A 144,179-nucleotide genomic window follows, 5' to 3' on the forward strand; every position below is an offset into this window, starting at 1 on the left:
TCCAACAACGACTAGCGCCAATTGGCCTACTACTCCTCCCACCTGCAGCATCGCTGATATTCAGACTCCTCCACTCATCTCCAAAGCATCAGCTCCCAATAGCCCCACTATACACACAACTATAATTAAAGAAGATAACCTAGCCTTAAAAGGAGCTCTCCTCAACGCTAGGTCTGTGGTGGCCCATGCCATCGACATAGCTGACCTAATTACCGAAGACAGCCATAACCAAAACATGGTTACACAAGGCCGTAGGACCTGCACTCACGCTAGCCATCCCAGAAGGTTACAATCTTCTCAGACAAGACAGAGATGGTGGAATAGCCATCATATCTAGAGAGAGCTTATCGCTGAGACTAGTAGCCCCACATGATCAGCAATCATGTGAATCCCTCTCTGTCAAGCTACCACTAAAGAACTCCCAATCCCTCACCATGCATTTAGTTTACAGACCCCTGGGTCCCATTGGTACCTTTGAAGAGGATCTGCATAATCTAACTGCTAGTAATCTCAAACCCACCTCCCAAGTACTACTGCTTGGAGACTTTAACCTCGGCCTGAATGATCCTTCTGACAACCATGCCATGCAAATAGTAACCTCCCTCAATGCATTAGGACTAACCCAAAAGGTGAACGCTCCCACCATTATCAAGGGTAGAACGCTGTACTGGGAAGCCGATCACAATTGCACAGCTACCGTCACCTCCATCTCTTCCTTGTCTTGGACGGACCATTCCCCACCACCAGACAAAAACTCATGGTTCCACAAGTAGCACCACCCTGTCTAACTAGGCTAACAAAGAACATAACAGTGGATAGTGTGATCCCTAATATTCTACCCACCTTAAATTCCCTGGCAGACAACCTGGACCCAAGTACGTTGGTGCATGAATATAAGAAGAGTATGCTCTCTACCTTGGACAAAGTCACCCCTCTCAAACTAAGAGCCAGTAAACCCAAACTACATCTCAACAAGTGTTAAAAGACCTGCGACTATTAAAAAGAAAATGTGAAATTGATTGGCGCCTATGCTCTTCCCACGAAAATAAAATGAAACTAGCATCCATTGCATCACATTATAAAAAAGAAATTTGCCAGGCTAAAAGAAACTCCTACAATGAACGGATAGCTAATTCCAATTCCAGTATGAAATAATTATTCTCAATCCTAAAAGAGCTAGAGTCCCCTATCTCTCCCCCGGACATCTGCCTTAAAGACAAGAATTGGTGCTCAGAGATACAATTAGCACTAACTTATAAAATTAACACCCTCCAAACCAAAATAAAAAAGACTCCCTGAACTTATGTCAACCAACTAACCACCACCCCCTACCTAATGCAAACACCATTGATCCTAACATCACCTTCTGCTTCTCCAAAACTACTATCCTTGAGGTGGAAAAAAACTATCCTCTCTCTCAAACCTTCCAACTGTAAAGGTGACATCTGCCCAGCGCATATCATAAAAGAGGCTGCGAGCAAACCTCTCCCCTTTCATCTCCAAACTGATCAATGCCTCCTTTGCTTCCGGCACCGTCCCAGCCAATTTGAAACAGTCTTGGGTACTTCTGCTGCTCAAGAAGCAAACCTTAGATCCACTTATTGCCACCAATTACCGGCCCAACAAAACAGTACCCTTACTTCTTAAAATCTTGGATAAAATTGCTTATCTACAGATCCAAAAACACCTCGAAGATCACAAACTCCTAGCAAACTCCTAGGAGTCCGTCATTCAGGATTCTGACCATTACACGGAACAGAAACTGCACTGATAGACTTGAAGATACAAATCGATGATTTGAGAGACCAAGGGAAAACAGCATTAGTACTGCTACTCGATCTCTCAGCGGCATTCAACCTGGTTGATCATAAGGTCCTTTGTAGGCATCTTAATACAGCAGCCCACTTTTCTAGTGGCGCTGTTAAATGGATAGAATCCTTCTTGAGCAACAGAACTAGTAGATTAATCTCTCCCTCTGCAGCTGAGGACCCTACCCCCATCATATGCAGAGTCCCTCAGGGCTCCTTTGTGTCCCCAAGTCTCTACAACATATTCACCAAGCCATTGTTCGATGATCTGGACCTTCTGGGTGTCACCTACACTAACTACGCAGATGACAAACAGATCCTCCTCCCGCTTTCTGGGGATCATGGTAAGGACTTGGCGCTGGTGAATAGAATCTATCTCATCATTCAGGCATGTATGGCCACTCACGGCCTGTGCCTGAATGATGACAAGACAAAGCTGATAATCCTTGGCTCTCCATCCAACATCTCCAAACTAGGACATGAATATGTAACGCTCACCTGGTTCCCACGGGGGCGCTGGTCTAGTCTGGATTGCTGTGGCCTCTTCTAGCGTGATGCGCAGGACCCAGAACACCGATTGGACAGGACCTCCAAATCGTGCTTGCCTGGCCCGTAGGAATATCCTTCTGCAGATGAGAAAGGGGATTAACAGTCTGCAGAATAGTGTGCTAGCTCCCTCTTTCCCCCTTCCCCCTTCGTTCCTCTCTAACTTCCTCCAAACCCCGGTTTAAGCTCACCTTATGGTTTGGAAGGATGAACTCTCCATCCTGCTTCTGGTGCAGGGGCGCGTGTGCGTCCAGTTACTTCACTGGTTTTCAGAATGGCGCTGGCAAAATCCACTTGACTTTCCTGAGCAATGCGCCGTAAGTATGAAAGTTCAAAGTTCAAGTGAGGCCCCCTTTATGTTGTCTTTCTAACCTGTGATCTGTCCTTTGTTTCAGATGCAGAATGAAGGCGATGCGTCGAGGGGTTAAACTGCCGAGGTGAGTAGTGATGAGGGCGATCCCTCTAAATGTCCTTATCATTCCCCAGAAATGTCTCTTGTCCTTTCCCCATAGGGGCCGGGGTACGGTACCTGCCAACGGGGCGGCGCCGACCCGAAATGTGGAAGAAAAGCCGGTAAGTATTATGGCTGTTAATTAGGCTTTCCTTCTGTGTTCCTTCTGCTCACCTTTTGTTTCTTCCTCTCTCCCCTAGGTGCAGAGATGTGGCGTCCGATGCTGACAGCCGCGATGGAGCCGGGAGATGTCTCGAGGACAGGTGAGTGAAGCGTGGCGCTGCAGCAAGCAACGCGATGCTTTTAAATGGAAGTCTTTCTTCAGGGATGCTGGTGAGAAGATTCCGGATGCAGGTAAGAAGTTTGAAATAGTCCTTGGTTTTCACCTTTCTCTTCTCTTCCTTCCTTGCACGTTTTCCAGGTTCGAGGCGGGCGTGGCTGGAGTCCAGGAGCAGGAGCAGACACGGTGAGCGTTAAGCTGCAGGAAGCAGAACAACGCGAAGCATGAGCTGCTGTCTGGGCGTGGCTTAAATAGCCTCCAAAGAAGTCCCAGGTATGTATCCTTCCCCAACTAGGTATGTATCCTTCCCTGGCCACGCCCGAGTGAAAAAATAGTCCCTATGAAAAAATAGTCCCTTTCAGGTCTCAGGGAGGCCTGAAGCGTGCAGCATGGTCTGCATCAGGTAAGTGCACAAAACACCTCCCTTTATGAGCCTGGCACCTATGGCGCAAGGACTGATGTCCAATATGAGCCTGGCGCCAAAGGCGCCAGGACTGAGTCCAAAGAGCCCCTATAAGGGGCCGCTGGGCTTTTACCCGAGGGCATGATGCCTGCTTCCGGGGGTGTTGGGCCTGGCCTGGTGCTCCGGGGGTAGGCATCATGACAGAATATGCCTCCTTCATCATTGACGGTAATAATACCATCGTCTCCAAGGAGGTAAAAACGTTTGGTTTCTATCTGGATGCTACGATGTCCTTCACCAAACAACTAAACCCTCTGGCCTCTACCACAGCATATACCTGTAAGCTGATCAGAGCAGGTAGGCCCTTCCTTTCCAACGACAGTTGCCTCATATTGGCCAGAACATTAATTCTATTAAGATTAGATTACTGCAAAGCCCTCTACAGTAGTGCTAATAAAACCATCATACAAAACTCAAAATATTACAAAACAATGCATTAGAGCTGCACTAGGCTTCAATAAAAGAGTGCATATCTCTGGCATCAGACGTCATCATAAATGGTTATCTACACATAATAAAATACAACTAAAAATCGCCTCTTTGACACATTAAGCGCTTCACAATGTGGCACTGTGCTACCTCATTGACAGAATATCCAGAAGAACTTCCAGTAGACCGACCAGAATCTTTAATACAAATTATCTGCTAGTACCCAGATTCAAATTGTCTAAGATTGGCGGCACTAGTTTCCCCATGAAGGCCGCCAAACTGTGGAACTCCTTGCCACACCAGCTGAGAGCCGACCTCCCTTACTCTTTCTTCAGAAAGAACCGTATTATCCACCTTAACCTGACTGAGAACTAACTCGCCCTGAAATTAGGGCATGTTAGTATGACCTAATGCAAGTTTGTAAATTGTGTATAGTTCCAACTTCCTAGCTGTAAACTACTCTACCTCTAAGTGTAATTTAAGTCCTTTATGTTGTATTTTGTATTATATTGTATTATTGCAGATGTAATGACAACAGTTCATACTTTGTTTTGCCTATATATCTGTAACATATGTTAGCTTCGCATAACCTTCTGCGCCCTGCTACTCCTGGGTCTGGTGCGCTTTATAAATGTAATAAACAAACAAAACAAACAAACAAACAAACCAAGAAATTCCCAAAGTCCAGTCCACAGTCAGACATGAAATATACAACTGCTGATGCCAAAACGTCACCTTTTTCTCATGGATGCTACCAATGTGAACAAGGTGTACCTCCAGTTGGAAAATAGTTTTCAACACATCTAATAACTGTGGGGGGAGGGGCTCATGTTGGTAAGGTGCATCAAGAGCAGACTCAGCCATTACCGCTAACTGGCAACAACTCTACTTCCCAGAACATGTGAAGAGTAGGTTTACTCATAATGTATATGTTACAGATGACAACTTCAATCTAAAAACTTTATAATCTAACCAACTCTTTAACTATAGAACCCAAGAACCAGTGTCCTCTTTACTCTTTGCATCTCATTGCCTGTCTCTGTCTCATTTGGAGTCTTCGTTGAACATGTGTTTGTTTCTTTTAGTCACTATAGACATGCATGTTTTGAACTGTGACTTTATGACTGCAAATGCTGGAACAAACTTACAACTCTGGATCTTCTTTGCCGGTTCCTACACATATTCAGCTTATACTGCTCTTGAATGCAATTCTTTATCCAGTTTTTATTGGAACAATGGAGCCCATGTAGTGTATTTGCTATATTCCAGCTAATGATATTTAGGAAAACAAGTTCTGCGAAAAGTATTACTTTCTGTAATAAATGTATGGACAGTTTGGGCACTGTTGTCTATGTGCCTGAAATAGCTAATTAACAATGACATATTAAATCCTACGTTCCAGCAAAAGCTTGTTAGACTAATGCACAACAGTCTTCACAACCTAATTGGTCTTGCACTACAGAGGAATTTAACGTGTCCCCTGTTTGCTCACTCCAAACAGGTCATCAGGCTGTCCAGTTATCTCAATAGAACTGATGAGGAAGGAAGGCATAAAAAATTATCGGGAAGAACTTGATTCCGTCTATTTGAATCATAGACTGTGTAACATTCACGTGTGTTTTCATCAGCTGACATTTCTAGTTTTCTGCACAATCAGATATAATACCCAGATAAAGTTGAAACTTCTTGGAGGTTTCCAATACTGGGTTCAAGTTTGATTATGTTGCTGGTGAGATCTTCAAAGCTTGAGATTCCATTAAAAAAATAATTTTTCTCTGTTCTACTGGCATCTATCTTAAGTGCTGACTAATAAAGAAATTCCACTTATAAAGGTAGCCACAACAAAAGGTCAGGCCACATGTATGGTAGTTCTTTATGCAGATTTGCCTGTCCGCCTTTAAATGACATTTGCTGTTTCAGTTAACAAATTGGTGAAATATATTTAACTGACAAATTTCATTGATAATTCCTAGACACCAAAATACATATAATACAAGTAAATTAATTTGTAATAATTCTTGATTTGAAATTATGATGAATCAAATAAAGTGAACGAATAATTTATAACCAAGCATGTTTCAAAACAACACTGTTTTACATGCTTAATGCATTTGTGCACACATTGATTTTTCTGACTGATTCACAGACAGTGGACACCTACTCAAAAAAGTCAAAAGGACTATTCTTACGTTTCCAACAGTGGCTAATGCGGCCAACATTGGCCAGTCAAAGATAAAATTATGGTCAGGATCAAAATACAAATCATGTTATAAAATATTCTCTAATTTGATTAAACACATTTTCATTATGTTGTAGTCAGGTATTTGCAGTAGACACTCTTGTGAAAAATTTGCTATCTGTCATTGCTCCATACATTCCAGCAGATTGCCTTTGTTTTGTACTACTGCTGGGATATTGTCCAGATACCAATAGAATCATGTTGATGTAATGTTCCCTGCAGGTCATGAGAAGCTGCTGTACTGTCCTGGAAGGCTACTTCACCAGTGATGTAAGTTGGACGTAGAAGGCAAGCAAGGGAAATCAGTATTATTTTTGCCCTGTACAACCCCCTCATTCCGAATGAGACTATTAGTGGCAGAAAACCGTCAATTGAGAAAACTGATTGCCTATATCCCCCAAATGACCCCAGGGTAGACAACACACATGTTTTAACTGAGTTAAAACTAAAAGGGCACTTTAATTCCATAGGTTTAAAACAAAATTCAAGAAAAAAGAAATGTTCTTTCACTGTGATCGTCCTACATTGTCAATGGCACACTGACTGAAATTATTTGTTGACAATACATACGGTGTGCCCACTGTTTTTGATTAGCACTTCTGTTTATGAGCAATAGAGCAAGCAATTCTCACAAGTGGATAACCACATAACACATGCAGGGCATCAGTGGAATTTGAGCAATAAAGACAACCTCTAGATGTGATGCACCAGGCACCATCTCATGTACATGGTAATTTGTTTACCCAAGACATTAGCCAATCATGAATGCTTTTTGATGGATACCAAAGTTTGCAAATCTGCAGTTTGAGTAGTCCTAGTCGATGTTGGTATCATGGGTCTCTCGTACCACTATAGAAAGGAACACAACACCATATCCATTCAGTGCTGAATGTTGTCTGACAGAGAGAAGTGAGTGAGCCTCATAAAACAAGAACATGTTATTCGGAGAGAAAGCGTAATGTCAATGATAAGAACAAATTAGTCAACTTGGCATTTGAATCCCTGGCCCCATTGTACATGGTACTAGCTTTCAGATCAGAGTGTATTGATCCTACAATGTTTACTATAGAGGGAATTTTTTCATTATTGTTTGCCTCTTTATGCCTGAGCCTTCACTGTCTCACACAGTAGAATTCTAATTGTGCTGCAGTACCTTTAGTCTTCTCACAATTAATCAAGTAAGTTGACTCCTTCAGTTTGAGTCTGTTGACTGAGGAAGGAAGGCAAAGACATCAAAGGTCTCTTGAGGAAATACTTATGTCATAAATGTAATCTGCATTCCTTATTTTAATTCCTTGCATTTCCACACTATATCCTTTTTACGAATCTGACAATTCAAATATATAGATCAAAGGATAACGCAATAGAGGGGAAAGTAATTTCTAGAGTGACCGCAGGAATCAAAAACCATATAGGAAATAGATTCTCAATGGTAAAGGCAAACACAGCCCTGATCAACGTAAACATATTGTAGTCAAGTATTTGCAGTAGAAACTCTCTTTTTAATTAACCTCCTTTTGCCCCTATAACATCATCCATTTAGGATAGGATTTTATCTTATCCAGTTCTAAAAATGATCATACCTATTTGTTTAGTAAAAACAAAATACTATTGTGGATATTGTTAATTCAATTTACCTTCACACATCAGTTATACCAATTTAAAATATAAAACAAGAGCAATTCATAAGTTCACTGTCTATACACATAAGGATAAACCGATACATAATCTGATACAACTATCCTATACAAATCATCACTATACACAGACAAAATACATACACTTCTTATTTGGATAATGGTGTAAAAATATAGGACATCATTAAGATTCTATTAACAATAAGTAATGTTTCCAGACGTTAAGAACAGAATTTAAGAGAACCCTAGAGTTAGCAGTAAATATCTTGGCCAACAATTTTTCACCCACAATATTGATCATTACATCTACATAAATATGATAATTAAAAGCGCTATATAAACATAATAAACATAAACATAAACATAATGTGTCAAGTGCAATACATTGAGTTAGGAGATGCCTGTGTGGGATATATTGACCCACTAAACAGCATTGCACCACATCACCAAGCTGCATTTGCGCAAGAAACAGCAAACTGGTGGCGCTGGCTCTGGTGCGCACCAGGACCTCAAAACTGCTGTTTTGGCAGTAACAAGTACACTTCAGGCAAGATAGAACAAGGGGACACACTGAAAAAGTATGCCAGTGTGTCCTAAAACATATATATGGAATCAAGTGAACAGGCAGCACTGCATTGCTGCAAAAGCCAAAAATTCCCCTTCAAATTAAACCTTTTCTTCAACCCTTTCAAACTGCTGTGTTATGCTATTTCCATCTGTGCATTCTGAAACCACTGTGATGGAAACGGCCCTGCCAGGCCCAGGATAAGTCATTGTGCCTCCGGAAAACCGGGCATAATTCCTGAATGACAGGTCCTGTCAAAGTAGATTTGAAAGAAATCAACAAGCAACTTTCTTTTCACTTGCACGGGAACACACGTTTATTTCTTGCCAAAATGTATCCAGGTGCAGCAGTTCAAAGAAAATTTTTACTCTCTGAGGCAGGTCAAGGATAAATGTATCTATACTTTAGATAATAGTCCTGCTGCAAGGAAAATGCTGCAGCTGCAAAGACAGTGGCAATCTGAGGAGCTGCAAACCGAATTAAAGAAAGAAATGCTAGCAGTTTTTAACACATGTGAAAAAATGGGCTCTGCTGACTGAAGACAAACAAAAATGACCTGTTTAAAAATTAATTGTTAATGAAAGCCTGTTTACTTAGCAATGCAAAGGAATTATGTAAGTGGTGATAATCCACGCATAGGGTATCTTTTCTCAAAGGTTTGTTTAATTCAAGACCCAAAGTAAGAAATTAAACAGTTTAAATCACATAGGCTGGAGTTGTACGTTCTCAGAAAAACCTGTTATTCCAGTTGTTAGCCAGGAAAGTTCTCCAAGGAAAGGAGATACACCCCAAATCCAGAAAACCTAGGTGTGAAGTGCCAGTTTGAAAAACTTTGAATGGGATAGGACAATGAAAGTTCACATGATCATCAGACATTCGTCTGTGCTCCAGGCTGGGACAATAGCAGGACCTTGGACACTCACCTGTCAAGTGTGAAGGGGCAATTAAACCTTCAATTAAGACTGGAAACCCCCTTGCCTGGAAAGAAATGACAGCTGCTTGCAGTTGGAGGAAGAAAAAAAGCCAGGAACAAGTAAGAAATGGACTGCCTTTTGGCCTTTATAAAGAAACTTTAAATACTTTTATTTATGTAGCAAGAATTAGCAAACATTTTAGAAGTTTGCAGTGTTGAATCTAATTTTGTGGGCTATCTTTTAAAACTTGGTAGAACTTATTGCTGCATGGGGAACAGAAGTTACAAAATATGACAGATTCCAAGGAAAGTATTAATGTGGCAAACATAAGATTTTGTACATACATCCCCGGGTACAATTCACATTTGTGCATAGAATTGTGGCGTTTTAGGCCAAATCTTTAATGTGTAAAATTACCAAAATGTGTCAGAAAGGTGAAACAAGGTCGCACAGACCTGAGGATTGGACTGAAATGTGATGAACGTAATATGTAACCTGTGTGTATAAGTTGCCAAGAGATTGCCAGTGAAGAAATGTATGTTTTTGTCAAAATCGGATTTTAAGTAAAGTAAATGTGGAAGTGTTTGGACATTGTAAACCTCACCTCATAAACCTGACATCATCCCCTTAGAACCAACAGAGAAATGCGGAGACTAGTTCCCCTGCCCAATCCAAGAAGTTTACGGACGGGCATAGTTAACCCGACCCAGCCTCTACCTTGATGATATTTTGCATTATAAATAAGGGTCCCTGACAAGACCCTGTACACACACTGATTCCTGATTTCCTACGCCACGTCCTGTTCCTGTCTGTTCCTGTTTTCATCTTGCATTTATCCATCTAAACTCCAGATCCAAACCACAAGGCCAAGCATTGCTGATCCTACTTCTGCCTGGCCTATATTTTAACATAATCACAATAACCAAGGGAAATGCTGTGGTTTCTTGGGAAGCATCCTGAATTACCCTGGCTTGCCACTCACTCATGCTGCTGCCAACTTCTTTAATAATTTTGTCTTGTGAAATCCTAATCCCTTAGTCCTCTCTCGAGTGATTGGACTGGTTCTGCCAGGGCGGGTGCGGAGGTTCTAGGGTTCAACTCACGAGTCAACCCCAGAGTTTACTGTGTCTCAATCTGGTAGCCTAGCCTGAATGCTCTAGTGTAGAGTAAAACTGCCTTGTCAAAACTGATTTCTCTTTCTTTTTCGCGCCTTCATTTTCTCAAAACGCAACTCACTCTATTTAGCATAACTCACTCAATTTTCCACTAGTACCTATGATCTGTAGCTACACCCCAACAAAAAAACTGCATTGTGATTTACCATATTTCACCAGTTTTTATTAAAAAAACATTTTGGTAATTTCAGGCGGAAATTGCAAAAGTTTCCTAATTTTACAACTTGTCATTTTGATTATAAACTGTTTTAAATCTTACATTCAATTTTGAATGGTATGCTTTTGCTCAATCCATTGCTTGTGATTACTAGTATCTTTCCAGTGTTGCTCCAGTAAAGAATTGTTTTTTTTTCAAGAGTTTTATACACATTCATTAATTTATTCATCCATTTCCGAGGGTCTCTTCCAGAAATGGGAGGGTAATAATGGCTCTCACCACCCAGATTAGGTCTATCTCTGTTTCTCCCTCCGTTTCAGAGACCCCAAAAAATCTGAGATTGTTCCTCCTTTCCATGTTTTCAAAATCGTCCATCTGCCTGGCCCTTTCCTCATCCCTCTTCTCCAGGGGCGCTAGCCTCATGCCTATTTGTACCTCCTGGATCGCTGATGTCGACTAGTTGGTTTTCAACTGTAAGAGCCTGTCCTCGACCTTGTCCAGGCTTTGGTCCATTTTTTCAAATTTCTGAGCAATGTCTGATCGCATTTCCCTGATTTCTTGTAGGATAGAGGCGAAGCCCCTTTCCATTGCTGTTGTGGACTGCATCGAGGCCTCCGGCTGGGCCATGCTGCCAATGCGGGTCGAGCCGCTGGTATTGCTCCCTGTCTCCTTGTAGGGGTATTCCTGCAGGGCCTCCTGCCAGTTCATCCGGTCACCCAGTGTGCCTGCTGTGGGGCTGACCGTGGTCTAGGGGTGTCGGTGGGTCCTCTCCAGGCCCCACCTGGCGGGCCACAAACTGGGGTATCACGGGAGAGGCCGAGGGGGGAACCCCCTCTGCAGGGAGGTAGCTTACAGGTGGGCACACGCCCCACCAGCACCGAGCAGGGGCCTCACACCTGGGCCTCTCCCCGAGGCTGTGGCTATTTTCTTTGTGCCCCTAGGGGAGGGTGGAGTATTCAACAGAGCTCATATGTGCAAGCCCCTGGGGTCACTCGGTCTGGGCGGTGGGGACCGACGGTGCTGGCCCACTGCTCTTGCCCGATGCATGCTGGGTGATGTCAGACGGGGACACGCCCTGGGAGTGGGTTGAGGGGCCACCACCTGCTTGTATCCTGTGCAACAGGTCTTTGCCCCTCCGCCTGTCCTCCTGTGAATGTGGATCCTGTGCTCTTCAGGGACCCCCGGGGGAGGGTGGGCCGCACTTCTTCCCTAGGAATTGCTGTGTCGTTAACTCGGCTGCGCTGGGGGGGCTTCCCAATAGCTTGTGTGACCTTTGTTGGGTGTGCTTGAAGAGCGGGGCCGGTGCGTCAGAGGCGGAGGACGCGGCCCTCCCAGGCCTGCGCCGGGATGAATCACGGGAGGCCTATGCGCCCAGGCTCGCCCTGTCACAGCCTCACCGCTCCAGCAGGTTCCAGGGGGTTTTGGGCCCCAGCGCCTCTGCTCCAAACTCCCGAATGGCAGGTCCAGGACTGTGCATCCTCTCTGTCTGCTGGCCCGAGCCGCTGGCGCGATCCACTCCATCCCGTGGGGGTGTCGGGAGCCTGCGACTCTCTCCGGGGCTGCTACCCTGCTCTATTGGGGTCGCTGGGGACTGGCCTCTCCGGCGTGAACCCCCAACCCCGGCGGGACATGTTGCCTCGCAGCAGCCGTTGAGGCCTCTAACCACACTCTCTCCAAAGGCCGCATGGCCCATTCTCAGTCCCTCTGGGGTCCCCAAGCGTCACACTTTCGAGCGGGGGAAGTCCAGGGGGGACACCACTCCAATCTGGCAATTTGGTTCTGCCAGGAGGTCCGGGGGGGCTCAATCCCCTGTGTTTGCCTGGCTTCGGTGGGAGCACGGCATTCAGGCAGCCATTGCCTACGCGCCCCCTGGTGGCCTCCTGTATATGCAATCTTAAGGAATGCATCAGCAAATAAAGTACAAAATAACTTTTCTTTAGACATGAAGAAGCACATAAAATGATTCTTGATGGGCCTATTTATCTATTTTTGAACAAACTTTGTTGATCAAAAAGCAGGTCTGCCAACTTGTTTGTGTACATGCTAATAATTTGTGAACAGTTCAAAATCTTAAAAGGATATCTTGAACACGTTTCTATGGATAAGGAATTAAGATGATCGAATTGAAACGTGCCTGTATATAAGGCATCGGAGCCATTGACACAGTCAGACTGAACTAGGGGGCAACTCCACGTTCGGAGGGAGGAGGAAGTCACTGCCTCATGTAAGTAGGTTAAGATCATTGGCACCTAGACAGCGATGTGGCAATATTGTCCCTACAGTGGACAAACAAATTATGAGAGATGAGAATGAGTTTGGGGCGTCACAGTTTCCTTTGTTAGAAAAAGGAGGGGCCAGATCACAGTATATACCGTGGCCCCAGATGGATAAGGATAATTTTAGGTGTAAACTCCCAATTTTAACTTTTGGCATTGGGAAATGGATACATGAATTAGAGAAAATGACGGGAGGAAACACGTTGGCTATAGGGGACATAAAAGGTCTTTCAATCGCCATACCTGGTGAGAGAGCTGATAAAGTGTGGATGAGGGTAGGGTACCCTGGTGTGACTACAGTCAACACCGTTCATGATGGAGCACCATTCAATTACTGCAGAGCAGATGTCTGGAAAGCGCCTTGAGTATTATATCCGGACATGTCTGATATGGATGCTATAATGACAAAAAAGATGAAAGAAGGAGATGATCCGTTGGTTTACATTCAAAATTTTCAGGAATCTTGGGCGTTGGAAACACGTTAATCTTGGGGGAAATCTATATCAGTGTTCTACCATATATTATGTCAAGGGCTGCCAGAGCCAGTACAGAAGCAGCTCTAAATGTTAGTGGGGATAGAGGATAAACCATGGTTGGAAATGCAGCTGACCATTGTGCATTACTGCAGACTCCTGCAGGAAAATCATCGCAAAAAAGACAATTCTCGCAAAGACGAACAGGCAAAATTAGTGTAGAAAAAACTATCCAAGTACACCATTTAAGGGGCAATGTTGACCATTGTAGATGGGTCAAACTCAAAGCAGGCAGTAAACATGCCGCAGGTGAATAATCAAAGACAGTTAGATCAAAACAATAGTGTTTATACTCCACGAGGAACGGGATTCCGAGGACGAGGGTTGCAAGGTTATCAAGGGAATTGGCAGAGTAATCAGGGAAGCTTTCAGAATAACCAAGGTGGGTTCCAAAATATGCAGAATGGTAATCTGAATATGCAAAATGAGCAGATTGGGAGGCCACCATCTATATGTTGGACTTGTGGAATGTCAGGGCACTTGTTTTGCACATGTAGAAGTCAAGGGTTCGTGCAAAATGGCCCCTTTTCAAGAGGGGAAATGTCAAATCCACCTGAATATTCACAGCAGAATGGAGATGGATTTGTGCAGAATCAAACAGCACAGCAGCAAGCAGAGATAATGCAGCAAAGTTTGCAACCACAGCAGGTAGCAGTTAATCTGCCACAAGGACAGTCAGAGAAATCGCCTATGCAGCTACAGCAAAACTTGAACACAGGTCAGGTAATGATTCCTAGAATAGGGGATGTCACTGCAAATGGAGGGAATCCTTTCACAAGAGATGGGCCAAGGCTGTACCTGCAATATGACAGCTCACTGGGAGACCTGATGTGTTCTATACTATCTGTGACGCCAAACCCCCATGAGGAACCAAGGATGGACGTCAGTGTAGGAGGCAAAATAAATAGTTTTTAGTAGACACAGGTTCAACGCGCTCTTGTATATGAGTGGGAACATTTTCAATGTCTTGCAATACCATCAATACTCAGGGATTCAAAGGAGCTACAAGTGGAGTTCCTTTTACAGAAGTATTACCAGTTTCTATAGGAGAATGTGACATGAAGGTGCCACTGCTATATTTGAGGCAAACATCTGTTAATATATTGGGACGGGATATAATGATGAAATTGAATATGGCAATCTCGTTTACTGATGAAGGTATAGTGTGTTGAACGCCAGGAATGCATTATGTAAACGTGTGTGAAATTATTATGGCATTTGCAAGACAAATAGCGATGAGAGCGATTCCATTAGAACCAGAGGTTTTTCAGTATGGGGTTTGCATTCTAATGTCGTGGTTGCCAGGACTGGCAGGTAGAACGATGAGACTCCCGATTAAATTTTGTTTCGGCCAAGGTTACCTATGCTCGAGGAAAAGGGACAGGCCTTTCCCTTAGAGATATAAGCAGCCATAGTGTGAGGAGAAATGGCTTTGCTTGGTGTCTATAATGATGCGGGCAGACAATGGCGTGCCTAGTAATCGCCATTGGAGAAGGTTACAGATTGACTGACGTCACTGGTGAAGACCTGTTTGGGTATCATCCATCTGACGATGAGGTGATATTTGAGATGAGCATTACTTATTGGGTAAGAGTGATTAAAAGAGAAGTTCCTCAAAAAATGATGTTAGCACAAAAGCGTCCTGAATATTTTGACAAAGATTTGGCAAGTGAGCCAGTTCCATTATGGACCACAGGCCCCGGTGACGTAGGGTTGCTAAAGAGTGTTGGAGAAGTAAAGATTCAATTGAAACCAGGAGCGATTTTACCTCGAGCACAACAATATCCCATGTCTCGAGAGGTCGGACGAAGGTATTTTTAAGACGATTTCCGCCATGATGGAACAGGGCATCCTGGTGACGTCAGAGTCACCCTGTAATACTGCTGTGTACCCTATCAAAAAATCGATAGGGGGGTTGTGGTGTTTAATACAGGACCTTAGGGCAATAAACCAAATTGTAGAGGCTGAGTTCCCTCTAGTCCCAAACACATCTACAATTATATGTAATATACCTGTTGATGCACGATATTTCACGGTGATTGACTTGAGAAAACGTATCCCATTGCATAAAGATGCGCAGGATCTGATGTCATTTACGTTAAGACAAAGTCAGCTAAAAAGCACTCGTTTAACCCAGGGGTACTGTGAGTCTCCATCGATTTTCAATCGATTCCTTCAGATGGACTTAAGCAATATCGCTTTCGAAAGTGTTGTTCTGCAATACGTAGATAACATACTAGTTTGCAGCACTACAGAGGAAGAGTCCAGACGCGATTCTGTCCAGATGAGAATACTTGCTGACAAAGGATATAAGGCCAACAAAGAGAAGTTACAGTATTGTCAACAAGAAGTGTTGTACATTGGCCAATTGATTTCGCATGAAGGGAAAAGGTTACTCCTGAAAGAGCAGATGCTATTTTGAAAACGGCCAAACCACACACGATAAAACATATGCAGAGGTTTTTGGGATTATGCAAATACATCAGAGCAAAATTGTGTGGCCTCAGGAGATGGAAGAATGGTTTGACGAATTGAAAAAAGCTATTTGCATGGCTCAAGTTTTAGGGATTCCCAATTATGCTGAGGAAGTCTTCTTGTTTTCACATACAGACGGCACTGTTATGACAGCAGTCCTTACACAGAGAACCACATTGGGGTACAAGCCCCTTGCATATTACAGTGTAATCTTAGACCCAGTGATGAGGGGTCATTTTCTGTGTGAACAAAGTTTAGCAGCCACTGCGTTCACCATAGAGAAAGCTGCAAACATAGTAATGGGATGTTCCATGACATTATTTTTTGAGCACACACTATTTTCCATTTTAGAAAAACCAAAAGGCATGTTGACTTCTCAAAGGGCATCTGCCTGTGAGGTAGTTATATCCAACCCAGTGATCAAAATAGTTAGATGTAAAATAGTGACTCCAGCCATGTTTATAGCTGAGCCAATGACAGAGGGAGAGCCTGTACACGATTCCGTGAACTATGAAGTGTTCTGCGATGAGCGCCCCAGAATAAAAGAGAATGCACTGGCAGGAGGACAGGTTGTTTTGTTGATGGTTCTTCAAGGATCGATCAAAGTGACGGACCGAGATATACAGGTGCCACTGTGGTAAAGCACACAGCTAATGGGGAATTTCGGGTGCTTATTTATACTTGATTGCCATCTAATTATTCTGCACAAGCTGCAGCATTATTGGTGTTGATACTCGTGATCAAGAGTCACGCAGACCAGGAAGTAACAGTGTACAGCAACTCCACCTATGTGACATCAACGGTGTAGGCAGAGCAAGCACATTCGAAGAGGAGGGGCTACCGCAGAGCAGACGGCACGCCAGTGCAACACACCGTCTTATTCAGCCCACACTGAAGGGGCAGATTTTATGTCACGTGGAAATCAAGCAGCGGACGCTGAGGTTAAGCGCATAGCAACTACAGATATAGGGATGATGAATGTTGAAACTTGTGATGTAAATGAAAGAATGACTGTAACGATGAGTGTATATGAAGGGTATAACCATTTGTCTAAAATGCAGTTAGTGGAAATCCAGGGGGAAGCACCCCAAGAGGAAAATAATTTGTGGACGCAAAGAGGGTGTTCTTTAAACCCCTCTTAAGCATTGTGGTGACAGGACAGTATTGGTAAACTGGTGATGCCTGTAGCCTTATTAAGGGTGGTGTTAGAACAGCTACACTACCCTGCAACTATTGCTGAGGATTGGTTTGTACCGATTTTGATAGAGCATATTGTATTTTATATAGTGAACTGTATGGTGTGTCAATAATTTACGGATGAGCGTACACTGTGCACAGTTAGGGGTGTCATTCCGAGACCTAATGGCCCTTTCCAGCACTTGCATATTGACTATGTCGATATGATACAAGTATGTAATGGATATAGATACCTGATCGTAGTGGTGTGTCCGTTCTCAAGATGGATAGAAGCAAGCCCCTGAACACACCCAGACTCCACCTGTGCAGCAACATTTTTCATGCGGGAAGTATTTCCTAGATGGGTAGTATGTGATATTATGAGGTCAGACAATGGTCCTCATTTTGTTAATACAGATTAGCTTGTTGCTTGATATAAAGCACACATTTCTTTCGGCTTATCATCCACAAAGAAATTGTATTTGTGAGAGGCTCAACGGCTTGCTTAAAGAAAAAATAGCCAAGTGGAAGCTTACCTTGAAAAAGGGGTGGCTGAATTGTCAACCACTGGCATTATATGCATTGAGGAACCAAACAGGTTCTGACCACCATCTCACACCCCATGAAATTGTGACTGGGGGGTGAATGAGAACACCCGTAATGCATCCATCCAGAGTTAGAAGTGATGTTAGCATTGGAATTACGTGAGTATTTGAATTGTATGACTTCCAGTATCTCTGTCATTTCAGGACAGCTGCATAAACAAGGGTGTAAAGCAGTGCAGAACACATAAGAAGATGCTTCAACAGACCAATCTAAAGAACTTTATATTCCCAAACTATTCCCAGGAGATGTGGTTTTAATCCGCAATCACGTGAGAAAAAAGTGGGACGAGCCCCGCTTTTGTGGCCCTGTCATTGTGGAGGTCATCACGCCATCTGCAGTCAAAGTGTAGGGTTTGAGTGCCTGGAATTTCCTGGGAGACGTGAACATCTTTGCTGGAAAGACTCCTCTGCCTGCACCCCTACATGAGTAGGCAAGTACAAGCATTGGGGAAGAACAACAGCACGTGCAGACAAGATCAATGATGAGAAAGAAGGACGCAGAAGCTGACAAGTAGAAAAGACGAACATCCTAGTGGACTGCAGATTGATTTTGGATACTCCTTTTAAGTCATTTATAAAAGGGTCAAGGAAAACTAGTTTGAACACTCTGTGCTGTTATTTCAGAGGGAACAAAGATATTTTTGTTTTAAAAGCCACAGTAGCTTATTAACGTTGTACTGAGGCATGTTTAAGCCTTGATAAGAAGCGGCTTATGCCAGATATCAATCGTGGACACAGCAATTGAAAAAAGGTACAGTGCCCAGATTTGTATAACACAGAGTTCCTGTTTGGATTTACTTATTGTGCTACCCACTGATGACCTTACTAGAAACATTTTCACCTATTTCGAGTTAGTACTGTGCAATTATCCCTCGCTGGTGGGGAGAACCACCTGCATTCCAGCCTTTTTACAAAATCCTAAGAATGAAAACATTATAAAAAGATTGTTTATAGTCATCACTGAACAGTTCTTGAAATTACCTGAAAGTACAAATGCCCCCATCCAACAAAGCAGTGCACAGACTAGTCAGTGTAGTGTTCTTTTCGTCTGATTGAAGAATATCCGCACCTGGTTGGAAGGCACACTGATGTGCAGACCTCTCGCAAGGATCCAAGAAACACTGCCCATCTGAATGTGATTCTGGAAGATATCATCATCCAAGTGAGCCTTTATTCTGAAAGAAATCACAGATCAGTGTAGAAACGTTCCTTCGAGGGACAGATCGAGAGATTGCTGATAAAGAAAGACTTTTGATTCCTGCTGAAAGAAATTTGACATGTCTTCTGGGATGAGACAGATTTGAGGCATAAATTGGGAGATAAGATATGTCGTACTGATTGTGTAGACTTACTGAGGTTATTTTTCTTCATAACAAAGAGGCATTTACAGTTTGACTAATGAAAGTCTGATTCTAGAGACACAGAGACAATGTTTTCATCTTTCAGTAAGCAGACAATTGAACAAGGACGACTTGCTGAGTCAAGACAGCAGTTTCCAGAAGCAGTTCACCATGCCAAAACATTAAAAATTAAGTTTTTCTTCCTTAGGTGGTCAAGATAATCTAAATAGCAACATCATTCTACCGCATGAAGAAAAGCTCTCACATTGTCCAAGAAGTAGATGTTGCAGGCTAACTACCACTGTGTAATCTACACCTGCATTGTGTTCATAATTGTACTGCTTTCCTTGACTGTGAGACCGGCATTTTACCTTGGTGCTACATGGGTACACTTCATGATATGATTATGGAAGCTCATATGAAAAGAATGAGATCTAAAAGAAGCACACAGGAAGACAATTAAATGATTACCTGGACAGCACAGCACACTTGTGAAATACTATATTGTACCAACACATGAAGGAAGTCGGGAAAAGAACTTCAAAAGAGGAATGCTTTGTATGTGCACTCCTGCCATACAGCATGGGGAAGTCAACAATCTTCATAGCTGTTGAAATAGATGCCCAAACAGCACATTGGCCCTCATTAGGACCCTGGCGGAGAGGGGTTTACGCCAGCGTAATGCATGGCGTACCTCTCCGCCAGACTACGACATTCCGTAGCGCCATGGAGATTTCTACGCCTGCTTTTTGCAGGCGGAAAAATCCATGGCGCTACGGGACTTGTTGTTAATTACGCCACCGTAATTTACGGTGGCGTGATTAACGCCTTCCCCACTCCCATTATACCCTATGGGGCAAAAATGGGAATGGGGAAGGGTAAATGGGGATTGGGGACTTACCGCCCCGCCAACCTCGTAATGGGGCGGTAAGTCCGCCAACCCCCATGGCGGTATTGGCTGCTCTGCGCCATGGTCCATGGTGCAAATTGCACCATGGACCTCCGCCAGGGTCCTAATGAGGGCCATTGTCTTTCACACGTAGCACTTTGCAAAACAAGAGGCCAGTTCAGGGGTCAAGATGCCTCTCTCAAATGGGCAACTGAAAAGACAGATCCAGATGAAGATTACTACATCCAAGATATAAAAACAAGAAACAATGCAAAAACAAGAAGGCTTGTGATCAGATAGGAGAAACCTGGAGTAAAAGGAGCAGAAATCAGAAGAGATAACAAGAAATTCGAGATCATAGGAAAAACTGCAGATGAGATTTGAATTTGGAAGAGTAGAGGTCAGATGCAAATCTGGGGATCTGTGTTATCACCAAATGGCTGGGAAAAAGGAGTGGTGATCTGCAGAGCCTGGGTAGTCATTGGTTGTTACAGACCTGCTATTGACATAGTGCAGAATGGCTGCAAGCCATTATGACCAAGACTTGCTAAACTACTGACTTGGGTCGAAGACAGAGGAGGACCCTTGCAGATAGTGCCATTGGAAAGTTCAACGCTATGTTTCAGGAATAATGGCACAAGAAAAATGGGAGAGAATCAAAATTGTGGTCGAATATTTGATGTTCCAGGAATGGTGCATATAACAGCAGTAATCATGGATCATTATTGGGCTTGTGGATCCAAGGCCTAAGTAAGGCAACCTAAAGACTGGGGAGACATATGCACATTGGTAAATGTCCATGTTCCAGCATTAGTGATTCCAAAGAGTGATCTGAATTTTGACAGTTTCCCAAAAGCAGATGCTCACCTGAGGAAGAAGGGACCTGTGGAGTTGATAAAAAAGAATAAAGAGAGCAAACTACTTTTCAGCCAAATCAATAGAAGCTTTTGCTTCTATCCCATATGAACACAAACAATTCAGCCAATCTTCTTCAGTGTTAAAGTTGGAGCAAATACCAAGTGGCTACAGATAACCAGATGGGAATTGCTGCAGAAAATGAACACTACCATAAAGGGATTAAATGCAATCAGAGAAGAGATGAGAGCCATTAGATTAGACTAATGACACTCCAGAATAGATAGTTCTTGGATATGATCACAGTTATGGATGGAGGTGTTTGTGCAAAGATTGGAGAATCCTGTTGCAAGTTCATACCTTCTCATGATGATGAGAATGGAACCTTCACAGAGGCCATAGTCATGCTGACCAAACTCCATTGCCAGATGATAGACGGAGTAGAAGACATTGCTGATGACAGCTGGTTTGGATCAATCTTCTCTTGGAGCCCTCATTGTGTTGGTATTACTTGGATTCTGTGTGATCAAGATAATAAGCTTGCAGTGCAGGAAGACAGCAAAGAAAGCCATAGGGATGAAGATTATGATTGATGTTGAACCAGGATGGAAGTCAAAGGATCTAACAGATGAAGAGATCAGAGACTTTGTGAAAGCCAGTATCCATGCACCTGAGGGAACAAAGTTCCTGTACACAAAGACCCACAATAAATATGTGGGGAGATGGATCTATTGCAATCCAGTGCATGCACATGACATGGAACAAGGATGAACATGTGAAATCAGCAGGATGTCTGAAAGGAGTTATACAAATATGGATCCCTAAGAAGCCGTTCTTCAGGCAAGGAAGTCTAGATATGAAGGATGATGAGAGAGTGGTTGATAAATCGCCTAGAGGGAGGAGTTTAGAGGAGGTGCCAAGTACTCCCCCTCCAACTGCCCCGCTCATATTACCTATCAAATGGGAACCAAAGTATGTGACGTATGCAGAAGAATTGAATCAGAAAAGAGCAGAGCATGGACTCTGTGCAATACCCATAAGAATCCCAGTACCTAAGAGGATCTGGGAACAAGGTACCCATTGAGAAAACCGTACCTACATGCAAGACAATATGATAGTCATTTGAATGAAATTCCTGAAGAAGCAGAGCAGATAAAAAGCAAGAATGAATGGTGACGTCAAACAGAAGAGATGCAGAGTTCAGAGAATGCAGATATTCCATAAGGCATCAAGAAAGCAACAAGGATAAGTGACATCTTGGGCTCAGGTTGAAGAAGCTTATGCCGCAGAAACAGATGAAGATATCAAGGTAGTTTACACATGTACAGATGCAATTGAAATGTAAGCAGCAAAATGATCATGAAGCTAGCTCTAAGCTTATAATAGATAGACCGTGGCAAGCGCCAATATATATATACTTCTATAAATGCAACTGGATGAATAAAAGATGGATGTTTCCATTGTACATTATAACGCAATACTGAACATGAAAAAGACGGCCTCACTCCAGTGTGTTACAGTTAAAAGCAAGTTTTAATTGCAAACATGAATCTCAGCAGACAGAGATAGGATGAGCCAGGAAGTCAAAGGTCTTATCAACCAGGACTTGGATGACAATGGATACAAATTGTGTGACGGAACAAGGGGCTCCTGATCAGTAAGCATGAGCAAAACTAAATACGTCAGAGGATTATTAAAAAGAATATTAAATACATGAAAGCTCGATTTAATGGTGTCCAGTCATGTGAAAAGAAGAAATTAGAAGCACAAGGTGGTCACACCTACGTACGAGGGCCAGCTGTGCCTACACGCCTTAAAATTCTCAAGAGAACAGTACAAACTCGAGGCCAAACTGCAAAGCACTAACTGACACTGCACCACTGAGGTGATGATGGATTGATACAATAATTAGTGGGAAGTTAGTTTTTAGATGAGCCCACCAACACCTGGATGTTCAGTCTGCGTGCTGCTAAACCTAGGTGGAAAAGTACGGATGGGGATTAGAAGCCAACCAATTATAGAGGACCATGTAATCAAGTGTCCTATAGTGTGTGTAGCCAAAGGAACATTGTGTATTTAGTGACGTTCATAGTGGCCATGTTTTGGGCGGGCTTAGTTGCCCCACCTTATGTTCAACACCCTATCACTTTTCTTCACAGTTGTAAACTGATATGGAACGTATGCTTAGACCTTCTCTTAGAACCAATCACTCTATATTTTTTTTTAGTTTGCCACGTATGTAGTGATGCAGGTCAATGTCAATGATGACGATTGCATGCAATATAATCTCAGTTTCTACTAAAATGCATTGAGCAAGAGGATCGAACGACTGCTGATGTTTGTTGTACTCCCTGTTGTATATACTTGTTATTAAAATGGACTCCGCTTTAGCCAAACTACCCGAGTCATTTTTGATTATTAATATATGAATACAAATCTGCATCCCCATCCATCTCCAGGGTATTTCTACTCATCTTAAAGAGCTAGGAAAACCCATTTCACTAAGATTGATAGAGGAATCAAACATGAGAAAGTATGTGGTGGGGAAGAATCAGAGACCACAAGGAAAAAGGCAAACACCCCTTATAAGCAGGTCAACTATGATTGTGCTGAATAAAATATAATGTGGCGATATAGCAAAGAAAAAGAAAACCCATCAATCATCATTTTACGTATTCCATGGGCAAACACGAATTAAGTTATAAAAGCAAATATTACCGTCTACCAGATTATTACACATACATGAAGCAGGTACTTAAGCAAAGTGAGTACTCTGCACCAATTAATAGGGCTATATGACTTGGTATCAGAGATATTTTGTGTAGTACAACTTTATTTTGCGAAGAAGGGGGCAAATTCTATTTCTATCTGTTTCAAACTGTGATTGTCGTCCTTCCAAAAATGATGCTAGTTGAAAGTGGATGTCTTGTTATTCATAGTTATTTGCAGAGAGTAATAATGTGGCCTCATTTTTCTTAGGTAGAGACTCGTGTCCTGGAAAGATTCCCTGCAGTCTGTTTCTGTTTCGGCTACAACATGAAGATAAAGAAGTACATGTCATGTCCAGCCCTACACGGCTTTATCTATGGATGAGTTTAGAATTGCGATTAGCTGGCTAGTGCCCCAAGAAATAATTTCATACACATTGGATTTGTATTTCCATTGTGTGTGGTCCATACTGGAACATGGTAATGCGTCCTCTGTACATGCTGATGCATGTCTGGGTACTCAGATGATAAGAGATGAAGACGACTAGTGGTTTGGCATGGAGTGCCTCCATCAACCAGACCACACACCCTCAATTCGTATACCACCCATTGTTGACAAGGTCATTATAATGGATCTTTAAATCAACAATTCTACCTGTAGACTGTTAATCCTGCCATACTCGTCATTCATAATAATTAGTCATGGCAGACATTGCACTGATTGTGTGTGTGGTATGATATTGTTTCAGGGAGTGTTTATAATCTAGTTTCCTGCCTCGGACATGGTTAGGACCTGGTTTAGCTGTGAAGGAGGACAATTGCTTGAGATTGTTAATGTTGTCTTCCATGCAACAACTAGACTTGTTGATGTGTTGTCTTGGTTGTATTGTCGGGGGATGTGTCCCATTTAATTCATGAAGCACACATGAGAACCAGACATGTAGACACCAAAGTTCACCGGAACTGAAATTGCTTTACTAGTAATTCAAACGCAAAAAAAAAAGGTTAAGTGAGTTTAAAACTCCAGCTTCCTACATAGGAATGAATGACTAAGGATTCAAAACAAATTTGCTCATGTACTAGATAATGTAACCCTTTCTAATTGAAGCGATTTGTGCAAATGCCTCCTGCTATGCAACATTGCGTCTTACACAATATGTGCAGGTACTCAGTAAATCATGGACGTTATACTGTCAAGTCAGGTAACCATCAGAATGAAAAACAGATCGTAAAACCTGTGTTGGGGGGGCTCTTCCCGATCATGTTGTCCTCTACGTTAACACTACTGCCGTTTTTAGAGACTCTGAAAGCCCTAAAATGCAACTTCTAAAAGAAACATAGGTATCTGTGGTCTTTTTATTGATAAGAGTTGTTTGCTGGACAAACATCACATTCTTAAGTGCCCATCTATAGTCCAACTATTAGTGCTCACAATGTCACTGCTGGTAAATCTGTATTCAATGATTGTGCAAACCCCCACGATATTGAATTTGCCAGTTCTTGCTTTATTATTAAAACAGCAGTAGCATAAAAAGTGGTTATGCCATCATTTCAAAAGCCAGAGTCACTTCCTATATTCATATCCCACTGCAAGCACTAACATGCCAGCAATGCTCCATTCAGAATCCATTCAATTGATTAGACGTTGTTATCTCACGGGGCTTAAGGAAGGTTCCAAGGCCCCCGCTCTGCGTGCCCTGGGGCTGGCTTGCAGCCTCTTTTCCCCTGCCACGCCGGGGCCGAGGCCATCTGGTCGGCCCGGCTGACTGGAAAAGGTGGGAGGAGAGCGCTCCCCGCCCAGCTCGCACACCCCCGTGGGTGTGCTGCTAGGGTGGGTGAGAGGTTCCCGTGCGCTCCGCTGCGCGGCGGGACGGAGACCCTCGGGGAGAGAGCCCCTTGCGACAAGTCCCCCGGCCTTGGGTCCTACAAAGGTCCCCACGCCCGGCGGGGTCCCCGTCCCTCCCTGCAGGGAAAAGCTGTAATGTGGCAGGAGAAAAGCTCGGAGACGGAGTCCCCGTTGCTCCCCAAAGGGAAAAGCTCTAAAGGGGCCCCGCTGAAGCCCCAGGGCAGCTGGAGGGGCTGGCCCCTGGCCTTGCGTGCCTGCCTCGCGAGTGGATTAACCGCCCCCCCAAGCCCGGGCCAGAGCTCCAGGGAGGTGGCCGGGGGGGGCTGCTGCAACCCGGCCTTGGGTCCTACAAAGGTCCCCATGCCCGGCGGGGTCCAGTCCCTCCCCACGGGGAAAAGCTCTAATGTGGCGGGAGAAAAGCTCTGAGGCGGCCTGGCCGGAGCTCGAGAAGGCCCTACCGCCGCCAGGCCCGGGGGACGGGATCGGCGCGACGCCCAAGGCCGGGGTTGTTGCAGCAGCCTGGAGCTCCAGCCCGGGCCGCCTTAGAGCCTCCCCACTCCGCATTAGAGCTTCTCCCTCCAGGGAGGGACGGGGACACCGCCGGCGGGCCCGGGGGACGGGATCGACGCGGCGCCCAAGGCCGGGGTTGTTGCAGCAGCCTGGAGCCCCTGGCCCGGGCCGCCTTAGAGCCTCCCCCACTCCGCATTATGCGGATCCCATTGCAAGCACTGACATGCCAGCAATGCTCCATTCAGAATCCATTCAATTGATTAGACGTTGTTATCTCACATTGCTATAAAGAACACCACAATAAGAATCCCAGGCCACAGTGATCTCATGCAACAGCTCACACAACGCCTTAGCTGTATATCACGTTCTTAAACAACGTTGGTGATGTTTCCAGCAATATATCTTGAGCCAACACAGGAAGAACACTAAGCTTGTAGGTGTCCAAGCCAACATGGATATCATGCATCTTCATCAGAAAGAAAAACAGCAGGTCAAGTGTGAAAAGAATGTGTTACTTTGAGTATTAAAGTACTGCATACATGTGCTGTTCATCCCATCAATAGAGCCAGCATCAATCAACAAGCCTCAGAGCCGCCCCCGTATTCCTTTTTTCTCAAACAACACATAAGTTAGGTGAGTTGTTAATTTGATATTCAAACACGAAGTCTAATTCTATTTAGGTAAAGACTCAAGCAATGCTTGAATTTGCCACTAAGGTACCCAAACAGAACTAAATTATACTAAGAATATGTCCCTAAACATCATTTACAATTTAGTTTTCTTTTTCTTTTTTTTTTTTGCTTAAACTATAATGAAAACACTACCTGTGTGTATATTTCCTTTCTGCAGCATTTGCAACTATTCTCTTTTATAAGTAAGGACTCTCCCACGAATTTCAAATTTACATTCCGTATGGATGTGGGTGCTTTCTACAAAGAAGGCAAGGTGTACGTGCAAAGGTTTCTAACCCACTTATTCAGTGTTGTAGGTAAAATGCATGGGGCAACGCACTGAGCCGTACTGCAGACCGCTCTCTCGAGTGCAAGCTTGAGAGAACAATGCATTGCACATCGTTTGATACACTCCTAACGTCATGTTATTGCAGCCTCGCTGACACTGAAGTAAGAAAGGCAGTCACCTGAGTTGTGTGCTGCCATGTACAGGAGTCAATGCACAGTTCAAGAAGCGCGACATTGAGATCCCCGGGTTCTTATTCTGTCTGAAAAGCTAAACTCAGAGAAAAGGAAGGAATGAAAAATAGACTCTAAAAAGTAGAACACGATATATATTTTGCCGGGCCGCAAAACTGACCCTGTAATTATGGTTCTGTTGATCTCCTATAAGAAAAGGTAATTTTGGGCAGTTTATAACTTAGGCGCTGAATCCACCAGAACTTTCCAAAAGAAGTCTAGCCCTGAATGAATATTTTTGGAAAGCTGCGTGTGGTTTCAAAAAGGGGAGCGATGTTATAGGGAAGGTCCTACACGTTTTTTGAAAATCCCATTGAATTCCATTATAAGAAACACAAAACTTGCTGTAGCAGCTTCACCGATGGACAGTGGCAAGTTTATATTAGAAAACAGCTGTCTGGTTTCACAAGTGTGCTAAAATCGGTGCTAATCTGCCCAGTGTTTGTTTAAAAATAGCCAAAAAAGGAGTTAAAAAAAAGAATGATGTCTGTATTTATAGTTAAACTACTTGTTCAGTGAAACTGATTGGATAGTTTAGGCCCAATTAATAGAAATTAGTACCCGGAACGCGCGGCTGAACAGGAATACTGTGTGGTGATTGCCTCATTTGCGAGCCATACCACACGGTATTCCCGTCCATGCTGTGCATGCCGGCTACTCTGTTCCCGGCGAGGGGCGTGGCAGCCCCTCAGCCAATGAGGAGGCTCGAAACGGGTCAATCCCCGCTCTGAGCCTACCCATGGCTGGAGGCTTCATTAATATATTTTTTTCTTCCCCAGCCTTTCCTCCCTTCTCCCTCCCCACCTCACTTACCTTCTATCCCGCGGTCTCTGGCGGGGGACGATGGAAACCTCCAGCCGTGTGGCGACTCGGAGTGGGGCCATCCCCGCCTCAAGCCTCCACACGGCTGTAGGCTTCCATCGTCCCCTGCTGGAGACCGCTGTACGTTTTTTTTTTCTTCCTCCCCATCCCTTCCCTTCCGCCCTCCCAACCCCACTTACCTTCTTTTTTCTTCTGGTCTTGGAAGCAAAGCAAACGCGCTGGGATCACTTCTGTTCCCAGCGTGTCCGATCCCGATGGCCGCCATGGAAAGGGAAAACGGACTACGTTTTCCCTTTCCATAGCGGCAGCCGTTTATTTGTTTTTTTTTTCTGTTCCGAAACGTGTTCTGCCAAAGCCCTCTTGCAGACCCTGTTAGTACACCCCTCTCGCCTCATCCTTCTGACCTCCACCAAAACCCCCAGGAAGCCCCCTGCAAGTACACACCCTGACCTCCCTGACTTCTGCCACACCCCCAGGCAGACCCTGCTAGCACCCCCTAGCCTCATCCCCTGACCTCTGCCACAACCCCCCAGTAGTGCCCTGCTAGTACACCCCACTTCCCTCACCCACCTCATCTCCCCCACAAGCCAAAGGCAACCCCCTGCAAGTGCATCTCCTCCCCTCATCCCCCTGACCTCTGCCACAAACCCCAGCCAGCTCCATGATAATGCATCCCCTCTCCCCTCACCTTTCTAACCTCTGCCACAACCCCCAGGCAGCACCTTGCTATTATAACCACTCCACTCAACCCCATGATTTCCACCAGAACCCACAGGCAGCCACCTGCTAGCACATCCCCTCTCTCATCCCCCTGACCTCGGCCACAACCCCCAAGCATCCCCTTGCTAGTCACCCCCTCCCATAATCCCCTGACCTCGCTCGCAAACCCCATGCAGCCCCCTGCTAGTGCACCCCACTCCCCACAACCCTGTGACATCCACCACAACCCCCAGGCAGCCCCCTGCTAGTACACCCTCCTCACCTTACCCGACTGTCCACGCAACAATGCCTATGAAGCTGATCTGCTAGTACAACCCATCTCCTCACCCCCTGACCTCCACCACAACCCCAAAGCATCCCCCTACTAGTACAGCCTCCTCCCCTTATCCCCTGACCTCCGCTAAAACTCCAAGGCATCGCCCTGCATGTACATCCCCTCCCCTAACCCCCTGACCTCTGCCACAACTCCCAGGGAGCCTACTATAATAACACACTGCTCTCCTCACCCCTCTGACCTCCACCACAAACACCCAGGCAGCCCACATGAGTCCTGACACGACCCACCACCCCCATTCACCCCTGCCCACTACCCTAGGCCGGCCCTGCTAAATTCCACCCCTACCAGCCCAATGTTGAACAAAAACTTACCTCAACTCCTCTGGCCTGCCTCCAACCTGAAGTACACTTGCCATATATCGTCTTCTAACCTGAACAATTGGGAGCACTGCTGCTGAATCCATGTCTGTAGCTCCTTACAGGACTCCCTGGTACATCAGACTCAGTTTCACATCAACAGGACAGCATAATGTAGCACCAGCTACACTTTGACCGTGCCATGTACTTGTGACATGCTAATGCAATGGAATGCAATGTAACATATTGTGCCCATGTGCTATTGCAATGGCCACAAACTGATGTAGGGGAATGTGTGTGTGCATTGCAGCCTGTAGAAAGGAAGGAAAAAAGGCAGGCGTGTAGGTAGGCAGGGGTGGCAAAGTCCTTGCAAGTGATACAAGTAGAACAGGCTTGTATTTGGGTGAAGTGAAGTCTGTCAGAGAGTGTATGAGCCCAGGAAACATTTATCCATACAGTGAGATTAATCAATCATGTGAATATGCATCATTTGCATGGCAGCTGTGTAGCATGATATGAAAGCAGGTAATTGGTGATTGCAGATGTGTGAGGGCGGGCATGCTTCGGGAGGGATATAGCTACTGAATATCCAGTGCAAAAGTGATGAGCGTAGCCCACACATACACAGTGAGGCCCATGAACATGTAACAGTCATAGAAGAAATGTCTTTGTACAACATGGAAAAAGTGATTTTGTACATGGACAAAGAGACTGCAAGAAGTGTGCTATCAAGATGTATGAACTTGTTTTGAAAATATGTACAGTACAATAATGAAATATGGGGAAGGGTAAACATGTTCAGAGACGAAAAACAAAATGAAAGTCCAAAATTAAACCTTAGACTATACAACTAAATACACTGGCAGCAGGCTCAAATGTTCAAATGTCTTGCAATGCTTTCACCAGGGCAGAGTCACTCTTCTCATCCACTGCCTGGAGGCGGGCCTCTGTTATTGCTTGGAGTGCTTGCAGGCCCTCAACTATCCGCCTCTGCCCCACCTCCACATCGCTTCAAGCATCCTCCTGGATGATGGCCCGACTCATTGTCTACCTCTCTGAGACCTTCGCCCAGGTCCTGGCAATGGTTGCCTCCCTAGCCTGTTGCCTCTCCACCATGAGCAGCCTCTCATTATATGCTCAGACGCGCACCATCACCCTCAGTCGCTTTCCTTCATCCTGCCAGATATTTTCCCTTTTCCCGCCTAATTTTCCTTCTCAGGGAGGAATGGCCCTACATTAACTGCCTCTGACTGAATGACTGAATGACACTTGTTGGGGCGGGGCACAGCACCTGTACTGGCCTAAATTGCCAGTTGTCCCTCCATGCCTGTTCATGTGTCAGTGCCTGGGCAGGCACAGTGTCCAACTCATGTGGTGTTCTTGGGACTTCCCCCTCAGGCAGGGACATAGGCACAACCAGACTGGGTGATGTAGGTGGGACTGTTGCATAGGGGGCCGTGGTGGTATGTGGCACAGAAGGCTCCCTGGCGGATGACTGGGGCACAGAGGAGGAAGTGGAGAAAGGGGCAATAGCATGTGCCAGCACACAGAGACCACCCGAGAGCAGTGCAGTTGCCAGCTGGGCCAGGACATGGATTATCCTGGATGCCCCCACCTGACCCCTGGGCTGGCCTGCAATTGCCTCCTCCTCCATCATCCTTGATGACTCCCTAGAGTCGTCTGCCCTTGATGGACACTGTGTCCCGGCACCCTGTCTCCCACCACAATCACCTCCTTTGACTTACCGTCAGCAGCCTCACCTGATGATACTGGCACTCCCCCAGCCAATTCACTCTTAGGAGAGGTGTTGGCAATGGGGACTGGTTGGAGTGTGCACCTGGGTGTGCCCAGTCTCTACTCTACCACTACACAGCAACACTTCAGCCCCCTTCACAAGCTTCAACAACTGTGGAAAATAGGACAAAGAACCTTGGCATCAGTCATCAGTGCATTTTTGGCATACACAACATTACCAGTACCATATGGTCAGCATGGGTCAACCAGCAACTGACACACACACACACACACACACACACACACACACGCACACGAACACACACGCACACGCACACGCACACACACACACACACACACACCATGAATTCTGAAACACAAGTGTAGGGAAAATGATTCCTCACAGTCTAGGTCTTCCACCTTCTTAGCCCTGCTTCTTCCTTCCTGCTCTTAACTCTTAGATCAAGGGCATCACTCGCCCGGGCGTCCGAAGTGAAGAATTGACGAAGAAAAGGGCAATTCATATTTGGACCTGTTTGGATCAGAAGGACCCACGTCCTGACCCCCTGCTCAGACAGCAGGTAATCATGAACCAACATGTGGTTACTCTCTCTGTCCCCACAGGCCATCCCCACAACCTTTGGTCCCTTGTGCCTCCCTCCCTTCTTGCACACAGGTGTTGGCTGTTTTGCTTGATTCTTCTACCCTGCTCCCACTCCCTTCTGCCCCCCTCCAACCTACTTCTGCAGGAGTCTGTCCTGATGCATTTGGTTTCTCCATCACTGTCTTTTGGCCAATGCTGGATTTGACTTTTATGGACTTCATTGATTCACGGTGCGTAACCCTTTCCCAACTCTCATGCTGGACTTGCTTTGCATCTTGTACTCATGGTGGCCCTCAATCATGCTGTTCCCATCTTCATCTTGTATCCTGGGTTGCATCATTATATGTTTCTACTGATTTCTGCAATTGTATATGTTCTCCCCTCTTGCATCTCCACTCTCGTTGACTGTTTACTCTCTGTTCTCTCCTCCTCTCCCTTTCTCCCTCTTCCTATCTTCTCCCCTTCTCCCCATACTTTCTTCTATGTACTTATCCTATCAGAATTGTCCCTGGACCTAGTATGATAGCAACCTTGTCCGTCTCCTCCCCCTCCCTTTATTTGTCCCCCCCCATCACTATCGGAAATGTCTTCAGGCCTAGTATGATAGTCGATTGTTTTGTTCCACCTCTCCTTTTCTGCACCCCCTGCCTCACCTTTTGTTTTTCTCTGGCTCTACTAAAAATGTTGTCAGGCCTAGTACGGTAGTCGCCTGTCTGTTTCCATTTCCTTCCCACTCCCCTCCTCCCTTCCTTAACTATGTCTTAGCTCTATCTGAAATGTCGTCAGGCCGAGTACGATAGTTAATTTCACATCCTTACTGTTCATGGCCTGTAAGAATGTCATTGTATTTTCCCTTGTTCTCTCGATTGCTTTGAAGTGATTTGAAACACATTGTGTATAGACACTATATAAATAGACATATCATATCATATCATACCATATCATATCACATTGTCTTGTAGCCACTAACACATTTCAGAAAATTATGCAATGGCACAATACCAATGCCAAAGTGATACAAGTGTGGCATGCAGCCAGGCCCATGAGAAGTGCATGTGGGCACCTGTCCACCCAATACATTTAGCAACATGGATCCCTGACAGTTTGACCTGTAAGCATGCAACATGTACAGACACAGATTTCTGAGGAACAAACACAAACATATGGCGTGATCACACATCAAGTCTGACTTCACATGCAGTTTTCATGTATGTATTTATTTGTTCTGCAAAGAGAGGGGGTTGGACTCTGGCTGCCTCTTCCTCTGAGACACTAACAGGTGTCGCGCTAGCATACATGAGACCAAGTCTACGCTAGTAAGACTTGTGATTTTTTGTAATAGAACCCAACAACAATTTAGTTATTAATGACTAAATGTTGTTGACATTATATGCCGATACAATATAATGAAAATACAATTTGTGACAATGGACTTTTAGTTTGTCTATGTTTTTTTTAAAAAATCTTTTGGGATGTGTCCCAAATAAAAATTCTTAAGCACCCGTGAAAAATTGTTGTTGGGTTCTATTACAAAAAATCACAAGTCTTACTAGCGTAGACTTGGTCTCATGTATGCTAGCGCGACACCTGTTAGTGTCTCAGAGGAAGAGGCAGCCAGAGTCCAACCCCCTCTCTTTGCAGTGTAAATTCGTCCTCCAGACTCAGGCCCCTCTATAAAATACAAAGAGGATCCCCCCTTTCCCTTCCTTATAAACCTGTATTTATTTGTTTACAACACCCAGACAAGTTGGTATTTTGGCGCTAGCACATCGTTTTTTAACATAGGCAAAGGTGGGTATAGTTTGTATTGGCAATGCTTGATAGGCTCTTAATAGGCTTGGTAGGCTCTTAATCATATTTATTGAACAACCAGGTTTTCAGTCATTTCCTGAAGAGAGTATACAGTGGTTCTTCTTGGATGGATGGCAGTATGGTGTTCCACATTGTGGATGCAATGACAGGAAAGATCACTCCCCCTGCTGGTTTTCTGATATAACTGGGGATAAATAGTGCAATGGAAGATGTGGAGCGAAGGCAGTGTGGTATAGCTTTTTTGAATATGCGCTGGTTAAGGAAGGAGAGCTCCCAAATTGTGCTACAGTGGTGAGTGATTAATAAGATCTAGAACCCAATTGGGGCTTTGGCAGGTAGTCAGTGGGCATCCCCTCTTGCTTGAGAAATGTGCTTGTTATGTTTCATACCTCAGGCAGCACAGCAGGCATTGTTTTGGATCAGCTGTAGTTTGGCAAAATGTTTGGTGGAGGTGCCACAGAGGAGGGCGTTACCGCAGTCCAGTTTGCTACCAATAATAGCCCTAGCTAGAGTAAGGCAATATTCAGATGCAAGACATTTTAAGCTGATCAGTGCTGTGGAGAATGCTGAAGATTATGCCAGGACATTGATGTGCTTTTGCATAGAGAGTTCTGCATCAAGGTAAACGGGCAGGGTTTTCACATGGCTGCAAAGGATGCAAAGGCAGGGTCCAGTAGTTTGGGCCAATGAGGCAAACCAATAATGAGAAGCTCTGTTTTGTCATCATTGAGACAAAGTTGGTGTCCAGCCATCCAGGTCTGAATGATGCTGTAGACATGATTGATGTTAGCTGAGCCTAGGGCTTGCTTTTCAGTGATTGTCAGAAGAATTTGCGTTTTGTCAGAAAAAGAGGTGTATGGAATATCTAGATTGTTAAGGTGGTCAAGCAGAGGTTTTGTGTACATTTTGTTAAGTGTGAGGGAGATGCAAGAGCCCTGCAGGACACCACAGGGCTCAGTGATAGGTTCAGCTGCCTCAGGACCTATGAATACCGTGGAGGTGCACTGTTCAGGAAGGATTTAACCAGCAAGTGGCTTGTCTTGAAAGGTTGAATTTGGAAGTGAGTTGCTGACAATGTCATGGTCGTCCAGGTCAAAGGCTGCCGAGAGGTCTAACAGGAGAAGGATGTCAAGATCTCTGAAGTCTCATATACTATCAAGCAGGATCTTGAGATCAAGGAGTGAGGCTTTGGTACTTTTTTCTAGGTCTGAAGCCTGATTTGCGTGATCCGAGAAGGAAGTGTTGCTCCAGTTCAGCTTGGGGTTGGGTGTAGGCTGTGCGGTGCAGAATTTGAAGAAGGTATGGAGCTGCAGTGATGAGGTGGTAGTAAGTGGGGATGAATGGGTCAAGAGAGGGTTTCTTTAGTAAGGGCGTGACCCAGGCTTCTTTGATGGATGTAGGGACCGAGCAGGACATAAAGGAAGTGTTTATGAATTTGGAGTTGATGGGTGAGAGAGGGTTTGCACAAAGTCTGATGATGTGGGAGGGGCAGGTGTCACCTTTGCAGTTTGAGGATTGGAGGTGCTGGATGATGGTTTGGATTTCGGAAGGGGTGACTGGAGTAAAGTGGAAGTGTGGAAGGGTAGATGAGCTTTGGTGGTGAGCAAGGAATTCTTAAGGATAGTTTTAATCTTAGCTTTCAGGTTTTGTCAGCCAATGCTGATTGGATGGTTGTACAGCAGACTTTGTCGTTAGTGAAGCTGGAGATGGTGGTATTGGCAAGTCAAGCTTTTTAAGAATTTTGAAAAGCTCCTGGTGTTGGAGCTGGCTTCCATGATTCTACTATTATAGATGCCCAATGTGGTTCATTATAACCTCTTGTAGTTCCTGGCATTGGTGAGGAAGGCTTCTTTGTTGGCTACAGAGGGGTTCTTTCTCCAAAGGTGTTCAACAGTGCATTTGTGTCTGTGAAGGGTGAGTAGCGCTTCAGTGAACCATTGAGTTTTTTTCTGAAGAGTGGTCTTCAAGGGCAAGTGGAGGTCAAGTGTGTGTAGTAAAGTAGCATTGTAACTGGTAATAATGGCTTCAGGTTCATTGCATTGAAGCAAGGAGAAGAGATATGAGGAAATTAAGGGTTGTTGCTGTTCTTCAGGTGTGTATGGACATTATGGGGGTTGTATGGCGCCTTTGGAGGGTAGTCATGGGGTCTTGTGGGATGCTGAATAGGATTAGGGAATTAGAGTCTGAAATCTGAGAGAAGAATTAATTTGGTATTGGGTGTGATGAGTGGGGTAAGGAGAAGTGGGCAGTCCCTGTCTGATACATTGAAATTATTAGGGTAACGGTAGTGGAGAAGAATGTTGATGGTGGTTTGGGGAATAGGCTCCAATTAGGAAGTAAGAATTGCAGCCTTGAATTGGTGGTAAGGGAGAGACTGTTATCGGCATGGAAGGAAGTAATGCAAAGCTTTAGTAATGATAGCAAACACTGCCTCCCGGTTTAGTGGGTCTGTCTGATGAAAGGATGGAAAATCCTGGTGGGATGTCTAATGAGAGCATTGGGCTGGCTGCATCATGCAGGCATGTTTCACTGACTGTTTCAGTGATTGCGAGCAAATCAAAATTGGTATTAAGTATACAGTTGTGGATGTGTGTGGAGTGAGCTTCCATTAATGAGGGCGCCTGAGATGGTATTGGGTTGGGAGAAGGGCTTAGTGGGGGTGGTGGGATCCAGTGGAATGGTGGTGGGGCATGGGAGTTGTATGTGAGGGTGGTGATTGGAATTTAGGCAACTGTAGGGTATAGGAGAGTAGATGTTCAAGTCTGGGCAAGCCTGTTGAAGGGAAGTCTGATTTAGGGTTTTGGTTGATGGCAGCGGTGTGGGAAGTGGACAGGAGGTTTCCAGGGAGAGTGGTTTGCCGTAGAAGAAGGATGGGCGTGGGCGATACCTGCCTCACCAGCTGTGAGATTTTCATAGCATTCATTTGGGGCAGAGAGGTATTGGGGTCATGTTATGCGTTGGCAGGGTTATGTGAGAGGGGAGCATACATCTATGTTGAGATGAGCGCAGGTGGCTGATCTGAACGTGGCAGGTTGGAGGAAGGTGGTAGGTTTGGGTAGCAGGGACCCTGCTGTTGTTGGTGGGGGCATCATGTGCCCTACTAGCAATGAGTGGGGCATCATGGGCCATATTGGCTGTTGATGGGACATCACAGACTCGCCAGGCATTGGAGAGGGCATTTCATACCATATGGCATGGATAGGTGCTTCAGGGGCCTTAATGGCATTGGTAAGGGCATGATGTGCTCTGATGACAGGCAAAGGGGCTTCATAGGCTGTAATGGTGTAGGTAGTAGCATAATGGGGCCTGATGGCATATGTAGGGGTGTCACAGACCACACTGGCTGTAGATAGGGAATTGTGTACCCAGTTGTCATAGTGAAGGGTTTGGAAGGCAATCTTGGAGCGTGTGGGATGTCTGAAGAAATAGGAGGTGGAGGATGGTCACTTGCAAGTGACATGCAGTTACCTCTAGGCAGGGGAGGTGTGGGCTGGGGATTGCATGGAGTGATGAGCTGACTGGTGTGTGGGAAGCTGTATACAAGGGGGTGAAAGCACACAGGGAGTGGATTGGGGATAATGCTAGCGCAGAACAGCTTCACAATTGGGAGCATGCAATTATGCTTACCTAGATGTCACGGGATGGAGGGATAGTGAATGCAGAGGTGAACTGTGCAGGACAGCATTGAAGTTGGATGGCTGATCCTTTCCTCCTTGCTCGACAGGCTCGGACAGGAGGGGCCCTTTCACTTGGTGCTTCAGGGTGTGCTGGCTTCACCTGACGGCTCACTTCCAGACATAATATTGTTGTGGGAGTAATCCCATTGGTGGAAGCAGCCACACACGCTGCAAAGTCGGCAAGAGGGTTGCTGCCGTAGGCATTTTGTGCAGGGATTTGCGGCGGTGGCCGTATTTGAGCAGATCTCACACTTGTTATTAATTAAGGCCAGATGATCGGCCACTGTCCTGGATGTTGCAGTGGGAGCAGAGTCCCGGTGCAGTGGTCCTCCCATGCCTCCCTCTGCTTCTGTGGGAAGGCACATCACATCCCCGTCCCTGTGAGTTCAATGAACCAGCATGACACTCTTGGTGGATGTGTGTGGATGGCTTCAATTGCAGATGTGCAAAAAATAGAGATGCCCTACATGCATGTCCCTCACATGGCTAAAACATAATAACCCGGCATCCATACTGTCTAGGCACTCGTTCTCATAAACTCTCATTGCATGTGCACAAGTGCACCAAGTCACCAAGTTCATGCACCGACTAATGTCCAATAAGCATAGATATGCCATCACATCACATCACATACATCTGCCATCATAGCCGGTCAAGTGGCACAGCGAGTAGAGCGCTCGCTTTGACATCTGTGCAGAGCCTGCTAACGCAGGTTTGAATCCCGGCGGGGCCAAGCTCAGCCTTTCATCCTTCAGAGGTCGATAAATGAGCACCACACACACCGTGGGTAATAATAAGCAGTGCTCAGATACCTGAGGGTTCGTAGCGCTATGTAAGTGCCAAATTATTATTATTATCACACACCCCCAGCATTGCCAGGAGCCAGGAGGCTGCATGCTGCGGCAGATCACTGCAGCACACATTCTGTATACTGAAGGGGATAACTGTAATCATGCATGTCAATTCACAACACACATACATTGTAGAGTAGTGCACCACATGGGTACTCACCAGCAGATCCCAGATTTCATTGCCATTCACAGGAGTAGAAAAATAGGTAGAACCTCTGATGGACCCACCGCTGGTTAGGTGAAGTCTGGTGTCAACCCACATGGTGCAGCTCCAACCTGGGCTCCGCCTAGAGAGCTGCCACCTGCCTGGGAATTGCTCTTGGTCTTGAGGTCCTCTCAATGCTTCCTCGTGGGCTTTAGTTTACAGATTGCCAGTCCTTCTTCATTCATGGCAGCTGTGATCATTTCCCAGAGATGTTGATGCCTGTTGTGTCACAGCTGCAGGGTTGGGTTGAAGAAGGCATCATAATTACCCAGGACCAGATCCACCAGAATGCCAGCTTTGGTGGGGGTGAAATTGGCAACCCTCTGCCTCTCTGACATGATGGGGACACACCCCGTAGTTGGGGAAGATGGTGCAGACATGGCATACCCCGAGGTAAGTGTGGCTGTATATGTGCTGTGGAGCTGTGGTGTTGGTGGTAGGGAGAGGTGGAAGTCCCAAGTTGCCAGATGAGGTGGCCACAGGGCTGCCACAGGAGAACAGGCAATGGCTGAACATCTGGCATTCCAGGGCAGTGCTGTTTGGCAGGAGGCACTTACAAGCTATCAGACTGCAACAGATGTGGAGTATCAGAGGCAATACAGGGCATAAGGAGGCAAATCTAATGGCACAGAGGCAAGAGGAACATAAGTGTGCATCTCGCATCTGAGGCAGCAGATAACAGATTAACCCTTAGCGCATAAGTTACGTGCTACGCACTGCATGCAGCATGCCTACACAGCAGTACAAGGCAATGAGGGGGATATTTGAGAGGTGCGAGGAGCATCACTGGTTGTGCGTGAGAAGCTACGAAGACAGAGGATGGAGTGTCACTGACATGCATTTTGGAGAAAGCTGTTTCCTTCAAGTAATGCATACTGTATTTTTCTGTTTGGGGGTTGTCTCTGCACATACACTCATGTACTTTGTTACATTGTGAGGATTTCAGTGTATCGCGTTTGCATTTGTTTTTTTTTTTTAAAGACTCTGTGTATCATGTACTGCTTTTGTTCTGTTTATGGAAGCTCTCTGTGTATCGTGTATGCATTTATTTGTTTTGGGGGTTCCTCTACGTATCGTGTACCCCTTGTTTTCTGTTTATGGAAGCTCTCTGTGTATTGCATACACTTCTTTTGGTTTTGGTGGTGCCTCTGTGTATTGCATACCACTTTTTGTCTTGTGTTGAAGCTTTCTGATTATTGTGTACACATTATTTTGTTTTTTAGTGCATCTGCATATTGTGCACCACTTTTATTCTTGTTTTGAAACTTTCTAAATATGGCATATGGATTTCTGTGGTTTGGGGTGCCTCTGTATATTGCATACTGCAATTATTTGGTCTTGTGATGCCTTGGAGCTTTGCAGAACCACTCATTTACGTAGTCCATCTTGAAGACTGTTTCATTTCTTTGTTATTAGATATTTTTGTGGGTGCTTATCATTTTGCCTGCACCATGAGTGGGAGGCCCCAAAAGGGAAATGAGAAGTCAGGGACATGGTGATGGCACATGTGCCCCAAACCCAGGAGGACGTGGAATGCCTCAGCCCACAGGTGATGCAGTGAACGTAGACATGGTGGTAGACCTACAGGTGGCCCAGCACCACCAAGGGCCACTAGGGCCAAGAGGGGACACCCTGCAGAGCAGGAAGAGGCTCCAACCCAAGATCAGGCACAGGTGAAGGATAAGGGTCTGCCAAGCAAGAAGCGCTTCACAGATGAGGAGCTTGAAATCCTCACAACATATGTAATCGACACCCAGGTCCTCATTGCACTCTCGGGTCGATATGATGAGGATGTTGCAAAGCTAAACGAGATATACCTCGAAATCCAAGCATGGATGGCCACTCATAGCCTCTTCTTAAACGACAACAAGATGGAACTACCAATAGTCGGCTCACCTGCCCGTCTCAATAATCTTGACCCCAGATACCAATCCTTTCTCATTGATGGTAATCTTATAAAAGTCTTGAAAGAAGTCAAAACACTCAGCGTGTATCTTGATTCTACCCTCTCCCTCCCTACCCTCTCCCTAAAAAAACAAATCAATGCCACAATCTCCTCCACAGCGTATACTAATAAACTCATCAACGCTTGCAAACCATTCCTGTCTACTAACAGCTGCCTTACATTAGCCAGAGCCCTAATACTGTCCAAATTGGACTATTGCAACACTCTATTCCTCTGATCCACGAACCACATTCTGAACAGACTACAACTTCTACAGAACACGCACTCAGATGTGCACTGAATCTCCCACGGAAAGCCCACATTTCCACAGGAAGAAAAGAAGCCCATTAGCTACCTATCCGTGAGAGAATAAAACTCTGAGCACTGGTTATCAGACATAAATGCCTCTACCGGACAGCTCCACTATACCTCTCTGACAATATCACAAGACAGAACTCCACCAGACCTACCAGATCCCCATATCTCCACCAACTAATCATCCCTAGATTCAACTTGAAAACAGCGGGCGGAACTAGCTTCCCGGTACTTGCAGCCAAAACCTGGAATGCTCTCCCTATGACAATCAGAGCTGAGACCTAATTTTGGTCCTTCCGAGCCAAATTAAAAGATCTCTTCGCTAATCAACAATAGACAGCCAACTGCACTTAGCTAAATCATGTGTCTGAGCTCCTTTACACTGCTGCTTATAGGTCTCTGCCACATGTCTCTGTGTATCCTGTATAAATCTCTTTTGTCTCATTCTATCCCTCACCTTTCATATGTACGGAAATAGACCACGCTGTAACCAGGTATTACATATGCCGACTGTACTGTCTCTCACTATAACCATGCCTGCATGTGCAACTATCTGTAACATTTCTTCTCCTAAATGATTGCGCCCAGTTACCTAAGGGTTCGGCCGCGCACTACAAATAAACAAACTAAACTAAAGTAAAATGTGTTGAGCTGTACCCCTCGACTGCAACACCCATACTCCCGCCCTTTGAATGGAGACGTGGAAACAGGGCATATACCTCCTTAATGCCTGTGGTGTGGAGAGCGTACTGCGAAAGAGGTCCAGAAGCAGATGCACCACCTAATTTGAAGGGCCAAGCAGAAGCTGAGTGGCAACCTGACCTCTGCCCAGGCCACTGGAGGGGAGCCACCAGAGGAGGAGAAGCTGACTCCATTCAAAGAGGCCACAAGTGGACACACAAGCAGTGAGCAGGTGCAAGGCGAGAGAGACATGTACTTCAATGAGGACACATCTGGTGAGTGGCATTTGTCTGTATCATATGTGTAGGAAATAATGAATGACATGCCCATATATGCGTTGTTGTACAGTTGGCTGCAGTTGGCAGCCATCAATGGCCAATGCATGTATGCTACCATGTACACTTCTGTCACATGACCTGCTTACTGGGAGGTGGTTGTGTGGGTTTCCATGCATGGTACATGTTGGTGTCACAGTACACAACACTGTCTGCTGACCTTCACAGCTGTTCCAGTACTTGTATGCAGGGCTGTTTCCAGCCAACTTGCTGCCCAGAGCAAAACCTTATAATGTGCCACCCTGACTGGCACACATCACACCCAGCCACACCTCTGTGTCTCGCAAAAGAATTCCTCAGTATCATCGAATCATTGCTAAACCAATGGAGCAAATCTCTTTGCATTGTACATCACATACTTTACAAACAATATCTGATGTGGAAACACAGCTGTTGCTGCTGAGGTGCATCTTTATTCTGTCACCTGCTCTTAGGGAACGTCTTGCCAAAAAGCATTTCCAAGCTGCGTCTACTGAAACACTGTGGTGTGAATAGTCTGCTGGGGGCTGAGTGTCCACTGACTACTGCCCTGTGTTGCAGGCGTTATGTTAAAACAACCTCACTTGTATAACGAAAGGGGTGATACTAGACCGACCATAAGAATCGTCTGCTGATATAGGGTCATCATTCCAAGGTGAGCAGCAAGGTAAACTCCCAGTGTACTGTCTGGAGATAACCCTATGATAAAGGGTAAGGGGATGAATAGCATCAATGAGTGTTCCTGTCTGATTTGCATCAAAACAATGTGCATTTGGGAATTGAAACAATGATCATAAAGCTCTATATTCCATTCACCAGTCTGATGAAATGGTGGTATGTGTGAATCTGTTAATAAATGGCAGACACATGGCTTGGTGCTCACATCACTGTCCACAACATCCACTCTCTCAGTGAAATGATTGTACCACGAAACATACATACTTAGCAAACATCCAAATTAATTGGATTATGGAATGAAATGGCAGCAACATCAGCAACTCAGATGGGTGTGAGGGCTATTCTGCTCCTTTTTACAGGTGAATTGCAAATGAGGATGGGCTGGTTTGAACTCTGAGCATGCCCTGTCTCCAATACAGAAACATATTTTAAGAATAATGTTCATAGACATGAACAGATACCTCACAAGAAACACCCAAAAAGGAGGTACACATATAGCGAAGGATTGTTCAATTTATGAACATTAGCATGGCCATTAATGAGCTGATGAAGCATTTAGAATGAAACTGGTTTCTGATACATCGTATAATGTCCACATTTACCCAGCCACTGCCTCCTCACCATTGTGCATGCCTCAGGTGTATTCCTGCACAGGGGTTATTCCTGCACAAAATAGCAGGACCATGATTTGTCAGTGTATATTTGGTGATGTAATAAGGGTGTTTAGTTCAGTGGACGTTCAATTTGAGGGTATCTCTGTGATTGATTCATGTGCTTAGGTGTGGGGACAGTATGGCATACTTGTTCCAGCTGCCTATGTCAATATTACAGTGTGCTACTATATGGGCAAGTGAGATAGAGTTGGCCCAAGGGACGATCAAGTGGTGCGGTCACAAAGGGCCACCACAAATATAGGCCACTGCCAGCTCACACAACGTAAAGTGACACCGCCTATTCATGGTTTGCACTGGCTGAACACTGGCAGAAATCTCACTCAGGGTGCTGTTAGACCTGGGGCCGGCACTAATGTGAAACATCAGACAGAAACAGTTATATGTGCCTATTAGGCAGAATCACATGTAGTACCCTTTGGGAACACTACATGCAATTAAGACTACAAGTGTAAATACAATTTTACCTTTGGTACAAGCTTGTACAACACAGTAAAGTGGTATTGATGGCTGAGCAGCCAGACCTATCTCAAGAGTTAAGTGAGCAGTAGAACAAGTTACACAAAGGACCAACTAATACAGTGGTTCAAACAAACACTTACTCAAGGTTTCTTGGTAAAATAATATACGTTTATTTACACAGTCAGTTTGAAAACATTACACCAGCAAGAGCAGCTCAATAGCATACACTAATAAACCAAAAATACACAAACGGTGAGTAAATGAACAAGTTTAGCTCCACTGAAGTGGGAACAAAATGGCACTTCAGATACTAAAATAGGGGTAAAAAGACAAGGTTATAAAAATTACTATCACACATGAATTCATAGGCAAGGCAAAGGGTTTCAGTAAACTACAACCAGCAATTCATCTCATAGGCCAGGGACAAGGTTAATGGTTCAGAGTCTTTGTATTGGATAGCACAGTTCTGGTAGTAAAAGGTTAAGTCTTTGCCATGGTTTTTTGAAGAGTTTGGCCAGGAGAAAAGTTAGACAAATGTTTAGGGAAGGACAAGCACTCAAAGTCAGGAAAGTTTCACAACCTTTCTCGGTGGCCGAAAAGATTTCCGGACCGCATTTTCACAGTACCTTGTTAGTGAAGTTGAGCTGTAGCTGAGGCAGTTGTTCCTGGCAGTTTAAGCAGATCTCGCTGTTCCTGGGCATCAGCCGTAGGGACAAGAAGGAGGACGTCAGGAGGTTCCTGCACTGCCCAGGGATGAGACCAAAAGCTTAGCAAGACGTTGGTTTAAGGTGTGAGTCCTTAAAGTGCAAAACTTGGTTTCCTTCCCTCTGGCTATCCAGTTTTCAACAGTACTCTGATGAAAATTTGACCAGATGGGGGCGGTGTCCAGGTGGCTTGCAAGTTGGTTGTTCTCACCAAACTCAAGGGAAGAAGTTAGCCTTGAAGGGCTTCTTTGTCAATTGGAGTTTCAGGGAATTCGGACCTGCAGCAGGGCTTCACCAGTTGTCAAGGAGTTGCAGCAGTCCTCTTCCTTCAGCTTGTCTTTGGTTCTTTCGTTCCAGTGGCCGACTCTGCTTTCCAAGTCCCAGAGACATGCTTTTAAACAGTTTTCCCCAATTCATTCCATCCTGGCTGTCACTCAGACAGCAGGGTGCTGTCCTTGCCGGACAGCAAGCAGGCCAATCACACCAGAGTGCATTCAGGTCTCCTAGGAGACTAAGCACAGGGAATTTCGGGCACCTCTCTCATATCCTGCCCATCCCAGACACTCAGGCGCCAGAGGCGGGCTTCAGCACTGAAGCCTGCCAAAGGCCAATGGTCAAAGGGACCAAACCTGGTTTGGCGCGCAGAGACAAACATAGAGAAAGACCTTTCCTAAAAGAAATGGCAGAAAAAGATGACCAGAGTCTGTTTTTACAGATAGGTCTTGGGCGCCATATTGAAAAGCATGGCTGACCCGATTTTTAGCTACAGTTGTTAGCGGTCGGGAAAGATCACAGTAGTTTGATCTAAACCACTGCCACCAGCCTTTTAAAGTAGGAAAGGTTAACATTTGACTGTTACATGAGTATTTAGACTCGGGGAAGGTAGGCAAACCCTCCAGCACTCTATAGTAAAAAATCCAGCAAAGCTGCTGGGGGACTCACTAGGTTAGGAAATTCAGCCTAAACAGAGAATTCTCCCTAACACTCGCCTCCCCCAGACTAAGGGACAGGAGGATTTAATCCACTCCTGGATGAATCTCATACCTCTAGTCGATGATATACATCCTAGAGAGACCATCAGCATTTTGGTGGTGACACCCTGACCTGTGCACAATGGTGAAATCGAACCCTTGCAGGCAGATCGACCATCTCAGTAGTTTCGGGTTTTCCCCTTTCATCTGCATTAACCATCTCAAGGGTTGGTGGTCAGTCTGAATAACAAAAGTAGAACCATACAAGTACGGCCTAAACTTCTTCAGAGCCCACACGATAGCAAAGCATTCTCTTTCGAGTGTTGCCCACCTTGTTTCAGGATCCTTAAGCTTGCGGCTGATGTAGCAAACGGGGTGCTCCCTACCTTTCCCATCCAGTTGACTGAGTACGGCACCTATCCCTACATTGGAAGCGTCTGTCTGCACAATGAAGTGTTGGCGGTAATCAGGAGCTCTGAGTACTGGGGCTTGGCAAAGAGCCTTTTTCAGGTTTTCAAAAGCCTGATTGCACTCCTCGTTCCATTTAACCTTTTTAGGGAATTTGGGCGAGGAGATGACATTCAGTGGAGAAGCTATGGTCCCATAGTTTTCTAGGAAATTCCTGTAATACCCGCTGAGGCCTAGGAAGGCTCTCACCTGAGTCTGAGTAGTCGGTGTTGTCCAATTTTGCACAGCTTCAATCTTACTGAGCAAAGGCCTTATTTCTCCACCGCCTACCTCATGCCCAAGGTAGACTACCTTACACTGTCCAATTTGGCATTTACTCGCCTTTATGGTCAGATTGGCTCGTCCAAGAGCCTGCAAAACATCTCTCAGGTGGGTTACATGTTCGTCCCAGGAATTGCTGAACACTGCTATGTCATCCAAGTATGCCATGCAGAAGTCCTCCATCCCGGTTAGAACCTGGTTTACCATCCGTTGAAACGTAGCAGGTGCATTTTTTAGTCCGAAAGGCATTACCGTAAACTGGTATAACCCAACGGGGGTAGAAAATGCAGTTTTCTCCTTGGCATGGTTGGTCAGGGCTATTTGCCAATAGCCTGACGTCAAGTCAAATGTGCTGAGGAACTTGGCGGCGCCAAGTTTATCCACCAACTCATCTGTCCTTGGCAAAGGGTGGGCATCAGTCGTGGTGACTGCGTTAAGAGCTCTATAATCCACGCAGAATCTAAGTTCTTTAGACCCGGCCTTTGGTACTAACACAACTGGGCTAGACCATGGACTAGTAGAGGGCTCTATTACCCCGAGATCAAGCATCTTGCTGACCTCGCCTTTGATGTGGGTTCTTACGTTTTCTGACATGCGATATCCTCTGCTTTTGACAGGCAGACAGTCACCAGTGAGTATCTCGTGCTGGCCCCAAGGGGTCAAGCCTGGTGAGAGCGAGAACAGAGAGGCAAACTGATTCAACATAGACTTGCACTCTTCTTGTTGCTCGGGTGTCAGATTGGAGGAGAGATTTACTCCTTCAATTTTTTCATCTAAAGGTAAGCCTCTGAGGAGATCCGGAAGAACTTCACTCTCTTCTTCTTCCTCGGCCGATGCTAGAAGCAACGCTCCTACATCAGGTCGTGAGACATACGCTTTAAATCGGTTGGTGTGAAAGACTGTCGGAGCCTCCTTGGGGTTGCCCAAGTCCACCAGATAGTTAACCTCGCCGAGCTTACCCACTACTCGGTAGGGTCCCATCCATTTATCTTGCAAGGCCCTCTGCCTTGTGGGGATCATAACAAGAACAAGCTGGTTTTGAGCGAACTCAACCATGTTAGCCTTTTGATCGTGCCAGTGCTTGACCAATGCTTGTCCAGCTTTCAAGTTATCGCTTGCTTCTGTCATCAGGTGCGACATTCTCCTCCGGACACCTATCACGTAGTCAGTCACTCTGACTGGCTTGGGGGAAGGAGCACTCTCCAACCCCTCCTTAATCAGGGCCAATGGACCTCTGACGGGATGACCATAGAGCAGTTCGAAGGGAGAGTAGCCTACTCCCTCCTGAGGGACTTCTCTATAAGCAAAAAGAAGGCATGGCAATAGAAGGTCCCACTTACGTTTAAGGGGTTCTTCTAGAGCACCTATCATGCTCTTCATGGTTCGGTTGAACCGTTCTACCAACCCATTGGTTTGTGGGTGGTAAGCCGTTGAGAACTTGTAAGTTACCCCGCAGGTTTTCCACATGGCTTTCATTTAGTGGGACATAAAATTTGACCCCCTGTCAGAGATAACTTCCTTAGGAAATCCGACCCTAGTAAAAATACCAAGGAGGGCCTTAGCCACAGCCGGAGCTGTAACAGTCCTCATAGGAATTGCCTCAGGATACCTAGTAGCATGGTCTACTACAACAAGTATAAACCTGTTGCCTGAGGAGGTTGGAGGATCAAGGGGACCAACGATATCAATCCCTACTCTCTCAAATGGGACTCCCACAACGGGAAGAGGCACTAACGGTGCCACATTCTTGGACACAACCTTACCAGAGATCTGGCAGGTATGGCAGCTTCTGCAGTGTTTTTCTACTTCGGCCCCCATCTTTGGCCAATAGAAGTAGAGCGAGAGCCTTTCCTTAGTCTTCTTGAAACTCAAGTGACCAGCCAAAGGAATCTCGTGGGCTAACTGCAAGAACTGTGGTCTGTTCTCTTGGGGTACTACAAGGCGTTTGTAGTCTCCAGGTGCAGACTCGGTCGGTTCACTATAGAAGAGGCCATCTTCCCAGTGCAACCTATGTTTCCCAGGCTCTTGCCCTTCAGCCTGAGTTTCTGCCTGACGGCGAAGACCTTCCAGAGTTGGACATTCTCTCTGTCCCTTACTGAAGTCCGCCCTGCTGGGTCCACCTTCTGCCAGTAACGACTGCAGCTCAGGATGGTCAACAGGATCCAGATCTCCAATGAGTTCTTGGCCTTCCATTAGCTCTTCTTCAGAGTCTAATTCTACCATACAGGGTTGTACTTCCCCTCAGCCTCAGCTGGAGGTGGAGTTACGGGTGTGACGTTGGACAACCGCGGGGAAGTCCGTGTCGGCTGCATTGGAATGTGGGCTGTTGGTTTCGGTTTAGAAGTTTTAGGTTTCCCTTTTACTTCTGTGTTCCTAGAGACAGCGGCCGCCATTTCCAATGGAGCAGGAGTGATTTCTTTCTTCATCATCTCCCCGAGAGTTCCGCGCAGGGTCCTCTCTCTTGCAGGTCTGGTTAGCTCCTGTAACCGTTTACTAGGAGGTCTGGGAGTATGCGATACAACTCCGAGAGTTTTCAAATCGTTACCCAACAGTACGCGTCCTGGTACCTCACTCTGTATGCTGACAGGTATCTTTACAGTCATGTGGTTACACTGGATGAGAACTGGTAATTGGGGAAGCATCTGCACAGGCCCTCCAGCTAACTTGGTGAGGCGTTTGGGTGCCTTAGCAACATCCTCAGCCTGAAAAAACGATTTATCCACCACAGTTATGCTGGCCCCAGTGTCCCTAATGGCAGGCGTCTCCTGACCATTCACCTGGACACTGTCCTTATAATACTCTTTAGTATTATCGGGGATAGAATTATAGACATCTAAATTCTGTTGTTCCCACAACCCCAAAGATACTAAAGAAACGCTGGCTGAGACTCCAATGGGTTCGTCAGCTAGCAGTAGAAAGTTTCCACTTGCCATTTGGACTTCCTCCTCTGGAGCGAAGGCTAAGGAGACAAGCTGGACCCCTGAAGGTTTACCCTTACATCTGGGATCTCCTTTCACGTGATCAGTCAAGCCACAAACAAAGCATTTCCCGAATGCTTTCTGGAATGGTGGCTTGTTCTGACCTCCTTCCGGTTTGGCACCAGAAGACATACTATTCTGCTGTGGTTTTCCCGGTGGCTTACCCTTCTGGTTTTGTTTGGGGCCCTCTTTGGAATGTGAGTTATTCGAATTCTCCTTTGAGTCTTTTTTGGGCTGTTTTCCCTCGTCCTTTTTCTGAGTTGCCCCAGAATCCTTGTGAGTAGCCCTGTTGGCAACCCACAAGTCAGCAGCCTTAGCTAGCGCCCGGGAATCTAATTCCTTCGAATCAGCCAAGTGCTGTCTGAGCTCGGGAGAACAGGCATCATAAATCGACTCCAACATAAAAAGATTTTGCATACCCTCGTAAGTGTTAACTTTGTAACCCTTAATCCATCCCTCTAAGTTTTTCAACCCTTCACTCACCCAGGTAGCCCAAGGGGTACCATCATGCTTTTTGAGGGTTCTAAACCTCTTAAGATACTGGGAAGGGGTCTTCCCGAATCTAGCTATCAACGCTAGTTTCACACTTTCGTAATCCGTCTTATCCACCTCCCCCAATTCCATTACCACATCAGTCGCAACAGGAGGAAGCCTAGAGAACAACCAGGGAAGCAACGCATTCCCAGTGATGTCCTGGAGCCCATGATTGTATTCAAACAGTTTCAACCAATCCAACACATCCAATCTCGGTTCGTACATACCCACTAATTCCTTCGGCATCCGGGGTCTTTTGGGACTGGAGCTCCTAGAGGAACCAGAGGAGAGAGAAGCATTTTCCATAGACAACTTTTTCATTTGTAACTCATGATTAAGCTCTATTTCCCTGAGTCTTAACTCAGCTTGTTTCTGCTCAGCCTGGGCATTCATTCGTCTGAACTCGAGCTCTTGGTTTCGTTCAGCTTGAGCCAAGAACCGTTTATATTCTAATTCGAGCTTCATTTTTTCAAGTTCAAAATAAGCAGAATTACTCGTGGGACCTGGTATTGGCCCCGTAGGCACAGTTGGTAAGGCAGGTAGAGGAACAGGTGAGACAGTTTCGTTAGCCTCGCCGTCCTCGTCAGCCTCTTCATCGCTATCATCAGAATTACGATTCAGATCAACACCATTACTGTTATCTACAGTTGCTGGAGAGTTTGGTTCCTCTGAACCAGTACCCAGACTTTGGTTCGCCAGCAATCTCTCTATCAGTTCTAACTTCTTGCCTTTTACAGGAAGATTCTCTTGTCTACAGAGAGCTCGCAGACTCTCAGTATTTTTATCTGACAAAGACTCTTGGCTGTAAATTTCCATCGTAGACATGTTTTTTGAAAGTTGCTTTTGTAACGTTTTGTGGTTAGTCGTCCTACAGCGTCGAAAAACACTCTAAACTGTATACTCGATACTAATCCCACCGCTGTACACCAGTGTTAGGCGGAAACCTGTGCAGCTCCCTCTGGGACCACTGCAAAAGATTTAGGACTACAGGTGTTGCGATGAACCCACTTGGTAGCAGTCTGTACCACACAGATTCAATTGGTAGCTGTGGCTGAGCAGTCAGACTTCCCTCAAGAAAAGTTGGTCAGTATAGGGAGCATACAAGATAGGGTAATTCTTCGCAGCAAAACGAGTAAACACGCAACCAGGCTTTAGTATAAAGGTAGCAAGTTATTTATTAATAACAGAACATCTACGGAAAGTACTAAAGCGAACCACAGCAAACAAATCAAAATACAATTACTCTGCAGAATGGAATAAAGCTCAATCCCCCGAAACACAATATCGACAACTCCAGGTTTTACGGCACCACTTATTTTCAGACAGAGGTGTATACCTCAACCCAGATGACACTCGAATATTTAGTGAGGAAGGGAGAGAAGAGATAGGCAGGTAATGAAGTCAACACGGTTCATGCTGAAGCAGGTAAAAATGCAAGGCAAGAAGGCATTAATCACACTAGATCCTACAGTTCGGTGGCCAGGCCCACTCGGTGAGAGGTAAGGCACGATGTCCTGGAAAGTCTCTATGGGTGATGCGTTCAAGTCCCAGTTAGCAGTTTGGTTAGCGACAGGTTGAACCAGTTCAGAACAAAGAGTGAATAAAGCTTGGAGGCAACCCAACGGAACGGAGAGGAATCAGATACCTCACACGAACCGATCGATAAGGGAAGCCAGGCGGTTACGGTACCTTGTTGTGGAAGACCACTCCAGCGGGGGCAGTTGTTCCTGGTGGTGGATGCACGACGGGTCTTGGCCAAGAGAAGAGATGCTCTCGTCGTCGAAGAGAAGATGTCCGGTGCACCACCAGGGAAGAAACCAGCCGCGGAGGGCTTCGTCACAAGGCACCACCTTTCGATCACGATGCCGGAGTAGTGGCTATCCGGTTGCCGGGTGCTCTGCACGGGCAATTCGACCACTGCGTCCAGGGCGATCAAAAAGCACTAAGAAGAAGAAGACTGGTTGTTCCCACCAGCCAGGGAAAGAGCCTCTCCGGCAGGGAGATCTCTTCTGTCGTCGGGAGATTGTGAGACGGTTCCGCAGGGCTCCACCGGAGGTGTCGTCGTGCAGGTCGGCTCAGCGTTACCCTCGTCGGATCCTTTAGGTCCAGTGGCGACGTTCCGAAGATCCAGTCCCAAAAGCCCTGCTTTTATGCAGACGTCCCCCATTCATTCAGCCTAGCTTGTCAATCAATACATGCTAAGTGGTGAGCGGGAAGGCTCACCACCTGGGCCAATCACTCCAGAGTGCGACCTGAGTTGGCAAGGCAACTCGGTCCAGGGTGCCTAAACCCCCTCCCACACCCCTGAGGTAACCCAGACAGAATGGCGCCACTTTGGAGGGTCTCTGTCCAGAGGCCCGCCAAAAGTGGAACAAAGGGCTCAACCTTTGGTTTAGGAGTCACAGAGAAAAACACAGACGCCATTTTACAACCCGAGTTCTGGCAGAAAATACCACTCGATAAACCTATTTAAGATAAGTAGATCGGTGGTACATTGGAGATTAACGAAAAACAGTATCAATCTTCAACAATGGGACGGATCCCATGGGGTTATGCTCGAGGTCGAACATAACAAGTAGTTTCCACTGCCACCAGCCAAAAACTCGACGAGGAGGGACGGGACAGTGCCCCCTCGAGTAACAGATCCAGGAGTAATCGAATTACCCCTACTAGCACGTCCACAATAAGATGGTTGGTACTAGTTCTGTTAGCAAATTTAGGTCTAGTAAGGCCAATGGTGACTTTACATGCCCGGGGAGACGGTAGTCAGTCCCCGGGTATGGAGTCTATGGTGGGGGGACCAGCTAGGGTGCCCCCGTGTCACGACACGTAGGGTGCGGAGTGACACACATAGAAAAACTTATGAGACCCTATGGAGTAAAAGACCCCATAGCCCATCGAACACATTGACAAATCAAAGGAATCACACACATACATGTCCAAGAGTGAGAGGAAAAGGGTCACACTCTTGGCAGGATGGAAAAAAACAAACTCCAGAAATCCAGCAAAGCTGCTGGGGGACTCACTAGGTTAGGAAATTCAGCCTAAACAGAGATTTCTCCCTAACAGGCGCGCAGAGACAAACATAGAGAAAGACCTTTCCTAAAAGAAATGGCAGAAAAAGATGACCAGAGTCTGTTTTTACAGATAGGTCTTGGGCGCCATATTGAAAAGCATGGCTGACCCGATTTTTAGCTACAGTTGTTAGCGGTCGGGAAAGATCACAGTAGTTTGATCTAAACCACTGCCACCAGCCTTTTAAAGTAGGAAAGGTTAACATTTGACTGTTACATGAGTATTTAGACTCGGGGAAGGTAGGCAAACCCTCCAGCACTCTATAGTAAAATAGTGTGTGCTGGGTCTGTAAATGTAAAGAGACTAGTAAAGCCAATTTAACTTTACATGCTATGGGACACGGTAGTCAGTCCCAGAGAAGGTATTTAAACCTTGAGAAGTCTGAAAGACATCCCTGTGTCAATGCACTGAAAGTTCTGTGTGACACACAGACAAATATGATGCCTATGAAGTTGCTTTAAAACTCCAGATCCAAAGAACACAAAAGCAAAACACATTGAAAATGAAAATTTCAAAGTTCCAAAATATAGCAAAAGAGCTGGCGGGCTCTAAGATAGAGGGAATTTAGCACTTGGGTGAGAAATCTCCCTAACAGTGCCATTACATATAGGAGCAGCACATGAAGGCGTTGACAAACAGGATAATGGCCCTCATTACGACCCTGGCGGAAATCGAAAAACGATGGCGGAAATGCAATACCGCCATCGAGTAGCGCTCGGTGCGATTATGACCCGTCACCGTAAAGTACGATGCCATTAGCGACACCCTAGTGAACGCCAACGCTAACTGCACCAAGTACGCGCACGCGCGCCATGCCAAACCGTAATTACCACCATGGCGCAACGGTACGCGAATTCCGACCCTAGCGGACATGTACCTAACACCATCAAGCATGGCGGAAAGTACCATTCCGCCATGGTGAGAAGTACGGCATCGCGAATCAACCGGTAAACGGCCCTACTGAGTGCCTGTACACCACTCCCTGGCCACATTGCACAACTCCTCGTAGGTGCAATGAAGTCACACAATGCAACCAGTGAAATGTACAAGTCACCCATGCATGCCAACGAACAAATGAATCCAGGGGCTCCAAGTGCCTTGTGAGTGGGCATCCATATCTGCCATGGCACCATTGCCGCACTGATGCAGCACAGGCATGTGAAGGTCCAAGTACAGCAACATGAGCAGAAAAATGAGACAAACAAAAACAGAATAGAAATTTACTGCAACACAAAACCACCAAGGGCCATACAGCCATTATGTCATGACTCCAAAATACATTCCAGTATTGTGGGCTGCATCCGCAATAAATGACCAGCTTCTTCTTGTGTGACGCCCTGTTCCTTCATGGTACACAGGGGCTACATTCACGTCCAAAAAGGCAACACGGAAGTGCCTAGAACCGCAGGGCCGTCCCATTAGGTAGGCACTAGTCCAGCAGAAAGGACGATATGTTGCTCCTAGCCACTAGCACTGCGTAAGGGCATGTGGCCCATTGGCGATCGTCCCATAAGATCATAATGGTGCTCCACTGATTGACACGAAGCAGCAGGTGTCGGGAGTAAAAGCCATCTGCAGGAGTGGCGTACAGATGGCAGCGGCAAAAGGGGAGGAGATACCTGTCACCCAAATGAAATGAAAAAGAATAGTATGGCCATCAGAACTACATTTGTATAACTCACTTCAATGATCACACTAAATCCACAGCCATATGCATGCTAGCCCACTCAAAAGGATTATACCCACCCAAAAATCACTTGCGAATCACAACCATAAAAATCGAGGTGAAAACACCATTACAAACGAGTGTTTGTGTGCATGCGTCTGTGAAGACAGAATCCATTAGATGGGATTAGTAACGTGCATAGACACAAGTGCCTGAAGGGGCGTCGAGACAGGGAGGGTTCAACAAGGGCAGAAAGACGATGGTCCCACTATGGCAGCTCTGCATGACATAGCGCAGGGGAGGTGGATAGATTCCAAAAAGCCCTGTACATGGCAAACTCTCCATCAAATCATCTGTCCATGCATCCATGCATCCCTACATCATTCCCTCATCCCGGTATGAAAACGCCTGATTATTTACTCACATCACATTCGAAACTTCCATGGAGTCTGTGCGTAATGCAGTCTGCAAAATCCACTGTTCTCCAGCCCGGAATTCTAGTGTTGTGAAGTAACATGTATTTGGGAACGTCCTGCCTTTTTGTCCACTACGCTATTGCGCATCCCATACTATTCATATCAATCATAGCATTCTCGCCATGGCCCCTGTCCCAAGGACATTAAACAATAGAACGTTATATTTGCAGTCAGACCTGTGGGCGTCTCCTCGCCGCTAGCTGAAAACCGAAAGCGCTGTCCTTCGAATTCCACATTTGCAACATCACGTCGAAAAGGCATCTGTGACCGCTTGAAATCACAAAATCATCCATGTAGTGCGGCAGTGTGTGAAAATGGCAACTGGCTTCACTCACAAATGGGACGCCCCGCCCGTCGGTGAACCTCGGTACGGTGCTCGCCCAAAGGGGATTGCAGCTGGCACAGGTGGAATGAATCACCACAGGTGGAGGCTATACAGCCTGAAAACACATAAATTGCACACCCAACCCCCTCCCACAACCACACCCACTCCAAAATGCTACCGGCAGGACTAGCGATGTTGGCCCTGGGGGACCTGATAGCACTGCAAGTACTCCAACTTCAAGAAGAAGACGAACACCAACTACTACAACAACCGGCCGCACAGAGGAGACGCAGGAGGAGGAGGAGGGCAAGGCAGGGCCAGCAAGGCCCACCAGCACAGCCACTACCACCATGCAGGCAGCCCGCAATCCCACGCCTCCGAGCTCATCCGTTCAACCTCACTGATGAGCAGATCCACACCCTCTACCGTTTGGACCGGGACACCATAACCGCCATTGTGGACATGACACAGGCTGACCTTGTCAGCATGATAGATAGCCCAACCGCCATCCCACCCCTACTGAAGGTGGTGTCTGTACTCCACTTCCTGGCCACAGGCACCTACCAGCACACAGTCGGACAGTTGCATGGCATTTCACAGCCACTGTTCTCACGGACACTATTGCAAGTGCTCGATGCCCTCATGAAGCACGCAGACGACTACATCTCTCTACCACGCTCGGAGCAGGAAATTACGAACACAAAAGTGGGATTCCATGCACTTGGCGGCATACCGGGTTGCATTGGTGCCATCGACTGCACCCATGTGGAATTGGTCGTCCCACATGCCATGGAGGCCCAGTACCGCAACCGAAAACAATATCATTCTCTTAATGTACAAATGGTGTGTGACTCCAACAGGATCATTACACATTGTTGTGCCCGATTTCCTGGATCAACCCATGATTCTATGGTCTTGAGGAACTCTACAATACCACGCTACATGGAGTCTCATTTCATGCATGATAATGTGGGGTATGTGATGCGGCAATGACCTGGCAGGAAGGGGGGGGGTGCGTACGTAGCAATGTCATTCCACAAACATCCTTTATTGTCCACATACAGGTGATGCCGGGTATCCACTGAAGAGATGCCTCCTTACACCACTCCGGAACCCACAGAACCAGCATGAGGAGGACTACAACCATGCCCACTCACGTACCCGTGTAGTCATAGAACAGGCATTCGGCCTACTGAAGACTCGTTTCCGCTGCCTCAGCAGGTCTGGTGGGGCACTGCTGTACCGCCATGTGAAGGTGGCAAAGATGGTCATGGCATGTGTCATGCTACACAACATGTGCGTACGTAGAAATGTGCCCATGCCCCCTGACGCAGAACTGCAAGCACCTGAAGATGGTCATGATGAGGGTGGGGATGTGGCAGCACCTCAAGGAGTCCGCGAGGCACAGGACGGCCGTGAAATTCGTCAGAAACTCATAGATGCATGCTTCTAGCACTCACGCCTGGTGGCTGTTACATGGACACGGGACTTGTGGCACTGTGTGTGTCTGGAACATGCACAATATGGACTGTACGCCTATAAAGGACTCATACACAAAGATCAATGTCCACACATCTCATTGGATGATTGTGCAATGTTTATAGCATATGTGAAATTATGTTACACACCCCATCGACCCGCCACCCAAGTGAGCCCAACACCCCCCCTCCACCCTCCTACCTCCCCCCCGAACACCAGTGTCCAAAGATGCTCATTGTCAGTGGGCAGACGCTATTGCAAGCCCCCTCTTCGGGTATCAGGGGCACCCCTGCCTGTGGAGCGCAGGTTCCTCCCAGATCTACGTTGGGGGCTGCCCTGGACGGAACTTGCAACGGATGATGTCTCTGCCTGCTCACGTCCATGCATGTCCCTAAGGGTTTGTGAGAGCTCAGTGAGCACACGGCGCACAGCGGCACGTTCAGCACATACGTCTTTGGACGTCGCATGCAGTTCCCCCCTCAGGCTCTCGGTGCTTCTCTCCATTTGTACTCTCAGGCTCTCGGTGCTTCTCTCCATTTCTGCCCTAAGCGTCTCAGTTGCTGTTTCTATGGCTGCCTTAGTACCCCCACATTCATCAGCATGGTCCTTGAGGAGCGTGGCCAGTTGCTGCTGTTGCACGATGACCTGGTTGAGGGACTGTTGCCTCTGCTGTGCCATGGCCATTTGCAGTGGTGTCACAGAGGGGCTGGTCACCTCATGTTACCTTGCCACAGGGCTTGTGGGGGATGGCCAGTCGTCGTCTTGTGGGTGCCCCTGCGTGGTATCCTCATGGTGTACGGGATGAAACAAACAGGGGGATTAAGACAGGTCATGGATGGATCTTACTTCGACATCCCCGTCTTCTGTGTCGGAGCATGCTGCCATTAATGGAGTGTCACCTATGGTGCTGCTGCCACCAGAGGCAGTGCCTTCTGTGGCATCCATTGGGGGGACCTGTGGTGGTGCTGTTGTGGGCATGCTGGCTGCTGGGGTGCCTGTTGATGTTCCCTCCTGTGTGCTGCCACTTGATTTGTGCTGCTGCCGTGTCTTGATGCGTGCAGCTGAGGTGGAGGGTCTTTGGCCGTTGGTCTTGGCCCTCTTTGCAGGTGTGCTGGTAGGGGTGTCCTGGAGCTCGTCGTTTGAATCGGACCCTGTGGTGGAGTAAAGGAGGGCGAGCGTTATTAATGGGTCTGTTGAAATTGGAATGGCAATGTATCACATGCATTGGGGTGGTACCTGAGGGTGATTTGGGTCGGGGCCTTGGAGTTGGTTCCATTTTTGTGTGGATTGAGGATGCAGTTGTTTTGCAGCCTGCAGTTAGGGTGTGCCTGCTGCACGTGTAGAGGGTGTTTTTAGGGTTTTTAATTATTTATGTATTTAATGTGAGTTTTAAAGTGCGCTGTCAGGCCAATGTATGTGGACGTTCTCCTGGACATGTGTTACTGTTGCACTATGTGGACACATGGTACTTAACATGATTGGACATTGTGGATTTGGCATTGTATTAGTTGGCCCACCTACCGGATTCTTCGGATGTCTGCACTCCTTTCTCCATCCCTCCGACTCCCTCTATACTCTCCATTCCAATGGTGGAGGCACAGATTTCTTCCCAGGGGGTCAACTTGATGGGTGATTCCGATCCTCCCCCGGTAGCTGTGGCAATGTTGCGATTGGCGGATAGTATGCTCCGTACGCGTATCCGCAGGTCGTCCCATCGCTTTCTGCATTGCTGTGGGTTGCGGTCCCCACCGCACTTACCCGCTGTGCCACCAGGGCCCATATGGCCTTCTTGTTCGCAAGTGCCGTCCTGGTCATTTGCGTGGAGAAGACGACGGCAGCATTCTCCTGGAGGGTCTCTGTAAGCACGGTGAGTTCCTCACGGGAGAAGTGGACCTGCCGCTTGCGGTCGCACGCTTTTTTCGCTACTTTTCCCATTTCTATTGCTTTCACTGGGGTGGATGACGGGTTGGGATGTGTCTCAGGGTAGTATTTTTAATGGTTGTGTGGGAATTCTGATTTTATAGGTGTACGGCGTGCTGTTTCCCGTTCCGGGCCCATGTTTTTACTTCCGTTTCCGTATGTTTACGGTCACCGTACTTTCCGGTTGCCGCTCATTACGGTGACCGCTAAGATGGGTGGCGGAATTGCACCTAGGGCGCCGTACGACAGCGGTGAGGGGCGTTTTGGGGACATTTCCGTAGTGCTCGTGCCCGATGGGTCGGAATTGGCCGCACTTTGCTCCGTCGTGCGATGGCGGAAATTCTATTTACGCTATGGCGGTCAGGTCAGTCACTTTCCGCCAGGGTCGTAATGAGGGCCAATGACTTGGGCAGCACACTAATCATTGCTCCACTCATATCACAGCATTGATTGTACATGGACTACGGTGTGCACAATGACACAATGGACACTGTTGTGCTAATCAGAGTGAAACGTCACATTGATTAGCCATATGGCAGTGGTTGTAGAGTAAATTGATGCAGAGGGGATGCATGTACTCTATCCCGATGCAGAATTGGCAAGGATATCACAGTTCACCTTATCAGGCATGTTCCATATGTACTTAAGAAGTGATAGTCATGAACAGATGTTGGTGGGTTAAATGACAGGACATGGCGATCAAGTACATTGATTAAAGCTTGTTTCTGTGTGACATGTTAATTTTCATTTTGAATGTGTAGATTTGACCAGCTAACTGATGCATTGTGGGGCCTTTAAAATGAAAAGGCCACCTGTTCAGTACTTAACCATGGGGTTTAAAAGCCAAAGCTTGTTACATGAGCCATCAGTTGAATTGTCCCCAATGTGAAGGCTCTGCCAACACTAAGAGCATGAGCTGGACACTCAGGGCGCTGGTGGTGGTGGGGGGGTTGCATGCTAGAGGGTGTGTGTATCACAAGCATCACAGTGCCAGTGTTCTCAATATACACTCCTTTATTTGATACACAGGAATGTATTATTTTCTAGCACCCGTGTCGGCTGTCTGGTTCTGAACCTTCCTGTGGCCACCCTTGTACACCATGAGCTCCCCGGGAAGTCGCCACATCCACTGCATGTACCATGAAATGTTGCAGCTTGTATATGTGGCAATGGCATGCAACATACATTCACAGTGTCTTGCATATGTATCTTCCACTGGGTGTGACTATCATGACTCACGTAATAACATGCATGTTTTCACAGATTTTAAAATGTTGTGTTTTGCGTTTTTATTGTTGATAGCGACTAAGACCTGGCATGCCAGTGCTAGTGAGTACACTCTGTGCATATATACAAGGTTACACTGTATCATTAGGTTACTGAAGATACATTGTGGATAGGTAGTTTCAGGCAAATTTGTTGACAGAGTAGTTTTTACTTTTTTACGAAAGATCAGGTAGGAGGTTTCTTCATGTATAGAGTGTGGGAGAACGTTCCACAGAGTGGGTGCGATGACAGTGAAACTAGTTCTACGTGTCCTTTTTCTGGAGAATCTGTTGGTGGATAGTGAGGTGGAGAAGGAGGATTGCAGGCTTCGTAGCTTGGACTTTTTTGTGATGCAGTGGGTAAGATAGAGACAGGCGGTGTCATTTAGGCATCAATGAATGATGGATAAGCTTTTGAACTCAATGCAAGCTTTAGTTGGTAGCCAGTGTGCTTTCATTTCAGGCCCCACACTGCTCTGAGGATGTTGTTTTGGATCAGCTGTAATTTTTGAGGTTTTTAGAGGAGATTCCTGCGAGGATGACATTGCAGTAATCTAATCTGCTGCCAATAATGGCTCTGGTTCGTGTGGGAGAAGCTGGGGGTAATGAACTTCCTGGATAGACTAATGAGTTTGATCAAGTATGCAGTGGATGCAGCAACCGCATTGACATGTTTGGGCAAGTTAAGCTCAGAGTCAAGGTAGACCCCTAGAGTTTTATGAGGGATAATACTGGGATTATGTTCCCGTTGATGAGAAAGGAAGCAAAAGGTGGGGTCAAGGTGTTTGAGGCTGTGCAGCGAGCTGACGATGAGCAGTTGTGTCTTATCATCATTCAGACAGAGATGGTGGTTAGCCATCCATGCCTGAATGATACTGTAAATACAGTTGATATTAGCAGAGTCAAGCTTGTGGTTACCCGTGAGATTAAGACGGACCTGCATATCATCAGCAAAGTTTGTGTATGGGATGTTCAGTCTATCCAAGTGATCAAAGAGCGGTCTGGTGTACATATTGTATAGCGCATGTGAGAGGCAGGACACTTGTGGGAACCAATAGTCTGGGATGGGGTTGACTACTTCAGCCTCAGCGAAGACCCTAGAGTTTCGATCGCTCAGGAAGGACTTCATCCAGTTGGGCACTTCAGGGGAGAGGTTGAAGGTGACAGTGAGGTGGTGACATTGGATACTGTGGTCATGAGATCGAAGGCTGCAGAGAGGTCCAGTAAGAGCAGGATAGTGAGATCCCTTTTGTCACGAATGTGGTCGATCTGAATCTTTTAGTCGAGAAAGGCTGATTCAGTGCTATGTCACTGCCTTAATCCGGACTGGTGAGTACCAAGTAGATTGTTGTTTTCTAGATGGGTTTGGAGTTGTGTGTAGGCAGTGCAGTCAAGAATTTTCAAGAGGTAAGGCGCTGTTGTGATGGGGCAGTATTCGAAGGCAGGGTGGATTGAGCAAGGGTTTGTTTAAAAGCAGTGTGACCCAGGCTTCTATTATGGAGTTGGGCACAGTGCAGGAGTTGAAGGAGGCGTTGATGAATTTAGCAATGGTGGGAGTGAGATGCTGCCTGTGCAGTTAGATGCTTTCAGGAATTGGATGTTGGTGAGCGCAGCTGCCGGGGAGACAGGGTTGAACTGGAAGAAGTTGTTACTAGGTGCGATGGGTATAGGGACATCAGCTTTGGAGCAGGAGAGCAGGGATTTCTTGAGAATAGTTTTGTCTCTGAGGTTAGGGGTTTTGTTCTCTAGGCTAGATTGTACGAGGAAGCGGCAGGCTTTTCCTTTGGGAACGGTAGTCAAAGTAGGGGTTATGCTTCAAGCTCCTTGAGGATTTTGAAAAGCTTGCTTATGTTAGAGCTGGCTTTGTTGACACAGGTGTTGTCGATACTGGTTTTTGTGTTGATAATCGCAGTTTTGTAAGAGGTAGCAATGTTGTAAAGGCCTCTTTGTTGGAGAGATAGGGTTTTTTTCTCTAGTTGTGCTCTTTAGGGGAGGGATGATAATTCTTCTGTGAACTAGTTATGGAGGTTGTTTTTTTCAAGTTGTTGTTTTGAGGGGGGGAGCACTGAGGAGTGTGGAGTCGTAGGCCTTGAGAATAGCTTCAGGGTCAATGCTATCGGGCCACGCTTCAATAGTTCCTAGATCAATTTGCAGGTGTGTCTCACAGTGATGGAAGGAAGGTATTTAGTTGTGATATTGGAAGTGGGTGCAAGGAACAAAGTGAAGAGAACCATGGATTGGTCTGTCCAGGGTACCAGGCCAATGGATGTGACCTGAATGGGAGTGTTAAGAAGTAGGATCCAGTCGAGGATCCGACCTTTGGCATGAGTGGGCATGAAGACCACTTGCGTAAAGTTCATCTCGTGGAGAGCTGCGTAGAGGGGGGTAGACTTCTGGTCTGTTGGGTCATTGAACCCTAGGTTGAATCACCCAGGAGCAGACATTTAATGTTGGGCTTCAGGAAGGGAGCAATGAGGAGGGTTATGTAGGTGTCAGGAGAGCCTATGTTGTTAGGTTGGTGATAAGGGAGCAGGATGTTGACGGTGGTCTGTGGGTTATGCTCAATTTTTATCTAGCATGAGTTTGTTCCCTGCCAGGGGATGGCGGGGGCAGGTTCTGTTAGTGAGTGAGAGATAATAGAAACTCCTCTGCCTTGACTCTAAACTCTGTCAGCTCTGATGATGAAGTATCACATGGGGAGGGCGGGTGATAAAGTGTGGCCAGTCGCCTCGTACAGCCAGGTTTCCATGATGGCAAGCATGTCAAGGTTGTTTTCGAGTAGGAGGTTGTGTATGTCAGGTTCATGGGCTCAGACGGAGCGAGCATTGATTAGGGCACAGGCAAGGTGTTCAAGCATGGTGGTGGTGGTAGGGATGGTATTGGGTGGTTCATGGGAGGCCTTATCAAAATGTGAGGTGGGTTGAGGGGTAGGTTTGGTTATTTGGTGTCTACTATGGGCTTTTTCACAGAATGGAGGTTAGGGAGCAATTATGTGGGAACAAAGGCGCTGTAATCTGTAGATGTCTGTGCAGGCAGGTGGGGTGGCTACGGATGTGGTGAATTTTAGGGGTTAGTGGAGGCTGGTCAGTCGGGCACAATGTCTGTGTAGGCAAAAGGGTCCCAGGCAGGGGGTTATGTGCACGTTGGACTGTTCAATGTGTGTGGGGGCTGGGGTGGGTTGACGCATGCATTATTAGACATGTGACACAGCAGAATTGAGGGAGGTGGGGTGGCCGGTTTAGTTCTTCTGGCAGGAACCACAACGGTGTTGGGGTGGCAAGATAGGAGTCAGGTCTGGTGATCATTGGATTTATCTGCTGCATTGGTGACCCAATCCACTCTAGGGTCGGCATAAAGGGTGAGGGTGGTGGGAGGAGAGAGCTGTGCAGGTATCCAGGTAAAAAGTAGGGGAAGTTGCTAAATCGCAAGCAATAATCTCTGCTGGGAGCAAGAGGTTTGCGGGACGTGGTAGCGGGTTGGTCTTTGGAGCAGCAGGTCAGGCAGCACAGGGCAGGATGGCCACAACTAACTTATTGTAAAAACTGTTGGTTTCAGTAGTAGCGTGTTTGGCATTAGTAATAGAGAATGGGTCAACATGGGGCAAAGGGGCTACTGGCAGTGTGATGCGGGCATTACATTCAGATGCAATATCATATTTGTCAATAGCGATGCAAAGTGGACCAACATGAGGTGCAGGGGCCACTGGCAGTGTGATGCAGGCATTGCATTCAGAAGCAATATCAGATTTGTGAACAGCGAAGCAAAGCTGACCAACATGAGGCACAGGAGCCATGAGCAGACTGCAGTAGGCATTGCTTTCTTCAAGAGTGACATATTTGTCGGTGGCACTGGGAGGCTAGGGTCTGAGTGACTTGATGCTGGTGCTGTGGACCTTATGTGGATAATATATATCAGTCAAAGACTAGTATGGGTCTACGCCTGGCAGTGGGGGCAAGAGCGTGGCAGAGACAGCCATGGGAGCATTTAGCATTGCATCAACTGTACAGCGTGCAATAGTATAAGGTGGAATGCTGCACTGAGTGTTCCAGTGCGGTAACAAGCTGTGGCAGTCTTGTGGCAGTCTATCTTCAGTGCCCATTGCTTTGGATCCCAGCAGGCGTCCAGATTATACAAAAGCACCCTGCACAAGTGGAGCTGTGCAGAGTGTTATGCTGAGTGTTCCGGTGCAGTAACAAGCTCTGGCGGTCTTGTGGAAGTCTATCTTCAGTGCATATTGCTTTGGATTCCAGGAGGCGATCCTGAATACACAAAAGCTCAGGGTGCAGAATTGTGACGTGCTTGGAACTCCAGGTCCAGATCCAATTCTCATTGAAAAACCCCCACTCAACCTGCCCCATCATGAACTGCCGAGGAAAAATATCTCTACAGCTACTACAGTAAGTGATTGCCTGTCGGAAATTGCTTCAGTCTTTTCTTTCTTGTGTTTCCGCCGCCTTATTCCGCTGTCTGGCTAGAACAACGTTGAATGGTGGTGCTGCAGTATATAAACAATATTAATAGATCAACCATGCAAGCAGAAGTCCCCTAACATCAGACATTACAATCTGAGGAAGCAAAAAACACAGGGGAAAACTAATGACTATAAACATATCCCATTGCAGGGCGCATCTGCCGTAATAGTGTCAGAACCACAAGAAATGACTATGTTAAATGTGCCGCCCGAGTCCTTAAACATGACAGCACTTAAAACCAAGAACATCTCTAAATTTTTCTCAAAGAAACAGGAGGCAATTCAACAGGATGAAGGGGGGAGAACCCAGAATGACTGTTGTTCAAATACTGCAAAAGGAGCACTCAGCAAGTAAAACTGATCTTCATTCCTTTTATGGAGATATAAATAATAACTCACTGCTTGATCTGTGCTACCTAGTGACCAATTCTATGCAACCGGGGTCGGACCTAGAAAGGGATAGCAACAATGGTAACCAAGCACTGGCTGTGGAGGAGTCGGGTCGGTTTTGGGTGCCTCTACCCACTCAAAACCTGTCATTGGCAGTGGGACACACCGACCCTCTGCATCCCCAAATTTGTTCTTGAGACTGCCTCCAACAGCCAGACTAGCAGTTCACAGAATGAGCTGAATTCTTTGATAGAACCTAAAAGTGAAGTGAAAGATTCTATTGAAAGTATGTGGTCGTATACACGAGGAAGTGGTGAGAGAAGGACACATTTTGGGGTCTTTACTTGTAAAATCAGACAAAAAAAACAACTTGGAGCAGGCAAAACCACCCGTGGCCGATGATAGAGGCTTAGCTATGGTAGAGTCCATAGTGATTGATTCTCAAGGGACGGGCGAGCACAATGGGTTTAGCGACGATGGCTTGGTCTCCCCACTGTTCTACCCTACTCGTAAAGAAAGGCGCTTAAAAACGTGACAAGGACAATGCCAACAAGCCAAATTTAATGCCCCAACTATTCCGAATCAGGCTGACGTCCATCCCTTGGAAATGCTGTGGAAAAAAAAACAGCTACAAAAAAGTGGTGGAGGCTTAACTAGTTGGCTATTTGCCTATTAAAAAATAATCACACCAGCCAAAATATTATAGTGAACAAAGAAGGGGCTGCCAATGTGGAAGATGACCATTGTACTCCACCTGTTCCAAGTGTCCTGTCATTAGATCAGCACATTTTCGACTACCAAGGAACATCTAACAAGGACGGCACTGAATGAGAAAGCGACAAAAATGACCTCTTCACTTGCTAATCTGGAATTGGATAAATTGATAGTAACCATTGTTCAGACATTGCCGGCAAATAATAGAAAAGCAATACATCGTTCAGTGCTGCTGAAACTGTTAAAGATAGTTCCTTCACTGCGTATTCTTAACTCTGATAAAATTAACTTGTCCAACCCTTGGGTTTGAAACAGGAGGGTATGACGAAAATAAACTGTGCTTTACCATCTGCTGTATTACTGTTATGGGAACAGGCTGATTCATTGGAATTTCAAGGGTACAAGTTGGATGCCCCTTTAGTATCGAATGACAGTGCTAGAATTTGGGAACACAGTAAATCATGCCCTAAGGGAACAGATGACAGTAGTGTGCAACTACCGAAGGAAAATGGTGCCTCCTGTTTAATTAACACTCAAGGTTGGAGGTGGTTAAAGAGTGTCATCCCGGGAGGAATGTTACCTGGTGACTGAACTTTTAATATATTTTCATGAAACACACTGGGCCATTCGCATTTTGTACTAGATACAGTTCATCTGATTTTCTTGTACATTCTAATATTTGTTTTTATTACAGGATGCATGGTTTTGTGCAGTGTTTTATTTAGTTGGTTATATGATATATCATGCCCCTGCAAAGAAGGGACCCTTAGGTCACCCCCAGGGGGGCTGTTGATTGGGGTTAGACAAGATTTATCCTCTGCACTTATTAAACTGTTGGATGCAGGGGTAGACGTGTTGGCGGTGGAAGTAGGGTTAATGCAAGAATGTGGTGATGGGGTCAGAGGTATGTTTTTTCATGTATCCCGGAGAGCGGGTTTACACAGAGGGCGGGCACTATCAGACAGAGACTCAGTAGGGCAGGGATAGGCCATAGCTGTAGCCAAGCAAAGGGGTGACTGTGCTTTTGGACAGGACTAAGGCAGATTGTAATGTCTTGCTTGGTGAGGATGAGAAGGGCATGCTGTCTGCATGCGGCTCTGAGTAAGAGGATGAGATATCACTAGTTCATTCCGTTGGGTGTTTAACACAGTCCAGAGGGCTAGGTAGCCTGAGGGAGGCCTGCCAGAGCACTTCAAGTTTGGCGAGCGGGGGAGGCTACCAGTGAAAGGTATCACTGGTGTAGCACTCCATTGAGGTGACGGTATGAAGTTTATTGTTTGTGGTAGGGGGTCGGAGGAGCAGCTGGTAAGGGGTGTGGAATGAGTCGAGTACTCTGTTACGGTGCAACATTGGATGATAGCATTTAGTGGAGCTCCACGCGAGTCGACAGCCGTAGTCAATGCGGAGGTCAGGTGCAGTGTGCTAATGCTCAAGGAGGAGGAACTGGTGTGCCTCTTACCTGGGAGCAGGGGCATGCTCCAAGATCTCAACAGGGTCGGTGTAGGCTGTGGAATCTAAGCGACCGTCAGCGGCTTTCAGGAGGATTTCTTGCTGGTGGCAGAGCGGGCAGCCAGAGGCAGACAGGGAAAGACAGGGGCCTTATACCTGGGCCTTGTGTCTGGGCCCGGCTTTGCCTGCTGGCTCAGCTGAGCCTCTGCATTTGCTGGGATATTTAATCAATCACAAATATCAGTGAGGCCCAGTGCATCGGGAGCAGTTTCAGAGAGGCTGGCCATCTTAGCAGTGGTTTTTAAACCACTCACTCAGTGTCAATGTTGAAGTAGAATCAGAAGTTTCTACCTGGATGTTGGGAGGCACCTCCTGCTTGAACAGGAGAAGGGAAGGAAAAAAATGTCACCCATTACCTGGCCCTGGTGGCCGGTGGACAAGAATAAGCAACAATGTCTGTGCAAAGACACATGAGGGCGTATTCCCGATGGGACAACATGCAGATGGACAATAGTTGTCTCTGTGCAGTACATTCCACATATGGAGTGTAAATGGCGCTCTCGGCTCATTCCCTGAGACACCACCACTGTCCTTGGATTTGTGCATGAGGCAGACAACGCCCTGTTACCTTATCTTAGTGCAAGTTATTCAGGGCCATGTAGCCTCCTGTTCAATGGCCCCCATGAGGACTGCTGTCCCTGCATCAGTGCCCACGATAGAAACCTCCCTGCTACTCACCATAGAGCAGGTTTCTCAGGGCCTTCCAGCCACCTGTTCTAGGCTAGTGGGCCCCAGTTGGACAACAACGCCCAATTAGAGTCCCTCAGTTAGGGATCCTGTGTCCATTGAAGGGTCAAGGGAAAAGCATCCCCTGCCAGCTAAACCCACAAACCCCATGAAAATGTGTCTCCTGAATACCAGGTCATTAAATAAGCATGTACCCGACATTCATGACCTGATTACTGCGAAGGATATGGACATGCAAGACCTGGATTACAGAGGTTAGTGTCCCTATGATTGCATTTGCCATCCCTGAGGGGAATTCCATCTAATTTAAGAATCGGTCATCAGGTCATGGAGGTGGAGTGGCTATATTGCTAAATGTAAATTCAAACTAGTGCCCCCCCCTGTATTTATCAAGATTGTGAAAATGACTCTTTCGGAACACTGCTGCACCAACTTTGTCTATATTTACCACCCTCCTGTGAAAATGGCAGGCTTCAAGGAAGAAATATCCCCGATTCTGAGGAAAACCATTAGCCCAAACGGCTCCACTCTCATTCTTGGAGACCTAAATCCCTGGAGGAGCAATATCAAGGAGATAGACGCTATAGACCTGGAATCCTCGCTCAAGAATAGCAACTTTCAAGTATGTAATAATGACCCCATGACGGCCAAGAAAAACGTACTAGATTTGGCGGTTGCAAGGAATTTAACAGTACACACAGGATGGAACTTCCTCCTGCATCTAGTCCAATCATTACATTGTTGAGTTTCAGGTCCATTTCTAGGAGCACCTCACTAAACTCAATTGGTCTAAAATATTTCTCAGCCGCAACTTTAAAAAGGTCAAATCATCTGACCTGGAATAATGTTTGACCAACATTATGACTAGTGCATCTGATCTGGACACTGCTGTGGATTTGATAGTTGCATGTAACGCCTCAATCACAGGACTATTAGATAGGACTGCTCCCCTTAAAACAAAGTCTGTCAGGAACAATGTAGGTCTTCAAAACTAGTGCTCAAAATGGAACATCACAATCCAGAAAATGTCCAAAAGAATGCTGGAATTAAAATGGCTAAAGCATCCCTCAAAGTCTACTAAAGCTGCCTGGAATAATCTGGAAAAATGTTACAAGGAAACCATCTTTACTTTACTTTTTTAACAAACAAATCAAGGAAGCTCCTAATAATACCAGGACATTATTTGAAATCCTTAAATACATGGAAACATCCAGTGCCCAATCACTGTCATTGTCACCTTCGTCCCAAGACTGCCTCAACGTTCAAACAGCCTTTGCCTCTAGAGTAGCAATGCTTCCTGATAAAGATCAAAGCTGGCCTAACCACCTCTCTCCCAGGAAAGACTTTTTTTGGCTGGCCATTCCGCCAAAGATTATTATTGTTCTAAATTCAGGATCTCTCCCTTTTCCCTTATGGACATGGAAAGAACATGTGATTATATGCATCCATCACCCTGTTCAGATAATATTTTATCCCCCAAACTAATTCAGGACCATACAAAATTTGAACCATTCTTGACCTGGTGAATGCATCTTTTCAAGACAATCACATGCCTGCTGCCATGAAATCAGTCTCAGTTACTCCCTCGATCAAAAAGCATTGGCTGGATCCATTGGATGCTTCCAACCTTTGGCCTAAGACTTTGGTTGAAACACGTGTTGGCTCTTCTCAAACTAGCACTGTACATGCTATGATAAAGGTCACACAATCTAAAACTACAAATCAACAATAAAACCAATTTGTGCACCAAGACAAGGTGTCCTGACCCTCTTATCTAGGTGTCCTACCCAGGATGTGAACGTAATCAAGTGCCGTTACCAACAAGGTTTGCCCACCCACTCATAAATATTAACAAGGTGGGTACCCCACAGGTCCAATTGTTCACAGATTCAAACAAGCTTATACATAGTTGACAGTCAGGTTTTAGACCAGTAGATAGTATGTAGACAGCCCTTGTAGACATGCAAACACACACGCTAAGCATTCTTGATTAAAGAAAGACAGGTCTCCTTGTATTACTCAATTAGTTGGCAGTGATCGACATCGTAGACTATGAATGCCTGTTTGGCACTTTGAAAGAAGTAGGTCACTGAACATTTTGCTAGCCTATGAAAAATACACTCTAGCTCATGCTTTCCTTCATTTTGCTACCTATGAACATTTATATATACAAACATTTCCTGTCATTCTCTTCATATTTCACTCATTCTACTCATGTTTTGATCTGGTCCTGTAATCTCCTTTAAACCTTATTTTAAAAATATGTCCCTCTCTGCATAATGTGCACCGAGCATGCAAATTCATTTTAGCATGCATGGGCTCCTGACAGACAGCAGACAGCTGATCAGTCACTGTGTGTGCTGCGAACACTGCAGAAGCCGGTAGTCCTATCTTTAGCACAGACTGCATTCTTGCTGGGAAGGGAGCAGAGTATTTGACTCATACTGTACTAAGATTTTAGAAATACATACTATTCGATGTTTACAAATATATTCAGCTGGTAGTTAATTGCGCTTTATATTTAAACAATAACTTCAGTGCCTGCCCATGACTGTGTATATTATTATATTTAGATGAAAAAAGCCTTCCAAGTGCCCCTCCTCCCCCATTATAGTGCCTAAAAGAAGTCAAAAGAAGTCTTGCCTAATTCTAAAGTGCTTGGGGGTAAGGGAGGACCCTAGTTCCTTCCCAACAACTCTCGCCGGGTAGTAATAGTACATAGGTGCTTATATGGCCGGGCTACCGCTAACATGAAATCTTGGTGGCAAGCTCTACTCCAGCCAGAGCACTGTGCTCCTCTGACCGGTTCCTGGCAAATTGTAAAGGATTTGAGCGTAAAAATGGACTGGGGAGCTCTTTTCCAACCTGAGCAGTGAATCTCTGGAACTCACTTCCCGTGAGTAGTATACACAAGCAAAATATTTCTACCATCTGACGGTTCCTGATAACCTCTGTCTATCATCTTTCCGATGTTTTTGTCTTTGACGTGTTTATGCACGTCTGATGCCTGCGTGCTACTGACATGTTAAAAGTAAATAAAGAAACAGAAACATTAAAATGCAATGACACCAACCTCATCCTCAGACCCCAATCTCTGGGCATCATGAACTCTGCATTGTGATTGTTCACCTCCTGTCTCGCTGACCATTCTCCAATCTTCTTCCAACCACCCTTCTCCTGCCTCCCCCATGTTTCCTATGGGGTCCTGCAGGTGAACTCTCTGTCCACCCTACTCTTCAACCTGTGCTTGAGTTCACTCCACCCCTGTATCCACACACATGACCGGTCCTGCTACAACTACATGTCTTACACACACATCCATTCAGAGATCCTCAAGCTATCACTGCTCCCTGTCGTAACCTTGCCTCCGGAAACATAGATTTCAAAACAATACCTGGCACCTAGCCACTTCCTCATGTATAATGTTGGGAGCAGAATCATGTTTGCAGTAACACTGCACTCTTCCACTAAGCCATCCCCTGCTGTGCTCTCTTATCCACAACCCTCCATGGTCTTGCTCCTCGTTATCTCTCCTCCCTTCTCTCTTTCTACTCCCCCTCTCCCTCCCTCCATTCTGCGACAACTTCCTTCTCACTGTACCTCCTTCCCCCTGTGCTTCCTCCCAGTACCGCTCCTTCCAACTTCTTGCTCCTCTGCATTGGAACTCTCTCCCCCTCTCAATCCGCTCTTCCACTACCCTCACCTCATTTCGCACTTCCCTTAAATCCCTCCTCCTCCATTCCCCACCTTGAAGCACCCCCCTGCCCTCTCTACTCCCCCCTCCCTGTTTTTCCCCTCTTTTAATTCCTCTCTCCCTCTCCCTTTACATTCTTCCTCCCTTCCTGTTTCACTTATTCAATCCTTCCCCTGCCCCTCCCTCAACACTCCTGTTACCACTCCACTGCCCCCCTCTCAGTCAATTGCTCTTTGCACTGTTTTGCTGAATGATTCAAGTTGTAATTTTGCTCACAATGTTATTTGTTATTTCTTTGTATTTGTTGTTCCAATGTAAAGCGCCTTGGTGTAAAGCGCTCTATAAATAAACAAATCAATCAATCAATTCACCTCAGTGAAGTATGTGCGAAATCCAAAGGTATTCTCCCAAGTAGACCTTGAGAATCCCTTATTCAGGTGGCCAGGGAATAGCTGGTGCTCTCAGATCCCAACCCTGGAGGTGGACGAGCGAGGGAGGATCACCAGGGTAGAGGAGCCCGGGTTTGTGCTCAGGGGAAAACCCCAGGTGAGACGCAGTATTCCATTGGGGAAGAGGACACAGATGACAAAGTCCTTGAGGCCTTCTATAGACTGTTCCAACTCAACCTACTTTCCACCCAAATAATCTTCCTTACCTATTTCCAGAAACCCCTCCAGATCTATTAAATCCAATAGGAACTCAAACCCTGCTGCACTAGGAAACTACATCTCCCAGAATCCCTGTTTTCCCGTCGTGTATCCAAATTCAGGGTCTATTTTGACAAAACGCCACGTCCCCCCCATGCATTTCACAAACCCTACCAAACTCACCCTTCAGAATTCAGTTACTCCCCTAGGACGAAGAATATAGTTTCCCGTGACACCTTTCCCCCATGCTAACCAGTTGGATACCTAGAAACTCTACCCCCTGCCCTTTCCGACACAAACACTTTCTCACACCGTGAAAAACAAGACTAGAGTCGTTTGCCTGACCTGTCCCGACACAAGGGTCAGGCAAAGTCAGGCAAATGACCACACACACCTGACAGCACTCTACGAGCAAGGCAAACCACACAATGAGACAGCTATCCCAGGGTGGCAGTTCAAGAGGAGGAGAGAAGCAGCAAAAACCGAAGGGGCAACAAGGAGAGAAGCGACCTTGCCCTTTTTGGCCAAGATCCACGAAGACTCAGTGGAAGGAATCATAAGACTGCAAACAATACAGTGCCCTACTACACTGATAATCAGAACTGGGAGAGATGCTTGCTACTATGGTAGCGTCCTTGACTCCAGAGACAAAAAAAGCCAAACGCTTCATCACAGCCAGAGAGTCGAAGGGAGGACCGATAAGAAACCAAACTGTTTTGAACGAAAGTTGCAAATGGCAAATTCATGGGAAAACCAGCTGCAGATGGGTCCGGCACCATGTGGATGCTCACTAAATAGACTCTGGGAGATTACCCTATTGTTGAAACTACCGATACCAGAAGGCCCCAGGAGAGCCATAAGAAAAAGGTCAAAGTGGTCATACAGGGGACTAGCAAAACCCCCTGTACAGTCGAAAGTCATTGACCGGTACGTAATTGGGAGAATAAGGGAGACAAATCCTTCATAGTGAGAAAAGAGAAGGAACTGTGTGTTTGACAACAGTGAACCCAATGGAGAGATGTGCACAGTGAATGTGCAAAAAGACATAAAGACTTAAAATCCATAGTGAACTCGACATATGGAGGCTAACATTCGAGAAAGGTCTGAGCCTGGAAGAGGGAGATCCGAAGGTGAAAAAACATCACCCAATGACTTGTGAATACAACAGGCAAAATCTTTTCAATAACCTTCAAGAGGGATCTGAGCCCGTAAGAGGGAAATCCTAGGGTGAAAATCCATCACCCAAAGATTTGTGAATACAAAAGGAGAAATCTTGTGAATAGATGCTGTAATGAACCCGACAGAGGGAGGCTGCTATTTGAGAGGGATCTAAGCCCGGAAAAGGGGGATCCAGGAGCGAAAATCCATCACCCACCATACATACAGAAAGGAACTTTTTGTTTTATTATTTGGAACCCATTAGATCCTCAGAGGCAAGAAACTTTTCGTAGAAAAGAGAATTAACCACCAAATATCCTGATACCTGAGAACAGAAATATAGTCTTGTACTGGGACAGCTCGAGAGTGTGCTATGCTCAGGAGTCCCACCTTGTCCCATGCTATAAACATGGGGAAGGGAGACCCCTGGCTATAGCATCCTAACTTATCATTTGAGAACACGTCTTTCTTTCTTGTTAACACTATCCCACACTCTTTTTGTATCTAGTGGTAAGGATTGGCAATAGTTTTGTTTAGTATAGGTCCTTTTATTTGACAAGACTCCAGTAGAACTGCCTTATCATTATTTGATAGCCGTAGCTTGCTCCCATCTTAGATATAGGTTTATATTAGGCGTTTTTCCAACCTCCCTATACAGTTTAATAAACACCCTTGAACTGTGATCACTTGTGCCTGTCTTTACTGTTGCCACTATGAGTTCCTTACAAGTAGCTCTGATGCACCATAGATTATGACTGAACACTCTGTCACCACATGGACACTGCTAGTAGATCCTGTCATCTACACCACCGCATCCTTTAATGAACCTTCCCTTGGCTTTCCTACCCTCACAGAGTCACATCAATATTGGCAATGTATCCTCTCCTGTCTAGACTGCTCTTATTCCACCTATGTGTATGGCCCTGCCTATCATCTCAGCAAGCTACTATAGATCTTGAACAATGCAGCATGCTTCATCCTTGCACTCAGCCCCATGGTGCACATGAATCATGCGCTCTGTGTGCTCCACTGGCTTCCCATTGTTCATTTGCATCAACAACTGGACCCTCCATGAGATGTGACTTGACTACTTCCAAAACTGGCTCACAGCCTGACAACACTCACCTGAGGCTCTGCACTACTCCTTGTGATCCCTTCCCTCAATTAAACTTTAATTTGACATGCCTTATTCTCCGGCAAGTCTCCCACACTCCATCTGACTCAAAATCAGCCAAGTGATGGTCCACCTTTCATTCCGTATGGTACAAGGAACCAGGATCTCTCCTTCTCCCAGGCAGGATTGCTCCACTGGAGGAACCCTGCCTGCCCATGGGAGGGTTGCACTGCATGTCATGGCTGTGTTGGTTTGTCGGAGTCCAGACTGTTTATGCCAGCAGGGTGCCTGCCAAGGGGTGTGCATAAACTCACTTGAACACAGATTATAGGTTGTCCTGGCTGTATGTCTCCTTGCACTCCACATAACTGGTTTAGATCAATTGGACCATCTAGGTTTATACTGGTTTGCACAAGTGGACTCCTGCCATTTTTTACCTGTGTTCCCCATACACATCACTAGTTGTTTAGTGTTGTTTTCTGAATCCTAAGCCTCTTCAATATATTGTATGACTTTTGTTTCCATAACTTGCTATTCAAATCCAGTACTGTGAGTGACTGCACTGTATGTGTGTCTGTTCATTGTGGGCACATGTATCTGAAACATCATTCCCCTCCCCCAGGTTCTGTTCATCTGTTGTCCCTGCAAATGTTTGCACTACACCCTATGATCGCCGCCCCCTTCCAAGGAACCACAGGTCATCCACGGTGTATGATCAGTTTGATGTGGAAACAACAGCTGGTGAGTGATGACCTGCCCATGAGCTGTGGTGTCCAACAAGGGTGTGGTTGGTGGGTGGTGCAGACTCTGGAGTATGGGTTGACATGAGTATCATTTTGGGTTGTATGCCATGGTGTGCTGACCATTTTCTTTTGGTGATGAGAAGCTGAAGAGCCCCCTCCATTGGGTGACCTTTGCTTCCCAGTCTACCCTTCATCCTCACCCACTATTTTCCTTCTTCAACCCCTTCTTTCCATCAGTGTGGCTCTTGGCCTCACTGCCCCTGCTGCCTTATGTCTTCCTCCCTTCACCACCTTCTCTCAGCCCTCACACACTTTAACACTCCCTTCTTTCTCCTTATCGCCCCACCAGCCAAACTCCTCCTTCCTCCCCAATCACACTCTCTTTCACTCTCCTTCTCTCTTTTCTCTGCTCCTAAGCTAAGCATTCTTCACTCTGTCTTCTCTCTCCCTCTTGCCCTCTTTTTTGCATGTGTCATGTCTGGCATTTCTAGCCATGCTGGCGGTCCACACCTGGTTCTTCTGCTCTTTCTGGGGGTGCGCTCCCAGACAATTCCACACCAAGCACAGCATTGTAGACCACAGGTTGAAGTTCCCGCCCACTGACACCAGGCACAAATCAAAGGGCAGGTGTTGTTGTTTGCCATGGCAATGCATACCACGCATGGTACGCCAGCAACTACTTACACATCTGCTGACTGCTGCTCAGTGGATCTCAATGTATAGGGGTGCCACTACCTCCCCTCCTCAACTGAGTATAGATCACATTATAGGAAGATCAACTAGTTCTATTATTCTGCACTTATTTAAGGTTAAATAAATGCACATGACAATGTGCATATTTGGTTTAGGATGACCCAAGAAATGAAGGGTGATTTAAACATCACATACATACCATAAGTGTACACAGATATATCATGAATAAGGGATACAAAGTGAGAGATGCTCAATTAAATAAATAATAGCTCTTTGAAGCATTAATACAGTGTTATACAAACATGTATTTTAAAATAGATAACTCAAGTACAAAATGGTGTCCAGTTCTAAGCCAGGTGTGAAACACTATGAATCATGCTGAGAGTTTTCAGACAAGCAACAGAGGCTAATACATTAGAGATAGTATTTGGCAGCATCTCACAGTGAGATACTTGGGTTTGTTAGGTTAAAAATGGCACTTGGCAGGAAACGCGGACACAATTAATGATGAAGCCAGATAAAGCAAGGGTGTCATATTGATCTTAATGCGAAGGGCACAATGTGCTTCATGCAGACCATTTTGAGAGACCAGCAGCATTTTTTGGCACCATATAATAGAGTTGATCTATTTCTTCACAGTATAAGGAAACTGTCTTGGCAGGGCCTTGAAAATCAGATAAAGAGTAGACATTGATGTGATGAAGGTGTTTTTGGCAGTTGAGAACTGTCATAAATGTGCCCACCCAAGTCTAAAATAAGCGATTTGGTTTTGTGTGTCAGAGAAAATTATGGATGCCAGATATGACTCATGTGGGCTTGGTGTACACCAGACTATAAAAGCAGGAGAAAGGCAAAATGTATTTGAGAGTGTCCTCAGTGTGTATTGCCATTCCAACAAATAAAGACCATGGTGTCTCATTTTCTCTTGTTTCTCTCTGAAGACTGTTCATAGATGCCAGATGCTCGATGCGAGGGTAAGAGGAACCCAGTTCACAACATTCCCTTCAGTTTTCAGCACACTGAGCCCTGTAAAGTACAGTCCCTCTGAGAACTGCCTTCCATTCCTCTTGCCTCTTCCCTTCTCCATGCTGCCTGTTTGCCCACCGGACTTCTGCCACATCCTGTCTTCACTGCAATTGCTGAGATGGTCACCATCCTTCATCTTGAACGTTCCATCATGGGCTCCCCTGACAATGCTTCCGACAGATGCCAAGTTAATTAAGGGAGGCTAAATTGGGGCATGGGGAGGGCTTCCAGGGAGAACCTGGGTTTCAAAACTGTCTGTGATCTTGTTTGTGAGTTCTCACAGTATCATTCTGACAACAGTCAGATCTCAAGCATCACAAATACCACTCAGGAGAACAAGGGGTAAAATGGGTAAGCGAAACCTGGTCGTTCATATCATGCACTCAGGGGGACAAGCATTGGAGGTGTTGTGGGGGTGCACACTGTCACTATGTGGGGTGTTTTAATTGCATTGGCCTAAGGTTAGCAGGTCCAGCTGCAGTGGTGCTAGGGAGATATTGTGATGGGAGGCTTGTGAGTCATTGATTGCAGTTGTTGCATGGCACTCAGGGGGGGATTGGGTGCAGTGTCATTGGGTGCATGGATGTGTTACCTGCTCTGGCCTTGTGTTACTTTCTCTACTTGGGCATTCTGCTAGGGGAGATGGTTGATGCTATGGAAGGACACAGGGTTGTGGGATGCCTGCCCGCAACAACTCAGCAGTGTAGGCTGGATTGGACACCTACAGCTTGGATACATGACGGAATACAGCTGGAACAACGAGAACGATGTGAGCGGAGATGGGCATATTTCTTGAACAGAATTTTCAATTTTCTCAGTCTGTGTCAATGCCGCACACTGATCCATGGCACAGGAGTGGCTTTAACCAACCACCCCCACACTGGTCTTGATACCTGCAAGTCAAGGCTTACGCAGGCATTAGCGACCAGGGCAGGGAAAGAGGGTTAGGGTCTCGTTGATTGGATGGGTTTGGGGAATTAGGAAAACCGGGAAAAGGATTAGGAAGAGGTTATGAGCAGGTAGGGGGAAATTGGGTGAGGTTCAACTGCTGCACACCTTCGTTTCACACCAAGTGGTAATTCCTGCACTGCCTGCAGGCTGGCCAATTAACTCCCAGCGGAACCCTCTAGGTATCCTTACACTATGTTTATACAATCACATAGACATAAGCTTAAGCAAACATTGCGCTGACACAGTTAGTCATGCATGCAACACTTAGCTTTGGTTAATTGTCCTGTCCGATTGCATGGTCCTTGGTAAGCTGTCAGTTTGTGCTGCATCTCGGAAGTTGTGCAGGCTGGTTTCGTTTTCAGCTACAAACAAAGAATGTCGTGTTATTCTTTGTCACACACTCACATGGCCATTCATTCCATGCCGCATTCATGCTTTCTTTTCTGGGTCAATAACGTGGCTTCCCACAAACTATGTTGTTCGCTGCACTTGTCTTCTAGTAAACAAGTCGTCACTATGAATGCCAGCGCAAACTTCGCCGCGCGTGGCTTGTGGCATTAAACAATTTCTGTTTTCTGTAATGCCAGCATTGCGTTCCTCAAATATGCATTACACGCGCTACTACACATGTTTTCCTCCCAGGTCTAAGACCCCCCCGGAATGTGAGGGCTTCCGAAAACAGCTTGTTACCAATTCCCAGCACTGCTACTTATCTAGTATGCTGGCGCAGGGGCGAGCGATATAGGCTGGGACACTGTGCCCCCTGTGCTTTCCCCAACTCCCTCTGCAGGGCTTCCTTGGGCCTCTGTGTTGAGCGTTCCCACTCCCCTTGCAATGCATCCCCAGACTTATCTGAATGTTGGCGAGGGGCCGGATTCTCAATCTGGTGGGGCGGAGCCCCTCGCACGTGTTTTTCAGCGGAGCTCTTTCCCTCACGTCCTCCTCCTCGGCGATCTCGAGCACAAGCCCCATGCTGGAGGATTCGCGCATGCGCGATGATGCCTGCCACGCCCGGCCTGGCTCCTGATTGGTTGCCAATGCGCAAGGCATGCTGGGCAATGTGGTCCCGGTGTGCTTGTAGCCTACAGGGATGACACAGCAGTCTCCTGTAGGGCAGCACCCTTTCCCTGCTTGATTTTAATGTGTGCATTTTATTAACACCTGGTCCATGGTGCAGGGCACATACATGATTACCTGCTTTAGGTCCTATTACATACCTTATTTGTGTTACCTTGGGTCTGCCCCTGACTGTCTGTATGACTATTTAAATGTAGATGTGTATTGTGAGCTACATTTTTGTCATGGAATGGGGTGGTCGCTCCACCTGTATATTTTTGTGAGACACACCTAGAGTGGCCAGGATGGTCCTCACAGGTTTTAGTTACTGCTTACATTGTATGCTGTGCCTTCCTACTTGTGTTCTCCTTTGTGTTGATAGGGGTCTAAATGCACAATTGTTGGTGGTGAGCATGTCAAAGTGGTAGGGAATTCCGTTGTTTGTGTTGTGTGCCTTCGTGTGAGCTACATGTATACTGTTTTTTCCACTTTCTATGACTGTGTCAGTAGTTGGTTCAATATATTCTACGGCAATGGACAAACACAGTTTGCCTCTCCCAGACACACATTCTCAGGTTGTTGTTATGGGCCAGGTGGATTGGTCCTGATTCATCTTTGAAGGGCACTAGGGATATGGCTTCACAGTGTGTGCTTCACAGGGAATGGTACTCATGTGAAGTAGGTTTGAACACGCTGTTTGTGCACATCCTGTCCATGCGCCCTTTGGCTGGCCAGGTGCATGGATGGTACCTATGACTGGGATATCATTCCTGTATCTCTAGTGGCATGCTGTGTGGCAACATTGTGCAGGACACATACTGCCATATGATTTTGCATACTAGTACTGGGGCATATAGAATTATGCTGCCAAGTGGTCAAAGGAGCAGAAACGCAACTTGAGCACCCCATATGTGAGCTCCACTATGCCCTTGCTACTATTTGCTATGTGTGCTGTGTTTAAACCTTACCTCCTCTGGTGTGGCAGGATTCCAGAATAACATGAGAAGGAATAATGTGAGCATGTACGCACTGTCCCTTGCAAATGTGCAAATGTTTTTTGTTAACATTGATTATAATAATAATAATAATAATAATAATAATAATAATAATAATAATAATAATAATAATAATCTATTATTCAGTGTGTCACATGCCTGAATGCACGTACAGGACAGTTGATATTCACAGATGAGACAGGTGTTATCAAAGGTTCCTGATGCCAGGGCCCAGTATAATGGTGAGTGGTGATAAATGTAGCTGTCATTTGCGCTTTCAGGGAAATTTGCATTGACATATGACGACTCCATGTGTGTTGCATATGCCGGCACATTTATTGAATGTCAATGCTTCTGATAGCAATAAATGTGCTCAGTCATTCGGGGGGCGTCTGTATCATGACATTTGTGCAATCAATGCCTCCTCTGAGAACCGGTGGGAACTGTACTGTGCTATGGCATAAAACTCAAAGCACATGCACTGCCTTGCCTGCATTGTGCGTGGCACGTATATGTGCCTATGCACATGTGATGTGATGCGGTCCAATACAGAATGTAGAAAGTGGGACTGCTTGTACTGCAATATGCCCCCAACAATGGCAGTGGTGTGCTGAAAAGAGCCTGTAGCCCGGAATTGTAGGATTTGTCAGCACCTTCTCCAGGGGTTTCAGGGTATGGGAGCAGATGCAAGGTCTTCCTGCCACTCCCTGACCAGGTCCACAATGACATGGGGAGGGGATCTGTACCTCGCGTACACCTCATCATCTGGCCTCCCAAAGAACATTGTACATGGGTGGCAGATTCTGTCCCTCATCATCCTCCTTCTCCTCTTTCTATGGCCATGTATGATTGCTGCCACTATAGCTGGATTCCTACTGTTAGATTGATGTTTCAATGATGTGTATTGCGTGCTTTATACACGTTTCCTTTATGCGTGTGTTCATTTGCCAGTTGTACCTTGCATCTCCTATCCTTCCTGTGGTGGTAAGATCACAAGGTTTGCATGTGACTTTTCCCAACATGAAGTTGCGCTTTGTAATCCATGAATTAGGTTAGGTTTGCGCTTCATAGGGCATGTGATTTATTTGTGTGGCCAATCCCTCGACACGTCCACGTTATTCCTCGTTCTTCCTAATTTTCTGGGGAAAATGGGGAATTTGCATGTTCTGCCACCTCTTTGTTTCTTTGTGCAGGACGTCCTTCACTTTGCAATGTGTGTCACGACGGACACGCTCAAAGTCACTCAAAGTCCGATCCATGAATCGAGAATAGGAGTTTTGCACACCGAAAAGTGTGCAAAGTGATTTTTCGAAGCAAAAAGCATTCTATGAATTGCGCCTTAAATATCTGTGGGCATGTGTCATTTTTCCTGATGGACCTTGTCCCCTGTAAAGATGTATTTTTCAGAATAATTCCTGTGGACAGACTCTGTGAGGTCACCCTATTCTGATACCAAGGACAAACTTTAAGGTCTAGCCAAACTCTATCTGGGTAGTGTGACTGAACTGCAAGGTTTATATATAGGAGGGTGTCAGCGTGGTGGAGGGTTCAGTTAAGTGCACACAGAGCCCTCTTAATAATATAAGTTAGGCAGAATGTATACCATACAGGTATTTAGCTAGGCCTTAGACAACTCTTATCATTGGAAAACCTCAGGTAAGTAACACACTAAAACATTCAATAAGAATATATGCACATTCACCTAGGTGTCCTCTCCTAAGAGCACTAACACTTTGCTTGCAATAAATACATAAACACAGGGTAAGTAATCCCTACTTTGAAAGTGATATACTTAGAATAAAGAAGCTAGCAAACATCATTCCAAACATTCAAATTAACCTTTTAGCCTTAAAGTATCCTTCCCTACCTAGAAAAGAAGGGGCTCTTAGAGTTAAAAGTCCCAATACAAATTTTCAGTAGGCTAGGAGTCTCTTCAGGAAGATTGCACAAGTGTTGGTGTGAGCCAAAATGTAAGTGTACCGGAGCAGAGGAAAAACAAGAGGAACATCTTCAAAAGACTATCTCCCAATCCAACTACCTTAGGGCATACCCTTTTATTTTTACTTTACTTTAATAGATTTATATTGCACAGCAATGACCCAGTAGGCATGATGGAGTGGACAAGACATAACACGACAAAAAACAGGATGGAGATAGCAGTCCGGGGAAGTCATAGACTAAAGCAGGAGAAAATACCTTAATCAAACAGCCACGTTTTAAGCTTTCTTTTGAAGAGCTTAAGTTTGGTTTTTAGCCTGAGGTCAAACGGCAAACAATTCCAGGCTTTCGGAGCTGCTATGGCAAAAGCTCCTTTACTGGCTTTCCTGGATTTGCTTCTTGGGATCATAAACATTTTGGTCTCCTGTGACCTAAGAGACAGTGGGGTACTCTTTGGCAAGATAAATTCATTCAAGTAGCGGGGAATAATACCCAAAAGACTCTTAACGGTAATCAGTAGTTGGCGATAATGGATTCTGGGGTGTCCAGTCAACTGGTCGACTGCAATTTGGTCGACTGCAATTTGGTCAACACCATTTGGTCGAATGCCAAATGGTCAATTTTTTTTTTTTTATATATATATATGTGTTTTGTGGGTTTTCGTGTGGGGAAAAAAAATAAAAAAGAAAAAAAAGGGGGTTGGGGGGGGGGACCCCCCCAAAAAAAAACAAAAAATGGGTAAAAAAAAAAAAAAAAAAAATTCGACCATTTGGCATTCGACCAAATGGTGTCGACCAAATTGTCTGTCGACCAAATGTTTTCGACCATTTGACTGGTAACCGGATTCTGGCCTCTACGTGGAGCCAGCGTAGACCTCTTCTGGTTGGTGTGACATGGTCACGTCTGGTTAGACCTGTAACCACTCTCACTGCTCCATTTTGGATAACTTGCAGTCTATTTATTTCTGTTTTACTAATGCCAGTCAAAAGACTGCAACAGTAGTCCATTTTGGCTCCCACTATGGCTCTAGCCAGAGTTTCCACATTTGCCTGGGAGATCACGGGTCAAAGGTGTGTGAAAAGTTTTAAATAGTAAGCCGCGCCAGATACCACACTTCCCACATGAGATTTCATAGAAAGGTGTTGGTCAAGGATCACCCCTAACGACTTCAATTTCTTGAGGGTGTCAATTTTGACTTCACCAAGCTGGAAGTTGCTGTATCTGGGATCTAACTTGGAGTTCCGGCTAGGAGAACCCACAATCATGAGCTCAGTTTTAGCTCTGTTTAGTGCTAGACCATTTACACCATCCAATTTTCGATGGAGAAACCTGGGGAGAATACCAAGACAGAACACCACCATTCAAGGTGAGCTACAGCCAGGAATGTATACCAATTGGTCTATATGGAAACATGGGGGTGTCATAAAAGCTATGTTATTCCCCTACTGCACTCCAATTTATTCGTGGACCACTGTGGGGGTTTGTGAAATCTCTGGCCTTATGGATTCATACCTTCTGTTGGAGAAATCCCAAGGGCCAGGTGGTGGAGGTCATTTCAGGCATCAGGTTATTTTGTTTGGCTAGTTTGGAATTCCCTCTGCCGATGGGCCGGATTCATGATTCAGGCTGGACACCCCGATGTGAAGCAGGTGGCTAACAGTGATGTCAATTGAAGAAAATGGAGTAAGCTGACCCTTGTGGAGAAAATAAAAAGTATTATCCTGCAATTCCCCTCTTCATTGTGGGACTCATCTCAGGATGGCACCTAAGGCAGTGACGTAGCCCAGGAGGACATCTGGCTAGACCATGGGATGGTTCAGAGACTGTTCCAAGAACTTACATCAACTGCATCAGTGAGTAGAGGTTGGGCCTGCTTGTTCCCACCGGTCATGGGGCCAAAGCACTGATGAAGGTCTTCAAAGGATCTGCAGACAGACAGGTTTCCGACAGGCAATTGAATAATGGGCATATGGTGATTATCCAGCAATGTGTTTTGGGTCTTCAGCAGGCTGTTCTTAGCTCTGACGATCTCTGGAATTGCCGCAGTAGTCCCACTTTTAGCTACAATCTTGACTGGAGTAATCCAGCTCACCAATGGGAAGAATCTGCACCATTCAAATTGACAGGGCCTGTCCAATCCTGAACAGCCTCTGGCTGCTGTATCTGGCCATCAACAGACACACCTGTTTTGTGCGTGCGCTGGTCCACACAGACCCAGACCTCAACATCTGGCCAGACTCACAGCCCACAACTTTGCCCACTAGAGCTGGAGCTTTCCCATTTAAAGGACTTGGCATATATGGAAAATCCAGCCACTTCAAAGCAGGGAGAAGGTCAAAATCCAAGTTGGCAAAAGGATAGACGAAAATCTCATGGCACAGACATTTTAGAGTATATGGCACTCTAATTAGCATTAAGCAGTAAAATACAAAAGTTCACACAGACTTCAGAAAATAAAACACTGAAAAAATATCCACTGCCATGAGCCCAATGTGGACACATCATGCACATAACCGTAAAGTTAGCAAAAAAAAACTACAGGGACAGACATCTCATATAAAATGAGGTGGGCAGGAAAAAAGAAAAAATGACTTTACTATGGAGATCATAGTTCGTCTGCACTGATAGGTATAGGGACGGGTTAGTGCCACAACAACAGATACGCTTAGCAAGATAAGTGGAGCAAAAAGTCTTCACTTACCTTCACAAGTCAGGAGAGGTTCAAAGCAATATCAAGAGGTAGGGTGTTTCATTGATGTTCCCATATTCACAGTCCATATGCCCTATGAACTTGCTAGCTTGCCTGGTATTATTCATTAACATCAACTCTAATTTAACTCTCTCATGCTCTGTTCCAGTGATTAATTTCACCATTCACTGCATACAAGGGAAACTCTTCTCCAGCCAAGATCAATCTGGTATAGGTTGGATACGATCCTTTCATCAATATCTCCTTTTGTGTCCCACCGGCACTCATTCTGCAGACAGCCCATTTCTGACACTGACTGAGTTTGGCTTTACCTGTACCCATGCTGACTATCAGCAGGATGGAATTACAACATTCTTATAAGGAGTGAAGACCCTGCAACTCCTAGTAACTTTTGATAACCTCTAAAAAGCCATTACACATCCACTTGACATAACATAATACCACCATCTCACAAGAAATGACCTCCATGACAGTTCTGACTGCAAATAACATAAGTTATCCTCCCTTTGTTTGATTATATGTTCTCATGGTCACAACATTGAAAATCATTCATCCATCTTACTGATAACATTTGGAAATCTCTCACTGCGAGCTGCAATTCTTTCCAAAAAAGGTACATAGAAGACTTAATTTCACAGCTCTTATAACCAAGAAATTGCCTGTTAAAAAAATACACTAAAATGTGGTTTTACAGCATTGTTTTATCGCTTAAATTAATCCAGAGGTGGCTGAGTGCAGGAGTGGAGGCAGGCAATACGTGGGTAAAGTCAGGTGACTTGGTGCTGGCTTACTTGGCATGCATGGATCAGGGATTCCAACACTTTCAAGGCCCTAACAAGGCCAAACAGGAATTTTCTTTTTTCTTGGTCTGCTCATCTCTACAGATGCCCTTTCTAAAGATGCCTTGTCATTTAAAAGTTAAGAAAGGAAAGGAAGGGTTGGTGCTAACCAGGGGGATGGGGCAGAGGGCATGTGACCTAGATCCACTTGTATCACCTGACCAACTGTAAAAGACTGGAAGGAAGCTTAAGTAAGGAAAGACAGTGGTGGGATTAAGAAAGAACACTGTGACCAAGGTACCAGCAGATTGACAATCATTAGCAGGTGGGTGTAGCAGAAGCACATTACCTAAATCCACTTGTTTGTTTGAAGAGAACAAGTGAAATGGCTATCAAATTGATGCCTGGATTTTTTTAACTGGGACAGGCAGGAGGCTAAGTGTTGAAGGCCACATACAGAGATTGTCCAAGACCAGATAGAAGGAATTTTAGCCTGCCGTTATACATTCCAGACCCCACAGCTCCTATACTCCGAGAAATGTTGACTCTCTGGATGTAGTAACATTTGAGTGTCATTGGCAAATACATAAAAAAGAATAGCAATGGGCTATAGCAGTTTTGTAACAGTTACAGTTATAGATTGAACACAATCAGGATATGGCCACACCTTAAGGAACTCCAGTGCTGATAGCATGGCAAGACGATTCAAAGTAGCTCTCAATTATTCACAGATTTCTCTCCTAGAGGACATTTGGATCCACTTCAAAGCACAGCCTGAGTTACCAAAGTATTTGTGGCTCCTTAGTAGACTGAAATGGTTGACAATGTTGAAGGCAACAGGAACATCTAATATCACTCTGACACCACCACCATCCACTAATATCCTAATGTCTTCAACCATCATGATGGCCCTCATTCCAACCCAGGCGTTAAGGGTTTAACGGCGCCGTCGGCACCGTTAACCCTTAACGCCTGATTTCCACCTTAACGCCTGCTTTTAGCAGGCGTTAAGTACCAAGGCGCTAAGCGTCCTTGGCGCTAATTACGGCACCGTAATTTACGGTGCCGTAATTAGCGCCTTCCCCACTCCCATTATGCCCTATGGGGCAAAAATGGGAATGGGGAAGGGTAAATGGGGATTGGGGATTTACCGCCCCACTCACCTTGGAATGGGGCGGTAAATCCGCCATCCACCATGGTGTAAACAGAGTTTACACCATGGTGGTAAAGTAGGGAATTTACCACCTGGGTTGGAATGAGGGCCATTGTCTCAGTGTTCCGGCCAGGAGAAATACCTTCCATTTCTGCTGTTGTCGTTAGGAGGTTGTGCAAATACTGCTGATTCTAATACCCTTACAAAATATTGCAGCCTAAATATTAGTTGAAAATTGAAGAATTTGATGTATAAAGCCTTTTTTTTCAAAAGTGTTAAAACCATTGTTTACTTCAGCACTTCTGGAACAAATGCATCGTTCCAGGAGCACAGAATAAGAATACACAATCTAATTGGTACAGCAATAGTTCAAATGTTCTAGGCAAAGTGGCAGAAATATGTTTCATTTGATTGCATAGTTTATGTTGTTCCATTTATCTAGAAAGTTGTCACTATCAAGAAAGGAGGATTATACATTGAATTCTGTTTTAATCCTTCCATGTTACACATGCCAAAAATCACAATCTCATTTTATTGTTGATGAAACGGCTTGATTTCTGAATGATTGATAGATCTTACAAAATCTAAAACTTGCCATAGTGGTCTTGTTAGATAAAGAGATTCTATTAATAAAGAATGTGTTTTTGTATCTTTAGGATGCTTCTTGTGCACAGTTGCATTTTTTGAAATAAGCAGGTGCTTCAGAAATATGCCATTTGTGTTCTTGGTGTTATCGAGACATCTTTTTGGTAAATAGTTCTTTAGACTTCTAAGGTTGATTATAACATTTGTAAGGATTGAGGTTCTTAACAAATCCATCATGAAAAACCATTAGCACCTGGGGAAGAGCAGGTAACCAATCATTTTGTTAGGAATACTGGCTGTAACGGATGATCTAAGCCTGCATTCCGAGCTGGCTCCCCTGCTCGTCATCATACCCCACCGTCCCTCCCCTTATTTTTCAACCACCCCCCATTCCCACTTATCTGATTGCCGCCATTGCTGCTGGTTCAGCTCCCACTCTGTTGTGGCTGCCATGGAAATGAAAGCGGGGCTCCGTATGGTGTCCCATCTTCCATCACCATGGAGGCCATTTTGGTACAATATTTTGACTGACTGAACGTGTCATTGTGAGGGAGTCTCGTTCATTCAATCAAAATACAACACTCTCAGCAACCCAGATTACCAGATTGGCAACCCGGGTGTTATACCGAAAAAGTAATCACATAGCCCGAATGATATGAATAGTATTATGGCCAGAAGCAAATCGCATCATGTAACTTTGCAAACTAAGAAACCTGAATATGACCATAGGGAGTCCATTTTGTAAATGCCGGCCATTTTCTTTTTTGTAACGCTTTGCAAATATATTCTATGCTTTAGATCCGCACACAGTGCAAGGCTACAGCTTGAACTCTGAAATACTAACGTAGGCAGGAATGTAGAGCTGTACAGAAATACATTGTTTTCCCTCTCACTGAGGCCTTGAAGCTGTGCAGAAGCCACACCTAATCAGTAGCCCAGGTGCCGGTTTCTCTTGTTAAAAAGCAGTTAAACATGAATTATATGCAGCTTGTGGTGCTCCTTCACGAAGGATTGTATTTTCTGTCTCACAACTGTCTGACCCTTAGCTCATTAGCCACAGCGAATAGATAACGTTGTATGGAATGTCTCTCTGCTAAGAACAAGATATTCTTCCTGTGACAGTTCTCCATGTTCTCCATAACAGAAAAGTGTCTCTGCAACCTTTGCTAAAATAACTAATGTTTAGACTATATGAAGACGTGTCATAACTGTCAATTACCGAACCCTAGCCTGCATGACATGTGTAAGGGCGGGACGAATAGGATTAGCAAATGTTCATGTATGATGTATATATATCACTGTTTGAGCACTATTCGCTCTCTCTCGCATCTCGCGGTGTCTGGGAACACACGTCAGGAGGCGTTAAGACCCAGTCGGCCGACTGAGATACTTTGAATAAAACCAGACTTGTTTGGAAATCGAACCTCACGACTGATGAGTCATTTGGTATATGGTTATTGTGCCTTATTTCCATATATGGACTAGCACGGGGTGCCAATATAATTAACACCCTCTCCGGCATGCTAGATCAGTTGTTATTAGCCTGGGGGACCGTTGTTAAACGCCATCACCCTGCTCCTGGCTTTAACTTTGGCCAGAGCCGATAACAGTCAATCAAGCCCATCGGAACAGGTGTTAAGAATTAATTAGTAGTGTGACTAAGGTATAGGCATTGATATTAGTCAATTTCTAATCTAATTTTCCTTATTTAAAGTGAGTGGGTAGAGTTGGTACTAGGACAGTGACAGAGAATGGTACTATAAAGTCATCTGATCATAGGATAGTATCTCAGGTCTCAATAGTAATGGCTGAAGAACAAATACTTTGTTTATCATGTCGGTGTTGATGATTAGTGTCATGTATGTGCTTTTTAAAACCTAGTATCTCCCAGGATTATGTGGTTTGTTTTTAAAGGAGGACTGATCTTCGAGTCTGTGATTAAAGTCTCCTGGCAATATGACTAATGAGCCAAAGAAATGAAAGTTGGTGAAAAATCGGAAATTAAATCTGTGAAACTGCCATCAAAGGTTGAAGGTGTAAACAGCAATAAAATATGAAGCGTAGAGCATACAGAAGCCTGACACATTATATGTCAGATATAATTCTCTTTGTATTTTGTGTGCTTCCCATTCAGACATAATTAACTGTCTTTTTTTTATAAGAGGCAATTCCATTGCTTTGGCAGGATGTTTTGTTGCCATAAATAGATGTATAATTCAGTGGGATTTGTTCTGGATAGAAATGCTATTTGCGTGTAGGCAATGTTATGGTATGCAGACAATGTTTAAATCGTTATTGATTAGAAGGTCTCTGATAAAGCATTTATTTTTAGATACCGACTGAGCATTCATTAAATAACATGTCAACTCTGTTGCAGAGCCCTTAAACGAATTTGCTCATAGTTGTGAAATAGATTCTATAGATTAGAGGAGGCGTATTGATTCTTCACAAATGCTGAAATGTCTGCAGCCTTGTCCTGGGTTGTGTTGTGATACAAATTTGCACAGACCAGTTTAACTCTGGCACTTTATGGCACCACTGTGCTTTCATGGTGCCATTGCAAAAATGGTGCCAATCAGTTAACCACACCCGAAATAGTCGAGCAGTGATGGTGTTACTGTTTAGGGGCGGCGGCCATATTAGAGTGGAGGAAAAAAAGTTCAAAAGCAGACATAAGGTCTGAATGGCCACAGACCTCAATCAAACTCCAGGATGAGTCCTGTAAGAAAAAGAAAGTTAAACATACTCAGTAACCCCTCTTTCTGAAAGTCAATTACAAGGAAATAAATGTAACATTAAAATATGTTGTGACAAAATGACTTTTGCCCTCCAGTAGTATACGGATGGGTAGTGGTGAAACCACCTGCTCAGCCCTCTCATCTCTAAAAACAAGAGTGATCCCAATCATAAAGGTAAAACATACACTTTCTTCTTTTGTGGTAACTTGGGCCATGTTCTACAGAGCGGTGTGATCCAGTAGCAACTCAGACAGGAAATCATAACAGTCAAAATTCAAGGGAATATCTAATCAAGGGTGTGTACAAATATATATACTTTGATTAGACACACAATCTGCAAAATAATGAAATAGAGAAGCGCTACTCCAACCCACTCTCGAGGAAGGAACAGGGAATATGCAAAGGCAAACATGTACAGCACTCTGGGTAGTGAATCAGTGGTGAAAGTCAATTTAAAATCACAATGTTCTGGAAAAAAGGATATGTTCTTGTGTGCAAAAGAACCTAACTAGGCTCTAGGGCCCAAAGAAGGACCAAGGAGGACGTTAACAGTCAATAATACCTTTGTGGATTTTGTCGATTTAACAGCATAAATCCCGGCTTCTCTATACTTTTTTGTGGTTTGACTCAGGCTCAAAGGTGTTAGTCCTCTTGTGCCAGATAGGGATCAGGTGTCAAGTAGGAGTCGACCTGAAATTCGTTGAGGTTCAAAGAAGTGCAGATTTTAAGGACCAGTTCCACAGTCAGTCCAACGGCAAAGATACTAGTGACTGTATGCACAGTGCAAGGTGGGTGGTCTAATGCTGTGTCGAGGGTCACGGTTTGAGAAGGCCTCCAGGGTCAGTTTGACTGCCAAAATTCGGCAGCGAAGATGCTGGTGGTTTGAAAGGCATCTCGCGGTCGCGTTCAGCGAAGTGCATATTGTGAGGGACACCAGGGTCAGTTTGACAGTCGGTTCAAAGGCTACCCCATTGACTGGTCAACTTTCAATGAAGATTGGCAAGGAAGATGGTGGCAGTTCAAAAAGTGGTTCGAAGGCAGCTGGTGCAATAATGAGTTTCATGAACAAGTCGATGTGCTCAACTGACATGGTGCAGCAGCAAACTGGTTCCAAAGTGCAGAACAGTGCCTCGAAGATCCAATGCATGCCAAAGGCAACTGTGGGTGGTCCTGATGTTTCAAATGGGATCAAACAGGGTAGTTCACATCACAACTTGCAGTGGATTGACAGTGAAAATACAGGGACCTTGGCTGCCTTGACTTTGAGGTTGCTGTGAGTCCCAAACCAGTGAGGATAAAATCTGTCCTTGCTCTTGGGCTCCTAACACCGGGGAGGTTGGCACACACCTGCAAGGAGCATTCAGTGCAGTGAGTTACTGGGTACCAGTGTGGCTGAAAGAGAGGCAGGTCTTGCTTAGCAGCAGGTCACACTCAGTGTGCCTTGGGGATAGGAGCAGAGCAGAGCTTGCCTCTGCCTTGGGCACTCAGTCTTCACCTCTGGTGGAGGTCTTTGGAGAATCAATTCTCCCAAAAGAGGTCCAAAGAATTCCACTGGAGCAGTTGGTTTCAAAGAGAATTAAAGAATGTGAGACCCTTTCTTTTTAAGGCAAAATGGGATTTGACTAAAACAAGCCTGCTTTTAGGGGACCAATTCCTGCTCTTGATATAAGTGGTCTTTGCCTTTTGACATCACAAACAAAGTGCTTTGTGCTGCAGGATGCAGAGGTGGCAGAAAAAAAAGAGGGAGGTAGAGACAAATATGATGGTGGAAACTTTCCCCAGCTATGTGGAAAGCAACCTGCTGTGAAGCTAAGCCTCACACAAGGTTGGGTAGGATGTGTGGACCCTGTGATTCCTGTTTTCCAGGCCATCTCCTGCTGGTAGCCAGGCTTACTGGAGAGATGTATAATCCTACCCTGCAATGGATCAATGAGAACCAACCCTCGTGACTACAGCCTTGCTGGGTGCAGCGGAGGTAGCCTAGCAAAGGTAAATACACATAACCCTTCCACAGCTGAGCTGAACTCACTGGGCTCACACATGTGTGATATTCTATGTTTGACTCCAATAAATACAGGAAGCAAACGGACGTGCACACATTGCAGAACAATAGCTCTTTAATACATGCAGAGGGCACAGGCAGGTTTGTGGAGATGGATGAGCTACAAAGCATGGTTTGAGCCAGTTCACACATAGACAGTGATCTGAGAGGAAGGGTGAAATGTTACATTTGTGTTGTTGCAATTACCTCCAGAGAGAGAGAGAGAGAGAGAGAGAGAGAGAGAGTTAGAGAGAGAGAGAGAGAGAGAGAGAGAGAGAGAGAGAGCATGTAAGAGAGGCCCTACTTTTGAGAAGTGATTTCTTCTATTATTGATGCTACTAAGACACTCCAACACAGAGGTAGCAATTCTGAGACTTTCATTGGAGGGCAGTAGACCCAAAGCCTGATTCAGTATTTTGGCAGTGCCTCAATCAGAGGCCTAGTTCATACCAGTACAGGTCTTTTGCAATTTATTGGGGGTCATTACGAACTGGGCGCAGAGGGATACCGGGCACCGGTAATGACACAAGTGCCGGTAATCCCTGTGCGCCCTATTCTGAGGTCCCTTTGCGGGTCCCTCCCTTAATGCCCGACGGGACCCGCAAAGGGATACCGTGGTCAATAATGGTACCGCAATTTGCGGTACCGTTATTGACGCCTTCGCCCTTCCTATTGAGCCCGATGGGGGCTCAAATGGGAGTGGGGAATGGCTTTTCAAATGGGGACTTGCCGATCCCGCAAAGATCGGAATAGACCGGTAAATCCCCATACCACCAAGTCGGTGGCGGTACCGGTATTGGTGCTAGTCATGGCGCTAATAGCTGACTAATGCTAAAGTCATACATTGTTATTATTCCATGTGCTCAAACTCTGTGGGAAAAGCTTTGTGAGAAAGGATGGCAGGACCCCATCCCTGAAACTGTAACTAATATTATTGTTATTTGCACCGCTTGTAATCCAGTCGCAACTTAAAATGTTCTCTTGGATGCAGCAGAAATGAGGCCTAATTAAAAATGGCAGAGACACTAAAACAACATGCCAAAAATGTCTATATTATAATAGCATAAATCCTCACATTTTTTGCATGTTCGCGATCTGTATTTTCCTTTACGTTTAGGGCATTGTATTTTTCATATGCACATTCCCCATCTAGTTAATTCATTAACTAGACCCCTGTTCTCCTTCATCTTGTCGAAAGGAGTTTTTGGTACATAAACCTTTCTGACATTATGCAAATCTACATATTCTACTGAGAAGCAATATTTCAAATACAAAAGACTATCCCGGTTACTGATGCACCTTTATGCACAAAACACATCCCCTCCCGGCATTGCATCAAGTGAGAACACCACAGCAAACAATACTGCAAGTATCACAAAATGCAGTAAAAAAATATATATATTTGTAGTATTTCATAATGAAAACATGTATGTTTTCATGTATGTTATTAAAAATGGAATGTATCCATGAATTTCCCTGTATTGAGCAAATTAAAATACAGGGATGCCGTATCAATTGTAGCATGATTATGCCACTTGTCACATGCACATGCATACACACTCAAAGGAAAATGAATAATTACAGAACTAAATAAATTATAAATCAAGCAACATGTCTGAACAAAAAATGTCAATAAAAACACTTGTGTCACAACTGCAAACTGTAAATTATAACTACCCATTACCTCACTGCAGTGACTCCGTGAAACAATGCTCTAAACATAAAATATATCCAAATGCCAATTGCCAGTTCTCAAATAGTAACACAGTATAGTGGACCATATCCTACTGTTTCTTGTACATCAACATGCTTCTGTTTTTACAACTTCAAACATTCCTCAGGGGGATCTTGTATATTATTGTTTCTGACCCATCTAGAGATTAGTTTGGGTAAATCTTGATGCGCATGTTAGTGGAGTGACTTGGGATTCATCTGCAATGAATAAGCATACATGGGGCCTGATCATGAGTTTGGCGGTAGCCCTTAAATGTGGCGGCAACGGTGTTAACGCTGCATGTAAGCGTCTGCCCAATCTCGAGTTTGGCGTGTTTACCCCCAGCCTAAGGCTGGGGGTAATACATGTTGAACAAATTGCCATTTTCATCGCAATTACCGCCTGCGGTTTTACCGCATGGTAATTGTACGGAAATTTCCACATTGGGTCAAATGTACCCAATGGGGAATGGGGAGAAACAGTCAGCATCCAGCCCATGATCCGACAGTAATACTGCCGGACGTGTGGGCGCTAACGCAATAAAGTTGGGCGGTAGCCTAGCCGGGATAACGCCCAACTCCTGATTAGGCGCATAGTATTAAACATGGATATTTTCATCTGACACCTACATAATTTTTTAAAACTATTTTCTATATATGCCTAATAAGTGCATGTTATATTACCTATAGATGCTCATCAGACTTGCAGCATGGATGTGAAGCTGTTTGAAAGGTGCATGTCTTAAATGTCAGTGTGCCTGTGAACAGAGTGCATGTGAACAAACCAAAATAGATGGCTTTAAAATAACTCCCCCATTGTTATATATTTAATGCTAGGCACTTTCCCTCTAAGTGACTCTCAAAAAGAACAAATGCTTACAGGAAGTGTAGGTATTGAAGGTATGAAGAACCAATGCCTTTTCAATATGTGTTTATTTATTTTCCATACTAATAGCTTGCAATACTCGTATCGATTGTAGAGCGTACTCTTACATTTTTTGGGGGCTATTTTTTTAATTTCATTTTGTTTTATTGTATATGGTTAATACATCCTTTATAATTCAAATTCAAAAAACTATTTAGTTCACATAACTAGCACACCTTCATTCATATATTTAACAGAAAATGAAATCAATCAAATCGAAAGAATGAGAACACATATAATACGAGACAAATGTGTTGAAGATATAAACATGTTTCACTCCATAACAGAGCATGATAATTCCCAACTGAACAGGCAAAACAAATGAAAAAGCAGAATCAAACAAGTAATTTAAAACAAAATTCATTTCATGGCAAACATAACATTCTGCAACTTAAAAACAACATTATTAACGTTGGCAGACAATTACATTAGTTCCATACTTTTAATGAATGGCAAGACTGCCAACCCTTCTCAGTGGAATTGGATATTCGAGCAGCAAAACCATGCAAATTCATCTATCACAGTGGTTTCTAGCAAATTACATCTCACCTTATATGTCTGTCTTAGGGTCTCCAGTGCCGTACACTCAAGAAGCAAATGCCTCATTGTTCCTGTATAAAAATTACACTGAACTTTTTTAGATGTAATGAGTTTCCTCCTACGTTGGATCTCTCTAGTAGGCAAGAGGTTTCATCTTAACCTCATCAAGGTATTCCAATGTTTCATATTAGGGAACAAAATAAAGATCATGAGGAGCAACCCTCTTCCTTTTTGTTCATGTGCTAAGTGAGCCATTGACGGGTAGGCATGGAAGGAGTCAATTGTTTCACACAATCCTGCTCCAATACAATTCTGTTCACTCTATTTGGTTACACAAAAGGCAATCTCTATTGCTTGTTATACCCTCAAGGATAGCTTTGCATTTCCCACCAAAACTAGCAATGTAATTCTGGCCCACCATGTCTATATATAGACAGGAGGTGCACAACAATCTCCATCCCCTGTGCATTCAACATAAGTTTCTATATAACTTGTGTAACGGACCATCCCTGTCTTAAACATGCAATGCAAAGAAATAAGACACACCCGAATGGGGAATGAGACTAAGAGGACAGGCTGCAAGAGTTAGTTGTTTTTATGTAAAATTGGCATCCAGAGAACTCTGCTGCCCGAAAGCGCTCTTGCAAACATACACTTACAAATGATTATAAGAGCAAAAATCGTCACAAATTATGTCAGACAAAAAGATTACAAAATATGCTGTAGTTGGACACAAGTTTGTGTTGCCTATGGATGCGTAGGTGTTGCTCCCTCAGGATAGGCTGTTCGGTTGGCAGGAGGGTGAGCATCACGAGGTCCATCTGCCTGTGTGCGGGCGGGTTAAGGGTCAGTTTGCGATGAAGCAGGGCAGTCACTAACTAATCTAACATGAGATACTGCTATTAGACATGCACTAAATAACAGTTACTACATCTCCTTTGAGCAAATCAACATTACATATAAATTGTGTATTTATAATCACACTTTTATTCATTGAAACTTATATGGATTATCATAACATGGGGGTCTTGGCCCATGTGATAACATCGATCGTGGGGTGGGTCTGGGCGTATCAAAGGGACTAGGGGGCATGCTGACATTTGTTAGTTCTAGGGAGCAATATACTGTGAAAGAGGTCTGATTTTAGTTGGGGGCACACTGGGGTGGGCTTTGTTACAGGGTTACATGTCTTGTACATCAAGAGAATACCTTGCGGGGCCAAAGGGTTATTCTGGCAGTAATTTTCCAACGGCGGGGGTAAGAGGGCACAGGCAGGTTTGTGGAGATGGATGAGCACACAGCATGGTTTGAGCCGGTTCACACATAGGACAGTGATCTCAGAGGAAGGGTGAGATGTTACATTTGTTTTGTGGCAATTACCTCCAGCTCAGGCATGAGAATGGAGCTGCAAAGGCTTTCAGACACAGGGAGAAAAGGTGGAGGCCATGAGCGCGGTGTGTGCTGCACTGCAGAGGGAAGCGAAGCCTTTTTGTATTATCGCAGTGAGGCCTAGTCCAAAGATGGAGTCGAGGTATTCAAAATGGATGCCAAGTGTCTCTGCAACAGCCCCACCTACGCCGTTGTCAGCTTAATGGCTGTTCATTGGCATAAGGGCAATGGAAGCATCCCCCACTGTTGGTAGAGCAAGTGATGCATCTTGTGCTGAATGCATGAGGGGGGCCCAAACAACCCATCACTCCCACACATTCCCCCATTTTGATACATCTAAAGTAACAAACTACTTTTCATTGTTATTCTCATTTTGATAATACTCTGCTTCTGCTATCGCTTCATCCCATGCAGGCGTACCCTTTATTGGCATCCAAGCCCGACATACACTTCCCAGGCTATGGCCATTCCTAGCATACTCGTCAGGCGTGCATGTCATATACATTCCTCCATCTCCATCCAGGTCCTCCGACACCTCCCTGTACCATTGAAGCTCCCTTGCTTCCGTTATGGTTGTGTGATATAATTTATCCACCCTATCCCCATTCTGGCAGTAGACAGCTGTCATGCGATACTGTGGTGGATTTGATTCTCCAGTTTGCATTTGTACATCTATCATGGTGGCTACCGTTGTCTGTCTGCCCATTGTTACCACCATCATTGCTGAATTTGGCATAGATTTTGCACATCGGATACCTAATTGGCACACACAGAAAAATAGCAAAATTAAAACGATGACTGGAACAAACATGTTCATCATGATGCTGAACCAGGATGGTATCCAATTGAACATGTTATCAAACCAGTTACTGGGCTCTATTCCTCCTTCTTCCGCATTCTTTCCCCCAGGCTGTGTACTGCTGAGATGATGTGGGAGAGGGTCACATTATCTGCATCTTCAGAAGTTACGAATGTACAGCATGCGCTCCCGATTTTTCGGCAAACACTGCCGTCCATTGCTGTGAGGAGATCTAGGACGTACCTGTTTTGCATTGCCATTAGACACAACGCGTGAAGTTCCACCTTAATCACACTGAATCCCTCTTCAGTGTCGGCCAGTTGGATCAGCTCCCAGCGGACGATCTGCAACCATTTGGCCTTTGTCTGCGCCCGTAGCCCTGGTGTTAGGAGGGAGGCAAAGAATGCCTCAGCGGAGTTGAAGAGTTTGTACTTCACTGGGATCTCCGCAAGAAGACTGGTTGACTCACTGGAGATAGAGTTTGATGCCCTCTATTTGCGGGACAGTTAAGTCACTTTCAGACAGAATGCCATATGAGTAAAGCTCTGTGGCTGCTGGTTGGGGCGTTGCAGATGCTTAAGCCGATTGCCAAGCTGTCGATATGCCAGCCGATTCCCCTGCTTCAGATATGCCATCCGATTCCGCTGCTGCCGATATGCCAGCTTATCCTCTCCCCCCTTGGATATTGCTTTCTGGTATTACCATCAGTGCGGAATGCAGTGTGGCTAGGGTGCAAGAGCCTCTCCATGATGCTGGCAAATGCACGTAGGCCTGTTTGCCACACACCCAATACATATCCATGAGTGCCGCTGTACCTTTTTTCATGTCAGGGATGATGATTGTTTTGTTGCATCGCTTGTTGGCACCCATTGGCATCTTTCCCTCTCCGTGGAAACAAAGTTCATGTGAAATTTCTTTTTGCGTTTTGATAGGTTTTTCAAGAGCAGTAACCCATGTGAGTTTTGCAATGTTTTGGGACCAGACAGGAGCACACTTTTTTTGACCCATTGAAAGTTTCAGCTTTGCACTCGATTGTCTCATCATGCCATTCATTGGGCCTCATTACGCTCCTGGTGGTACGGAGTGAACGGCGCCGTAAAAGGTGCCGGAGCCGTTCACTCAGTACCACCGCATTACGAGTTCCCCTCACGGGACACGCTAAGCACGCCTGGGAAAACCAGGCATGCTTACCGGGTCCCGCGAGGGGAAGACGGAGCAAACAACAGGCCATCTCGTAATGGCCCGTTGTTTGCTCCCTCTCCCATTCCCATTCAGCGCTATGGGGGCTGAAATGGGAATGGGGAAGGACCGTGTCCGGGTCCTTGGAGGGAAGAATTACTGGGCCTTCCGAACTCGGAATGGGCCGGTAAATCCTCATTCTGAGGACCCAGACCCCGATGCGATTTCAGCTGCAGCCATGCCGCCAATAGCGGCATGGTTACCGCTGAACTCGTAATGAGGGCCATTGTCTGTAAATCTTGTTCCTCACAGGGTAGAGTGGCATGTGAATGCACCTTCCCGTCACTATTTCGTGCAGGCTCAAATGATGGTCCTTACTTGGTTGTGCTCTGAGTTGGAACAGTGCTAGGGGCAAGCAGTAAACGCAGATCTTTTTGAGTGTATTGCATAATTTTGATTACTTCTTTTTATCAGGCTGTTGATCTTCTACACCAATTCCGTTAGCCATTGGGTGATAAATGGAACACAATTTCTGCTTAATCCCAAGTAACAACGTTACTTCTTTGAAGAGGTAATTCACAAAGTGTGTGCCATTGTCTGATCTTATTGCGTTACATATGCCCCACCTTGAGAAAACCTTCTGCACTAAGAACTTGGCAGCACTTTTTGCATCTGGGTGCGAGCAGGGTCCATCTTCCACCCACCTTGAAAAAGAGCACATTATCACAATAAGGTACCTTGCACCGTTACATCTGTCCCCCATATCCGCATAGTCTATGTGGAGCTCTCTGAATGGACCCACAGGGCACGGTAATGTTCCTCTCAATGTTCTTAGGGTCATTCCTGAATTATATGTTTGACAGCTTGTACACTCTATTGTTAATTTGGACAAGTGTTCGTGCAAGTTTGGAATGAACAAATGCTCTTGTATTTCTGCTGCAATGTGTTGTTTCGTCACGTGTAATGGGAAGTGCAATTGTTGGAATACAATTTCTAATAGTTCCACTGGCATCACCACCTTTCCTGTTAATTTCTGTCTCCATATGAGGTCTGTTGGTGACTGTTTGCATCCTCTTTTCCCCCACAAGTCTTGCTCTTCTGCAGGTGCACGTTTTTGTAGCTCTATTATTTGGGAAATTGGTGTATAACTGTATCCTTCTTCTAATGTGTCTGTGCTTGGTGTTTTTACAATGCATTCTATTACATGTGGAACATTGAAATACGTGGCATCTTTCGCTGCTGCATCTGCTGCTGCGTTTCCCAATGAGATTGCGTCCGTGTTGTTGGTGTGTGCTTGGCACTTCACCAGAGCTACTACTGACGGTTCTGCTAATGCTTCTATCAGTTCATTTAGTAATGCAGCATGTTGTACTGGTGAATCATCTGCCCTTAGGAACCCTCTGCGCCGCCATCATGACAGACCTGAGTGTACTGTTGTTGTAGCATATGCTGAGTCAGAATATATTGTGACTGCACATCCTTTAGCAGTGCGCAGCACTTCAATACGCGCTGTCAATTCCACTGCTTGAGCTGAGTAATGGGAGGGAAGGCACATTTGTACAATAATCTCGTATTCTTCTTCTTCCACTCTTACAACTGCCGCCCCTACGTGCGTTTCCCCTGTTTCACTGTCTATCGATGCTGACCCGTCCACAAAGGATATTTCTCTCTCCTGCAGTGCATTTTCACTTGCTTTAGGAATATCATCTCCTTCTCCCTCATATGTGGCGCAATCATGTGTTTGAATATCTTCAACTGTGCATGGTTCTGTGATGAATGTGGCTGGGTTCACTGTCTTGCACCTGACCACATGAATGTTATTAGTGTTGATTTGGACCTCTCCAAAATTGCAAAGAGGGAGTGTTCTGCCTACAATGTTACTGAGCATCCCATAACGATTGTGATGCTTTTTTCTATTGCGAAGGCCGCTGCAGTGAGAGCTTGTTTGCACGCGAAGTGGCCTTGCATAACTGAAACTAATGTATCGCTGTAGTAGGACAACGGCTTGTGACCTAAGGATGTTTTCTGTGTTAATACTGCGGTCATTGAAATGCCATTGCAGTGGGAGAATAATTAAAACTCCCGGTCATAATCAGAGTCCGCCAAAACGGGTGCGTGTGCAATGAGATCCTTCATTTTGAAATACTGTGTCATCATGTCATCTGTCATGTCATCTGTCCATTTTAATGGGACATTATTCTTTTGCGCTTCATTTAGAGCATGTAGCAAAGGACGTGCATAGTCGAGTATCCATGCCCAGCAATAATTACAGATGCCGAGACATTTTTGCATGTCCTTTACTGTTTTTGGAATGATCAGGTGGCATATGGCTGATACTCTGTCTGGTAGTATTCTTTTGCCATCTTTTCAAATTTACTGTCCCAAATATAGTACCTTTGCTAGGCAGTATTGTAGTTTGCCCTTGTCGACCTTAAATCCTTTTGTGGCCAACAAATTTAACAATGTTATTGAGTCTGTTCTGCACTGCTCTTCACTTTTACTGCAGACAAGTAAATCATCTATGTACTGTATAATCGTGCTTTCTACATCAATGTTGCCAAGATCTTCATGGAAAATTCGATTGAAAATGCTGGGGCTCTCACATATCCTTGAGGTAACCTGCAATGTTCGTATCTGTTCCCTCCTAGCCTAAACAATGTGAGGTACTGGGAGCTTGGGTCAAGTGGTATTGAGAAGAAAGCATTCTTCAAATCCACTACCGTGAAACAGGTGGTCTCTTTAGGTATGCTGCGCAATATTGATGCAGGGTTAGGCACTAATGGGAAATCTTTCTGTATGACGTCATTAAGTGAGCGTAGGTCGTGGATCATCCTCCAAGCCCCGCATTTATTGTTTCTCTTATTACTTCCTCCGCTTCCCTTGATAGTGGGTACTGTTTTACTCTTGGGGGTATGGCACCTGGTTTCAGTTTTGTTCTGATTGGAGTAACTTCTTTTAATAGCCCTACATCATGGGGGCATATGCTCCATATTTCTGGCAGGACCTTTTCCATATCTTCCTCCAATATAGTGGGTGGTACATTAACACTGGCCATAAGCAGGTTGTGTATCTCTCTATGCTGAATCATTATGTCACATGGTACACTAATTTCCATTATTATTTCCCTATCATACTCGTTGTCAGTAAACAGCTCTTCATCAGTTAAATCGCGCAATATTATGTTTGGATCTATGCATAACACTCTTCTCCACTCGCATCAATGTGTGTCCAGTCCTATCACCGCAATACGTTTACTCGAAACTTGTACCCCTTCTAGATAAATGGACAAAATTGTTCCTGGTACAATATTGTATTCACAATTGGGCAGAAGACAAAATACAAAGGTATTTTCCATTCTTTCCTTGTTATCTCTGGCACCACTTTCGCCAATACTCTGATACCATAAATGAACATATCTATGTCAATGGGCACCCCTCTTACTGCAACCTTGTTTGTCATGGTACTAATCATCAACATTGCCCGCACGGGCACACTCCTATAGTGAAACAAACTATTCCCCACTCAGTAAAGGATATGGTCTGGTTTGGTTTGGTTTTTTATTTGTATAGCGCACACCGCCCTGAGGCATCTTGGCACGTAGCATGAGAATTTGATTACAGTAAGTGCAGCAGAAAACAGAAAAACGGTATCAAGCCTGGGGTACATGAGGCCAGGAAGTGCAGGAATTACATAAATAGACACAACTTTTCTTATTGAGCATATTTGGTAATATATGAACAGGACATGCTCCCCACATATTAAATAGAACACAGTTACTGGTACATGAGTTTGACATAGGTAGAGTAAAGGCATACTAAACAAATTCACCATATAGGTCCGAATAGGTAAAACTATTAGAAGGTAAAAATAGGTAATGCTAATAGGACATTAAGCCAATTCACCTAATGTTATGGGGAACTGCAGCAGAAGCACAAAGGTCCAAATCTGTAATACAAGTTATGGTCATATTAGGCAATGCGAATATACATTAAGTGGGTTCGCCTCATGTTGTTGGAAACAGCAGCAGATGCACAGAGGTCAAAATCGGTAATACAAGTTAAGGTTATAATAGGCAATGCGAAAATACGCTAAACCGGTTCAATTTACTTAGGAGGTCTCTTCCCAAAAAAATGTATTGGCGTGTCTTCGTGATACAGTAGAGGTGCTCGCACTGTTTTTCCCCCCACCGTTTTGTCAAGATCTTTTGTGTAAGGAACTTTTAAAATAGCCCCAGAGAACCCTTGCGTTTCCAAATTTCTGCCAGAGAGCGGGAACCGGCCTTCCACGAGGCACGATTTTTCAGCTGCCGAGTCCACCATAAAGATGTATTGTTTGTTGCCTATCTCCAACCCCACTAGTGGTTCCTCTTCTGCATGTAGGGTAGTGGATAGGACTGGACACGCAAGTGCTGTATATGGGCTGTCCAAATCTGCATATGTCTCTGTTCCTGGGACAGAGAATACATTGTCCCCCCACAACTACACTGCGGAAATGTGCCAGTGCGCCATTTGCAGATATTGCAAAAAAAATAGTGTTTGCATGGGCCATAGTGTTCTGCCTTGCCATTTGTTGTGGCATACCTCTCTGTTGTGTTAGTTGTTGAGGCAGCTGTCTTTGTTGCATTTGGGGTTCGTTATAGCATTACTCGTTCTGCACATTCCCTCCCATAGGTAACTCATAAGGGCTACCTGGGTGTGGGTGACCATACTGCTGTTCGTTTCCATTGGGAGGCTGCCGTTGATAGTATCCCATCGGTTGCATCCTGTACTCCCTTTAATAATGCCCCCCCCTCCCGCAGTTCCAACATGATCCCTGCGGCCCTCACCTCCAAATCCTCTATTCCCCATTCCTCCGAACCCTCCTCGAGGTCCTCTGTACCCACCTCGACCACTCGTAGGCCTCTCGTAGGCTTCCCTTGCCACTGGGGTCCTCCATACTGCTCCTTTCCGTCCCACTGCTCCTGCCCATTTCCTGTCCATGTTGCGGCCATTCTTGCTGGAGTATTTCCTCCCCCTTCTTCTCCTTCACCTTGTCTCTCTGTTGATGTTGTGGCATTCAGTGCTGCCATCTTCACTAATTTATTTTGCACTAACTTTGCCTCGTCTGCCAACCTCCGCTGAGCTATCTCCCTTTCTCTTTCTTTGATCCTCCTACAATGGTGTACAATTATGCTCTGAATCTCTGGCCAGCCTTTGGCTTCTCTCCCAGCTATTTTATCCAAGGCCTTCTATACCTCCTTTGGGAGCCCTTTTTTTTATTATAAAATAGAACAAGGTGGTAGATTGGTCTCACGGCGTACCCGTTTCACTCCTCCACAGGTCTTGTACCCAGAGGATGAATTGCATAGGCTCCTCCTCCTCTCCCATACTGCATTGCATCACTAAGTGTAAGTCTGGAGTGTCTGGAAACGTTCTCTGCAATACATCCCATGCTTGAGCTCTAACGTTATTGAATGCTGACCCATCATGGCGGTCATCGTTCGTAGTCACTCCCGGGAACCCCGCCTTCACCCACACTGCGTCTACTTGATCACCAACAGCTGACACCAACAAATTCTTCACATTCCCTATAGCTAGAGGGGCCCCTGCTGTGTGTTTTTTGAATGCGTGTATCCACTTCCCCGCCCCACCCGAAAGTGGAGGAAGGAGTTTCAGTTATTCTTGTCCATCTGTAGTGGGGCCTTCCGGCTCCCTTGTGTATCAGAGGCATTTGTAGTTTCCCTTTTCCACCTTTCTTAATTACCGTTCCCTTCTTTGTTTACTCACCAGCATGTTCCCTACTCTTTGTCTTAATCTCCCTTGCCATCTTGGTGCAGCCCCTTCATCCTCCTGGTCAAAGTGGAATGGCAGTGGATATCCCGCTGCTGCCGCGTCTTCTTCGTATTCATCTAGAACACTCCATACTTCCTCTACATCTTCCTATGACCCCTTTTCTCCCTTCCCCTCCCCTCTCTGGCTATCTGGGGTTGCAGGTCGTATTATTCTCACAGTTTTGCCATTTAAATGGAACAGGAACTCATCTGATTGCCACTCTTGTTCCTGGCCTTTTGGGATTGGCGCCGGCGGCGGGGAAGGTGTAGTGCCCCCTGCAGCGCTCGGCAGAGGTGTGAGGTCAACCGCTGTTAATGTTGGTACTTCCCCTCCCCCTGGCAACATTTGGCCCCTATCACACAACGCTTATAACCGTGTTATCTCCATCTGTGCATGTGCAAGCTGTCTGTCTAAGTCCCCTGTTAACTGCACTAAATTCACTGGAGGGACACTGGTTGGTCCGTATAGCCCTCCCGTTTCATATGGAGGCGGGGCGGTGGCTGATGTTGCTCTTTGGGTACTTACTGTGGTGCATTCTGTTACATACAGGGGCTCACTGTACCCTACTGCAGGCCTTGTCAATAATGGTACATTTTAGTGGGGTCATTCTCTTTTACGGGCGTCGCACATTCTCGCCCCACAGACACTTCTCCTCCCTCCGGTGTCTCCTCTTTTCTAATTATCATGTCTTTACTTACCTCACCACTAGGCACTACCTCTTCGAACATTTGCCACAATTCTAGCACCTCCCTTCTGTTCTGCAACTGCTTTCCTCTGTATTTCGCTAGCAAGTGTGTCGATACTCGATCCAATACACTCTTATCAAATGACCCTCCCTCCGGTCATATAGGCTGTACGCTGTCACCTTTTATTTCCACCACCCATTGATCATGATACTTTTGATATTTTTCACTATACAGGGGGAGATTTTGACAAATATGTGCTAATGGTGTCGCCTTCCCATAGTGAAGTGTGTGTTACTCTCACTTGTGTTTACCTCCTTTTTCTGGGTATTCGTATACACTGTCAATCACTGAACATTCTTTGTAACACTTTTTACTCAATTTTCTCTAACTCTCGGCACCACAAATTTCAATACTCTTTTTACTTACACCTTTTTGGTGGAAGCACAAATTATATCAACATGGCATATTAATTATTCTCCAATATTTCAATTATTTCTGATCATCAATCACAGTTTTGTTAACAATATTTCTCATCAACCGTTATGTTTGCCAAATCACAGATACAGATGTACTCACTGACAGACCAACATGTAACACTTTACCACATATAACGCATAGAACATTTAACATATACTACCTTCCCCTTTACTCCCTTTTTATTTATTCTATTTTATTGCCCCTCACTCTCACTTTCTCACTTTTTCATTCACTCTCCACCTCTCAGCCCCCTCAGGCTACCTCTCCAAGACTTCTGCTCACATGGAAAAAGAATAATCTAAATTACTTCTCCGTGTCTACTACATATACGAGGCTCCTACTTTTTTTTCTCCTTGTCTTCACTTGTTTCCTGCACTGGATGAGACAATGCTACGAGGCGCCGCCTTCTATCCCGTTCGGGCTAAGCTCCTTTGTTTCTCTTTATCTCTTTTTACCACAAAACCTAATGGCCATATAAGGGATAGATAATTAAAAGCCTCAGTGACATTCACACAGACCCAAAACTTTAACCCAGCTTTAGCTTTTATATTTTTACATACTCCTTTATCTGTTCCCCTTTTCCCAAACCCTCTTCTCTCCCTTGACGGTCTCGCAGCCGGTACTCACATGTTCAGTCGGGTGGTCCGAGGGCCACTGTTCACAGTCTATCAACAATCTGGTCTGCCGCCCAACCAAGCCGTGGCCCGTCTTGGCGAGCAGTTTTTAGTTGGGTATTTGGCAAATGGGAACCCTTGGACCCTCTCGTTTGTGTGCACAAACTGGTCTACCGTGGAGGCGCTGGTTTTGATGGGGGGCCTCCCGGATCTCGCCACATGGCACAGGGCCTTGGGGAACCTGTCCCAATCACGTTGCGGGGGGTCACCAAATGTAAAGGCCCATTCCTGTCTTAAATGTGCAATGCACAGAAATAAGACACACCCCAACAGGGAATGAGACTAAGAGAACAGGCTGCGAGAGTTAGTTGTCTTTTATGTAAAATTGCCATCCAGTGAACTCTGCTGCCCGAGAGCGCTCTGGCAAACAATACACGTACAAATGATTATAAGAGCAAAAATGGTCATCAATGATGTCAGGCAAAAAGATTACAAAATATACTGTGGTTGCACACAAGTTCGTGTTACCTATGGATGTGTAGGTGCTGCTCCCTCAGGATTGGCTGTTTGGTTGACGGGAAGGTGAGCGTCACGAGGTCTATCTGCCTGTGTCAAGGCAGGGTGAGGGTCAGGTCACGATGAATCAGGGCAGGCACTGACTAATCTAACATGAGATACTACCATTGGACATGCAGTAAATACCAGTCACTACATCTCCTTTGAGCAAATCAACATAACATATAAATTGTGTACTTATAATCACACTATTATTCATTGAGACATATATGGATTATCAGAACTTGGGGGACTTGGCCCATGTGATAACATCGATCGTGGAGTGGGTCTGGGTGTATAAACGAGACTAGGGGGCATACTGACATTTGTTAGTTCTAGGGTGCAATATAATGTGACAGATGTCTGATTTTAGTTGGGGTACACTGGGGAGGGCTTCGTAGCAGGGTTACATGTCTGGTACATCAAGAGAATACCTTGCTGGCCAAAGGGTTATACTGGCAGTCATTTTCCAACGACGGGGGTAAGAGGGCACAGGCAGGTTTGTGGAGATGGGTGAGCTACAAGGCATGGTTTGAGCCGGTTCACACATAGGACAGTGATCTCAGAGGAAGGGTCAGATGTTACATTAGTTTTGTTGCAATTACCTCCGACTCAGGCGTGAGAATGGAGATGCAAAGGGTTTTAGACACAGGGTGAATAGGTGAGTGCGGCGAACGCAGTGTGTGCAACGCTGCAGAGGGGAGAGAAGCCTTTTTGTATTATCGCAGTGAGGCTTAGTCCAAAGATGGAGTCGAGGGTACACAACATCGATGCCAAGTGTCTCTGCAACAGCCCCACCTACGCCGTTGTCAGCTTTATGGCTGTTTGTTGGCATAAGGACAATGGAAGCATCCCCCACTGTTGGTAGAGCAAGTGATGCATCTTGTGCTGAATGCATGAGGGGGGCCCAAACGACCCTTCACTCCCACACACTCTCAGGGTCATTTGGGCGACTGAAAATGTCACCTTTCACTCAGGTCTTTTTCTATAATGAAACTGCCCATGCCCTTCTTCATCAGAGCATCAGAATGTGGGTGCTACCATATTAAACAATGCCATTCTTCCCATCTCCTTTTGTTCTATAGCCAAAATAATGTGTCTCATTACAAGTTTGCCGGTATCCTGGCAGTAAATCAGCCAGGATACCCGCACACTGAAATGCAAATATAGACACTCGGTCTGGCATTTTTATCACCGAATTATGAGTGCCGTCAATGGTTGTAATTACCCATTCCATGGGATGGTTGCTGCTATTACCAGCAATGGTGCTTGTAATAGCAGTGTTTTTTGTCAGTAAGGTGCCTGGCTTACCTCCAGCTCTGAGCTGGAGGTAAATCAGGTGCCCCACTGGAAAACGTGAAGTTTGTAGGTGTGGAAAAGTGCTGCTATACACTAATACTGGCACATTAATGCTGCACCGGCCAATTTGTAATGGGGCTCAGCATTTTATGTAGTTATCTTCATATACTATTGTTTTATCTTCTTCCCACATTACTTGATCCTCGTGTCCATGAATCATCCCTCGCACCCGACATAAGACCATGTGAATTAAACACTGTACCATCTCTGGTGGTATTTCTTGCAGTATAAACAATCTGTGTGTATCTGTTGCATGGGAATCAATGTACAGACAAAACAAGGTTTGTTTGATTTCTCTCTTCCCACTGCCCTCATATGGCGATACCACATGTTGTCATATGTATGGTGATGCACATCCTTATATTTACCTGAAATAACACCTGTGTTAAAAATATCCCTCATAGAAACACTAATATTAATTGGTGCATTTGCAATGTTAGTACCATTATTAGACCCAACCCCAAAAAGAAACCCTATGTGTTTGACAATAAAGTAAGATAAAGACATATGGCAAACGTGTGAAACGATGTAAGGTATATGCTGTGTGATATTATCAATAGTCTTTGGATGCTGTGGGGAAATGTTGGTGTCAAATGGATTTATTGTTTTTAAAACTGATAAATTAATGTCACTCATCTTATTTTTCCCCAGTCTTCTTCCTCCTGATGTTGGGGAGGGAGGGTGGTGCTCTTCTCTTTCCTGATGTTGTTGATGTGGATCCATTGCATCTGGGTGTTGACTTTCACTGCTGTGGTTTTGGCGTAGATAACATCGTAGGTTCCTCAAATTTTGCATCTTTCCATGTGTGCTTGAGGTTCCGTACCCATGTACGATTGCCTGCGAAGAACTGTAGTGGCTGTTGCTGTGATGAGATGGTCACTGGTGGAGCATGCTCTTTTTGGTGCTGCCCAATCTGGCGAGATATAAATCTGACAGATATTGTTAGTTCCCTAAAGTACCGTCCAATTACATCAACTAAAATGTCAGCAGAATTATGTGGAGTGGAGCCTGTGCGTGCAGCTGTGAGGGGTGTATGCAGCCTCCTGCCAGTGACTATCTAATGGGATGTAAGGTGATCAGAACCAGGATGGTTTCTTAGTGCGAACAAGTCGAGCGGCAGACAGTGCAGCCAGCTCTTGTACAATTTAGCAAGTCTTAGTTTTAATAAACCATTTATGTGATCCACTTTCCTGTTGACCTGAGTGGTAAATTGAGCACAGTCTGTGCCATATGCCCAATAAAGAGGAGATCTCCGTAAACATCTCATTGAAAAAGTAACCCAATTGTCCTACCCCAGGAAATCACATATTCCCCATTGGTGAAATTCTTTACATACTAGAAATGTTACTGCTGATTCGGCATTGGGGTGAACAGTGGGACCTTCTTCTAACCATCCCAAGAATGGGCAAAAAACAACAATAGATAACAAAAGTTACTGCACCTGTTAACCATGATCACCTAGTCAATGTGCAAGTGTCGAAAAGGCCCAGATGGATGGGTCAATGTAGCTTTCAGGCTGTGACCTGTGCTGAATATTTTATACATGGTCAATGTGTTCTTGAATGAACCACTCTTCCTATACATTTTCTCAAATGTACTGTTTTTGTAGAGTAGTGAAACAGTTTTTGGGCAACTGTAAGTACTTCCTGTGGCAATACTGGGTTCCCTTAAATAATTTGGCTCCATATTGGATCTATGGGAGACACTGAACACCCTCTCTTTGTCCCTAACTTATTCTCCTGCTGGCGAGCTTGTGCTTGTAGATCAATCATCTGCGTTAGGAGACAAGCGTTGTAGGGAGCTGTCATTTCTACAAGTTGTACAGAGAAATCAGAGTACTTTATGTCATCTGCGTTTTCTAAATGTGTTCTTTCCTTTGCTGCTAAGTCTGAAGAGGCATGTATGTACTTGGGATCCACTTAATATGTGGCTTCTTTTGCTGCTAAATCTGCTGCGTGGTTGCCACATGTGATTGGGTCTGAGTTGTGTGTATGAGCTGGGCATTTTGCTACCGCTACTACTGTCGGAATGCTAATGCATCAATTAACCTAGAAAGTAGTGTGGCATTCTGCACAGGTGTATTATCAGATTTTTTAAATCCCTGCCTCTGCCATGTGGAGAGTTCGGATTGCACTGTGGAGGTGATGTAAGCTGAATCTGAATAGATGGTAACAGGGCACACTTTGGATAGTGCTAATGCTGTGATGAGGGCCATGGCAGTTTTGCTACCACATGGTTTTCTCCAGATTCAAAGCGTACTGCTGCTGCTCCCATGTGCCTGAACAGAATGTGTTGAACAATTATAGATGAACTGTCAATGAAGAACACCTAACATTCTTAGAGTGCATCCTCCCTAATTCATGCAAACTCGTCAGTGCTGTCTTCCTAAGTCATGTAATCATATATTGTGTCCTCTACCTGTACTGGTTCTGCAATAAATGTTGCTGGATTGACAGTGCAGCATCTGACAATGTGAATGGAGGGGCTGGATACAATTATCTCATACCCTGATGCTCGTTGTGTGGTGATAGGGGATTTTTATTGTTCTAATATTGCAAAAACTGAATATTCCACATATAAGGTCCACATATAAGGTGACTGGGCATCCCTTAGTAATGGTGAATGATTTCTGTATAGCAAAGGCGGCTGCTGTTAATGCTTGTTCATGTGGATTATATCCCTGCATAACTGGTTCTTAGAACCCTCTGTAATAAGCCAAAGGCTTATGTCCAATGGACGTTCATTGAGTGAGGACAGCTGTCTTAACTTTGCCATTTCAATGTGAAAACAGGAAGAATTATTTTTTTTGTAATCTGGTGTTTCTACAACCTGGTGCATTCCTGATCACAATTATACATTCCTGAAATGATTGGATCATTTTATCTGCCCAAACAATAGGTCCCTTCACTAGTACTATAGTCAAATATCCATGCTTGACAGCAGTTTCATAACCCTATGAACGGTTGCATCTGTTTCACAGTTGGTGGCTGTTGTATGTGGTGTACTGCTGTTTTTTTTGGTGTTACTCTTTTCCCTGCTGATGACACAATCGGTTCTCTGTATACAACCTCTTGCAGACAGTACAGTCTCTTTCTCTACTTTATAGCCCTTTTCTGCCAATGATGTCAGCGGTTTGATTGAGTTATTTCTACACTGCTCTTTTGCTGGGCTGCAGACCAGAAAGTCGATCAGATATTGAATTGCTGTGCCCTGTAGTTTCCTAAGTCCATTTGCAATGCTCTGTTAAAAATACTAGATAGATTCACAATACCATTGCAGCAAATAGGTGTTTTGGAATCTCTGTCCCCATAAGAAAATTCTGTGAGGGTATGGGACTTGGGGTGTTGTGGAATGGAGAAAAATACATTCTTGACATCTACTACATTGAAATGTGTGGCTTCTGTGAGGATGTTACAAAGGATGGTGGCAGAAATGGGGGCCACTGGAAATTCTGCCTCTACAATGTCATTCAATGGGCAGAGGTCCTGAACCTTTTTCAGGGACTGTTTTGGCCCTTTCGGCAGTTATATAGCCATGTTACATGGCGATTATGATTGTTGTGTTATGCCCCGTTGCCACAATTCTGCAATAGTGTCATAGATCCCCTAATCTGCTTCCTTTGACATGGGTTACTGCTTTACTCAGGGCAACAATGCACCTGGTTTCAATTTGATGCAAACCACCCCTATGCCCTTTAACGGCCCTTCATCGTGGGAGCTACTGGGCCATAACTCACTGGGCAACTTCACTAAATCTTTCTGCCTGTGTGGTGGGAGTGTCTCGGCATGGAGCAGTTTGTGTGGTACTTCTCTGTGCGCTACAATTAATTGGCATGGTATGGATAGTTCAAATATGCCTCCCTCATCCTCAGTGTCTTCAAATAGACACTTGTCAAACACATCCCTCAATCATTGTGGTCAATGCATAGAACTGTGTTCCATTCAAGATCTTCTTGGTCAACACGTAAAGAATTACAATGTCTGCCTTGGTATTCACTGATTCCAAATATATCTTGATAATAGTGCCTGGTGCACTTTCCTGGTGGACATTTGGTCTGTATAGAAACATGGCAGGCATGCACCAAATCCTGTCCTTAATCCCTGGCACATATAACAACACAACTGTTGCCCCATAAAGGAACAAGTCTAAATGAAGTGGTACACCCTGCTGAGTGCTGTCACTGTAGAGTGCTCGTATTAGTGCTGCATCCCTGGCATGGTACATGCCTGCAGTGGTAAACACTATACCCTCATATGTGAATGAGTTGGTCATAGTCAGCTTACTCATGAGATCCCTGCCCAAGAGGGTGACTGGGGTCTCATGAATAAAGTAAAGGTGCTGTCACTTATTGTGTGCCTACAGTGATGTGTAAGTATTTGGTGAAAGGAACTGTAAAATCCATACTTGCCCATTGTTTTGTCTGACTAAGAGATATCACTTCTGTAATACATGACTTAGTAGATTGGACGATCAAAACAGAAAAAAATAACTGATCTCTTATCTTCACTCCTACTCTGGGTTCCTCATCCGGGTCATCAGTTACTGCTAGTACTGATAGTACTGGGCATGTCAGAGCCCTCTGTGTGATGTCCTGCTGTGGGTGATCATTCGTACCTGGGCACGGGAAAGGATTGCCCCCAAAAACCCTTGCTCCTTTGCAGTGAGTAATCGTCCCCTGTGGTAAGGTGTTCTTATCCCACAGCTGCGCAGGCGTCAACTTTGACTGAATACGATTTGGTGCTGGTAATGTACAGGCTGTTGTTGCATATGGGGGATATTGGTCCTGAGGAATTTTGGGGTTGTGTGTAAAAGGTGGGGTGATACCCTAGGGTGAAGGCGTGGCACAGCATGTTCGGTCTACTCCTACAGTCGTATGCAAATGGCCTATCCTCCCACAGGACCAACACTGTCTCATCCCCCCAAATCCTCAGCATCAACCTCTCTGAATGCCCCTCTTCCCCTCTGATAAACCTCCCATGTCCACCCTACTATCCGTCGGCCCCTCTGTCTTTCCCTGCATGGGGCTATTTTAAGGGTGCTCTTCCATTGGACTTGTTATTACTGCCCCTTCCATGCTCAGCTTAGCCAGATTTGTCTGCATTAGCTTTGCTTCTGCCCTCTGTGTTTTCTCTGCCCTATCATTCCCCTTCTCCTGTTTTGCTGGCAATCATGTATCATGTACGCAATTATCTCAGGCCATCCCTTTGCTTCAATCCTCACCATAAAATTAAAATCTGAGTGTACTTCTGCGGGGAGACCCTAGTGCAACATGTGATAAAAGACAGCATTATGTTTATCTCAAGCCTCTCCTATCTGTAACTGCCACATTTCTTGTATCTGCTGAATATAAAGTGCGGGGTCCTCTTTAACCTTCATTGTGTGGTCCATGATAGAATTTATATTAGGTCTGTCAGGGTACATGTCTCTCAAAACGTTCCATATTTGTGCTTGGTAGTTGTTGAATGTAGCGCCATCATGGGATGTATTGGCTCAACGTTACTCCCTTTCCACATTAGCCTGATCTCCCAACATGGAGGTAAACAAACTATTTCTCCTACAGCTAAAGTGATTCTGGCTGTGTGATTGGCAAGGCGAGCATTAAGTTGTCCCAATCCATGTGAGGCCAAGGGACATAATAAGATTGTCCCAGTCCATTCTGCAGCAAAGGGAACTGTGTTCCTCACAATTTATTTTGTGATACTTTCCCCCACTTCTTACCCTCGACTAGGGCCATTCGACCAAGCTGTGGTCTAAGCCAGCGGCCCCATGGTGTTACTTCTTCCCAGTCCTCTGTCTCCAACCCATTGCATCGTCTTTCATCCTTACTGAGAGATTCACCCTCACAACTACACCTACAATTCGTGATAAGAAGGTGCTGCCTTTACTATGTATCACGTCCTGGGAAAGGCTGGGCTGTCTATTTTAATCAAGATCCATCTAGCCAAAACTCAAGTAGTTTGAGCCAACGTTCTTTTCAGGTTTTAATCCCACATCACCCTTTGGTTTTACACTGTTTTTTCTGTAACTTAATGAGTTTTGTAAATTTCACTCAATTATTTGTGTAGTGCTACATATTTATTTATTTTATTGCATTTGATTACACGCCCAAACCCTTGGATTTCACAGCCTAGGTTACATATATCTTCGTTTTCATGTCTGAGTTACATACATTTTGATTTACAAGAACAGTACAGGCATATATATACAAATTGGCTATCATGTACCATTGCAATTATCTTATGAGACTTGGATGGTTACAGGCTCTGAGGGGGAACCTATGTTAGAGTTTTAGTATTTATTGAACAAATAAGTTGTTTTTTAAACTTTGGTAGAGAGGTTTAGTTGGACAGATGGGGCTGAAGTGAGTTAAAGATGTGGGGGGGCTGCTATGGGGAAACTAGTGTTACCTGCTCTTGTGGTGGTAAAGCATGGGATTTGCAGCTGAATATTGGCATCGGATCTGAGAGCTCTAAGCGAGGCTTATACCATGTTAGACATGTTTACCCGAAATCTTATTCTGTTGTACATTATGATATTGAATTTAAAACATCAAGAACTATGTATGATTTCACAGAATTTGACAATAATAATTGATTCTATTCTTAAGCAATAATAAATTGTGATTGACAGCACTCAGATTCAAAAATCGGTATACCTTCAGTTACTTGTCTCTTGTGATTCGTGAATTTGTCTTCATTGTTCTAAATTGACCTCCCTTCTATAAATCAGATTTTGAAACACAATACCTCTCTTGCCTGCATCACTCTGCAGTGTTGTGGACACATTGATTTCCTACATGTTTTCCTGTCGGGGGTACTCCATTGCATTACTCAAGTTTTTTAATTTTTTTTTATTTTTTATGAAGCTTTGTGTAATGGATTTCTCTGACTGGTCCCTCAACCAGCTGTTAGCTCGTTCCAAACTCACTCAGGATTACCTGTTACCCACGGTTAGTTTGAACTAAAACCGAACTGCCTTTTCTAACCACTGAAGCATTGGAGAATCTAAAGGCTAAGTCCGTATCTGAATTACTACCTTAGGGATTCCTAATCCCTCCCTACCATAGTGTTCCCACATATATCTTAACAATAATATTCAAATTGGTGCCTATATTCTTTGTAGACTCTCACTTTATCTCTCTCTCCCTCTCACACCCTTTCACTCCACTGACTGATCATATATCTCCTTTCTATCTACTCTCCTTTTTTAACCCTCACACCTTCTCTCATCTCATCCTCTTCTCTCTCACATCTCATACTCCCACCAGTCTTCTCACTCACTCTCATTTCTCTTTCTCTCTCTCTCTTCCCTCCTTCTCTCTCTTTCTTTCTCACCTCCCACTACTTTCCTATTCTGTCCCTCTGATCTCCTCGCACTCCTCCCCACTCTATCCTACAACTTTTTTCCTCCACCAAACATGATGTTCTATCTCCAATCTTCTCCTTGTCAACTATTTCCTCGATCTCTCAGTATTGATCTCTCATGTATCCTCTCATTCTCCTTCACTCACTGACTATTCCTCACTTTTTGCAATGTATTATCTCTTAGCTGCCCCTTCCCGACTACCACTCACTCTCAAGTATACTCTCCCAATGACAGTTTTAATCTTCCCAATGCTTATCACTCTCACATACAATACCTCACGATTCTCCAAATTCTCCACAGATTGTTCTGCACTCCGCTCCACCCTTCACCTGGTCTCTTGGTTCAACTCCACACCTTCTAACCTCACCAGAACATCTTTCACTCGGACTTGCAAGTATTGCCCTCTCATACATGTTCTTTTCTAATTCGACACTTCTGTCATCTCCCCATTGAGTCTACTTCCCACCAGACCCTCAGGCCCACATCAGCCTTTTCCTGTCCCCGGGGGTGGGATATAGCAGTTCAAGGTTACAGAAAATGCCCCACCCCCTCCTAACCCCACACCCCTTCTCTTGAGCAGCAGTTTGAACAGTCTCTGTGGGTCAAATCACTTGGTGGGATTATGGTGTGCTGCTCGCTCTGACCTACAGTGACTTATTCTATTCCTGTCATGCTTGTCCGGCGCCAATGTGTCGGAGTCTGTCACTAGGCTTTCTCTGGGTCATCAGCATTCAGCTGTCGCTGGGCTCTTTCATTACAGCATCACCCTCTGGTTACTGTAGTCTTGTAGTGGTTACCGTAGTCCTGCAAGACAGTGAAGAGAACTCAGGACAGGATTGAGGGTGCATAGCATTGGGCGATCAAAAGTGGTACCCGTTTCAAAATATCAAGGCACATAAAGGCGGTTCTGATGCAGGGTCCCTTCCAACTCCTTGCCTCTGCTTCTGCGATTGGATATGCCCTGGCACATAGCCTGGTGGGCCCCCCTATCCCAGTTTGGGAGGGGTTCCTGTTCCGCCTGACAGATACCTTGACCCTGTCACACAAAACATACATTCATGTGTTTGAATGATTTCAATCGTGGAGACTATCTGACACCAAATGCATTTCTTGCTCTAGTCTGTTTGGTGCAGATCAACTTTTCATATGCTTCTCAACCTTGTTATAAATGTTACAAAATTCATATCTGAACAGTATGTGCACTGCTTACATGCTTAAGCTAAAATGCCATGTTCATTTTTGAGATTGACACCTTTCGTATGTCCTTACGTGCACACATTTCACCTGTGGTTTACCTTGCAATGGGTACAGCATTTGTTATTAATGCCTCCACACACAGGCCGTTTTCAGTTTTCACAACATGAGTTCAATCGTGTGAGCTGTGTCTAATGAAAACGTCATGTGTAATTAAACATGAAGAATCCAGTCAAGGCACGATGGCTGCTGGTTACATTAACAATACATGTATGTGTGTATGTATGTATTTATTTATTGAGTGTGCATTTATAAATCACTTATATACATCAAGGAATTGTGTTTCAAAACGCCCGATGATGAGGTTAAAGTCATTGGCCCTCATTACGACCCTGGCGGAAATCGTGGCGCCAAATGCACCATGGAGCACGGCGGAAAGCTGCTGATAGCGCCATGGGGGTTGGCGGATTTACCGCCCCATTCCGAGGTTGGCGGGGCGGTAAATCCCCATTCCCCATTTTACCCTTCCCCATTCCCATTTTTGCCCCATAGGGTATAATGGGAGTGGGGAAGGCGTTAATTACGCCACCGTAAAATACGGTGGCGTAATTAACAACAAGGTCCCGTAGCGCCATGGATTTCTCCGCCCGGAAAAACCAGGCGGAAAACGCTCCATGGCGCTACGGGAACTCGTAGTGGGGCGGACGGGTCCGCCGCGAATACCGCTGGCGTAAACCCACTCCGCCAGGGTCGTAATGAGGCCCATTGTTTATATTTCACAAGAGTACATGACTATCCCTTGACCATCAGGCCTCCACCACTACTCAGGCATAAAGCAATTGATGAACCAACCCCTCACCACTGCACTCTTCTCTGAAGCACTCAGCCACTACACATGTGAAGCTCACTACAGAGCAGTGTCCACTTCACATTTGTTGGTGACCTGGTGAGTCGCCCACTGGGCACGCCAACAGTAAAGGAGGTTGGTGATCAGGAGGCTAGACCTAGAGGCACGAGGTAATAACTGGAGTGGCATCGCAGTGGTGCAGTAGGACTGTACCAGTGCGCCAAAACCAACACACTCAAAATACAGCTAATGAGCAATCTCTGCATTGCAGCGGCAGCGAGAGCCTCAGAAAGGATATGTTCTCAGCTATCTCATCTATTAATTCAGAAAGTGGATCTGCCAGTGCAGAATTCCTGTCAAAGAATGGAGAAAACAGATACCAAGAAGGCTTCATTAACAAGACAGAGACACGAATTCGCTTTCATGGGGGCTCCCTCTTGCTCAATTGTTATTTCTAATAATAAGGCAGTCATCTAAATGGCCAGGCACATGGCAGATCAGGCGAGCCCTGATGAAAAGGCAGTGTACTTAGAATGTGGAAGCTGCAGCCCCTCCTTAGACATCAGAAGACTTTGCTGGTGATGCTGAATGCAGGATTGTGCATGTTTCTGATGAGTCCACCTTTTAGGATGTTTACCTTGGTAGATAATGTAGACAAGGGACGTGCCAGCGACGCGTCAAAGTATTGCTGCATATTATTATAAATCAGCATCACAATGCAGGCGTTCTTTCTCTTTAAATATGCAAATACATGTGTGTAGTTGTATACTAGCTCAGGCCAGACGTCGATGCCAGCTTTTAATAAACCTTACTTTTAACACACGCCTCTAACTGTGCCTCTAACTCACACCAGTAAATGTAAACTTTGATAACATTAGTTTGATTTTTCAGGTATTATCCCCTTCCCCAAACCCAAATTGTTGTGAATATGTAAGCACAGCTTTTATAGCTGAACACTCTCTCGATTTCATACATGAAGTTATGCTTTTCGTCGACGTATTCACAATTCCGGCAAAAAGTGACTATTTTTTAGAAACTTTTTTTTTTTTGCTGAATTGTTTTTTTTTTTCCCGATATTTCTGCAGCTACACTATTGTTGCTCCTTTTTACCCCTTTGCCACGTTTTATTTATATGGTTTGCTCTTGTTTCCTGACATTTGCCACGCCCATTCAAAAAGTGTTCAAAAATGTTTGCCTGGCAATTATTCAAGAACACCGTCAAAAGGTTAGGGTCAAAAGATGTAGGGCCGCATTACGAAGTTGGATGTGCAGTAAAAAAAGTGGTGGTAATTCTGTAAGCTTCACATTTCGAGGGTGTCAGAATTACCCTCAATGTTATAGCACCACTGAATTCCGTTTTTTACCTTAAAGTGGAGAATTTAACTTCAGCTTGATCCTGGAGGTGAATGTCCACTTTATGACCAAAAAACACCTGATTTACTGGCTGGAATTACTGTCACTCGTAATCCTGTGGAAATTCCACGTGACTGAGTGGTAATGCCAAGAACAGTTTGTCTCTACATGATTGTGATCAGTGCAATTGGTTTTCTTATAACGCGGCTAATACCGTAAGCACGGATCAGGGTTTTGAACTTCTGCTCATTTGGCTGTCATTCACATGATTAGGGTGTCTTTGGGGGTTGTGGAGTGGTGGGGGTGTGTTAATTGAACACAGAGAGAGTCATAGCAAGTCTGCTGCAGGCGGTTTCTATCAAGATGTCCAGGATTATATTTCTCACCTCTCCATGAGATCTCCTGCTGGTTTTGAGGATTCTTCAGGGACCTTCATTTGAACACTGGTGTCATAAGATGTAAAGCATTTGACTTATAAAATATTTTTTTCTGACAGCGCACAGGATTGAGGAATGTGTGGCTCTGCTTTGCTCTATTCCATACTGGTCTGTTTCCCCTGAATATGTGGTGATTCTGCCCTTTCAGTGGGAACTTGCTCCATTGGATATGTCCCAGTTAATTGGTTTGGATGTGAAGGAATTCCTCCCTGCCGACTGGATAGTACTGCTTCATTCAATCTTCTGACAGATTTGTTATCACATTTTGATTTGTCCTACTGCATCTCAGTTGTCCTGCTTCAAGAGAGATTGTGGGTCCCTCAACTTGGGAGGGGGGGGTGTTACTTGGGCAAAGGCCAGAGGCTCTCCATTCTGAATATGTGTAAGGTTGGTAAGTGGCCTTCTCACCATACGTTTGCACAGCTTTTTAAACTATCTATCCCAGGGTATGAGGGTGTTAGGGTGAATTCTCAAAATGTGCACATTTTCTTAACTTTTGAGACCCCCAGCAACTTTGCTGGATTCCTAGGATTTGATTTTTTTACCTGGGGAGAGCGTGAGCCTTTTTTTCCCACTCTTCCATGTATTTTGATGTGTGTTTTACTTTTCTGTTCTTTGGTTATGGAGTTTTACAACAACTCCATGGGCACCATTTCTTTTAGGAAAATTCGTTCTTGTGTTTGTCTCTGCCCGCCAAACCAGGTTTGGTCCCTTTGTTCATTGGCCTTTGGTGGGCTTCAGTGCTGAAGCCCTCCTCTGGCGCTTGTGTGTCTGGGATGGACAGGATGTGAGGGAGGTGCCCGAAACTCCCTGTGCTTAGACCCTAGGAGACCTGAATGCACTCTGGCATAATTGGCCGGCTGACTGTCCGGCAAGGACAGCCAGCCTGCTGTGTGAGTGATAGCCAGGCTGGAATGAGTAGGGGAAAACTGTTTTAAAGCGGGTCTCTGGGACTTGGAAAGCAGAGTCGACCACTGGAAAGAAAGCACCGAAGACGAGCTGAAGGAAGAGGACTGTTGCAACTCCTGGACGACCAGTGAAGCCCTGCTGCAGGTCTGAATAGCCTGAAACTCCATCGACAGAGAAGCCCTTCAAGGTTAACTTCTTCCCTTGAGATTGGTAGGACCAACCAACTCGTAAGCCACCTGGACACCATCCCCATCTGGTCGAATTTTCATCAGAGTGCTGTTGAAATATGGATAGCCAAATGGCAAGGATACCAGCTCATGGACTTTAAGGCACTCACACCTTTAAACAACATTTTGCCAAGCTTGTGGCCTCATCCCTGGGCAGTGCAGGAACCTCCCGACGTCCTCCTTCATGTCCCTGATCTGCTCGAACTCCCAGGAACAACTGCCTCAGCTACAGCTTTTCTTCACTTACAAGGTACTGTGCAAATGCTGTCCAGAAATCTTTTCGGCCAGGGAGAAAGTGCGTGAAACTTTCCCAACTTCAAAGCCGTGTCCTTCCCTAAACATTCGTTTAAGTTTTCGCCTAGCCAAATTCTTCAAAAACCATGGCAAAGACTTAACCGTTTACTACGAGAACTGTGCTGTCCTATAGAAAAACTCTGAGCCATTGACTTTGGCTCAGGCCTATGAACTGAATTGCTGGTTGTAGATTACTGAAACACTTTTCCCTGCCATTGAATGTACTTGGGCTGTCTATTCTTCTAACCTTGTCTTTTTACTCCTTGTTGAAGTATCTGAAGTGCCATTTTGCTCCCACTTCAGGGGAGCTGAACTTGTTCATTTACTTATGAGTTGTGTAATTATGGCTTGTTAGTGTAGGATATTGAGCTGCTCTTGCTAGTGTAATGTTTTCAAACTGACTTTATAAATAAATGTATGTTCTTTTACTAAGAAACCTTGAGTAAGTGTTTGGTTAAACCACTAGTTACTACCAGCCTTTTACTGCTTTAGATCTGTACCTTTAGCTCTCTAAATGACTTCGTGAACTATTTAGCGCTACTACCTGTCCAGCCCTCTCTCCATAAGTGTTGTCATTAGCCACCCTACAGACAGCAGACGCCGAGCCCTCCAAACTCAATTAAACCATGCCAGGCTGGTTATTGTTTACAATGTTCCCCTTTTGCATTGTACCACGTGAATTGCCCTGTAAAGGCTCCCACTTCATTACCCATGATAATGGCCTGTAGGGTATTTTGTGGATATTTGGGGCTTTGCAGTATTTTCTTACCGCCAGAATACCTTTAGCAATAATCACTCTCTATATTCATATTGGATCACACATAACAATAATACAGTGCGATATTTCAGAGCTCAGACATATTTAGGTGGTAAACGTGGTTGATTTGCGTGGTTATAGTGGCGAGCATAATTCCTTTGTTCTATTTGTGGCCCCAACATCCAGAATCCCTTGTTTTTGTTTAGATTGTTCTTGTGATTACTAGAGAAACCTCAGGCCTACATTTCAGGAATACCACATTTTCAGTGTTAGTGTTAGTGTGCCACCATGGGCGATCTCACTGACTTATTTACGACAGACTACCTTATATACGGTAGGGAACTATGTCCAGAGAGTCTCTCTTCCCGTTGGCTCATGTACCTCCAACGGGCTATGTTACAAACAGTCACTCACAACTGTCCATACTGAATATGATCATGCACACATCTGTCTTAAAATGACAATTGCAATGTTTAAAAATCTCCCCACATCATCAGCACTGTATTGGTAAATATAAAACACACCACCCGTCTGCTTTCAAATATTTTTCTGTATTATAAAAGTTGCATTTAAACACGATCTCACTCTTTACAGAAATAAATAAAATAGCACAGTAACAGCATTGTCTGTGATACACTGAAAAGAGAGTGGCGGAGACAAGAACTCAATTTGCAACATTAACATGTGATTAAAGCACAGGAATCTCCTTTCCTACACTGACTGAATATTCTCGTACACACTCAGCCCCCACACTTCTGTAATTACCTTATCTGTTCAGCCTGAGTTTTCTTCAGCTGTTCTCTTTCTGAATGTGGCTCCGTTGAAGATTAACCCCGGTGAAAACAAGCGTCATTCGTTCTCAAACCGGGGTTATTGCCTGGAACTCTCAGCTTTTTCATCAGAAATGCTCCAACCAGGAAAACAGGTCCTTCTCCCAGCTCTCCAAATCCCGACTGTCCTCCCCCTCTCTTCAAACTCCTCCCAGCAAAACCCTCATCACTGCCTCTAGCATGATACTTGCTATGACGCTGCTCCAATCAGAAAGTAATCATGCCACATCCTCCCTCTCTACACAATGGCTCCTTTTTACAGTAACCATTTGTAACCAACTGATTTCCTGTACCTTCGAGCCCTTGGCTTCCTGGGTTATGTGGACAGAGCAGCAGAGAAAAAGAAAAAAATGAATGTGCGTTTAAAAGTTCACTTTCAGAGTAGGCCTATTTCTGCAGTGGAGACACATTTTTATTAGTGGGTTATGTTAAATGCAGTTTTATTAGTCAGGTTAGTTATGAATAATGTTAGTTATTAATTTTCAAATGTGTCTCTTGCACCATAGGCATTTCAGGTGAAAAATAGTGTGCATTTTTGAATGTGCACGTGTGCTTTTAACTGTAAAAATAGATTTGCATCTTATATGTTAAAATCGTTTTTGACTGAATAGCCTGTCTTTCCATGTTAATCTGGTAACACATATAGCAATGCACCGCACCCATGTGGTGGTGCTGCATAAAAAAAAATTGCTACTTGTGCAGTAGTGCTGTACTCTGTGCTGTAACACGCCAAATATCCTTACATACCCTCCTTTTGTTTTTAGAACTTGGTTACAATCCAAGCCAATTCCTAAAAACAACTTGTTCTTTTTTTTTTCTTTTAAAATGCATGTGTATTGGGATATCTTTCTCTTCCTGACGTAGCTAGTAAAATCAGTAATATTTTTATTTTTACTGATAGCACAATCAACCATCCACCCATGATTAGCACCAGGACAGCCAAACTCACTATTGAGCGTTCCCCCCAGGTTCCCCAATTAAATCTTTCCACTTCTATTATCCCCAGATTACTAATTGTAATATTGTTTTTTCTCAAATTCATTTTTATAACATGTCTTTCTTTGTGATTCAATAAATATTCCACATCCGGGTCTATTGGAAAAGTATCCCTTTGAAAAAAATCGATATTTTCCACTTGGCTTTCCCAAACATCATTTGTTACATGAAACAATGTTAACCCCCCAATTGACACAATTGTATCCTTTGGAACCTGTAAATAAAAAACATTATATTTCACCTGTTTAACCACGTATGTTCCATGGTTTAAATGTACTACCGTCATGTTCTTTAAACAGGTGCTGATCAACCATTTACCTCTGACCATCTTAGCCTGTGCCATTTCTTCACTCCCCATATTGCTAATAATCACTTCACATCCCTCTGATATACTTGGGTCAGATTTCAAACCACAAATAGCATCTGTGGCATCAGGAACAAACGGTTTACCTGGACACATATAATTTTGTTCTTTAAATTTTACACATGTTTCCAGGCTTGGTATTAAATAAACTTCAGGTTCCCATGACTGAAATGCCACCACTTCTGGAGTCTTAATCTTAATATATTTGTCCTCTTGCCAAAATCCCACGTTGTGTACCCACTTCGTTTGATAAATAAGTTCAGGGGCTACATATGGGATGCATAGCAAAAATCCGATCTCTAGTCTTTCCAAGTCCACATATAACGGCATTGCATTACCCATTTCGAATGCAATTTTTACCTGTATTATATCAATTTCCCTCCTGGTCAATTTTTCTATCATTTGACGAATAATATCCTGCGAAACAAAATACAAGGGGATATGTCCTTGAATCAATTGTGAAACTGCAGTTTGAACTTCTCTCATATAATTCGTTCAACAGGACTCATTATGTTCAATATTTCATTTAAAGTTCTGTCATGCTTAAGTATTATTTTAGTCGCCCGTTGCATTACATCCGCTTGTTCATTTAGAATGATTGCAGTTTCGTTTATGAATCTTACTTGTTCATCCAGTCCCCCTCTAATTCCATCTAATGTTTTTTGTATTATTTCTAGGTCAATACTCAGTTGTTGCGCTTTAGTACTCAGTGTTCCTACCGAAATAGAATTGGCTGTTGATATTGTGGTACCTATTATGGCTCTAACTATAGACATTACCATTGATATCGCGAGCATCACCGCACCTCTCTTTCCTCTCTTCTTCTTAATGTCTGCTGAATTCACGAATGTTTTTTCCAATTGCATTAATATATCTCTTATTGACTGCTTAGTGTCCTCTTTTCTTATTTCCAGCCACTCTTTAGTCTGTTCAATCTTAATTCCGGTATTGTTCAAGTGTTTTTCAATCAAAATCTCAGGATTCAATGGTATGTATATATTTTGGAAAATCATCCTTCTATCACTCATGATGAATCCTGGTGCCTCTTCCACTGCGATACCAGATGCTGGTCCAGGTTCAATGACAACCTGTGCTTCTGAATTCTTGAAGATCCCTCCAAATATCATCATCATTAACCATATCATCGGTATCATCTTCAATGCTGATCGCTTTGCAGCCTTGGTCTTCACCCCTCTTTGGGGCTTTCCCGGAATCCGTCCACGTGGGCTCCAGGACTCCATCGTTTCCCGTGGGCTCTGATCCCGGAACCTCCGACCAAATAATGTTAATTTTCTAAATCAAATAGAAAATAAACAAATTAAGTACATAGCACAATACTAACTTCACCCTTTTGCCAAAAATAAAACATGCTTGGTAAAAATATGTCTTTTTTTTTTTTTTTTTCTGAAATTAAACACAAGTTAAAAGAAAACAAGCACATATAAGACAGCATTCAATATTTAATACATTTTGTCTCTGCACACCAACCATGAGCTTCCATTATATTTTTTTATTCATTTATTTATTTATTTTATATTATATATTTTTACATATATTACAGTGTTTATGTGCCATTATAACAATCAACTTTTTAACTTCTTTGTCACTGCCTCCTGACTGTACCCAATTATTTAATCTTTTTGTGTTCAATGGACTTTCTGTTGTATTGTGTGCATCAGTGGGCAGCAGCCCCAGGGCTTTCTGTTTCTACATGCTCAAGCCACCTGATCTCGTGTCTGGTATGGCATGGCTTGATCTGATTTACGTGGACAAACTGCTCTATTGCCGTTTCACCTTCATTTTTCAAAATTTTATAAACTACAGGAGAGACCTTATCTATAATTCGAAATGGCCCCTGCCAGGCTGCTAGAAATTTAGAATTTTTCTGTTTACTTTTTCCAAAATGAAACTTGTACACCTGATCCCCTACACTGTATTCCTTTACTGATGTCTTTTTGTCATAATAAGACTTTGCACTGTCAGCAGCTCTTTCCAGATTTCTCTGCACAAAAGCAAATGCATGTTGCAAATGCCTCCTCAGTTCATCAATATATTCATGAACTGTGGATGCACTCACAAGTGTCTGCTCATGTGTTCTGTATAGTAGGTGTTGTGGTAACACCATTTTCCTACCTGTCAAGACCTCATGGGGGCTAACACCTGTTGCCTTGGCAGGAGTTGATCTGATTGCCATCAAAACCAACGGTAAACGTACATCCCAGCTGGAACCTGCTTCTGCCACAAATTTCTTTAAAATATCCACAACAGACCTATTGCTTCTTTCAACTGTACCTGAAGACGCCGCCCGATATGCGATATGTAGTTTCCTTTTCACACCTAGTATTTGCCATACCTTACTCATTAGAGTACTTGTGAAATGACTTCCTCTGTCTGACTCAATTCTTTGTGGCAACCCAAACCTTGAGAACACATGGTTCACCAGCAATGTGGCTGCTGTTTGCGCACTACAATCTGGTGCAGGAATGCATTCAATCCACTTCGACATCAAACATACCACACTCAAAATATAATGGTGTCCCCTGCTCGACCTTTTTAAAGGTCCTACATAGTCTATTTGCAAATCTGACCATGGGAGAGTTAGGCCTCTTTTCATCAATGGTGCTCTATGTATTGGTGAAGCAGGTTTAAATTGGGCGCATACTAGACATCCTCTAGTATATAATTCCACATCTTGGGACATATGTGGCCAGTAAGCATAATCTTTTAGTATTTCTAATGTTTTTTTGTGAACCTCTATGGCCTGCAGTTATGGCATCATGTGCATGGTGTAGCATTAGTCCTCTGAATGAAAGGGGTACTACCCACTGTATTTGTCCTGTTATGGACTCTCTAATCATGAGTCCATCCTGTAATCTAATTCGTGTTTTGTTCTTTAATAACACCCTCAACTCTTCTTTTCCCATACAATCATTTTCTGTCAAAGAATTTTGTTCTGGATCTATCAAATGATTATAATAGATTCCCAAAATGTGATCATTCTTTTGTGCCTCAATCAAATCTTGGTCTGGCTTGTCATGACTCCACTGCACCACCGGTTGATCTACCTCCTTTGGTGCTTTAGAACGTGTGACTGCATCAATTTGTATTTCACCCATTAAATAATCAATAGGTAGCCATTCTCCCATCACAGCCCCAATCTTAGCCAGGTGGTCTGCCTTATCATTTCCCTCCTTATCCTCTCCTGGTGTTTTTAAATGCCCACGAATTTTTCTCCAGTATATTGTTAACTTATTCTCTGACACCAATTTGTCTATGGCTTGTATATTTTTTCCATGCTTAAGTGGCTTTTTTTTGTATGTAACCATGCCTCTTGCTTTCCAACCAGGCAAATACTCCACAAAGCTATTCCGTGCATAGTCGGAATCAGTCACCAGGACAATTTCACTGAACTTTTTATCAACTGCAGTAGTAATTGGTTTATAAATGGCTGCCAATTCCGCCACCTGACTGCTCCTATCTCCAATCCTCATCCCTATACTGGGGACACCTTCACATTTCAACCAGACATTTCCTATTTCTGCCACTAACTGTTTATTACTGTCATTTTCAATGTGAAAAGCACAACCATCCACATATACAGTTGGCAAATCCTTGCATGTTTTTTCATCAAAAGCTTTGTGTGGTGATTGTTCAAATTCCTGCAAACTAGTTTCTACTTCCATTTCATTTGGTATTTGTTCAGCTGCACAGTCATGTAAGTCAGCTAACCCTTGAGCAATTGGGTTCTTTTTATTTTGTCCATATCTCACTTCTACGGGAAAACCTTGTAATGCCAGCGTCCATGAAGTGATTCTGGATTGCGCTAGATTACCTGATCTAATTCTTTTACTCTCTAAAAATTGCAAAGGTTGGTGATTTGTTTCAATAATCACCTTTTCTCCCTGAACAATGGGGCGGAAATGTTGTAGCGCCCACACAGTGGTTAATAGGGCCTTTTCACATTCATTACATTTCATTTCAACTTGGGAAAATGCCTTACTTGCATATGCAATGGTTTTGTGATTCAAATCGTGTTTTTGTGATAACACTGCTGACATACAATGTTCAGAAAAACCTATTTCTATAAAGAAATCCCTGTCCTTTATGGGGTATGCTAAACATGGTGCCTTTACAAGACATTCCTTTAATTTAGCCACTGCATCAGACTGCTCTTTTTCCCATTTCCAGGGAGTATTCAGTTTAAGCAGTTTAGTCAATGGTTGAGTGATTTCTGCATAATTTTCAATGGACTTTCTGTTATAGCCTGTCATCCCTAATAAACTTTTTACTCCTTTCACATTTTTAGGATCTTTTAATCTTTGTATGGCCTCTATTTTCTTCTTTTGTGGATTTAGCCCATGTTCAGTCACTTCATGCCCTAGAAAGTTCACTTTTTTCTTGCACCATTGTGCTTTTTGCAAAGATACTTTGGCGCCTGCTTTCTGCAATTGGCCAAGTACATGTCTTATTTCATCAAAATGGCTTTTCAGGCTTTTATTTTTTATCAGGACATCGTCCACATAAACTATTGTTCCTCTTTCCGCTGCATCCGGCATGGCCTTTCTCAAAAATATGCCAAATTCACTCCCACTATTGATGTACCCGAACGGAGCTCTAAGCCAGGCATATTGAGTCCTGTCAAATATAAAGGAAAATAAATGTTGTATCTCCTCTGCCAATGGCACGCACCAATATCCAGAGGTGAGATCTAATGTGGTAAATACATTTGAACCATGTACCTGAGCTAGGCCCTGATCAATGAATGGCAGTGGCCATCTAGATACTGGTACTCTTTTATTTAACTCTCTCAAGTCTGCACACAGCCGCCATTGACCATTTGGCTTTAACACACCTAAAATAGGTGTATTGGATGTGCTATGAATGGGCCTGATGATTCCCCGCGATTCCAAATTTTTAATAATCTCTGCCAATGATTCTAAACATGCCAGCGGTAGTCTATACTGGCGTACAAACACTGGATTTCTGCTACACCCTTCTGGTAGTGTGGCCACAGGTAAATCAGTTAAACCACAATCATAAGCATCTTTTGCAAATACATCCTTAAACTCCATAAATATATCCCTCAGATTGTCCCTCTCTTCATTGCTTTCACACGCATTCGCTAAGGAGATCTGTTCTTCTACCATTTTGGAAAATTCTGGAAAATCTTCTGGTAAGGGAATCTCAGCGCTTTCCTCTAACTGTGTGGCTGTGTCTTTTTGTAAAGCTGCCACTTTTAAATATTTTGGCATATCAGCTTCCACTTCAATGGGCTGATTTTCTGTTTCATTTTCATTTAAATTAAATATTATGCAATCCTCTTGATGGCAGCACACTGTCTCATTTGAATCATAAGGATACACAGAATGAATTTTAAATATTCTTTTGGGCTGAGAGTCCAGGTGTTCTGGCAACTCACCCTTGGCATCTACATACTTTTCAGGAATTTCCAATCACCATGTTATTTAAATCTGCCGTATAATGTGATTTTTGTATGGCCATTCCTAATCGGGAGTTTTCCTCTAAATGAATATCCTGACAACCTTTATTATTTACCATAATTTTTACAGATCCTTCACCAATATCTACCAATGGAATGTATTCATAATCCAGGCCTTGCTGTTTTATGGATTCATTCAGGCATACAAATGCATCAGAGCCTTTCATCTGCTGTCCATTTTTGCATTTCAGTGTTATTGCAAACTGTTTTGTAAATGCAGGAATAATAGTATCTTTCCTCATTTGTAATTCGATTGCATAAGGAACCAGTTGTGCACAATGATAAGCCCTTCTTTTGTCTTCAAATTCAGGTGCCGGACCACCTAGGCGTGACCATATTTTTTGATTAAGGAAATCTAACACCATACACATTCTGTGCATGATGTCATTTCCCATGTAAAATTCATTTTGTGCTCCACTCACTATCCATACATTATGGTAAATTGTTTTCTGCCCAATGCTAATTTTAAGCATGCATCTGCCTGCAATTCGGTTTTCAAAGTCTGGACTGTCCAAGCCAGAAACATATTGGTTTTTAATCCTAAATCTCGGGATTTCTTCCCTCTCCATTATTTTTTGCAACAATTTCTCATTAATGAAACTCTTTTCATGTTCAAGCGCTAAAGTGGCTTTTATTGTTTTAAAATAGTCATTTATACCAACATGAACCCATGGTTGCTCATCTTCCATGTGTATTTCTGCCAGAGTGGTAATGTGTTTTTCTGAATCTGTTTTAGGAGTAATATTCTGTTTGCATGTTTTCTCTTTTAAATAAAAACGTAATGTGTGCTCATCTATGGCAGTCTGCCAATTTTTCCTTGGGTCCAAGTATATTTGTACAGGTAGTTTTTCATTGTCGCTCTGCATTTTGTCTTGACACATTAATATAACAGTGACACTAGGTATGCAGCTATTCTGGAGATATACCTCCACAGCATCATTTGTTTTGGCAACGGTGTGACATTCATTTATATTGCTGTTTTGTGATTTTAGTTTCTTAGGCCTCAATGGTTTTTTGGTTAAGGACCACAGCACTCCATTCACCCCATCTATTAGAGGAGACAATCTTTTCAGGCAATCTATCCCCATCAGAAATGGAATTTCACAAATAGATGTGATCAATACCTCTTGTTTCATTCTGTGCTTTCCTATTTTTATGTCAACCTCAGTTACACCTATGATGGGCACCTCCTCCCCATTAAAGTTATGCACTGGGCCTTGATTTTCCTTTACTGTGATCTGACTCCGTGGGGGTCTCCCTTCATTGATACTCTTTACCAGCTCCTTGGACATAATTGTGGCCTGTGCGCCAGTGTCAATCATAGCAAAGGTGTGGCATTTTTCTTCTACAGTGATGGGTGCATAATATCTGTCCTCAACTTCCTCTAATACACATAAGAAATGTGAATTCTTACTGATTTCAGGGCTCACCTTTCTCAGGTCTTTTTCACTTTTGGCTAAACACATTGGTAAATGGAAAGACATTTTTCCCTCCTTTTTACCCATTTCTGCGCGAGAGACTTTATCCATTTCTCCATGATCAGAGGTTTTTTGGAGTGTGGCCATCTGGGTAACATCAGAGACCACATTACAACCTTCCAACTGAACATGTGTAACAACATCATTCATCAATTTGTCATTTTTTTATTCTGTGCATTTGTGATCATTTAGTGTGATACCAGCCCTTTCAGCCTCTTTAAAAATATGTGGCTCAAAACATTCTTCAGGTGATTGACTTGTACCCTCCTTGTGAGTATTTCCTTTTTCTGTCTGTGTTTGGTCATTGTTTTGCTTGCCCAGGGAAGGAGCTATAGCATCCCCACTTACTCCCTGTCCACTGGTATTCCCCATGCATGAGTCATTTTTCTTAAGTCCCTTTTTTCTTTTGGAATTCCTAATGTTTCTTTTTCATTTGTACAAATCTTTACTGTTTTATTTAGCTCTAGGTTAAACCGTACCTCTTTTTTAGAATTATTTGCACTTTCTGTCACAAGTTCATTTACTGGCATTTTCACATTTAATCCATTAGGCATCTCAGAGTCGTTATGCAAAATTATATCAGAGCAATCTGTCATTTTGGCACTGCAGTTATCATGAGTACTTAGTCACTTTTCGGAAGCCCCCCGGTCATTGCTATGGCCATCAGCCCCCTCTTTGGAAGGTTTTTTTTGCGCTGTACAGAGCTTTCCTATTTGCTCAGCTAACATTTTCACTTGGGCATCAAGGCACTGGAACCTTTCCATCTCTCTAGGATCCTCTTTCTGTGGTCTAGGTCGATATTGGTTGTTTTCCCCTTGATTGGATCTATTCTGATACCTCTCAGGTGAATGATGTCGGTTGGGATGGTTTCTGAACTCTTGATTCATTTGTGGAGGGGAGCGGGTTGCACCCATCCTTTGATTATAATCCCCTGGTGGGGAATCATTGTACTGGCGTGGATTGTAGTTCACGTTTTGCCTCATGTCCTGTCTCTCAGATTGTGGGTACTGGCCCCTAGGTTGATTTCCATTATCAGTAAATCGATCCACATATCGGGACCTATCCTGATTACCATATATCATGGTGTTGGGATCAAATCTGCTCTGTGTCCCCAATGACTGGTAGGGACCATCATTTCTTTGATCTTGATTTTGTCTCTGGTTATTGTTCATACCTGCCATGTCAGGCCGATATCCTACCCGGGGTCTGTCCCCTAAATACCTAGGGCTGATGTAGCTCTCTCTATTACTAGGATCATGTGATTGGAACATTGGTACAGGAAATGGCGATCTTTGTTGATTACCCCTTTGTTCAGGTGTCACATTATTTTTACCTTGGCTTTGAGCAGACTCAAGGGACATTTTGGCTGACCTGATTTCCATTACTGTGGCTGAGGGTTCTTTAGATTTAGGTCTAGTATCTTTCATTTTATCACTTTCTCTACCCTGACAATAAAGTACCTCATATAGTTTTGTGCTTTGATGTACAATCCATTCAAGGGACTTGTCACGGTCAAATTCACGGACCAATTGGGATATGATGTCTTTCTGTAGCCCATAGAAGTATGCAGTTTTAAACTCATTGGAGTTTGAGTCAAAAGATACATCAAAGCGAGAAAATGCTCTTTTTAAGTCTTGTAAAAATTGGCGAGTGGATGTATTAGGTCCAGCAGTAATTGTGTAGGCAACTTTCTTTGCCTCCTGCAATGACTGAAAAGGAGAAAAATGACGCCTAATTTCTTTTTCAAACTCCAACCATGTCATATTCTGCTGTTCATTTAATCCCCTTATGATGCTGGCCGTCGGGGCATCTAAAGTTAAATGAAAATATTGTCTGTACTGTTCCTTAGGTATCTGGAGTGCTTTAAAAATGTCCTGCACCGCTTCTAAATGATCCTCAATGCAGCATTCACCTCCCTTTTTAAATGGTTTGATCAGGGCTTTAATGGATTTCATTATTTTTATGGGGCTATTTGTTGCAATGCATGGAATTGCACTTTTTTGTGATTCAATCCTGTTTTCAGGTGTATGATATTGGTGGCTGCCCCCAATGGGAGTATCAAATCCCCCAAGGGCGCTGCAACCAAGTTCAGTCACCGGCCCAGTCACTGGAGCACTAGCTCTTTGGGCAGAGCTAGAATTCACCTCCACTCCATTGAATGTGGTACCCTGCCGCCTCTCCTGGGACCTGGGAATGCACATTTGCTGTTCTAAGTCCTTACACTTTTTAAGGAGTATGTTGGCTTCATCTTGCAAATAGTTGTTTTCACCACTCATCTTATTAATCACCTCCTGCATGTCGCACATTTGCATTTGGCATTCATTGAACTCTTTATTTGTCTTGTCTCTTTCTTGAATCATTTTAATCATTTCTTGTTCTGCGCTCTGGAGATCACATTCTTTTTCACAATGTTCTTTTTGTAAAATCTGCATTTCTGAAACAACCTCATCTTTATCCTGTCTAATTTGATCCACTAAGGCTTTTAAGTGTCCCAATTCTTGCTCACTATCCTCAAATTGTTTCTTGCTTTTGGATAACTGAGTATCAAAGTCTCTGCATTTTAACTGCATGTCTTTTTGGCATACATCCAATTCTGCTCTCAACATTTCCTGATTTTTACTTGCCCCATCTAATTCAGTCTTTAACCTGTTAATTAGCTGAGGGTCATTCTCTTGCATTCGCAGGGACTTGTTTAAAATAAACCATATTTTGCCGCATAGCCGTATTAAACAGTCTTTCTCTGCACTTTTATCGGCTGCATTCAATAATCTTGTAAGGCAGACCTGAATTATGCTGCCTTCTGCAAAAATATTGTCTAGTTTTTCTTTCTGCACCTCACCCTGAATGCGGTTACTCCATTCTAACGTGCTATTCGACGACCAATTCCCATGTGCAAACAACTTTGCCTCTAAATATTGCACTAGATCTGAGAATGTGGTTTCCCTTTGTGACATTCTGAAATTCGTTTTTAGTGGCACACTGCTATTATAAAATGGGTTCCCTTTAATGTGCAAATGGCAGTGTGAGACACGCTTGCCACGCCCAGTAGGTACTCTATGATCACTTTCCCGGCCTGCAACGCACCATAAATATGTAGGGTATTTTGTGGACATTTGGGGCTTTGCGGTATTTTCTTACCGCCAGAATACCTTTAGCAATAATCACTCTCTATATTCATATTGGATCACACATAACAATAATACAGTGCGTTATTTCAGAGCTCAGACATATTTAGGTGGTAAACGTGGTTGATTTGCGTGGTTATAGTGGCGAGCATAATTCCTTTGTTCTATTTGTGGCCCCAACATCCAGAATCCCTTGTTTTTGTTTAGATTGTTCTTGTGATTACTAGAGAAACCTCAGGCCTACATTTCAGGAATACCACATTTTCAGTGTTAGTGTTAGTGTGCCACCATGGGCAATCTCACTGACTTATTTACGACAGTGAGCTATATGTGGTAATTTTGTGGTAATTTCCACTACCTTATATACGGTAGGGAACTATGTCCAGAGAGTCTCTCTTCCCGTTGGCTCATGTACCTCCAACGAGCTATGTTACAAACAGTCACTCACAACTGTCCATACTGAATATGATCATGCACACATCTGTCTTAAAATGACAATTGCACTGTTTAAAAATCTCCCCACATCATCAGCACTGTATTGGTAAATATTAAACACACCACCCGTCTGCTTTCAAATATTTTTCTGTATTATAAAAGTTGCATTTAAACACAATCTCACTCTTTACAGAAATAAATAAAATAGCATAGTAACAGAATTGTCTGTGATACACTGAAAAGAGAGTGGCGGAGACAAGAACTCAATTTGCAACATTAACATGTGATTAAAGCACAGGAATCTCCTTTCCTACACTGACTGAATATTCTCGTACACACTCAGCCCCCACACTTCTGTAATTACCTTATCTGTTCAGCCTGAGTTTTCTTCAGCTGTTCTCTTTCTGAATGTGGCTCCCTTGAAGATTAACCCCGGTGAAAACAAGCGTCTTTCGTTCTCAAACCGGGGTTATTGCCTGGAACTCTCAGCTTTTTCATCAGAAATGCTCCAACCAGGAAAACAGGTCCTTCTCCCAGCTCTCCAAATCCCGACTGTCCTCCCCCTCTCTTCAAACTCCCCCCAGCAAAACCCTCATCACTGCCTCTAGCATGATACTTGCTATGACGCTGCTCCAATCAGAAATTAATCATGCCACATCCTCCCTCTCTACACAATGGCTCCTTTTTACAGTAACCATTTGTAACCAACTGATTTCCTGTACCTTCGAGCCCTTGGCTTCCTGAGTTATGTGGACAGAGCAGCAGAGAAAAAGAAAAAAATGAATGTGCGTTTAAAAGTTCACTTTCAGAGTAGGCCTATTTCTGCAGTGGAGACACATTTTTATTAGTGGGTTATGTTAAATGCAGTTGTATTAGTCAGGTTAGTTATGAATAATGTTAGTTATTAATTTTCAAATGTGTCTCTTGCACCATAGGCATTTCAGGTGAAAAATAGTGTGCATTTTTGAATGTGCATGTGTGCTTTTAACTGTAAAAATAGATTTGCATCTTATATGTTAAAATCGTTTTTGACTGAATAGCCTGTCTTTCCATGTTAATCTGGTAACACATATAGCAATGCACCGCACCCATGTGGTGGTGCTGCATAAAAAAAAATTGCTACCTGTGCAGTAGTGCTGTACTCTGTGCTGTAACACGCCAAATATCCTTACAGGCCTCTCCAGAGCAGCATGTGCCCGTCACCACCCCATACACTGTCCTATGCCTTTCTTACCACACACCAATCCTTTTCCCCAGTATCACCACCAGATCAACAATCAAACTAACAGTATATCGACCCAAAAGCCACAAACTGCCAACAAACAGCTCACAATCATTACCAATAAATTGACTAATATGACCTTCCCGTTCCTTAGTACACTCAGATATGCTAGACTTGGATCACGGACCTACATCTCTCCTTGGTGTCCAGTCATGGATTACACTACAGCTAAGCAAATAAAACAGATCCACTACAAGGTATCATTAGAACCCAAAGACTCAGACCCCGATTTACAAATCGCCCTAGCAGACGGGCTTCTGCCACTTCTGCCACCATAGGTAGTTTATTATCACCAGCCTTCCAAACCAAACCTTCCAAAATGATTATCACTACCAAACAACAAATCATCAATGCAGGGACCACCAACACATACCCATCTCCTTTAGTCCTACCGCCACCCCTCTCTATGCACCTCAAAGCAGCCCTCATTAATGCATGCTCCATAGCTGCACATGCCATAGAAATACATGATTACATTATTGATCAACAACTCGACCTACTTATAGTGACTGAAACCTGGCTCCACCAAGCCTCCGGACCATCACTTACCATTGCCATTCCACCGGATTACACTATCCTCAGGACGGACAGAATTAAATCAGTAGGTGGGGGAGTAGCTATTATTGCGAAAACCCAACTCAAAATAAGAGCCTGTCCCATAGAGAACCCAGACGGGTACGAAATCCTACTAGCCAAACTAGCTATGAACCCTAAATCTACTATAAACATAATATCCATCTACAGAGCACCTAATACTAAATCTCAGCCGGAATCAGACATACCCTTACTACGAAAGCCACTCATTAAACCTAACACACAATGTATTGCCCTTGATGACTTGAACCTAGGATCCTTCCTTCCATGCACTTTTCCCCCTCCCCCTCTCCCATGCACTTGCGCATTCTCAATGTCACTGGGCCTAGTAAGATCGCTGTTTTGTTCTCCCCTGTTACCCTCCCTTGCCTTGTTGCGCTCTGAATGAGCACGATAGAAATAAAATATCAATCAAAATAACAACACCCAAGACTATAAAGCAGAAGCACTATACAGCGCATTAAAAGACATGGCATTCACACAACTTGTGAACGCCCCTACCCACACGAAAGGGAGAATATTAGACTGGATACTACCACTCAATACCACAGTTTCCATAGATCCATTAACGTAGTACCCTGGTCAGACCATCACGGTGTACATTTCTTTATCCTGTGCAATTAACCAAACCCACCCAAAACTACTATAGCGGAATCTTATGTAACCAGAAATATCCGTAAACTCTCAGCAGAAAATCTTAACCCATTGCTAGCACTCAACCTCAACGACAAAAGTATCAAAAATGAGAACCCCTGTACTTTGGCTGACTCTTACCACAAATGCCTCACTAACACAATAGACACCTTGGCTCCTTGTGTCAACAAAACCAAACGTAAGGTCAAAAAATACTCCTTCTGGTTTAATGTGGAACTAGTTTCTCTTAGCCTGATTAAACGATCGCTTGAACACCGTCTAAATAAAACCACACTCCAGAAGCCAGGGACGCCTTCAATACCGCAAATAAAACTTATAAAGCAGCCATCATTGCTCATAAAGCAGATGCCCTTAATACCATAATCAGAAATGCCTCCTCTGATACAAAAGAGTTATTCACCATACGTAAAGAGCTGGAAAACCCTATCCCCATCATTAACTCTGTCCAACCAAGTAAAGAATGGTGCAACACCATTCAAGATGCTCTTGCCAATAAAATCAAACTATTACAAAACAAAATGATCTCCAAAAGAAATCTCCTATCTGACAAACACCCCTCGTCGAACCAAATTACCAAGCACACAGGAAACACTACTCCCTCCTTTAATTTCACCCCAGTCTCCCAAGATGTAGTACAAAGTACTATAACCAAACCCCAAAACATCAAACTCTAAAGGAGACAACTTCCCAGCACATCTAGTTAAACTGTGCGCCCCTACCCTCACACCCATAATCACTAATTTCGTGAACACCTCTTTCAATACTAATCTGGTCCCAGCTAGAATCAAAGAAGCGTGGGTCGCTACTAAAAAAGCCCACACTAGATCCATTAGACCCTACAAATTACCGGCCTATAACGACTGTCCCCTTCTTACTCAAAATCATTGATAAAATAGCTTGTAACCAAATACAAACCCACCTGAAACAAAACAACCTATTAGGGGCCAGAGAATATGGTTTCAGGCCTAACCACAGTACTGAGACGGCTCTCTTGGATCTGAAAATCCAATTAGACACCATCAGAGATACAGGAAAAATGGCTACCCTATTGTTGCTGGACCTATCAGCAGCATTCGACCTGGTAGACCAAAGACTTCAACTTCTCAAACAACGCCACTCTCTGGATTAAATCCTTTTTATCGGATAGAACATCCAGAGTTGCCATCGGAAATAATGCAGCTGACCCTATAGCAGTTCCTATAGGAGTTCACCAGGGATCCTGCCTCTCCCCCACCCTCTATAATGCATGTACAAAACTCCTTTTCTCAGCCCTTAACGATATGGGTGTCATCTACACAAACTTTTTAGATGACACCCAGATCCACATCCCTATTACAGGGGACTAAACCCAAGACACCCATACCATCAATAAAGTCTACGCCATAATTAAAAATTGGATGGTCCTAAACACCCTTTGTCTTAACGATGAGAAAACAGAGGTTCTCATTGTGGGCTCACAAAAAAGAATAAGCACCCTCCATCCAGACTATTCACACATCAACATAGACGGGACACAGATCCCAGTACTCAAGCAAGTCAAAACTCTTGGAGTATATATAGACGCCAACCTCACTATGCATAAACAAATATTAGCCCTCTCCTCCTCTAGAGCATACACAGCTAAACTTATCGCACTCAGCTGCCAATTCCTTACGCCTACAAACTGCATTACCTTGGCTAGAGCGCTCATCTTAACAAAACTGGGCTATTGCAACATCCTTTTTTTAGAAACATCCAAAACTAACATCAATAAGATACAATTACTGCAGAGCAAAGCCCTCAGAGCAGCATTAGGTTTAAAGAAATCTGAACATATAACCAACATCAGGCGAGAAAATCAGTGGCTGCCAACTGAAGCCAGAATCATTTTCAAAACACTTAGTGTCGTTCATAAATGCATCACAAATAAAGTGCCTAGCTACCTTAACAATACTATCAAGAAAAAAACTCCCTGCAGGACACTTAGATCCAATAAACTGGCTCTCTTGGAAGTACCGCAATATAAATACAAGAGAGCAGGAGGACGTAGCTTCAAAGTCCTAGCCCCGACTCAATGGAATGTTTTACCACTTAGCGTTAAAAATAAGGACACACTAACAGGATTCAAAAATGCGCTGAAAACATGGTTGTTCAACAAATACTAAATTCAGCTACTCCCAATTAACCATAGCACCAGAACACCCCTGACATACCTGATTTACTAATTGCAATACCAAATGCTGATATAATGGCCTATTTGTATGCCCAGCAGCCCCTCAGGCCTGCAACACAAGTTTTAAAAGAACTGCTATTCACTGTTTTGATGCATTGTAACATTGTATAAGATATGTGATAAGATGCCTCCAATCTCGCCGTGATACCCTCGGGTCTGGGCGAGTAACAAATGTAATAAATACAAAAATTAAAAAAACTGTATTTGTTGGTCCTTTCTGTAATTTGTTCTACTGCTCACTTCAACTCTTGAGATAAGTCTGGCTGCTCAGCCATCGCTACCACTTTACTGTGCAGTACAGGCTTGTACCAAAGGCGAAATTGTACTTACACTTGTAGTCTTAATTGCATGTAGTGTTCCAAAAGGGTACTGAATGTGATTCTGGCTAACAGGGGGTCAGGGGATCCTTCACCCTGGTTTCAAGCTGTTGATGCTTGAATGTGTGGATTTTGAAGGAAAGTACACTGGATTTTGCAGTATACTAGCTCTACATTTTATTCTTGGCATAGAGTTTGGCCGATACAGCACAGCTTGTGTAATCTTCATATTGTATTGACTGGGGTTAGGAAGTAGAGGAGGATGGGGTGCTAATTCATGGATAACTTACCAGTAATCTTCATTATTCAGAGTCCTGCTTTCCTATTCACATTCCGAGAAACCCACTTCTCCCTCACTGGGGACCGTCCACCAATCTCTTTGGATATTGCCAGGAGGTATCTAGGTCGGGTACTATATTTATACCAGTGGGGGACGATGCTACAAGGGGCTCTCGGTTAAAGGCTGACTCTGTCAGAGTGTAAGGACGCTGACAAGGAAAAGCAAGACTATGCTTAATGGCTATTGTAGTTAATGCATTCATTCTTCGAGATTCATCACCTGTTTTCTGTATACATAAGGAAGAATCTCTTATTAGAATATTGATTAGTAAATTCAAGGAAGGTTTTTACATGTGTATAAAGTAATGGGCCCTTAAATATTTAATGTAAGTGATTGCCACCTGGTGTTTTTGATTTGTATTAATAATAACATGATGCAAGTTATCCATTCAAGAAAGGGTGAACTGCTAACCAGGCTTACCACTCCATGCCAAACACATAGTAAACACATGTGCCTAGTGGCACCATTCTCCTGTCAGAGCTGTACAACCAGCTCTCCATGGTACAGAGCAGGTTCAAAGGTTATGTGCACCATTTTGACAGCTGCTGGAACACAATCCCCTGCAGGCAGAGGCTGGATTAACTTCAGCACCTCGGATTCAAAATACCATAACACATATGATAAACTACCACCTGGTGGCAGGGTAAATCTGAAACATAAGCCTTACCTAGGTGTTGGTATGGTGTCTGATAGTTCACATAACTATCCAAGCACATCATATGGAATTCATACCTATGTCAACCCTGTCAGAGCAGACCAGCTATGAGTGGCTATATAGAATCCAGATAGCCTGACTGCCTGCATTCTAGTGAATGGGACACACAACATGATGCCTGCTTCTGTTGGCCCTCTTGAAGGCTTGGGCACTCCACCATTCCACTCCCTGTAGCTCCCATCAGGAGATGTCATGGGAGCCTGGTTTCACAGAGGCATTTTCATTTCAAAGGCCTTTCTCACATTGTGTGTGTTCCTCACACTAAGAGAGTGCCACAACTGACAGCCCTTGAAGCTGTAGTATGACAGATGGCCAGAGGTAGGGCAGTCAGAGAACACACATTTGCAGTTACAATGGTTCCGAAATCTTTGTTTGCTGTGGGAATTCCTTTCATTCCAGCCCCCTTGACTTGCAGAACAAGGCACTCTGGGTATGAAATCAGAAGCAAGGGTCACTTGTGTTAGGTTCAGGTATGGGCCACTTAAGGCAGGCTTGCTTTCATCCAATCCACAGTGGCCTTTGACCTATACAAGAGGGTGTCTCTCACTCTTTATTTGATTCCCATTTGGAGCTTTAAGAACACCAGGAAGACTTTATCTGCATCCTGTTTGGAGATCAGTCTTTCCAAAGCACTCTGCCAAAGGTGAAGACTGGTAGCCCAAGGCAGATGACTTCTCTGCTCACTGCCCATCCCCAGGGCACAGTAGGGATGTCCTTTCTGAGGAACAAGGCCTAGCAATCTGCTAGCAAATCTCCCAAGGCTAAGGGAGTAGAAACTGAAAATGACTCACCTTATCATGGATCCCGTTGCAGTCGGTCTCAATGCCTACTGAGAAGCCAAAGCAGCCAGGTGTCTAGTTTTCCATCCTAAAACAAACTTGAACTGAATTCAAACTATGTTTGTCACTTTCAAAACAGCAGAACCTGCAGTGCAGACTTTGGCACTCACTTCTAATCTTCGAAATGCTTGCATCCATCAAATCTCTTCGACACCGTATTGCACCAACAGAGCATTGTAACTTGTCTAGCTCAGGTCTCAGAGCACCTTGCAGATGACTTCAAACCAGCATGTTATAGAACCAAGAATGGAACCACCAGGACTTTGCATTGCAATTTGACTGAAAACACTGAAGACTCTTATGACTCATTAATCCAATCCGGACCAGTTTTACTCATTGTTTCAAATCATGCTTGTGATCCTTTGACCTGCATTCCTTGATGCTACCTTTAAAACCTCATGGAGCACCACCCGAAACCAACTTGTTGCTGACTCACTGCTGGGATCATAGTGATGAACCGGGTTTGACCCTCAAGAATTGCATCTTGAAGCTTGGTTTAAGGTTGTTGAACCACCTAAGAATTAGAATCAAGCACTACTGAGATCCCCCGTCTTTTTGGTTAATTTCTGCGACCCTAGTGAGTGCTTATTTATTTATTTATTTGAACATTTGTAAAGCGCTCAAAGCCCCTAGGCATCTAGGTGCTGGAACTTAAAGAACTTGGTTACATTTGGTGCTACATTCGTACGGTTGCAGTTTGACAGAAGGAAATCAAAGTTAGCACACTTACAGTTTTGTGCTACCGTAATGCATTTACAGTTAGGCTGTTACAATCACAGTTAAACAAAAGCATAGGTACATTATTTACTTAGATATAGTCATGCACATCACGTTACAGCGGACAAACTGTACAGTGGGACAGCCCCACTGTACAGTTCGTCCGCTGACAGCCCCCCCCCAGTGAGGAGCGGGAGCCAGAATTGCTGTTGGACTTTGGTGCATAGGATGGGTCTAGATTGAATTGTTGGTAGATTTCAGTGCTTATTGTTGTGAGTCTAGGCTGGATAAGCGAGTGTTTAGACTTTTTCAGAATGATCATAAAGAAGTGTAATTTCTCAGTTGTGTCAGAAGGTGTTCCATGTTTTAGCTGCATTTACAGGGAAGCTTGAGACACTGGCTTTCTGTCATTTGAATCTTGGTGTCGCAATGAGGTTGGCATATGAAGACCGTGTTGGTCTGCTGGATTGGGTTTTGCAGATCGGGTTGCTGAGGTAGGCAGGTTCGTTGTTAGTGAGACATTTGTGTGTGAGGGTGAGGATTTTGAAATTAATCCTATCTTGGATTGGTGGATTGGGAGCTAGTGGAGCTTATACATTCCTTTTCTGAATGGTCTGCCTTCTTTAACAGAGGTTAGTATTTTAAAGTATTTTAATAAGTAGTTGCATGATTGATTTTTTAATTAGGTTATGTTGAAACAGTTGTACTATTGCTGTTCATTTCACACCCCTTCTAAGAGTATGGCCTTTCCTCAGCCCATGTTACCAAAAATGGTGAAGGAGGTACATCTTGTAACTGTGCCTGTTTTATCTTTAAGATTGGGATCACTGTTAGTATGTTCATATGCAGGGCTGAGGAGGCATTTTAGCTACTGCTCATTCCTGTACTCCTACAGAGCCGAAGTCTTTTCGTCACATATGGCCACTGCAGTTTAATTGCTTCTTTTTCAGAAATGTTGGTGTGATAATAAACAGTGACCCGTATAATCACAGAGTCACTACACATTTCTATTTCATGAAAACATGAGTGACATTATATAATAGAGTACCAATTTCGGTTGGGTGATATTGTATGTAAATATAGGCTCTGTAAAGCACTTTGGATTAAGCCGATATATAAATAACACATCATTATCATTTTTATCATTACAAGTAAAAAAGGGCCATGTGTCAGCTCTCTTCACAATCAAGGTGTATTTGATTAAGTGACACACGTTACAAACACATGTTGGTAGTAAATATTATTCAGCTTTACTGTGGAATTTTGCGATTTTAGTTGCCGAAGCAACCTTACACAAATGTAGACACATTTATACAGAAACATACAAAAGAAAATAGGAAATATTCAATTCTCACTGTATAAGAACAGAAACACATAATAAAAATTGATACAAGGATAAAATAAGTGAAATATTATGGCCCCACACTAACCGAGACCACACACGGTCAATAGAAAAATCACATTCGAACATTACAAGTGTGGGATCTTGCCGGCAGAATGCAGAGCATGGACAGCACAGTATGGTGCTCCAGGAGTGGCGTCTTACTTATTATGAAACTTTAAGTTTAAGCAATTCCAGCGGCTGCTGTTTTGAGAATGAATGGTATGACACTATCAGGAAGTAATCACCATGCCATCCTATGGCATGCTACACCCCTCCCGCCACTTCTGCCCACCTTTCTAAGTTGAGCTATCCTCAACACCCTACTTTGCATCCCGTTGCTTCCACCTTCTGTTTCTGCTCTATTTATATCGGTTTCCTGCTCAAATATGTTCACCTCTGCTTGGGAATTGAGCTGCTTCCTGCGGGCAGCCAATCGGCTGGGCAACCAGTGCAAAGAGCATAGCTAAAAGTTGTAGTATATCTCTTTTTCTATATCATTGTGTACTCCCTGCTGCCCTCTGGGTGCCTCTAAGTGCCATCATGACACAACATTAGAATCAAGAAAACACTACAGCACCACAAAAACAACTATTTACATACACCTGCAAATTCAACAGCTGCCACTTTGCACCTGGGAAATCACACAATATTGACTTTTTCAACACACACACACACACACACACAGACACACACAAATGACATGGCTTTTCTCACAGCGATATGACTGAAACTTCACCACACACCTTTCATGTCCATACTATCTATTCCAACACTATTGGATATTCACTCAACTCTACTTTAGATGCTCTTGAATTTGCTACTTATTTTACTTCGAAAGTGTCTATCATTTGCACCGTGATTACTCGATCCTCAATTTCTTCTTCTCATTCCCTACTTCCATTATCAATGGCTACTGCCTCTTTCTCTCTGATTTTCAATTCAGATTTTTCCTTGCTTCTCTCACGGGCCCACCCTATTGCTAATGGCCCCATTCCCTCATCTCTTATTCTCATAGTCTTTTTACTATTTGTCTTCATACTTCCATGTTGCCTCTTTCATTCAAGCATTCTTCTATCCTTCCTATTCTGAAAAAACTTCTTTAGATCCATCCTCACCTTCTAACGTCCATTCTATTCCCTTTATTCCTTATCTTGCAAAGCTTCCGGAACAAATTGTCTATTGTCAGGTCTCCTCTTTTGTTATTGAAAACTCTATTCTTCCCCACGTTCAGTCTGGGTTTCGACCTCTCCATTCTACTGAAACTGCTTTTGTTCCTGTTTGTGATTGTTTGCTTACTGCACGTTATTCTACACACTCGTCTATTCTTATACTATTGGATCTTTCTGCTGCTTTTTACATGGTGGATCATGTGTTACTCTTGCAGTCTCTTTCTTCCTATGGATTTTCTGGATCTGGTCTATCGTGGTTTCACTCTTATTTATCTAACCACACTTACTCTGTTTCATTGGCTGGCGCCTGCTCCTCTTCTTCATCTTGTTGCCTAGGATTCTTATTTTGGTCCTTTTATTTTTTCTCTTTACACCTCCCCTCTTCCTGCTATAATTTCTTCTTTTGGTTTATCTCACCATTTGTATGCTGATGATACCCAGCTCTTGTTGTATTTCTCTTCTGTCACACCTGTTATTCACAGTAATCTTTCATCTGCCTTTGTGCTATTAAGACCTTTCTTATACTGTTCTTGTTCTTAATGGATCACAAATTGAAGTTCTCTTTTTCCCAGCTTCCACTATTCCTCTATGTTCCCTTCCCTCTGTTGTCTTGTTTCCTCCTTCTCGTCTGCCTATTTCCTCGGATGCCCATAATCTTGGTATTTTTCTTGATACTGATATTTCCCATGTTTGT

This window comes from Ambystoma mexicanum, chromosome 6q, assembly GCF_040938575.1.
Source record: "Ambystoma mexicanum isolate Mex_15411 chromosome 6q, UKY_AmexF1_1, whole genome shotgun sequence".
Lineage (NCBI taxonomy): Eukaryota > Metazoa > Chordata > Amphibia > Caudata > Ambystomatidae > Ambystoma > Ambystoma mexicanum.